This window comes from Gossypium arboreum, chromosome 5 (genome assembly GCF_025698485.1).
Source record: "Gossypium arboreum isolate Shixiya-1 chromosome 5, ASM2569848v2, whole genome shotgun sequence".
Classification (NCBI taxonomy): Eukaryota; Viridiplantae; Streptophyta; class Magnoliopsida; order Malvales; family Malvaceae; genus Gossypium; species Gossypium arboreum.
In genome coordinates this window covers 8,295,900-8,398,590 of record NC_069074.1, presented here as the reverse complement: position 1 = coordinate 8,398,590, position 102,691 = coordinate 8,295,900, and the positions used below count along the sequence as shown (strand labels likewise).

Sequence of the window (102,691 nt, the reverse complement as noted above, 5' to 3'; positions counted from 1 at the left end):
TTGTACTTTTGGGAGCAGCAATGCTGAGAAAGAAACTCTTCATTGGAATGGGTGGGATATACACATTTCTTGTTTTTCCTTTTGGATTATTGGATTTCTACATTTTTAAGACAAGGTGGGTCCAATTAATAATGTTTCATTTTTTTACTGTTATGGAGAAATGGTAGTTTTCTCTTGTTTCCCTTTGTGCAAGTTATGGACAAAATTTACCCACAATATAAACCTTGGGTCCAAAGGAAAGAGATAATTATAAAGGAATAAGACTATGAATGGCAGGTTTTTCATTCTGTGATGTGAATAAACTGTTTACAATACAGACATTTTACAACATTCTTTTGAAATAATTTGGGGGATGTATGCACATTTCATTTCTGAAAATTACTGATGAGTTAAGGGGAAAAACATGATTCAGCAATATGAATTAATACAGGTTAGTCACAAATCAACTTCACAATAGTTAAGTTTTTTTTTTTTTTTCTTTTTTTTTTCAGATGATGGAAGGTCTGTTTAAAATATTTGGAAAATCATTATTCGATGAAATTTAAAACACGAGGTCATTTTTCTTGTCATGTCTATTTTAAAATATATATATATTTTTAATTATCCTAGGAATTATATAACTTATTAATGTGTAATTTCTTCTTTCAACTAGTTGGTCATAATTAAACAAGGGAGATGTGAAAATAAACTTATCAATTAAAATGGGAAATTAATCCTAGAAAATCATTTTAATTCAAGTTCAACAAACAAAATTTAGTCCTCTCTTTTTCTTGCGGAGGTAGTCTTTGCCTATCTTATATAATTATTGATTATGTTAACATGCTTATTTAAATTATTCTTTAAAGTTAGTTAGTCTTTATTTATATACCAATAACATTTCATTTAATATAATAATTAAAAACTTTATTTATCGCATTTCTTGCTATGATATTTATTATTACTGATTCACAATCTAAATAGATCCAAGTTGAACTATATGCGGTTCATATATTGAGTTCGCATAATATTGAGTGTTCACAGGAGGGGCACTTACATCCTCCTGTGAGACCACACGTGGGACCGCATAAATACGTGTTAAGTTTAGAACAGAATACGCATGATATTGAGTGTTTGTAGGAGGGGCACTTACACTTTTCTACGATATTACATGTGAGATTGCATATAAGACCGTATAAACAAGTGTTAAGTTTAGAGGAAGATATGTGTTGGCATACATGGAACCTACCTAAATATCATCATCAATGAATAATATTTATATCATGTAAATGCACAACTCCACTCACCTAAAGGATACACAAAAATATTCAACATTTCTAATATATTAAGCAGAGATGTAATAACAAAATCCATTATTGAATTTCATTAATATTAATTAACTTTAACTAATTTATAATAACAAGTCGGCTATACAATTTGATAAATAAACATATTATATCATTACTACCAATTTTGATCAAGTAGCGATACCGTTCCATGACCTTTGAGTTTTTTTTTTTTTTTTTTTAATATTTAAAAACAAGGAAAGATTGGGTTGGAGCTTGAGGAGTGAGGTGCTTAATTATTCCCGTGATTCCCTTTTTTTTTTTCCACAAAACAGAGACACAAAACACAAGTTACACAACATGAAAACCGAGAAAAGACAAAGAAACAAGTGAACTGCTGCTTAAGTTTATCAAGTCTCGTGATACATACATAATTTACTCACGATATGGAAAACCCTACACCTCAACTAGACAAGATATAGTTGTTAATTCGTCCAAAATAAGGAAAAAATCAGTTTACGTACACTTGCTAATCCATTTGCATGTTTAAATCTTTCAAGTTAAAATCAACATTAACAATGGCCATATAATGTAGAAGGGGTGTGATAAGGTGAAAAATGAAAGAGTGGGGGCCGGGGGTTCATTGATTGGCTGGGTAAGGGGTGGTTGAGAGGGTGGCAGTGGGATTCTAGATGTCATGTCATATTCAATAGAAATGAAAATGTTATCAGAGGTAAGTTAATGTGGTGGGGAAGGCAAGGGACAAAGTCTTTTTGCCCGTTAATTTTACCGTCTTCTGTGCCTGGTTGCTTAGCTTCATTACAATTTTCAAAATTAACTAAACTTTCAGATTACTTTGTTTTTTTTTTTAATATCTTTATGAGAAAAATATGGTAATTCCACTGAAACATTATTGAAGGTTTCATATTCTGCGATGATGGTTTCAATGATGACATATTGGATTTTGTTAATAGGATATGCTGAAGTATAGCCCAATCATTAATTGTTGGTTAGCTAATCCAACACAAAAAGAAAAAAAAATGGAAGACTTGGTTTGATGAGATCATTATGCGCTAAAAATGAAGATTTACAAAGAGACATAAATAATAAAATATGTAAGCTTGAAATGTCAAGACAGTAAATAAGCAGTAGCACATGCAACTATGAGCTATATATATCACAGAAATTGACTCCCGAATTAACTTTGTACCGCCATGAATCGTGGCAGATATATAGTCGTCCTACACCAACACCAAGAACTCTTGTCACCATTATCCAATCAAAAACACGTAAAAGAAAGAAAAAATTTAAATGCTAATATTAAGAAAGTTACCTTGTTTACCCATAAAGAAAAGAATGTATGATCTTTTCTTGCCTTTTCGTTTATATATAAAATATAGAGAGAGAGCATACGTCAATTTTTTCTTTTAATTTAATCTAAAAAATAAAAGTTAATATTTAGAAGATGATGCATGAATATGACTTTTTAAATTATATGTCATTATCTTCTTTGTTTACAATGCATAGAATTATACACCATTAATGCATTTAACATTTAAACTTAGATTTTGATTTTTTTTTAAAGAAAAAATATAAAAAAAAATCAATGGGAGGAAACTTTCATTCAAATAAGCCACATTGGTTGGACACAAGAATCTGAGTATAAGCAAAGTTGAAGAAGCTACAATGCCGCTACACAGACCACATAACTCGAAAAAATAAGCTCACGTCTATAGAGGCCCTTGGCAGGCAACCCACATGGCACCCATGAATTCAAGTCTTAAAACAGGTGACAAGTAGTGAATCCCTGAAACAGGTTTTTGATTTTTTATTTGAATTTGCACTTTTTAAAAAAATTTAAAGTGTAGATGATATAAATTAATAATAAATTTAAGTCTAAAGCAAACTACTCTCTAAAGCACTTTTTTCCCCTTCTTTTTAATGGTAAAGGGTGTTTTGGAAATTTAAGTGAAGAGTATATAATATTTTATGCTAAAAAGGTAGTGGTATGTATGTGTAAATAATATATTATTCAAAATTTAAAACCAAATAATCAACCTTGTTTTGAAAATTTAGCTTTCCAATCATTGTAATTGTGGGGAGCTCTAGATTCTATTAATACGTAGATTGAGGCTATCACCACTTGTTTATAAAATTGCAATCACATTCCATCCTCAAGCAAGCTACTTAGCTACCTAATGATCTCAATCATATCATTAAATATTAAATCCTACTCGCTACTCCTCTTGAATATATTATCATAATTTCCACTTCTTTTATTGCCTATTCATTGCTGCTTGCGTGGTGTTGGTGTCACATAGAATATATATATATATATATATATCTTTTTTAAGATGCTCAGCCAATAATTGACACTAATTCATAAACTATTACTAGTTGATAATTGATATAGATTGTACATATTAGTATTTTCTTTAGTTGAACTTCTTCTGTTAGGAATAACTCCATTATATATCAATATCCTATATAAATTTATTTCTTTGTTTCTTAGACCTAGTTTCTATCCCTAAAATGCATTCTTATCTGACGAGTTTAGTTTTAATCACAATTTGTTTGCCCATGTTTTCCATTTATTTTCCCTACGAAATAAAGAAAAAGAAACCTGTATTATACTTTAATTAGCTGACAGAATAAGAAAATAGGTATTCTAATAGTGTTTTTTAAATTTCCCTTATTCCAAGTGTATATGTACTTTTCGGTGGATAGTCATGCACTGAATGATGAGAAAAAAAAATTATACTGCTCTACCACTCACATGGCAGACTCATTGTTGCTACAAATTTTACAGGTACCATATGGTATTTGTTATTATCAGGTGAAGTTAAAATTTTTTTTAGAGGAATTAGAATTAAATTGTATATTTTTATAATAATAAATATTATTTTAATAGTTTATATCTTAATAATTTTTAAAAGATTAAGTTATATTTTTATTATTTTAGGAGTTAAAATATAATTTTATTATAATTAATTTAAAATTTTATAAATTATAAAAAAATTCCATTTTAAGTCACCAGCTTCATTACTGGTTAATAGTAAAAGTGTTCATTAGTGAATACTGGCTAGGTCCCGGTTTCATTTAAAAAAAAAAAAATTAGGTCCCCTGACCATTCAAATACCGAATTTCACTATTTTAAAAAAATATTTATAATTAAATTTAAATATAATTTCAATTGAAACTAGTGCAATAAAAAATATTTGTTATAAGTGTGAGGCAGGCAAACCTCCACTGTAGTGATCGAAAGCATTGATGGTTATATACTATGGTTATGAATAAATGTATAAACATTATACTGAGCTTGGGAATTTGTAATGAGAGAGAGAAGGGGGCCAAAGAGAGAGGCCTTGGCTTTATTTATTATCCAACACCCACAGTCATACCTATAGTATTCCGATTCTGATGTAGGGTCTATTTTCTCCTGATGTTGACCCAAAAGTTCTTTTATCAAAATATTAATCCTTAAAAAGAGACAATAAAGTAAAGAAATTAATTCCAAGTTATGAAACTTGATCTTAACTTTTACCTATATAATCTGAAATTAAAATATCCGTAATAGAAGCAGAAATAACAAATTTAGAGTAATTTATTTGAGATAAAATCGTATTTATTGAAGAATGAATAATTTTATTAGTCTAACAAAAGAGAAAAATTAAAATAAATCCAACCCCAAATCTTAAAAACTATGAGCTGAGAACAAAAAGAACGATTATCAGAATCAAGAATAATATCATTCGCACGCCAAGAACAAAACCATGAAAGGGCCTTGTCAGCAACAATAACTTTAACCATAAAAAAGGGTTCAGAATACTTGACTATGACTTTTTTTTGGAAAAATCCTTTAGTGCATACAAAAGAAACTAACTATACTAAATCCTATCATTTATTTTTAATTATGAATTGAAAGAAACTCGGGCAGATTTTGATATGCAAGAATCAAATCAAAATCTGTATATACATATGTTCTAATGAGGAGAGATTAGTGAGATCATAGTTTTATGACTCTAACTCAATTTAAGTATGTAAATTATTATTAAAACAATTGAATTGGTGTTGAGATGGTTGGAATTTTTTCAAGCACCAAATGACAAATAATAAATAAACAAAATATAATAAGATTATTTATACAGTTCGATTTCTTATTTTTCCATATCTACGGAGCTTAGCTCAGTGAGAAATATCACTCTCTTCAACAATTATAATAAGTGATTCCAATCTATCACACTCCGTGATAATTTTCCTCACCCTAATATATGATTCATTGATTCAAGGGATAAGATAAAGATAATCTTAATAAATCCATATAATTAGCCCAAACAATTTATTTAATAAATTGCCAACACTTTAATATAGAAATTGTCTCCATACAAAATTTGGTGGGCAAGAGAAGTATTGTTTTTGTGTGTGCTTTTCGTTTCCTCAAATTTGTTTTTATTGATTTTCACATGCATTTATGTTGATTGGACCATTTAAGTGGTTATTTACTATGTTTTGGTAAGTTAGGGTTTATTTAATTTTTTTTAGTATTCTCTGTGTTTTATGGAAAAATAATATGGCTTACCATTATACCCAACACTTACTGATTAGGATTTATTTCATGGTTTCAAAATTTTTTTCGTTTTTCTTTATCATGTTTATTTGTGAATGACATGTGTTAAATAAATTGTCATGATTATCAAAGATGAGGATAAGTAGGATAAAAAACATGTTGTTGAAGGGTAATAGAGAACTTGAACTTGAAATGTTGGACTTTGAGACTTAGTTTGTTATCAACGAAAGATTATGTGAATGGTGAAGGTTATTTTTGTTAAGGTAATTTTTTTCGGCCTTCTTTATTCCATTGTTAAAAGAGCATAGCCGATTGGAAGTTGAGCTCAAAAGTGCACAATTTTCACGGATGAGAAGGATAAGATAGAGTTCCTTAGCAACGCTTCATAGTCAATAGTGATGTCACCTTATGTTGAAAGAACAATCACTTAATGGGAATTCAGAGGACATCGATTTCATTATATAAATTTTGAGTCCAAGTCTATAACATGATAATCTATCAAAGAACAAATTAGAATATGTTGATAATTGCTCAAAAAGCCCATCATTATTGATTCAGTAGCGAAAAAAATGACAATATAAGCTGTTGGGGGGGGGGGAGGGGGAGTTATCAGATTTAAAGTCATTGGGAGAGTGGAGAATCCTTCGCCACGAGGGTTGAAACTCAAAGGGTTTGGCTCCCATCCACATCCACTATTTTTTTTATGTACGATTATTCAATCTATATTTAATCACCATTCAAAAATTGAGATCCTACACATTTGAATTTTGATTATTTATGTATTAAATCATGATATAAACTTAAAAGACATGAGAAAAGGCCAATTATTAAGGTGTTGAACGATGAACAGTTGCCAGATTTATGTTATGCGATCACAGAAGCTTAGGGTAGACTATGGCAAACTATTGGGCCATAAGGGAGAAAAATCAACATCCGATCTATGACAACTGGATATACGCTACACCGTTTAATAGAAGCTACAAAGCAAGAGAGCCGACAAATACTAATAGAAAAAAGGAACGAATCCCAAATATGGTTGAGGAAAACAAGAACTCTAAAACATTAATGAAGAATAAAAGGATGGAAATGATGATTGATGTAAAGGTTGTCAGTGACGAAAAAGATTTGATCTATAAACTTATAAATTTATGTTTAATTAGAACTTAAATTTGAAAATAGTTAAAAAGAAATCGTCAAAATCACTAAACTTGAAAATGGTTATACATAATTAGCAATGTAAAAGTTAAGGATGTTAACCTCTTATTAAAAAAACCAATATGTGAAATTAAACTAAAATCACTAATTTCTTAAAAGAAAAACCCTACTTCCTAATGACAAAGCGGGAGAAGATAAATAGAATCAATGGTTATGGCACTTTTAATGGTTGAGTAGTTTTAAATTTCTGTAGTGCTATACCCTAGATAGACCTATTTTTAAAGAATAAAATCCCATCTTAATAAAAAAAGAATTCTTGGATGGATGGACAAAAATACGAATAAACAAATAAAACGATTGTGTAACTCGCATGATTTGCAGAGTAAAGGAAAAGAGACATGACAAGCTATCCAATCCATTCCAAATGTTTGCCATCGTTACTGCATTTTCAAGCTGTTTCATCAATCAATGAATCCTAGGACCATTCCAGTAACAACTATCCTCAAATCAATCTGGGTTATTTTATCCCAACAATTTTTAAAAATTATCAAACTAATATATATTTTACAATAATTACCAAATTAATACAAATTTTGTTGGTGGAATTTTTTAATTCAATAAAAATTGATTTTTTTTTTTTTATGAATGTGATAGATGGACTAACTGATGGATATGTCCAATTTCTTTTTCCTTTTTCACCCAATAGCTTTTTAATATTTTTATAAATAACTTATAATTTATAACATTATGTATTTAAGACAATATAATTTAATTCAATAATATTATAAAATTTAAAATTATAAATTTAGAATATTAAATTTACTTAAATAACGTTATAAAATTAGGAATAATAAAACATACTTCAACAATATTATGAACAAAGATATCGTTATAAATAAAAATATTAAATATTTTAAATAACTAAAACATGATAAGAAAATATGAACTTGCATGAATTAATTGCTCATAAGTCGTAACCACGGTTTTTATATGTTTTTTTTGGTTTAAATTAAGATACAATAAGCAAAATATAGACGTTTAATATTATAATTTTATAAATTGAAGTATGTTTTTTTTTAAATGATGTTCTTTTTTATAATATTATTTCATGTTAGTTTATATTTACTTATCATGTTTTAGTTATTTTAAAATATTTAAAATATTGTTTTATAATGATATTTTTGTTAATAATATTATTGAAGTAGGTTTAATTTTTAATTATTTAAGTAGATTTAATATTCTAAATTTATAATTTTTAAAATTTGTAATATTATTGAATTAAATTATATTGTCTTAAATACATAACGTTATAAATTATAAGTTATTTATAGATAATATTATAATATTAGAAATAATAGTTTTATAAAAGTATTAAAAAGCTTTTGTAAAAAAAAAAATTGGACACATCCATCAATCAGTCTATCTATCACATTCATAAAAAATCTATTTTTATTGAATTAAAAAAATGTAAAAAGGTCAAAATCGGTTTGACCGAACCAATTTCTCTCTCCTCCAACAAAATTTATACTGATTTGGTATGTATTGTAAAACATATATTAGTTTGGTAAATATTTTTGTATTATTGGGTTAAAATAACCACCAATTTGCCATAAAAAATATAAAGGAAAAATCATGTAGACCATATGCACATGTGTATGCAGTTGGCAAATCTAAAGAATAGTCCTGACCTGACATCCTCAAATGGACTTTTCCAAGGAATAGTCCAAGGCTTTGGTTCATAAATACCCAGAGGAAAAGGGGTTGAATGCTTACAGAATGAATCATGGAAATTTCTTTCCGTATAATAAATAGCTTGTTCCCTGGGCACAGAGAGCGAATGGATTAGATTTACCCCTAAGTGCCAATGGCTGGCTGAATTGCCTCCAAACCAAAATCATCTTGACTTGTGATGTTGAAAATTACTTCAAGTGCGTTAAGAAAGCCCATTTCGTATCTGCTTAAAATTTGGGTCAGGCCTTCCGGTCGTCTTGGTCTTTTGCTAATTATTTATGCTTTCCTATTAGGAAACTGTAAAAAATTGTCATCACAAATTCAATTTCACGTGAAACAGGAAGGGTCAGAGCTTGAAAGGTAGTTGGGTATTCTTTTAGAAGGTAAACAAAAAGGATGATGCCTCCGACTCTACTCATAAGCCAACACCTAGGACTAGAAGCAGCATTCAAGTTTAAGTAATTTTTGTACGGTGGAATGTCAGTTTCTTGCCTCGTTTAAGTGTCCTTCACAGTGGGTGGTGCACCAAATCTTAGAACAAACAAAGCTAAAAAACCTAACAAAAAAAAAATTCAATTTCCTGATTCGGTTTTCTTACTGCATTTAGCATTGATCATAGTCTAACTCGAAACTAAACTACTGTTTAGTGGTAAAATGATTTTTAAAGCTCAAATACTAAGTTGACGTTCTGGTTCAAACTTGACCGTATAGAAAGAAACAAAATTGCTACAGGCCAAAGATAGCTGCTTTTTTTTTTTTTTCAAATTCCAAACAAAATGTAGAGATGAAGGGTCAATGTCCTTAAGAAGCATGCTTGTGATCTATGATCTCCTCATCATTATCAAACAAATTAAAACTTACAATCATCATCAGAAGACAAGCACGTTAATGACAATCGCAAAAGTAAAACTTAGCCTTTGAAAAATCAAATTTCATCTTCATAGAAGCATAAACATCATTTTCTGACTCTCATCTTTCATACTAGGAAGACAATACCCCTTCACGCCCCTTGGAACTTGGCTTCAAAGTCATGTTCTCCACACTCCAATCACGACTCCCATCATGGTGCATTAAATTAATGTTTCACATGTGCATATCTAACTGGTTACTACTCTTTTTCATCTAATATCTTGGGAGTTGACTACTTTATTTGATCTATCTGGCAATATATATACATGTGGGGTATAAATATATTGTATACATAAATATTATATGGTGACGCACCACCTTGCAATACTTGAGGAACTTTTGGTTGAATTATTGATTTTTATGTTATGTTCGAACGGTTTGTGCTGTGCAGGCCGGATATTGAAATTTGAAATGGTGTTACGCTTGTAATGAAAATGACCAAGTCAACAGCTGACAGACACGATGAAAACTGATCAATTAAGGTTGGCCCTTTTTGTACCACCAGTCCCGAGATCAGGGTGAATGAAGTTCGTTCACATTTCAGACAGCAGCGCAGACAGAGGAGGAGATCATGGTTTCTAATATTTCCTAAATTTTATGGCTGTCAATTCTTTTCTTGTCTCAGTATCAATATCTTTCAGAGACTTGTAAGTTATAAAACAAACCACGAGAAGGTTTAGGTGTAGGAGTAAGAAAAGGAAAAAGAAGAATATTGAGCATGTGTGAAGCACATGGCACATGGGAAGATTAAGGTTTCGTAGGACGGCGTTATAAATATAGAACGCATGGAGAGTCAATCCATCAACAAGACGACAATTCAGTGAATTCCAAACTTCCATTTTCTTTCTTCTTTTTTTCTCTCTCGCTGTTAGAACCGTGACTTTGATCTCCATAAATTGTTCTTCTGTTTTTTCTTTTCATATACGTGGGGGGAAAAACAACTAAAAGTGATGTCGGTTTTAACTTACAAAAACTACTTGCCCGGCTTTAATAAAATTTATTAATTTATCACCGCTATGTATGTGTACGCGCTCTCTTCTGTTATTGTCCAAATTTGCTAGCAGCCAGCAGACTCCAAGAAACCCTCTTATCTTATGTCTTATATTCCCTTTTCCCTGTCGAAGATTGATAGGAAAAGCTCGAAGAATCTTTTGGACATGGACGGACAGTGGGGGTTTAAGAGGCTCAAGTTCAGGATGATGTTCATGCTGGTTTTATCACTGTTTGATCAGAATATGAGCGTTTCCTCGTCTTTGAACGGTGAAGGTATATATTTATATATAGAGAATATATCCCATGGCTAGAGCTTTGCCTGTAAGCACAGTTCCTTAAAGCCTTAAACAGAGTTTTATCTTTATACTAATTTGTAGGCCTGGCTCTGCTGAGGTTGAGAGAGAGAGTGGTGAGCGACCCTTTTGGTGCTTTATCAAACTGGAAGGAAACTGATGGAGAAATTGATCCGTGTTCTTGGTTCGGGGTGAAGTGCTCCCATGGAAAAGTAGTCATTTTGTGAGTTAATCAGTTATTCTCTTCTCTCTCACATTTCCTCATTTGTTTTCGTTTGTTCAAAGTGTTGTGCTCTGCAAATCCAGAAAGCAGTAGGTTCACATTTGTCATATAATCACAAATGAGAGGGCTCTTTCTTTGTCTCCCTTGTTAATGTTCTGGATAATTGTCGCCACTGAAATTTGTAAACTATGAATGATTTCTGTCCTGAACTCGGATCTATGCTTCTTGCAGAAATTTGAAAGATCTTTGCCTTGTTGGGAGCCTGGGACCCGAAGTTGGGAAGCTTGTGTACTTAAAATCTATGTAAGCCTCCCTCGTTGATCAATATATAGTTGGATAAATCACCTTTATCACGCTCATTTTCTTAGTTCTACTTTCTATTGCAGTATATTGCGCAACAATTCTTTCTCTGGAAGCATTCCTAAAGAAGTTGGGGAATTGAAGGAGCTGGAGGTGTTGGATTTAGGATGCAATAACTTTAGTGGACCATTTCCACCTGATTTTGGCAATAACCTTTCCTTGACAACACTGTAAGATCCTCTTTTCAGGTTGTTTCCATTCAGATTTTATTTATTGGAGCTTTTATTTACTCCTCATTTCTCCAATTTCTTGCAGCTTACTCGACAACAATGAGTTTCTTGGCAGCCTGGCACCTGAGTTTAAGATTCTTTCTAAATTTCAAGTAGATGAGAATCACCTAATTAATAATGCAGCTGCCAGACCGTCTTGTGAAAGCAGAGATTTTCCTCACCGGTGAGCAATTAAACATTGACATAAAATTTTCCATTTCCTTTGAGTAAGCGTGTGATGCATCATCATCCATCTTAAAACATTGTAAGAGAAACAAGTTATTAGTGTTCTAAATAAGTGCAACTATTCAGAAGCTTAGAGATCTAACTCAAGAAAATTATTTTCAAACGACATTGCATCTTTATTAACCTTTGGAAGAAAATTACCTTGGGTCTTGTCTAGACTTGTCTCATTCTTTTTACAAGGCCAAAAACAACAGGTATGCAGGCAAAGAATGCTTTCCTGAAAAATGGGTATTTATAAAAATATCCCTTCATCCGTGGAACTATTCATAGCTAACCATAATTCATATTACATGGTACATGAAAACAATCAATCTCAATTAAGAGTCTCTAGTTTTGAAGAACTATATGCAGAGAAAGAAGTCTTAAAGAGTTTTTGAGGCTTATAGGATCTGTCTCTTTGTATTTCTTTATATCTTTCATGGCTCCAATTCTCAAGTTTAAGCAAACTCTCATTTCCTTATATATTATTACCCATTTGCTTCATGATATCTTCTCATTCTTAGGAACATCGCCCAGCCAAGACATGTAGCTCTCTGGAGGCGGCTGCAGCAGTTGCTAGATCCCTCCAAGGCACACAAGGCCAACAAAAGAGGTTCCCGGCCGTCAGTGCCACCTTCACTTGCACATAATCATGTCTCTTTGCCTTCAACGTCCCCTTCACCATCACCATTGTCTCCATTTCTATCTCCTTTGGGGGCACCATTTTTGCCTCCATCAGCATCACCCTCCAGTGACTTTATTACTCCACCTTCACCTTCACCATCACTCTCACCTGCAGTAGCACCGACTCCAGCTTTACCACTTCCAGCAGAACCACCAGTATTTATCTCAGAACCACCACAATCACACAGTGCCCCAGCCAATTCCCCTGCTTCAACTCCAAGCCAAATAGAAGATGAGAGGTCTGATTCAGAACATCATATGGTTATAATGTTGATTGCAAGCATTGGGGGATCCTTGTTTGTTTTGGTTTTGGTCCTTGGCATATTCCTCTTCCGAAGCAGTAAGGTGGTTACTGTCAAACCTTGGGCCACAGGATTGAGTGGTCAGCTGCGGAAGGCATTTGTCACAGGTATCTTTCCTTTTTAGCAGAGTACTCTCCATGCATTTCTTTTTTCTTTCTTCTATAATCTCTCTCCATTGTTTCTAAGTGTCTGTGGACCTAGTAAAAATTGCTGAAACTTTCTGTAGATCAACATAGCATTCTTGTAAGCAATTTATAGAAATCTTATGCAAAAAGAAACTACTATTTTCACCTTTTGGTACAAAATTTTGGATTGGACTTCTCCTTTGGTGAAACAAGGTTGGAGTTGCCAACATCAATCTATCAGCATAGTCTATAGATTTGCATTTCTCTTGTATTAACGTCTGTATTTCAGGTGTACCGAAACTGAAGCGATCAGAACTTGAAGCAGCTTGTGAGGATTTTAGCAATATAATTGGTACCTTTTCTGACGGTACAGTCTACAAGGGGACTTTATCAAGTGGGGTTGAAATAGCCGTAACATCGACAGCAGTTGCATCTCGTGAAGATTGGTCAAAGAATTTAGAAACACACTTTAGAAACAAGGTACTGCAGTATTGTTAATCACTCTAGTGTTGAACATCTTTTAGATCATTTCTGAATGTCAAATTCATGTTCATTCTTTCAGATAGAAGCTTTGTCTAAAGTGAACCACAAGAATTTTGTGAACCTCATAGGCTATTGCGAAGAAAATGTGCCTTTCACAAGGATGATGGTTTTTGAATATGCTCCTAATGGAACACTCTTTGAGCATCTACACAGTAAGTACTTTTAACTTAAATCTATATCATAAGACGACTATGCTCCAAATGGGGTATGGCCAGGATGATGCTGAATTTTGGATTTCATGCAGTACAAGAAGCCGAGCACTTGGACTGGGGGATGCGACTAAGAATAGCCATGGGGATAGCATACTGCCTCGAGCACATGCATCAGCTAACTCCTCCTATTGCCCATAGAAACCTGCAGTCTAGCTCTATGTATCTGACTGAAGACTATGCTGCCAAAATATCTGATTTCAGCTTCTTGAGTAATGCTACCGCAGCCAAGGCGGGATTGGCTACCATGGAGTTCTTAGAATCCCAATCAGCAGATGCAGAAAGCAACATTTACAGCTTTGGGGTAATATTGTTTGAAATGATAACCGGTAGGATCCCATATTCAATAGACAATGGCTGTGTTGCAGATTGGGCCTCAGACTACTTGAAAAGGGATAAACCCTTGAAAGAAATGATGGATCCAACTCTTAAATATTTCCAGGAAGATGAGGTGGAGAAATTGTTTGAAGTGATTAAAACTTGTGTTAATCCTGACCCAAAAGAGAGACCAACAATGAGAGAAATCGCAGCTAATTTAAAAGAGATAACAGCAGTGGGACCTGAGGGAGCAACGCCAAAACTATCTCCCCTTTGGTGGGCTGAGCTTGAAATCCTGTCGACAGAAGCAAGTTGAAACCTGAATAAAGTTAATTTTTCCCCTTCCCTTTTAATTGTTGGGCTTCGAAGCAGTGGAGTTTCGGGTAGGTTCAACTTTCTCTAATCCAATGCCTGGTAAGAGAAATGATTTTTTTTCCTTGTATATAATTGAGAGAGATGAAGAGTTGCGAGTGAGCCTTGGTTTGTTGCTACTTCCCCATTCTTTTTGTTCTTTCGTTTTCCTCATTGGTTCATTCATATGCTAAAGTGGGTTGTATAATTTCCAGTAGCAACTTGGGAGATGAATAAAGGTTGATTCTCTACCTCTACCCTCTGTCTCCTGTATTCTCAATCTGAGATATCTGCATCAAGCCTGAACTGTTAAATTAAGATGTTATAGGAACCTTGGCATAGAACTTGTTAAGTTCTGTAGGGGAAAGCCTGAAACCAAACCTCCCCTCTTAGCAACATGCTTGATAAATTCCAAAGTGAAGCCACACGATGATTTACCAGTTCAATGTTTTACTGTAATTTCAGTCATCGCTGTCTCTGGCTAACACCTGCCAACCAGTTGTCTGGTTGATTCATTCTAATCTTCAGAAGAGAAAAATTAGTAAATCCAGAACACTAGATTCCAGAACTGCTTGTACGGTGAAAAAAAAGGATCTCATAGGCCAAAGATAGAAAGAGTAACATATTCATGTAGGTGATACCACACTGTCAATAATCCTGAACAACCCCACTTATTACATCGCTTAAGTTGGAGCTTAGCTGACGGCAAATTTCACGCCACAGCAGTAATCTCTACTAGAAGAACATTTAATAACCAAACAAAACATTATTAAGTAAATAACGAGAAGCTCCCGAAGGCGTGGTTGTGGTAAAATAGTTCCATTAGAATGCTATGGACGTAGCTGTTTTAACGTGAAACACAGCTTGTTCTAGCAAGAGCTGTAACAACTACCAAAGAATTAAGGTAAAGATAAAATGGTTAGACTACAACAGAACAGATCATAAGCTGATGATAAATAACATGTAGGGTAATGTAATAGAGAATATGTACGTGTACATTCAAGGGATAAAAGGGAGAAGCTTAATACAAGAACATACTTGTAGCACTAGGCGGTTTCATTACTTACATTAAGAGGAAATAATTCATTACGCATACAGTAGGCACAATCTATACAAGTATTTAAATGACCCAAAGAACAAAATGCTCACCATGTATTTGTAGTGTTCAAAGTTGGTCTGCATATCTGAGCACCCTTACATTGCTATCTAAAATTCAGGTTCATAAAACTCCTATGCTTTTCCAGTAAATACATGACACTCAAAAGTATAATAAAAATTCCATTCCTCAGTTTTCAAAGCATTCTTATAACCCAAAGCTTATATTTCTTTATATACAGATATAGAAGGCAAGGTCCAATCAAACTCGCATCATATAGTCGTTTGCTGAGATTAATATAAGTTCCAATGTTTCCAGGCAGGTGGATCCTTTTCCTCAGTTCCTGCAGAACAGCTACCCTGTCTAAATACTCTGGATATAAACCCAAATCAAGCATTTTAACCACCGTTTCTGCAGCATCACCAATGTGCCCTCCTTTAATATAACCTCTTAATAACCAGGATAAAGTTTTCCTCCTACGTAGAGAGCTTGAAACTTCCATTCTAGTAAGCAACCGTGATATCGCGCTTGTCTCCTTTTGCGAAGCGCAGATAGCTAAAACAATGTCATAAAGGTCCCCATCAGCTTCTTTACCAACAAGCTTCATTTCCCACAGCTGTCTTTCGGCTTCAAGTCCACGACCGGCGCAAATATACATAGCAAGAAGCCTCTCATGAATCAACCCATTAATTGAAGAACTTCCTTCTTGAATTGCCCAATTAGACAATTTTATTCCATCAGCAAGAAGATCAGATTGATACTTTTCTATAAGCTCTATATTTTCCACATCAAGTTCAGCGATCAAGCCAGACCTTGCAAAACCCTTCAACTTCCGCAGGGCTTTTGTGAATTCATTAAGCTCTTTGACTATTGCTGTCATTGCAATGAGGTAGCTGTAAACCTCAGGCTTTAACCCAGATTCTCTAAGGTTGATCACCAATTTGATGGCATCCACGTAGTTACCCTCAACCTGGCAGAACAGAGGTAAATTGATTATTGACATAGAATCCAAAAAAAAAAAAAAGAGTTACAGTAAGAGATACATATGGAATAGCAAAAAACTGTGAGAAATTGAGAATTTTCTTTCAATGCAGGGTAAAATGAAGAACGATGGTGCCGAATTAAGAAACCACAACAATCAGTTTTATGATTTCAGCACAGAAAAAGAATAATGCCCCGACCAAATAACATGGTGGTTAAAGTATAGTTTTGCTTTCCAACTCGATTGTAAACCATACATACAGGCAACCAACATGAACTAGAAATACTAACAAATGATTAAGCATAAACAGCCGTGACCATTATTTACAAGAATAAGAAGGGAAAATAAACAAGCTAACAACAATAGTAGCAACGAAGAAAAACAATTCAATCAGCAAATAACAAGCAAATTTGATTCAATCATTTGCCTATTACTCTAAAGGAACAGCAAATTCAATCTCGAACTTACAAATTAGTATAACTAAATCCTAATAATCAAAGCTTAAGATAGCATACCATCATCTTCCAAGCAAGATAACCAGCCGGCCCTCCCTTCTGTCCTTCACCATCATCATCTTCATATGAAATTCCCCGTTTCAAAACTTCCTCCACAAACACAACAGCCCCCTCCCTTTTATCCATCTCCCAGTACATCGAAATCACCTTCTCAATCATACTAAAACCCGGTTTCAACCCCACGCAGTCCATGTCCACAAGGAGATCAACCACATCATCCACATCACCCTCTCCTTCAATCAGCTTCTTGACCCAACTGCACATAATTGAAACCATGAGTTCCATTGTTTCATTATCAACCTTATTCTCCTTTTTGAGCCACTCAAATACTTCAAGTGCACACCAAGAATCTCTCCCTTCTTGAGAAAAGTAAACTAGAACTAACTGCAACTCTCTTGACGACAACTTATCATTCATTTCTTCAAGAATATCAGAGGGCTCCCTTGCCATCCTCTCTAATTCTTCAATTGCCTCAAAGAAGCCTTCACTCATTTCATCTTCATCATCACTCGTTACATATTGGTCCAACTCCACCGACGTGAAATTCTTAAATTTTGGTTGTCTTTTTCTAAGAACAAAGTTCGGGTTTTGGTGGTTACAGATCCTAGTTGAAATTCTTCCAAGACTATGTTTAGAAAAGAAAGTTTGATAAAATTGAGGAGGCAGAAAGCGGTGCCGATGAAAAGGTAGAGATAATTCAGTCAACGAGGTGAACCCACGAGCAAAAGCCATCGGTGGGCTATGCGAAGCGTCAGGTTGCGTAGATAATTGAATTGAAGAAAGTGGTAGAGACACAAAACTTTTCAAACTGTCGGAGTCAAAAGATTCCTCTTTCTTATATTTTCCTACGCTTTCTCGGCATCCAAGCAGAAACCCAGGGTAGTTACAGACGGAGAAGCTGAAGGGAAAACGAAAACCAAAGAGGAATCCATGAAAGGGGGAAAGACGGTGTGGAGCTCAATTAAAGGGGGATAGAAATTTTGATGAAGAAAAGAGGTGTGGGAAATGGGAATTGGGTGGTGTTGGTGTGTGAAAAGGGCAATAGTGTTTTTCTTTTTCAAGGCCGCAACTCGTCTCACCAACTCCAGCAGAGAAGGCCAGAACGCTACAAAGGAAGTGACTGTGGTCGAATTTTTTAGTGTTTACAGCGGGAGACGTGTCCCAACTCCGAACATTGACTTATCAGCGAATTTTGTAATCATCACTTCAATTTTCAATTTTTATGGATTTGCCTCTAGGTTTGGATTAGAGGCCGACAGTCCTTTTCGCTTATTTATCTCTTTTTAGCCTGATTTTTTTGGGTCACTTGTTAGGCTGATTTTGACTCTCCCCTCACATAAATGGATTTTGGGTCTTTGCATGCTACCCGTTGGACAGGATTTACAAAGCAAAAAAACTTGAGCTCGGTATTTAAAGCATTTTAGGCTGGGTCCAGCAAATATTTTGTGCATTAATCATGGTCATGGTTGCATACATGGCATGCATGGGAAGGTGATGGGTAGAGAGAAGACAAACATACTCATGCCATGATATTGGTTCGATCCGCATAAAAAGAGTTATGTATTCCCATGTAGTATATTATATTATGTGTACTGTAGCTGACATCCTGCCTGCCATGCCCCATGGATTAAAATAAGGGGAGAGATCAGTAGGAGTTGACCCTTGCTTGGTACAGTTCCGCTGATCTAAGCTTCTCAATCTCAATAAGCACATCAAACTATGATTTCTGGCTTGTCCTGTTTTGATCTTCACATGCAGGTAGTCTCCCCACCCCCTAAAAACAGACCCTCTCAACTTTGAACGTTTTCTGGAATTTTATTTTAATCCAAGCAAAATATCTTTCATTTCTTATCCATGGATATATATATATGCATCATTTGCAACAATATTTTTTGCATAACTTTATGCAATTTCATATATATATATATATATTTTTAGTATAGTTGCTCATCGAATCATAGTCAGCTTCCAGTTGGTTATCTTGTCTCCTCCGGCATCTGTTGGCCATTATGCCATGTGAAAACTTTTGAAGAAGAATCTCCTTAAAAATCAGAATTCTTCATGGAAGAAGTTAAAAAGAAAAAAGAGAAACAGATTCGTCACATAAAAACCATCAAAAGTTTCGTGGTGGTCATAGAAGAGCGATCATGGAAGCTGTGATGTCCTCCAATACAATTGATAAGAATATTGAAAAGCATTGAATCAAATGTAGAGCGAAAACCATCATATATCATATACTACAAATTATTATCTTCTAGGAAAGACTAAAGAATCTCTGGAGAAGACAAAAATATAAAAAAATACAATCTTAATTTGTTCTTATTAGGAGCGATCATTGGTAAGGGACAAACACAGATCCGTGACCACCGACAGCAAGAATCAACAGCACAGTCTTCCTTAACATCCTTACCATTTCTAGTCTCTATACAGGGTTCTTTTATCTCGGCTAAAGAGGTTTTATTAAAGATAAAAGAGGGAGAGAACTGGCTGCTACTACAAAGCTAAGAAACACCAAATTACAGTGCCTAAATCTGTCACAAAAACAAAGCTTTACCTTTCATCAAGGAATTGTAAAAATAAAACAAAAATAAATAAATTTCCTGTCACACTAGCAATAGTTTTCTACAGATAAAAATTATATGTTGTTTATCTTGCATTTACTAGTTACTATATAATTACTTCGTGAATATTTTTCTTCTTGTTTGCCTGATTTTAAAAACTTTTGCTTTACCCCCATATAATTTCATAGCCTAGTACTACTCTCGGTCATGACCGCATCCATGGATATGCATGACATGACATGCATATATGGGTCATAATCATCCAGAGAATAAGATATGGGTCCACTGTGTATATAGAAAAATACATTTCCACCGAGGCTGAGTGTTAGGGTTTGTACTTTCTATTTGGATGAGTTTGGAACACCAGCTCTACACTCTTCAACGCTATGGAACCTTCTTTTTCAGAATACGGCCGTTTGGAGACGAAAACAAGTGGAGGAATTACTAAAACCTGTTTGATCACTTGTACTTGAATTGTCTTAGTATTTCTGTCACAAGGCATCCATCTTGAAAGATCAATCATGCACAAGATTAATCCACTAAACTTGGATGAAGATGAGGAAGCTGATGATGGAATAAGTAAGACTATAAATAGTGCAAGCCCAAGCAACAGCAGTGAGAAGAAGGAAACTGCTTCAAGTGGGGTGCGGCCATATGTAAGATCAAAGACGCCTAGGCTGCGATGGACCCCTGAACTTCATCTTTGTTTTGTTCGAGCCGTGGAGAGACTTGGCGGTCAAGAGAGTAAGATCATTGAATTTCTCTGTTTTTTTTTTGGGGGGTTTGGGGCATATTGATTTCAAACCTTTAGTTAAGATCCTACTTACCCATTAATTATTCTGATATTGTCTTTGGTGTAGGAGCAACTCCAAAACTGGTCTTGCAACTAATGAACATCGAGGGTCTTAGTATTGCTCATGTCAAGAGTCATTTGCAGGTATGTGTTAAAACATAAAACATTAAATTCATTAACAGAAGATAGTAAATAATTCTAACTGTTCTACAATTTTGATTACTGAGCATATAGATGTATCGGAGCAAGAAGATTGATGATAAGGGTCAAGGTACAAGTCTTGGTCATACAAAATGCAAAATTTATATTTTGGGTTAATTTCTTCAATTTCTAATACTTGACCTATCTTCCATTGTATGTATATGAGTATGACAGTTGTAAACAACAGGCATCTTTTGGGAAGTGTAAATTACTGTTCTCAAAATCTTCGGTACCAGTCCATGCTTCAAGATCAAAGAGTGATCAGGTATAGAATGTATTAAATTATCTGACTAGTGTTGCTTCGAGAGATTGAGATTTTAGCTCTTTTGTAAGCCTAATGGATAACATCTCTGTCATTAATATCTATATATAGTGATATTTCATGGAGGGCATTTGCTGGAAATCGCATAAATTGCAGAAGGAGAGCCGGTTTCTGCCGTTCAGACATGACTAAAGAAGTTGGTTCAAAAGCAAGGAATGAGGTTGTCTACATGAATAATAACCCCATCTTCAGTGAGCAACCTGTTAGGGAAATAGAAGGGTTTCAAGATATAATTGATGATTGTGCAGAAGTGCAGCCAATACTGATTCTTCCCTCTTTTTCAAACAAGTGGCTCGGAAGAGGAGCAGAAAGACAAGTTAGGGTAGCCAAAAGAAAAGCAGTCGATGATGAGGACCTTGATTTGAGCCTGTCACTGAGCACAAAGATGGGGCAAGAAGTTAGGAGAAAGACTTGCAATGAGGAAGAAGCTGCAAATAGCAATTTGTCTTTGTCTTTATCTTCTCCTTCAAAGACTGAAATGTATTCTTTGAATGTAAACATGGTCTCAAAGAGGAGCAACTTGAAGGAAGGTCATGATTCTACAAGGTATCTTAAACTGGCGAGTACCCTTGATCTGACTATATCATGAACTCCAGAGAATTCTAGTCAGATCTTGTTGGTACTTGTACAGGAAAACATTTTATCTTCTTCTTAGCTCCCTTTGATCACCAATTAATATAAGTGTGAATGTTAAAAAGGAATAATACCTTTTTAGTGGAGTTTTTGAGTGCTTTGAATACGGATGAATTAGACTTATTATTATCAATTCGTAATTTAATTGGGTCTAAGTTAGGTTTTACACAGTTCACATTTCAAGTTTGCGTAGTACTATGAGTTTGTGTGTAAAACACTTGCACCTTTTTATGAGACTATATGATATAGGTTCGCATACCATCATATAGGCAAACTTACATCGTATAAACATGTATTAAATCTAAAATAAGGTACTTGTCAACATGCATAAAACTTACCTATGATATAACATTTATGAGCAATAATCATATCATATAAATATATAGTTTCATCCATCTAAACGACACAAAAACAATCAACAAGGCACGTTTGAAAAACCTCACTTCACCGCAACTTCAATTTTCTATTGGAATGAAAAAAAACCATCCCAGTCAAACTGTTTTTATTTTTCTTTTTTTACAATTTTAATCTTTTATTTTGTGTTGATGATATATACACGTGTAAGACATGGATTGTTTTATTATTATTATTATAAAATAGTATTTAAATATATTTTATAATTATAAAATTAATATTAATTAATTAAAAATATTTTAATAAACATGGCAAATAAATTTAATATTTTATTAAGTGAATTCATACATATTTTTAATAATTTAGTAAAAGTAAAATAATTTTAAAAATATCTATTATATTATTAATAATTATTTTTATTCTCATCAGTACAATTGCATTTGAATCCAAACACACACCTAATCATTATTTCTAATCTCACTATTACAATAATTAATTTTATTATCACCACTATTTTTAACCTCACCCAAAAAAAAAACACACTGCTAATATCTAAATTAAGGCTGAGATTGGTGTCTGACAGTAAGAGTAAGAGGTAAGGCGAAAGGTTAATATAATATTCATGATTTATGCTGTCTATTTTCCAAGCTCATTAAAGTTTTGCAATAAAATTTGAATTGCCTGTACTCGGAGGCCAAGTTTTATCTATTATTGTTCTCTGTTTTCCATGATACTCTTCAGCACCATCAGCTGTAAGTATTATAGTACCGTATAAGTCTTTGTTTTTTCCCAGCTATATTTGATAGTTGGAGAGTTATGGGAGGAAAAAACAACACATATACTCGTCTAGCTAGTAACCTTTTGGTTATTTACTAAATTATGGCTTGGAAGAAAAGTAGAGCAATCAGATATATAAAAGTAAAAGCCCCGGCTGGTCTCTATCTTTACATTGACTTCCAAAACCCTAGAATGGTCATGTGGATGTCTTCGTATAATAAAGATTGGAAGCTGAAACAAGAAGGAACACAATTATAGGAAGGAAATAACATCAATAAAATAATCATTAATTTTTAAAATTTATACTGTTAGTCATATTTAACAGACAATAAGTTGCTCCTATTTAATATATTTCTCTAATTCAATTTAATTTTTATTAAAACAAGTAATCCAAATTATTTTTAAAAAATTTGAATGTATTGAAAAAAAATGGCATTAGCAGTACTTCTTTTCACTTTTGGTTTCTTGATAAATTTCTTGTCCCAACCTATCAAAACATTGTTTTTTTTTTTTTGAAAAAAACTAAAACAAATCTATTAAAATTGGAAAAGAAGAAACTAGTGGTAAAACGGCTACTAAGAGCTTCAGTTTCTTCCTTTTCAATTTCGATAGATTTGGTTTTTTTTTTTTTTTTAAATTTAAATTACAACCTTGATACGATGGAAAAAAATTATAAAATAGATCAAGAAACTTAAAATAAAACAAATGCTTCTAACATTCAACGTTTTTCAATAATTTGAATTACTTGTTTTAACTAAAATTAATTTGGATTGATAACATATTAAATATAGATGAGTGAATAATACTAATTTTATATTTTAAAAATTAATGAGGTGTCATTATTTTATTGATATTTAAAATTAAAATTTTAAAATCATCTTAATATAAGTTATTTTCTAGAGCAAAAATAAGTAAACAAACAAACCTTAAACTCTAAACTTTTAACCCCAAACCCTAAATTTAGAGTTTAGAATTCAAGTTCAAGGTTCAAAATTTAGGCTTCAGGTTTAGGTTTGTGATTTAGGGTTTGAGATTTAGTATTTAAGTTCAGAGTTCAAAGTAAAAAAGATTATCAAAATTATATGTCAATGACATAAAAAAATTTATTGAAATGTTAATACATAATTAGAAAAGAATCATGAATGATGTCATGGGAAGAGTTTATAAATAGTTTCTTGTACATCCTAGATTTACATTCAAGATTAATACTTATGGCATCCATAGTTAGAAGCAAAATTTAAAGGAAATCAACAATGATATAGGTATTCACTATTAAAATCATATAAAAGTTCATGATATTCTTTTTCCTAACAAAAAAAACAAAAACAAGAACAGAAGACCAGGAGATTATTGAAATAAAGAAAAACAGACAGACATGCAACAGGAAATTAACGAAAGGATTGCGGAGAAAAGGGCTGGCATGCAATTGAAAGAAGCATGAGTTCACAAGAGGCCATCGCGAGGATCGAAGTTGAGGATCTGCTGTATCTCTTCTATGTCCGATTCAAAGCTTCCATCCTGCTGTGTGTTTGGTTCACAGAGGAATAGATTTTGCAGCTCTCCCACTCCATATTGGTCCAACCCCACATTTGGGAGCTGTCCTCCGCTGGTTTGCCGATCAGACATCATAACATCCCCAGGATTTTTCTGATGCAAGCTAAGTTGATTCAGCCTGTTGATCTCCTTCCCCATGTAGTCTCCGTCTCCACCACCACCTGCACAACAAATATATATACATACATATTTGTTCATGTTAAAATATAGCTCTCCATTTGCATGTATATATTTGCCTTCGCGTTACAAAAATGAACAGGTTCACTTAGTTTTGTATTAGATAAGTTATATTAAATAGGAATGATTATTTGTGTATGTTAAAATGATGATATATAAAAATTATATAAATAATTTGTGAAAATTAAATCAAATTAAAATGTTATATATAAAATTATATAAGATCAAAGTCATCTCTAAAATTAATCAAAAAGTTAAGTATGATTACAAAATTAAATATGAAAAAGTGCTGATAAAGTGGAGAGAAAAACAATTATTGATTCTACATGAAATTTAGGGATGAAAAATTGATATAAAGTATGAAAGTAAAATTATAATTGACAGAGATAATTATTTAGATGGTATATATGATCAAAATAATTTGTAAAATGACTTGATTCAAGATAAATAAACGATCTTAATATCTTAAATTTTATGTGAATTAGGCAGATAGGAATTGAGATTAAATGTAAATTAAAAATTAAAGGGAAAAAAAGTAGGAATTAAGATTTTAAAATAATTTGAAGAGAAACAAACAAAACGGAGGTAACTGCATGGAAAGATATATCAATCATTTCCTCTGACAAATACCTCCAAGCATGCGTGACACTTTGACTCCTAAAATGTTTACGATGCTAATATATTGGCCAGCGATGCTTTTAAGGTTTTCATTTCGCCTTCGGTTATTTTTTTTTTTTGTGATTTTTTTATTAACCATGTTAAATTTTATTGTTTTTTTAATATATTGATGGTGAAAATAATACGTCGGTTTATATTATCAGCCGAATTCTTTTCTACCTTGATTTGAATTAGCATGCCTTGTCTGCACCTGCATTTGTTGTTGTTGTGAAGTGAACTGCGGTTGCCTCAGGCTTTCAATTTCCGCTCTTCTCTTTTCGATTCGAGCTGCATTCCCAAAAAAAAAAAAAAACAATACTTATATCATATGCATATAAGAGTGATTTTTATATGTAGGAAGACAGATCCAATTACACCAACATAAAATCAATTTAGTTTCATAGTATACAATTGTATACGATTTATATTTATTTAATTTAATCATTGTATTCAATTATTATTTCTTTAACAATTGATGTTGTTCCATCTTTTTTTAGTTGAAGACAAAAGTTTTGTCAGTGAAATGAGGAGACAATGGAAGTGCTTTACCATCCACCATAGTTTCGCGGTTAGCGAAAGCTTCAATACGTTCCCGCAATTCTTGTTGCTCGATTCGCAGCAAGAATTGCTTGTCTTTTTCTCGTTGAACTTTAGAGGAGAGCACAGCAACTAGTGTCTGAAAAAGTTTAAGATGTTGATGGATTGAAGAAAATAATTAGAAATGGAGGGAAGGTAGAGAGAGATGAAGTTTACCTCTAAAGACTGTACCTTCTTTTCCATGTCACAGAGACGCTGAATCTTCCTGATTCTTGATCTCTGAGCAGAGAGACGATTTGAAATGACCCTATACAACAAGACAAAAGAGGAGTAGTAAATGCTTGTTCGACAAAAGTTAAAGAGTAAAAGGAAGTATATAGGAAGGTTAAAGAAAAGAACTGACCGTTTAAGCTTTTTGGGGTCCATGTTTTGTTCCGGGAGATGACCCCCACGAACCTGAGCAACATCCACATTGGCCGCCTCAGTTCTGGCAGAGTTCTCCACTGGAGGCATTAGGGGTTTATCTGTGTTGTTTTTTTCACTTCTCATGGCAAAGGAATGGCACCCTTGGAAGAAGCTGGTCTTAGTTGCACTGCTACTTGCCCCAGCACTGGAACCTGCACCACCAACCTGATTCATGGAATAGGGTTTTGGGTTCACACCGTTAAATGAAGTAGGGCAGATGGGAAGATTTGCTGGCTTCATGAAGCTGAAACGGGTAGGAATGGCACTGGCACCGATGGAATATTTTGGCCATGCTGAGGCTGAGCTTGAGCCAGATCCAGAGCCAGCAGCAGGTTTTTGCTGTTCAATCATTTTGTTCTTTCCGTTCATGCTTTCAACACGCTAAGGTTACTATCCACCTGCAAAACAAAAAACCATCAGTTTATTAGTGGGGAACTGAAACCTTACAAGAAGACTTGCACTAATACCTACTCAAACTAACCCTGTAATGATTTAACTTGTGTGTGATTAAGAGGCTTCCTTAGCTGTCTATTTATACTGAAAAACCATATTAATTACCATATATGGAGTTCACATTGTTCCAGCCGTTACTGGCTTTTTGGTAGTTTTAAGCAAAACTCAAGTTTAATATGCCCTTTGCTTAACCTTAACCCACTGAAAACACCAAATTACCCCCATAAAACCAGTCGACTATTGGATAACTTGGTAATTCTAAAAACTTTCAATTCATGAAGTTGAGTCATTCACATCTCTAAAAAAGGTAAATAATACCCTTCTAATTTAATGGGGAACTGAAACCTTACAAGAAGACTTGCACTAATACCTACTCAAACTAACCCTTTAATGATTTAACTTGTGTGTGATTAAGAGGCTTCCTTAGCTGTCTATTTATACTGAAAAACCATATTAATTACCATATATGGAGTTCACATTGTTCCAGCCGTTACTGGCTTTTTGGTAGTTTTAAGCAAAACTCAAGTTTAATATGCCCTTTGCTTAACCTTAACCCACTGAAAACACCAAATTACCCCCATAAAACCAGTCGACTATTGGATAACTTGGTAATTCTAAAAACTTTCAATTCATGAAGTTGAGTCATTCACATCTCTAAAAAAGGTAAATAATACCCTTCTAATTTAATGTAATAAATTGCACAGTCCATAAATGGAAAAACAATGTTCTGTCACTTGAAACTCCTCAAACCCTAATAATTAAAGCATTTAGTTACCTAAATCATGCCACGGATGCTTCCTTATAAGCTATACTTAATTTTTTATTGAATAATTTGAAGTTATATTGTTGTTTGGATTTAGAAATGTATCAAAATATATATATTTTATTTTTAAAATATTAAAATACTTGAAAATAGATAATAATAATAGCTGTTAACTATCGTTATTGAAATATACATGGTTGAAAAAATAACTATTTTAACGGTCAAATAGAATATCATTGTAAATTTATTTAAACAATCTGTCGATAAAAATATATGTTAGTTTTAGTGATCAATGATAATAAAGGTTTTAACAGTAAATTAAAATATTATTATAGATTTTGTTGTAAATAATTATGTATAAAAATATTTTTATTGAAAATAATAATGATTTTAATGGTCGTTAAAATAACATTATGCATTTTCACTGAAAGTATAATTGTGAACTTATTTAAATAATTTATCGATAAAAATATGTATTTATTTTGGTGATAGATAGTAATAACAGTTTTAACGGCTAATTAAAATATTCTTATATATTTTGTTGTAGAAATATATTATTTTTAGTGATAGATAATAATAATGATTTTAATGATTATTGTTAAAATGTCATTATACATTTATCTTATTTGTTTTAACGGTTAATTAAAATATAATTATGAATTTATTTAAACAATTTATCAATCAAAATATGTGTTTATTTTAGTGAGTGAAAGTAATAACGGTTTTAACGGCTAACTAAAATATCCTTATATATATATATTTTTTGTTATAGATAATTTTAATTATTGTGGCCAAATATATATTATTTTTAGTGATAGATAATAATAATGATTTTAATGATCGTTAAAATATCATTATGCATTTATGTTGTAAATCTAATTTATTTTAACGGTCAATTAAAATATAATTATGAATTTATTCAAACAATTTATCGATCAAAATATGTGTTTTTTTAGTGAGTGAGAGTGATAACGGTTTTAACTGCGAACTAAAATATTCTTATATATTTTGCTGTAAATAATTTTAATTACCGTGGCCAAATATATATTATTTTTAGTGATCGAAAATAATAATAATGATTTTAATAATCTTTAAAATACCATTATGCATTTATATCATAAATCTAATTTTATTTAGGCATTTCTCGGTTTACAATTTTTTTATATTTTTTGGTACTTTTCAAGTTGATTTTATGTTGAGAATTTTTATTATTCCTCCTAAAAATTGCGATCTTCAAAGTTTATATTTTCGAAATTGCAAAGTATTTGTATAATTAATTATTATCGTAGTGCCAATTTATTACCAAAATACTGCATGAATTATGGAATTATGGAGAAATGAATTTTATTTTTTATTTTTATTTTTTGAAAATGGGAAATGAATTTTATTAAGTTGCTACGCCATGAAATTCATTTGTTTATAAGCTTGAGATGATTTTTTTTTTCTCAGCCAAGTTCAAATATATTAAACCAAAAAGAAAACCTAGCCAGAAGGTCAGTCAAACAAAAAGGAAATGCACAACGTCGCCTAAAAACGACTTCTACTAACAAACCCAACAATACAAAACACCAAAACAAGAGTACTTTTGCATTCCTTAATACAGAATAGAAGAAGCTCCTTCTAAATACCAACAATGAAGAAGCATCAACTCCCTCCTTCACCACTGGACCAAAGCACCAACAAAGTAGTGAAGGGACATTAAAAATAGGAATGGAATCACACGTGCACCTGCGGGTGACATCCCAAACTTTTATTCACAAGCAGGATTTCAATTTTTCTTATATAACTTTAATATTATTATAATTATTTATTAAAATTTTGATACATTTTTGAAGTAATTATAATAATTGACATTTTTTATTGATTAAAAATTCAGTTAAAAACAAAAGGAAATCATCAATTTTTATTAAATAAAATAATAAAATATTATCTTAAATTATTATTACTATGTTTAAATTTAAAATTTAGTATCCTTTATTTAATGTAATATAATATAATTCATAGAATTTTATAAGATCATTATTTATTCAAAATGGTCAAACTCTTAATAACTCTAGTTAAAATGTAGAGGCAGAATTTTTCTTCATATATCCGTGCCAACTTATTATGTTAAAATAGATTTTTTAATCCATTAGAAAGGTGTATTAAAGAAAAATTCACATTAATATTATGATCGGAATAGTTAAGAATATCAACTTTTTATTCTAAACAAGACTAATTTTATTAAAAATATATTAAATATTTGAACTAACTAATGCCATTAGAAAATAAATGACTAAAATCTATTGAATTAAATATACAGATTAAATCCCAGACGTAAGGGATCAAAGTATGAAATTAAAATATAGTATCATTAGTTGATGCTAGTGAAGTACATGCAAGTGACGAGGAAAAAAAGTGTAGTTAAAGTCTTTTCTTTAGGGGAAACAAAGGTTGGAAATGAGGTGTCTGCTAACTATACCTGGTTACTAACATAATGGAGGATGACCAATAAGCATATTGATTCTTTATCTATTTTTTTTATCCAAGTACATATTTTTGTTTTGAAATTGCCAAGGAGAGATTAGTCCTAAACTTGGGAGAATTTTGAAGAATCTTTTGTTGTCTAATAAGCCCATTGCGGGTACTTTGTTGGAAAGCTTTGACAATTCATTTAGAGTAGAGACTTAAAGAATTCTCCAGTGAAATTTAGGTATTATGAAATATTGACGTAGAAATTAAGATACTCGATGTTGCAAGTTAATATGTGCATGTTCATTATAGAATAAAAAGAAATATATATTATGATTGTTCTCGATAATCCAAATGCTGTCAAATTAGACAATTCTGGGATCAACTCAATAATTGAGCTATGTGACTAGAAGAGTGTAAGGGGCTGCTCGAAATATAAATGGAGTAAGTCCCCCACCCTTTTAGGTTTACTGCTGCTTGGCAAAATCACCCAAAGTTTGTTGAGTTACTTAAATCTATTTGAGAGGCAGATAGGGAAGTTGCTACCAAAAGGTTTCAAACAAAGATGTTTTCTATCATATAAGGAAAAAGAAAAGGGTATTTGACATGTGGTCATTAAAAACGCCAAACATTGATGAGATGCATGCTTCGTTTTCTCAAAGAAATTGGAATTTGATATTGTGTTAAAGCCAATGAAATTTTGTTTGTGAAATCATGAAGGGTAGTGAACTTTATGGCACTACTGATCCTTTATGGAAAACATTGATGAATATTTTGAAGTTATAAATGGATCAAAAATATATATATTTTTAAAATATTAAAAATATTTGAAAATGCTGGTTTTAATTATGGATAATAGTAGTAATTGTTAACTATTGTTATTTAAAGATGTATATTTTATGATTGAAAAAATAACTACTTTAACCGTTAAGTAGAATATTATTGTGAATTTATTTAAACAATCTATTAATCAAAATATATATAAGTTTTAGTGATCCACGATAATAATGATTAATTAATTTATCACGGAGGTTTTTTGTAAATAACTTTAGTTATCAATAAAAAATATTTTTTAGTAATTGATAATGGTCATTAAAATATGATTATGCATTTATATCATAAATTTAATTTGTTTTAACGGTCAATTAAAATATTATTGTGAATTTATTTAAACAAGTAATTAATCTAAATATATAAGTTTTAATGATTGATAATAATAACGGTTTTAACAACCAACATCCTAAGAATAAATGGTAAAAATAAAATGTATATGCTATGAACAAATTAGTTGACATTCAATATCATATATTTTAGGACAAGGTAAAACGTTGATTTATCAAATAAAATAATATTTTAAGAATTTTTAATTCTATCTAACAAATCCTTAAATTTCCTTAAATTTAAGAAATTATCATCAATATTACATTTTGTTGTAGGCCAATTTTAGCCCATTTACATCAAAACCCAATTTAGCCTTACCTAACCCACCAAAATTAAACCCAAAACCCAAAATCTTAACTATCCAAAGCCCAATTTACATCAAAACCCCAATGGCCCAAACTCTAAGCCCAAATCAAAATAAAAAAACCTAGCCCACAACTTAAACTTTTCTCAACTAGCCACTCCTTTTCCACCACCAACTCCACTAGCCACACCTTTTCCACCACCAACTCCACTAGCCACTCCACTCTTTTTCCACCACCAACTCCACTAGCCACACCTTTTCCACCACCAACTCCACTAGCCATTATTTTTCCACAACCAACTCCACTAGCCACACCTTCTCCACCACCACTTGTACCTACAAATGAAGACATAAACAATAAAAAAATATTTTGTAAATGGCTATATAAGCCTTCTCATATTTTGTATATCGGGGGAATTTTTTTTTGGAGAGTTTTGGGAGAGAAAGTTATTGTAAAGGATTTTGGAGAGGTTTCTTTTAAAGTAATCAAGGAGAAGAGTTATTGTGAAGGCTAGTTTTGGAGAAGCTAGTTTTTTGGAGATTAATCAAAGATCAAAGCAAAAGAGGTTTCTTTGTCTATTCTCATTTTAAGTTCTTTGTTTTCTTATTTTTTCCTTTTAATCTTATTTTGTTTCTTTTATCTGAAAGTAAAAATAAAAGGAGGAAGCTTACCTATTTTTATCGAAAAAGTTTTTTTGAGGTCCCATTGTCGTCTCATTGGTGGCGCGTGTGGTCCCATGACCGGACGATGTATTTGTATTGTGGCGAAAATCACCCACCCTCTCCCTCTCTCTTTTTTTTGTTATTATTATATTTCTTAATATTATATTATATATATTCTTTTAATACATTAGGTATATTTTAAATTCTATATTACGTATATATATATTTTATACTATTTTATTTATATATCTTTAATATTATATTATTTATATATTTTTTTTTTCTACATGTTATCTTATGTATATATCTTAACTATATTATGCATGTATTTTTAACACTATATTATGTACATATTTTAATATTATCACGTATTTATTTTTATATATGTACATATTGATGTAGTATTATTAATAGTATTTTTTAAAACATCATTATTATTTCTAATATATATATTATGTACATCTTTTTATTTCTATTTTATTTTTATTTGTCAATATTAATTATTATTATTCTAATATTTTGATATTTTAATATTTTATATTTTATATATTTTATTATTCACATCATTGTTCGCATTTTTTGACAATAATATTCTTGGATTTTTTTACTATCATTTTAAAAACTTTTTACATTTTAATTTTAAGAATAATGCAATGTACCAATTTTAACATTAAGTCATCGATTTCATCGCTATGTTGGGTGAAATTAATCGCTCGTGTTAAAAGCAGGATGTCCTTCTAAAAACAAAAACTTGCAACTTCTCATTTCCTTTAATCGGATCACACTTAAATGTCAAATTGAATTCGTATTTTTAAAAATCAAGACAACATGTGTTTAATAAGATACCAATTTTGGGCGTTATGAGGTGCTAATACCTTCCTCAGCAGAATCGAACTCCGAACCCTAAATTTTCTCTCGGATTTTAACGTAGACCTAAACTTAGCCTTTTATTTGTTTTAATAAGAGATCTAATAGGTGTCCGATCACACCTAGGAAAAAGGATCGGTGGCGACTCCCTATTTATTTCAAAAATCAAACGTCAAATTTCAAACTTTTTTTCAATAAATCGCCACAATTAGCGACCAAGCTAAGCTAAAATTTTTACGTCGCTACAGCTGGCGACTCCGCTGGGGAACCTTTTTGAGAGTCAGGTCGAATTAAACTCGCGTTGTCAAAATTTTCAAAATTCCTTGTTTAAATTAACATTTAGTCGTGATCTTCAAATTTTTTGTTTTCAAAAAAATCATGCATTTGCATCGTGTTGTATATATTCTAACTTGTTTTATCCGGTTGTTTTTCAGCTTTAAATTTTTGTGATTTTAGTTTTGGTTTAGTTTTTTAAATAAAACGTAAAGGTTTGCAAGTTTCTCCCTACACACCGTGCACGTGCATTTTTGTTGCATAACATGAGCTCTATACCCGGGCTCCGTCCCTGTTTAAGTGAAAGTAAACGCTACGCCTTCGTGAGTTAACTGGTTCCTCCGCACAGGCTAGTGAATACTTTCGGGTTACATATGACTTATGCTTTCGTGAGTTAACTTGTCCCTCCGCATAGGCATAAGTAAATGTAGTCCCTCGAATTGAACTCGTGAGTCTGTGATGGGCTATGACCGAGGCTTCGTACTAATCTTAGCAGATGACAGTACGGACAATTCGAGTACCTATCTAGAACCAAAACCGCATATAATAAACTATACGAGCCACTTAACTAGAGCCATGCCGAACCTCCGCTTGTTTAGTAGTCACCGAAATAAGTACACGGGAAAAGCACATCTTACCTTCTATTTCTTTTACATTTGTGCTTTCTAAGCAAGGGAATCGAGTCCACTGGACCAAGTAGCTTAATTTGTTATATTTTCCACAGTTTTTCTCTGTTTATATGTGTTGCGCTAACCAATGTCGTTTGTCGTATTTTTATTTTTCATCATGCATCAAGGCATCTTGTTAGGAAGGTGTTGATTAGAGATTGGTTGCCAAAAGGGTTTCTAATGGAGGAGTCAATTATATGAGTGACCAAACGTTGTGTAATACTCCTTTGATTAAGGAAATGCCTAAATAGGGCTATCTTGAAATTAACACCAAATTTTTGCATATTCATTCATGACCGACATTCATTTGACATTCATGCATTCATTCATACATTGCATATCCCATACTCGATCGTAGAAGATAAAATATATAATTCGTAGTTGTAATACCACAAGATGGAACCACGTCATCCAGTATAAAACGCTACCGACAAGCTAGAGTAATGGAGGTGAATTCAATGAGAGAATTGAAAGGATGGAAAGGGCTCAAAAGCAATCGCCAAATCAGAATCGCCAAATCGCAACAAGAAACGAGAGACCTAATGGTGAGATCTCGAGAGGAATCACTCGAGCAAAGAGATCGATGGCCAAAATGATGGAGATGATGACAACTTTGGTCAAAGGAAAAGGACTGTCAGAACCCCGATGTTATGGAACCTCAGTCAAGAATTCACCACGATCAGGATCCACTCTATCCCCCGAGATTCACTCCACCACCCGCATATACAACACAAAGAGGGTATACTCAAGGGGAACCCACAGTCTTGGAACAACGACCTATGCCACCTGCTCCACCCACTAATCTGGGGCAAGGATTATTCGTGTCGAACCTAGGGGCAAGCCCTGCTGATCCACTAGTTCTAGATCTGGACGACCCAGCAGAGGTAGCCAAGTTGAAATTGGATAATCATGATGCAAAATATAGAAGTCTAGAGGAAAGACTCAAAGCAATAGAAGGCTTGAAGTCTTCTACGCACTAGGTGCCAAAGAACTCGATTTGGTACTGATCTAATCTTGCCTCCAAATTCAAAGGCGCCTGATTTTGAAAAGTATGATGGGACAAAGTGCCCAAAAGCACATCTCATCATGTTCTGTCGAAAAATGACCGGTTATGTGAACGAGGATAAGCTACTCATACATTGCTTTCAAGATAGTCTAACAGGTCACTCTTGGTGGTACAACCAACTTAGTAGAGAAAAGATTCGATCCTGGAAGGACTTGGCGTCTGATTCGCGAAGCGATACAAGAATGTATCGACATGGTGCCGAACCGGATGACCTTGCAAATGATGAAGAAAAAGCCATCGAGACCTTGACGATATCGCGAGAGATGGAGAGACGTCTCGGCCCAAGTGGAACCCCCACTAACAAAAACGGAGATAACCGTTCTCTTTATCAACACCTTAAAGGTGCCATTTTATGACAAACTAGTGGGAAGTGCCACGAAGGAGTTTGCGGATATTGTAATATCTGGTGAGCTCATAGAGAATGCCGTCAAGAGCGGTAGAATGGAAGGTTCAGAAGGTTCAAAAAGGGTAGCGCCTATGAAGAAGAAAGAACCAGAAGCCCATATGGTGGGAATGAAAAACCGTTATGCCCCGAATCCATATCCAAATCAACCCCGACCTCGAAATTATCCATCTCCAAATTTCTATTATCCTCCTCAAACCCCTTATTACCAAGCACCACCTCATTCCTATCCCGTTACGCCACGAATAGCCAAAACCTATCACCTCATTCCCACAAAACACTATACCCGTTCAAAGCCAACCCGAAATGAACTAAGACCAGAAGGCCTAATCCGAGAGACCGCAGTTTACTCCCATCCACGTGTCTTATAGGAATTGTACCCAAAACTTTTGAGAAAGCAGTTAATATCCCCCATTACATTGCACCCTTAAACCTCCATACCAAATGGTACGATCCAAATGCTAGTTGTGCATACCATGCCGAGAACCAGGGGCATTCTACTGAGAACTGTCTTGCTTTCAAGAGGAGAGTTCAAGGACTCATTGATGCGGGCATTTTGCGATTTGATGGTACTGGCGGTACAACCGGGAATCTATTCCCAAACCACACTGAAGGGAATGTGAGCGTAGTAGGAGAGGAAAACGAACGGCAAAGTAGAAGATGGGTTTCTGAAATAAGAACACCTCTGCAGAAAATCTGGGAGGTACTAGTTGAAAAAGAGTTGCTCTATCGTCTTGACGGAGTATTCGAAGGAGAAGATGCAAAAGGTCACAGTTTTTGCAAGCTCCATGGTATTGGGGAGCATAACATTCAGTCCTCTAAGGAATTCAGAAGTTTACTGCAAAGTATGATGGACAATAAGGAGATTGGGATTTTTTGTAAAGCCAAAGAGGCCGACAGTGGAGAAATATGTGCCTCTGACAATCAATCATCAGGTTTCCCATATAGTGCCGACCGACCGTTAATAATCTATTATGACGCAAAGAAGGAGCCGGTGAAACCAAAAATGATAATTGAAGTACCATCTCCTTTCCCTTATAAGGACAATAAAACAGTACCGTGGAAGTACGATGTCAACATCGTTACACCTGAAGGTGAAAAGTGTGAAGCCACAACTGAAGTTATTGGGGAAGTAGGTCATTTTACCCGCAGTGGACGGTGCTATTCTAAAGAAGTTGAACCGATAAAGAAAAGTAGCGACTTGAAACAAAAAGGGAAAGCAGTGATCGAGGTCGAGCAAGAAATTCCACCCGTGCAAGAAACTAAAAAGCCTGTGAATGAGGAAGAAGCCCAAGAATTCTTGAAATTTATTAAGCACAGCGAGTATAGTGTGGTGGAACAATTGAGCAAGCAACAAAGACGAATCTCGATCTATCTCTCTCGTTAAATTTAGAGCCACATCGGAATGCTTTATTGAAGGTGTTAAATCAAGCTTATGTGGCCAACAACATATCCGTCGAAAAGCTTGATAGATGGGTAAACAATCTGAATGCAGACAATTTCATCTCTTTTAGTGATGATGAGATACCGCCAAATGGTAGAGGCTCGGTGAAAGCGCTGCATATCACGACTCACTGCAAGGGCTACATAATACCGAACGTACTCATCGATTATGGCTCAGCATTAAATGTCATGCCATTGGCCACGCTTTCCAGAATACCGATGGATTTGTCCTACTTAAGGCCCTGTCATTCCATGGTAAGGGCATTCGACGGACGAGGTAGCGAAGTCATGGGAAAGATCGAAATCCTTTGAAGTGGGCCTTACATCTATGAGGTCGAGTTCCAAGTCATGGACATTACACCTCTTATAACCGCCTTTTGGGAAGACCTTGGATCCATTCATTGGAGCGATCCCATCATCCCTCCATCAAAAGGTGAAATTTATCATGGATGGCTGTTTGGTCACAGTCGAGGGTGAAGAAGACATCGTCGCATCCATCTCTACTGATGCGCCATACTTGGAAGTAAGCAAGGACGCAGTGGAATGTTCCTTTCGATCCCTCGAATTCGTCAATGCCACTTTCATCGCTGAAGGAAACAAAATTCAGATGCCAAAACTGTCAAAAAATACCAGAATGGGGGTCAAGTTGACCGTAGGAAGAGGAGCTCGTGCGAGAAGAGGTTTAGGGAGACATCTACAATGAATAGTTAGAGCTTTAAAGCCAGTGCACCACAAGGCCCGATACGGTTTGGGGTTCCAGCCTGACACGCGTCAAAGAAGAAGACAGTGGAAGAAGGATCAAGAGAGAAGAATTGCAAGAACTTTAGGCCGAGAACCAGAATGGGAACCGATAGAGTACCCTCATTTGTCAAAAACATTTACATCTGCGGGAATGTTGTACCCTGGACAAGATGATCCACGAAACATGCTGGGGTTAATTGAAAGGGGTTTCGAATGTCGATATAAGTGTCATCGACAAAAGCTGGTGCAAGTAAAGATGTCTCGAGGATACGCCTTTGCCCTCCTGGTTTTATGTTGAACAATTGGACTACTGAGGAGCTTCTTGTAGTTTATAAGTCTTCAGAGTAATGCTAAACATTAACCTTCTATTGTGTCCTTAGATATAATAGAACTCTTTTGTAAGAGCCTGCATTCGCTCTTTATCATTTAAATGAATATCGATGAAGATGCATTTTGTCACGATTTTTCGCGTTATCACTAATTTCATGATCACTTTCTCATTTCATAGCCTATCTTTACATTTGCCTCATTAACATGACATAACATTTTGTTTGTTGTTTCCAATACTTGGATGTCCCCCTATAGCTTCCTTTTCCATTTCAACTTTCAGGTGCTCAGATATTGACGACATGAATAAGCGAATTCTGAATCTTGAAATCGATTTTGAGAAGGCTGTTTGCTTAGGAGAATTTGAAGTCAAGAAAATGTCAAGATTATGTCTCGTCTCTGAATTGTTAAGAATGGTGGAGCAAGAGGATAAATAGATTACGCCTCATGAAGAATCTGTGGAAACAATAAATTTGGGCAATCAAGAGAGGAAACAAGAAGTGAAGATTGGGACTTCTATTTCGAGAGTACCGGGCATAGTTTGATCACTTTACTCATGAATACAAAGATGTTTTCGTATGGTCATACCGGGACATGCGAGGCTAGATGAAGATTTAGTGGTCCATAAGCTCCCATTAAAACCGAATGCAAGCCCATCCAGCCAAAAATTAAGGCGGATGAGACCGAAATCTTGTTGAAAATAAAGAGGAAGTCAAGAAGCAATTTGATCTTGGCTTCCTACAAGCCTCAAATATCCGAATGGGTGGCTAACATAGTCCGATACCAAAGAAAGATGGAAAAGTACGAATGTGCGTGGATTATCATGACTGAATCGAGCAAGCCCAAAAGATAATTTTCCTTGCCACATATTGACACGTTGGTGGACAACACACAAAACATTCATTGTTTTCTTTCATGGACGGATTCTCGGGTACAATCAGATCAAGATGGCCCCGAGGATATGGAGAAAACTACCTTCATAACAATGTGGGGAACGTTCGCTACAGGTGATGCCATTCGGGTTAAAGAATCTTTGGGCAACATATCGGAGGCTATGGTAACGTTATTCCATGACATGATGCACAAAGAAATAGAGGTCTACGTCGACGACATGATTGCTAAATCCAGGGAAGAAGAGCATGTGGTGAACCTCAAGAAGTTGTTCGAGAGGTCGAGAAAGTTTCACTAAAGCTTAATCCACCAAATGTACATTCGGGCTACCTCGGGAAAGTTGCTAGGCTTCATTGTCGATAAAAGAGGTATTGAGGTTGATCCGGATAAAATAAAAGCCATCCAAGAATTACCACCTCGCGCACGCAAAAGGAAGTTAGAGGATTTTAGGAAGATTAAACTACATCGCCCGATTTATCGCTCAACTTACCAACCAATGCGACCCAATCTTTCGCTTCTTGAAAACATAACCCGGGAGAATGGAACGAGGAATGCCGGTGGCCTTTGATAAGATAAAACAATATTTGTCTAGTCCTCCGGTGCTAGTACCGCCAACTCTGGAAGACCTTTGATATTGTATTTGATTGTGTTCGAAAGTTCAATGGGTTGCATCTTTGGGGCAACACGACGAGTCGAAAGAAAGAAAAGCGATCTACTACCTCAGCAAAAAGTTCACTGATTATGAGGCAAAATATTCGTCCATTGAGAAATATTATTGCGCCCTGGTTTGGGTAGCTCGGAGACTTAGACAATACATGTTGTACCATACGATATGGTTGATTTCAAAGTTAGACCCGATAAAATACATGATGGAATCGCCGGCACTATCAAGAAGAATGGCGCGATGGCAGATTCTCCTCTCAGAATATGACATTACTTATGTAAGTCAGAAGTCGATAAAAGGTACCGCAATAGCTGATTTTCTAGCAACTCGAACAACAGAAGAATATGAGCCTTTAAGATTCGATTTCCCAGACGAAGACTTAATGTGCATCTCAGAAATAGAATCCGAGTCATCAAAAGAGAGGTCATGGAAGATGTGCTTTGATGGTGCGTCGAATGCGTTAGGGCATGGAATTGGAGTAATCCTGGTATCACCAGACGGGAATCATTATCCGTTCACCGCAAGACTAAACTTCTTCTGTACTAATAATATCGCAGAATATGAGGCCTGTACCATGGGGCTTCGTGTAGCTATCGAGCGAAACATCGAGATCTTGGAGGTATACGGAGACTCAGCCCTAGTGATTTACCAAATCCGTGGAGAATGGGAAGTGAGGGACTCGAAATTGATTAAGTACAGTGATTTAGTAGCTGAATTGATCAAAGAATTCAAAGAAATAACTTTTCATTACTTCCCCAAGAAGAAAACCAATTGGTGATGCCACAGCCACCTTGGCTTCAATGTTCAAAGCAAGTAAAGAAGCGAAATAATGCCCTCAAAATGAGCATATCTGAAGTCCCTACACATTGTTGTAGCATTGAGAAAGAGGCGGTGACGGCCATGGTTCCATGATATCTTAGAATATATCAAGAATCAAAGCTATCCCGAACAAGCGAATGAGAACGACAAAAGAACAATCGGAAGAATGGCGGTGGATTTGTTCTTGATGGGGATATCTGTATAAAGAGGAAAGGATCAAGTACTTTTGAGATCGTGGATGATGTTGAAGCGAAAGATACTTGAAGATGTCCATGAAGGAATCATGGGACACATGCCAATGGTTTCGATATGGCGGAAAGATTATGAGACTCGGTTACTCTTGGTTGACGATGGAAAGCGACTGCATTAGTTTTGCCAGAAAATGCCACAAATGTCAAATCTACAGCGATAAAATTCATTCAGCCCCTTCGCCCCTTCACGTCATGACTTCTTCGTGGCCTTTTTCTATGTGGGGCATAGATGTCATAGGGCCTATTTTCCCGAAAGCTTCTAATGGACATCGATTCATTTTTGTGGTCATTGATTACTTCACAAAATGGATAGAAGCCGCTTCGTTTGCCAATGTGACCAAGATTGCAGTTTGCAGGTTTTTGAAGAATGAAATCATTTGTCAATATGGTTTGCCTGAAAGAATCATTTCAGATAACGCCATGAATCTGAATAACAAGATGATGAATGAAGTATGCGAGCAATTCCAAATAAAGCATCATAACTCCTCGCCTTATCGCCTAAAGATGAGCGGGAACATTGAAGCGACCAATAAAAATATTAAGAGGATCATTGGGAAAATGGTAGAGACGTTTAAAGATTGGCACGAAGCTTCTATTTGCTTTGTTTGCATATCGCACATCTGTACGAACATCTACAGGAGCAACTCCTTTCTCTCTGGTTTATGGAATGGAAGCTGTGCTACCTATCGAGGTTGAGATCCCTTCTCTACGAGTCTTAGTGGAATCAAAGTTAGAAGAAGCAGAATGAGTACAAGCTCGATATGATCAGCTGAACCTCATTGAAGAAAAGCGTCTCAGGGCAATTTGTCACGGGCAGATGTACCAAAAAAGAATGATAGTAGCCCATGACAAGAAGGTACAACCAAGAGAATTCCATGAAGGAGAACTCGTGCTGAGAAAAATTCTCCCAATACAAAAAGATCTACGAGGGAAATGGGCACCAAACTGGGAAGGACCGTACGTCGTAGAGAAGGCATTCTCAGGAAGAGCTTTGATCCTTACCGAGATGGATGGGAAAGAGTTGTCGAATCCAGTGAACTCAGATGCTGTGAAGAAATATTATGTTTAAGATGAAAACCCGAAAAGGGTATCTTCAAAAAAAAAAAAGGGGATCAAGGCGAAAACCCGAAAAGGGCGTCTTGATTAGTACAAAAAGATTAGGATGAAAACCCGAGAGGCGTCCTAATGAAACAAACTGGCGGTCGAGCGATAGGTCAAGCGGTGAGGCTACGAGATTTGAAGCATTTAAAGCTCGAAATCTTTTACGCAAGAAAGCGCTCGAAAAGATTTTGATTGAGGAACGAGGAAGAGTTCATGTGTTGAATATCTAGAGCATTTGTATCCGTTGAATACGATCCTTTCTTTTTTTTGACATTTTTACTCTCATTGGTTAACTTGCTTTGTTTGCCACATTTGAAATAGATGAATATGAAATATCATTTTGTCCCTATCGACCTTTTTCATGCATCTCATTATGTGTTTATTTACATGATAAATGGTGAAATGACATACTCTAAACAAAAGAAATGTTAAGCATTACGAATGAAAATTTGATCAAGACAAGAGTCTCAAAGTAAGAACAAAGTTCAATCGAGGCGGAAGAGTGATATTTGAGAAACGTCGATTACTCGTGAAGCTTGAAGACAGGTATAAAGCCTGAAGAGAAAGTCGAGAATCAAAGCAATGAACACAGATCCTCAACAATCGTGGCTAAATGGACATCCGACAACCATGCTTAAGGAGCCTTTGCATAATCGTGTAGGCATAAAAGCATTTAAGACAAACATGTGCATATCATGATAACATCATACATGGCATATCAGTACTCCAGAGAGCAAGAAATCTTGAATGAAAGTCGACTGAATCAAAGGAAAAGACACCGAGTTCTACCAAAGGACGGTTTTGGTATTTTGATGTTTTAATTCATACTTTTCAAGGAAATCAACTCATATTGCGAGAGATGAGTTGAGCCTCAAGACACGTTGAGGTATTTTTAATTTTGTTTTCAAAATCAACTCATATTGCGAAGTGAGTTGAGCCTCGGGCACCTGTTGAGGTATTTTTAGTTTATGTTTTAAATTGACTCATATTGCGAAAGGTGAGTTAAGCCTTTTAATTTTGTTTTCAAAATCAACTCATATTGCTAGAGGTGAGTTGAGCCTCGAGGCACTGTTGAGGTATTTTCAATTTTGTGTTTTAATTTCAACTCATATTGCGAGAGGTGAGTTGAGCCTCAGTCATCTTGAGGTATTTTCAATTCTGTTTTCAATTTTTGTTCAAGAATCAACTCATATTGCGAGAGGTGGGTTGAACCTTTTAATTTCTACTTTTTCAAAATCAGCTCATATTGCGAGAGGTGAGTTGAGCCTCAGTCCTGTTGAGGTATTTTCAATTTCTGTTTTCAATTTACGTTGTTTAAGAATCAACTCATATTGCGAGAGGTGGGTTGAACCTTTTAATTTCTACTTTTTCAAAGTCAACTCATATTGCGAGAGGTGAGTTGAGCCTCAGGTCACGCTAAGGTATTTTCAATTTCTGTTTTCAATTTACGTTGTTCAAGAATCAACTCATATTGTGAGAAGTGGGTTGAACCTTTTAATTTCTACTTTTTCAAAATCAGCTCATATTGCGAGAGGTGAGTTGAACCTCGAGTCCTGTTGAGGTATTTTCAATTCTGTTTTCAATTTATGTTGTTCAAGAATCAACTCATATTGCGAGAGGTGGGTTGAACTTTTAATTTCTACTTTTCAAAATCAGCTCATATTGCGAAATTTGAGTTGAGCCTCGGTTCACATGCTGAGGTATTTTTAATTTCTATCTTTCAAAAAAAAAAAATTCAACTCATATTGCGAGAAATGAGTTGAGCCTCAAGACACGTTGAGGTAATTTCAATTTCTGTTTTCAAAATTCAACTCATATTGCGAGAAATGAGTTGAGCCTCAAGACACGTTGAGGTAATTTCAATTTCTGTTCAAAATGAGTTGAGCCTCAAGACACGCTGAGGTAATTTCAATTTCTGTTTTCAAAATTCAACTCATATTGCGAGAAATTAGTTGAGCCTCAAGACATGCTGAGGTATTTTCAATTTCTGTTTTTCAAAAAAAAAATCAACTCATATTGTGAGAAATGAGTTGAGCCTCAAGACATGCTGAGGTATTTTCAATTTCTGTTTTTCAAAAAAATCAACTCATATTAGAGGTGAGTTGAGCCTCGGACACTGTTGAGGTAATTTCAATTTCTGTTGTCAAAAAAATCAACTCGTATTGTGAGAGGCGAGTTGAGCCTCAGGTCACACGCCGAGGTATTTTCAATTTCCGTTTTTCAATTTCTGCCTTTCAAAAAAAAAAATCAACTCATATTGCGAGAGGTGAGTTGAGCCTTGGCTCACGCGCTGAGCTATTTTCAATTTCTGTCTTTCAAAAAAATCAACTCATATTGCGAGAGGTGAGTTGAGCTTCAGATCACACACTGAGGTATTTTTTTCAATTTATATTTTTCAAAAAAATCAACTCACATTGTGAGATGTGAGTTGAGCCTCGGGTCACATGTCGAGGTATTTTCAAAATATGTTTTTCAGATTCTGTTTTCAAAAATCAACTCATATTGCGAAAAGTGAGTTGAGCCTTGGCTCACGTGCTGAGCTATTTTCAATTTTTTTTTCTTCAAAAAAATTCAACTCATATTGCGAGAGGTGAGTTGAGCTTTTTAATTTCTGCGAGAGTTGAGTTGAGTCTTTTAATTTCTGTTTTTCAAAAATCAACTCATATTGCGAGAGGTGAGTTGAACCTTCAGTCACATATCAAGGTATTTTCAAAATCTTCTTTTCAAGTTAAGTTTCAAAAAATCAACTCATATTGCGAGAGGTGAGTTGAGCCTTTGCTCACGTGCTGAGCTATTTTCAATTTCTGCTTTTCAAAAGAATCAACTCATATTGTGAGAGGTGAGTTGAGCCTTTGCTCACATGCTGAGCTATTTTCAATTTCTGCTTTTCAAAAGAATCAACTCATATTGCGAGAGATGAGTTGAGCCTCGAGTCACTGCTGAGGCGTTTTCAATTTGCTTTTCAAAAATCAACTCATATTGAGAGGTGAGTTGAGTCTCGCCACACACTGAGGTCTTTTCAAATTCTTTTTAATTTCGCTTCTCAATTTCTTTTTTCAATTTATATTTTCAAAAATCAACTCATATTGCGAGATGTGAGTTGAGCCTTGGGTTCACATGTCGAGGTATTTTCAAAATCTACTTTTGCGATAGGTGAGTTGAGCCTTTTAATTTCTGTTTTCAAAACTCAACTCATATTGAGAAGTGAGTTGAGCCTTGGCTCACGTCTTTGAGCTATTTTCAATTTCTGTTTTTAATGTCTAGTTTTGAGTCAATTCATATTGCGAGAAATGAGTTGAGCTCGGGATCACATGCCGAGTAAAGAATCAATATTAGAGTGATTGAAGACACGATTTTGTCTCCTTGAAGTTGCGATTGGAGTTAATCGAGGATATCGATCTTGCCTTTCTAAAGTGGCGTAAGAGAAGACCCAAAACCTTATCTCACTAAAGCGATAGAAGAGCATATTGAATTACATTGGAACAGATTGAAGCTACAAGGCATATCTCCGAATTTGCAGTGGATTGAACCAAAGCTACAAGATGCGATAGACTGGAAAGAGACTACCTGGATGAGAAGAGCACCAAAGAAGTCCATACTTAGCAAGACCGGGCAAAATTGGCCTTTCTTTATATCTTTGCTCTATTCTCGTTACACGATAATAAGCAAAGAGGGGCAGTTGTTGTAGGCCAATTTTAGCCCATTTACATCAAAACCCAATTTAGCCTTACCTAACCCACCAAAATTAAACCCAAAACCCAAAATCTTAACTATCCAAAGCCCAATTTACATCAAAACCCCAATGGCCCAAACCCTAAGCCCAAATCAAAATAAAAAAACCTAGCCCACAACTTAAACTTTTCTCAACTAGCCACTCCTTTTCCACCACCAACTCCACTAGCCACACCTTTTCCACCACCAACTCCACTAGCCACTATTTTTCCACCACCAACTCCACTAGCCACACCTTCTCCACCACCACTTGTACCTACAAATGAAGACATAAACAATAAAAAAATATTTTGTAAATGGCTATATAAGCCTTCTCATATTTTGTATATCGGGATTTTTTTTGGAGAGTTTTGGGAGAGAAAGTTATTGTAAAGGATTTTGGAGAGGTTTCTTTTAAAGTAATCAAGGAGAAGAGTTATTGTGAAGGCTAGTTTTTGGAGAAGCTAGTTTTTTTTGGAGATTAATCAAAGATCAAAGCAAAAGAGGTTTCTTTGTCTATTCTCATTTTAAGTTCTTTGTTTTCTTATTTTTTCCTTTCAATCTTATTTTGTTTCTTTTATCTGAAAGTAAAAATAAAAGGAGGAAGCTTACCTATTTTTATCGAAAAGTTTTTTTGAGGTCCCATTTCTTAGTGTGGTGTGGCCATGCATGTGATCCGGCGACCGGACGATGGCGATATTGTGGCGAAAATCACCCACCTCTCCTCTCTCTTTTTTGTTATTATTATATTTCTTAATATTATATTATATATATTCTTTTAATACATTAGGTATATTTTAAATTCTATATTACGTATATATATATTTTATACTATTTTATTTATATATCTTTAATATTATATTATTTATATATATTTTTTTCTACATGTTATCTTATGTATATATCTTAACTATATTATGTATGTATTTTTAACACTATATTATGTACATATTTTTAATATTATCACGTATTTATTTTTTATATATGTACATATTGATGTAGTATTATTAATAGTTTTTTTTAAAACATCATTATTATTTCTAATATATATATTATGTACATCTTTTTATTTCTATTTTATTTTTATTTGTCAATATTAATTATTATTATTCTAATATTTTGATATTTTAATATTTTATATTTTATATATTTTATTATTCACATCATTGTTCGCATTTTTTGACAATAATATTCTTGGATTTTTTACTATCATTTTAAAACTTTTTACATTTTAATTTTAAGAATAATGCAATGTACCAATTTTAACATTAAGTCATCGATTTCATCGCTATGTTGGGTGAAATTAATCGGCTCGTGTTAAAAGCGGATGTCCTTCTAAAAAACAAAAACTTGCAACTTCTCATTTCCTTTAATCGGATCACACTTAAATGTCAAATTGAATTCGTATTTTTAAAAATCAAGACAACATGTGTTTAATAAGATACCAATTTTGGGCGTCATGAGGGTGCTAATACCTTCCTCATGGCAGAACCAACTCCGAACCCTAAATTTTCTCGGATTTTAACGAGACCTAAACTTAGCCTTTTATTTGTTTTAATAAGAGATCTAATAGGTGTCCGATCACACCTAGGAAAAAGGATCGGTTGCGACTCCCTATTTATTTCAAAAATCAAACGTCAAATTTCAAACTTTTTTTCAATAAATCGCCACAATTAGCGACCAAGCTAAGCTAAAATTTTTACGTCGCTACACATTTATAAATAATTTACTACTACACTATTTTTAAAATTCAAATCTAAACTCTAAAAAACAAGTTTCCAAATAAGGTCCTGTTATCCGACCGTCTGAAAAGGGAATTTGTGTACCATTCTAGATAACAGATGATAGGCGGCTTTGGAACAAGGCAGGGCAGGGGTAGAATTATATTGTAATGAAGTGTTTTTGGATTTTATCATTTTCTTTTCTGGTTGTCTGAAATTAAAGGTGTTGGAGACGAACATTCCAGTTACTTGTTGTAAACAGGGGCATGGGCATGGGCATGGGCATGGGAGAGGCGAGTTTCAGGAGAATTGTTTATTTAAGGGGCAGCCAAAATGACCATAAACAAATGTTATAATTCAGTGTAACACGATATGCTTGGGATGAAGGCAATGATGAAACTGAATTAAAGTCCCAAACGGCATTGTAAATTAAGCGGTGTTTATAATGGCAACAGCATTACATCCTTGGGTGTCATCCTTATCCACTAATATTTTGGCTCGCCTTTTGCGGTAAACTGTCGTTCTCGAAATCGTAATTGCTTAGAATTCAGTGGTTGCATTGAAGACTTTTGTCTTTTGTGTCATACGGTCGTCCCGAAACATATTTGAAAGTGATAGGTCAGCATGAATAGCCTCAATTGGCAGACAAGGTGCGTAATGTTTTTACCTTACATGGTGACACACTCTACCTTCCATTCCGTATGATATCGGTTGGGTTGTGTGCAGACTCTACTTTCACAATATTGTTGCACGAGTTCTAATTTCTTATCTCATAGGCACATCCACTTATTTCATTATCAAGTTCTAAATATCGCATAGCCACACGCATAGTTTAAAAATGTTTTTCAAAAATGTTTTTGAAAAAGACAAATATTTTTAGAAAAAATTAAAATTTTATCTTCTAAAAAAGTGTTTTAGGCCTATTTTTAATTTGGTAAAAATATTTTTTTCTAAAATTTTGTTTAGAAATATTTTTGTCCCAAAAGTGTTTTGTAAAAACAATACTAAACAAAGCTTTATTTCACAATATGTAACATTAAAGAAAAAATTGTTAAATTGTAGATCACTTGACCGATTCACGGTTCAATTGGTTCAATTATATCATTAAAAATTCATAAAAATAAAAAATATATATATTCAAAATCTGGTTAACTTCCAATTTAACTGATTTTTATTTAATTTAACTACCAATAACTAAATAAATTTCAATTCAATACCCTTTTCAAAACTAATATTCTATTAATAATCTTCTACTAATAAGTTCTAAATTCTAATCTCAGATAATATTAAAAATGTGTTAAATTTCTTACTTATAGTAAGCGAGACTATATGTTAGTATTAGATCAAGTATATTTTACATGGGGAAAATACCAGAAGAAATTGATTAATAGGACAAAGAAAGAAAGCAAGGAGGAACTCACATCACAGCCACAAGTTAGCAATCTTCTTCAAAACTCGTCAACAGCGAACACGTTGGTTACAACGGAAATTTGTGGTTGATTCGATTCAAGTATTGTTGCTCTTGATCTGCTTCATCGTCATCGAATCTTCTCGGCTTCCTGGAAGACGTCAAAGGACAGTTCCTCCTCCGTGTAATGTTATCATCAGAATCTGAAGCTTGTGACTCCGAGCTTCTTCGACTCAGTCTAAGGCGAGGAAGAAAAACGACGAACGCAAAGAAGAGAGCAAAAATAAGAACGACCGTAACTAACCATATTTCGCCATGCAAAGCGAAGTGGGTGTCGTGCAAGAAAATAAGCTCAGCTGGTGGTGGTGAGCTTGAAGGCTCCATTGATGGTGAAATCGACTCCATCTGGCTCCATGATTTTACATCTTCCTTCATCGTATCAAACAGATGCCTTTAATTGCATAATGTGAACCAAAAACTCTCAAACTCTACACTGCTATTCCTTTTGCGTTCTTTTTTACTGCCAAATTTTTTAGCAAGCCTAGAAAACAATTCTTCCATGGGCCTGACTTTATCATTTGTTAGAAGACTTGTTCCTTTGTATTTGACCAACAACTTTCGAGAAATAATATTATGTCTACCATCAGTCCTAAAAGTAAAATGAAAAAGTAGGCCTTGAATGGCCTACTAAACAGACAATCTCTTTCTTCATACAGCCCACTCCCTTTGGGCTGTAATTGTAAATATTTGTGTATCAAAAACTGATTTCCTCCACGCGGATGCGCACAAAAGTAAAAAGATACACTGGTCACTGGATTCTAACTTCTCTCCTCCTTCACTAAGGGGCTCTCGATTCACAAGAAAAAAAATAACCTCTCTTTCGAGTAGAATCGATTTCCATCAGGTAATCGCTCTCTCTCTCTCTCTCAAGTATTAAGCGGAGAATTTTCATTCATTATTAAGCGCGAATACTTTAATCTGCGAATTAATGTGATTTTGTACTGTGGATTGGCCGAAGAACAAATTTGGGAGCCTAATTTCTTCAGCGATTTACCATTTGTACAATCAAGTAATTATTTAGTAAAATTAATCTGAATATACTTGAATATTTTCGAATTCAATCCGCATTTATCAAGCTTGGAGAGTTTATATTTGTGATCAATAATCGGCGGATGAACTTTGATGAATGATTGCCGATGATTTATTAAGTTTAACTATCATTGTCGCTTGATGATTCTCTTTTTATGATTTTGTGTTTATGTCGATTCATTTTAATTATACTAATTGATATGGTATATTTGATATTCCTTTATTTATGAAGTTTGTCATTAATTTTATCACTTCATTTTTCACTAATTCATGTATGATATCAGTTTGCAGGGTGACCAACTGGTCAAGCTAGAACTGGAAGCTATTATTGATCTGAAGTTATCTTTTATAAGTCATTCATGTCTGGACCAAATGAAGAGAGTACTCAGGTGCCTCCGTTCACTCAGTTAACTCTTTTCCTCTTTTAAACGAAGAACTGAAGAACCTATCCGTAAAAAGTCGTTAATTCATGATTTTATTTATCACAATTAACAGGAGATGAACAAGACTTATGGAATGTATTTTTTTCTATTCCCTGAGTTCAATTAGAAGATTGAGGATGCTTGATTATAGTCCAACTTAGTTTGGATGGTTCGTCTTTGCAGCTTTCATTGCTTATTTTTGGGGATCTCCTGGATTCTATAATTGTTGATGTTGCATCTGAGTCTCACCGGATAGCAAAGTTGGGCCTTGATCCTAAATCGGAGGAAGAGGATGAAGAAGTCAATTTGTCAGCACAAGCATGAGTGAGTTTAGCCGATCCTAGTAATAATGGAGAAACAAATAACAAGTATGTTGTGGACATATTTGGACAGAGTCACCCTTCTGTAGCCACTGAGATATTTGACTGCATGAACTGTGGGAGATCAATTGCTGCTGGCATGTTTGCTCCTCACTCGGAGAAATGCATGGGAAAGGTGATTGTTATCCTAAATACCCTGTCCTATGGATCTTTCTACTTTAATATAATCTGATTTTCTGGTCATATCCATGAGGATAAGTTCTGATGGCGATTAGTGCAGGGATCTTTTATGTACCATTCCATTAACCTTGTTAATGTTCCTTATATATATTCTGCAACAGGGTAGAAAGGCTCGTCGAAAGGTTACTAGGAGAAGCACAGCTATGCAAAACCAGTATTCACGAGGCTGCCCTGTTTCCATGTATTCTTCTTTTTTGAATTCTACCAGCATGAATCAGTTACCAAATGGTACAGGTGGTGTAGGAGGTGAGGAATATTCAAATGGAACAAAGGAGGAGCCATGAAACAAACTTGAGCAAAGGCAGTAAACATGTCATGGACTTCAGCATGAGCAACCTGTGTTTTTCGCTTGGTTAAAATAGGTTTCTAGCTTTCTCCATATCAGTTTCAGAATGGGATGGGAATATTTTAACATTGTCTAGGTGAACTGGGTCGTTAAATTGGGATACGGATAGTCCATACTTGAGTGGAAATCAGAGGCCCGAATGTAAGAAGAAATAGTGACGGGAGGGGGGGAAGTGAGGCCTGAATGTAAGAAGAAATAACGACGGGAGGGGGAAGGAAAAAAATAGCTTTTAATTTCGGGGGAGAGCCAAATATCCCAACCATCTAGACTACAGCAAAATTGACATTGTTGATGAAAATTACTGTAACACCCTAACCCGTATCCGTCGTCGGAATAGGATCCTGAGGTATTACTGAACAAAAGCACGACTCTGATCATTCACACAAGTCATATTTATATATGTAAACGAATGTTTAATTAATTCTTAATCATGAAATTACTAATACATATATAAAAAAATTACGAATCATATAATGAACATGTTAATGATATTCAAATATCTAATAAACATCGATCATTTTTATGTCATATTTCTATACATGTATAAATTTAAATCAAATAAAATCTAACACAAGACATTTTAGGCATTAATAATCCATAAATGATCAAATAAATTTCAATGAATAAATAAAACTTATATACATTTTAATCATAATGAAATGGAACTATTGCCGAACATCAATAATGATGCTAATCAAGCTTAGTTCACATACTAAAAGTATACTTAATCAATTATTTATAGTTAATCATTTTATAACACAGTAGCGACTTAAATTGCACTCCTTTTACATGCCAAAATGTATACACACCACTAGTCTTTTTACCACCAATTTACTCTTGAATATCACCTGTCTAATACATGTTATACCTTAGTTAACAAAATAACCATTGTTTACCTCGTGGTTGACGCATATAAACAAAACTCCTTAACATTACATAAATTGAGCATACCTTCTATATAAATCCAAACCAAGGTTAATTGAATACATAACCATGAGCATTATAATTAACCATATTCATTGTCTCATTTTAACAAAGCATATTAACCAACTTCACAAATATTTATATATAAATACCATAGCTGAATCAACCAATATACTTACGAACAGGTATATATATTTGTACCATGACAGGTGCATCAAATATTTAGATACATAAATGCAAAAATCGAATCATTTTAACTAAGAGTGACACATCAACATGATTCATACTATAAGTATATCATGTCCGACTCTTTCAAACCACATCCAAATCATCAAGCACTTCAATCGCATATCACATATACTTCTATCCATGAATAACCTTAGCCGAACCATTCACATGCATATCCTAAGTCGTCAACCATTTCTAAAGCTTGTAGTACCTAACACAAATATTATACATTCATAGCACATAACCTTATGACTAAAATGAATTTAAACCATACTTAACCGAATTCAAACATAAAAGGGTTAGCCATTTTCGCATGGCTTAGATTATACAAAACCAAAATCCAACATTTCAAATTACAATCTAGCCTATACATGCCATAGGTTCGAAAACTCAGCTTATAAAATACCGAAGACAGCCGATAGCATGATAAGCTTCTCTGACAATTCCTAAGCTCGAAACTTGAATCCAAAATCTATAAAACAGAGGTAAACATGAAAACACACAGAGTAAGCTTTTATAGCTTAGTAAGTCATAAGCAAATAAACAACGTAATTACATAATCAAATCATCTAAACTAAACCAAATTATACTATCATAGTTACTTTAAATCTTAAGCTTACAAATTCATGTATTTTATATGTACTTCCACATGTATATTATTCATGGCGAATGAACATATATATATATTTCATCAAACTATCATTCAATTTCCAAACCAAAATATATTTATCATAACTAGTACATATACTCTTTTATGCATAAATTCATAGGTCAAGGATAATAATCACATACATATTTATATTATATGGTCGAATACACATACATATTTATAAGCAAAATATCCTTCAATTTCAAAGCTATACAACAATATATGTATACTCATAAATCAAAATACAGCACCTTATGCATAAACATGGTAATGACCGAATGAACACTTTTATATATAAAGATACATTACTAACTATCTTTCAATGGCCAAGCCAAAACACATTTTTCATACCAAATACATATACATTTATATGCATACACTCGTAAGTCGAAGAATAACAATCATACATATATTTATATCAATGGCCGAATATACTACCAATTGCATATGTTCAAAAATAATTTTAATAATGTTCATATTAAATATTTACAAGGCCGATTACTTTTTTTCACATTCACATATAATTTTTACTTTACTTCAAATATGTTTGCATCAAAGATTAAGTAACTTACTCACTTTATTTAAAATAGGTAATAAACCAATTCATACCTGATCATTTTAACTCACTTTTGCACATTTGATGACAGCTTATCGATGCTCGATGAACCATTCGAAATTGGATAGGGCACTTGGATAATCACACATATTGTAACACCCCTTACCCGTTACCGTCGCCGGAACAGGATACAAGGTATTACCAGAACATAATACCTACCATTAAACATAATCGAAATATAAATATGTCTTGAACAATATTAGCCAACTTTAATGGCTTGTACAAATTAGCTGGTCGAGTACTGTAACTAATATTTTAAACCTAGACAAATATGACACGTAACAAAATAATTAAGCCTACTATACATGCCATAATTCAAAACGTTTAGTTCAAATACCCTAAAGTAGGATAGTGCGGATAGATCTTCACGATCCTTAACTCCTGAGCAAGCGGAGAACACTATAAGACAAAGAGAGAAACAAAGTAAGCTTATAGCTTAGTAAGTAAGTATGTAAATACTAATTAAAAAAAATCTAACATGTTTACACAACAATTCAAGTACATCTACTTTAACTTCACTATTCATTCCACTTTGATTAAGCTGTCTCTGCTGCGTCATATTCACTAAATAAATCATAACTCGAGTTACCAAACTCGAAATTCAAATCCGTAAAATTTCCTGAATCTAGACTCATAAAGCTTTTTGCTAATTTTTTCTATAATTTTGGTTCAGCCGATTAGTACAGTTTATTAGTTAAAGTTTCCCCTGTTACACAGCTCGACTGATCTGACCTCTGTTCACTACAAATTGAATTTCTCTCAGTACACAATTCAAACAACCCTGAAGTCTGTTTCATTTAAAATAGTCTCAATAAGGAATTTAGGCATGTAAACTATATTTCTTAATTTGCTTTGTACAATTTTTAATGATTTTTCAAAGTTGGAACAGGGGATCACGTATTCATCCTGAGCAAGTCACATACAATTGTAAATATCTCAAAATATAGAATTCCTTTGCTTGCTCTGTTTCTTTTATATGAAAGTAGACTCATTAAACTTTAATTTCACATCTCATTCAACCTCTAATTATATTCCTCCTATTTTTGGTGATTTTTCAAAATCACGTCACTGCTACCATCTAAAAACAGTTTTAATGCTAATTTCACTCTTTCACAAATTCTTTATGCTAACCTCATTTTATCTTATATTTGTATATACCACAAATCATTTTCACCATATTTCATTCACCATAAGTATAGGTCCAAACCACAATGTCACCACAAAACCATCCCGTTGAACAATTCGGATCAATCCTCGATATTTAATGGTTTCAAGACACACCCCACCATCATACTTCGTTTGGTTCTAGCTCTCTTGTACACATGGTGAACACTTAGTACCACTCATGCGACCTAGCCGATTTGTCTCGTAGCTCTCTTGTCTACATGGTGTCCGTCACTTGGAATCACGCATGCGACCCAGCTACATTTATCTTTCACGTAGCTCTCTTGTCTACATGGTGTCCTTCACTTGGAATCACGCATGCGACCTAGCTACATTTATCTTTCACGTAGCTCTCTTGTCTACATGGGATACATCTCGTATCACACATGTGACCTAGCTACTACAGGGTGTCTCGTAGCTTTCTTGTACACATGATGTGCACTCGGCATCATACATGTGACCTAGCTACGCTCCATCTATTTTATTCGATTTTTAGAATGTTCAACCGGGATCTCTCTCTATTATTTATTTCCATTCTTCCAATAGTCGATTTATACTTCAACATCAGCTAGTATATACATATAATAGGCTGAAATATAAGAATGTACATGAAATTATTGTAATATTTACATACAAACTTACCTTGGTGCAAAATGTGGAAATTTTGCAATTTAATCCAAAACTTTTTCCTTCCCCCGTTCGAGATCAATTCCGCGTCTTTCTTGATCTATAATAACACATTTAGCTCATTTAATACTCATACTATTTATTTCAATCCAAAAATCACATCATGGAAAAATTACATTTTTGCCCCCTAACTTTTACAAAATTACATTTTTGCCCCTAGGCTCGGAATTAATTTCAGCCCTTATTCTTATGTTTTATGATATGCTGAACATTTTCTCTTCTACAACCACATCAAATTCTCACTCTATCATATAGTTATGAACAATAGGTATTTTTACCGATTATCTTGCTTTTACTCGTTTTCACTTAAAACCGAGTAGCACAAGTTATTTAACATAATTTAAAACCTCATATTCTATCATAAAACATCAAAATACACAAATTTCACCTATGGGTATTTTTCCAAATATGAACCCTAGGTTAAATTATTACTAGCATAAGCTTAATCGAGCTTAAGGATTCCAAAAGCGTAAAGAACATTAAAAGCGGGCTTGGAATCACTTACTATGGAGCTTGAAAATTGAAGAAACCCTAGCTATGGAGAGAGGTAGAATTCGGCAGCAACTAAGGAGGATGATGACCAATTTTGTGTTATTTTTCCCATTTTATTTCATTTAATATCCAAATGACCAAAATGCCCCTCCTTACTAAACTTTCAAAAATTCCTTCCATGTCCTAATTTTGTCCATGAACTTAAAATTGGTCAAATTGCTATTTAAGACCTTCTAATTAATATTCCAAAACAATTTCATACTAAAAACTTCTGGGATGCAAATTTTGCAACTTATTCGATTTAGTCCCTACTTTCAATTTAAGCACTTTAGGCATAGAATTTCATCACGAAATTTTCACACAATCATGCAATCATATCATAAACCCCAAAATAATTATAAAACAATTATTTCTATCTCGGATTTGTGGTCACGAAACCACTATTCCGATTAGGCCCTAATTCGGGTTGTCACACATATATTGTACAATGCCAACGTCTCAGATGTGGTCTTACATGTAACCACATATCGATGCCACTATCCCAGACAGGGTCTTACTCGTACACATATATTGGAGTCACATATCGATGCCATGGTCTTACTCGCACATCACATATCGAAATCCTATGTCATGACATATGTATCCTAGCTATTCCTAAGGTTCATACGGGGTTTTCGGACATTGAAACTCGGTCGAAACGAATGCTTGAACATGGTTACCACTTATTTACATTCGGCATAAGCATACATAAATTCATATTTTTCAACCAGCATATATATATAGCATTTATCTACAATTAAACACGTCTATTTGCCTATAAATTTACCTCTGACGATGTAAAATAGAATGGGACGACTAGTCGACAACTTTTATTTTTTCCCGATCCAAATCTGATTTCTTTGGTTCTTGATCTAAACATATTCAAATTAAGCTCATTCAAACATTATTTTGATTCAATTTAATCCAAAAACACATAAATGGGAAAATTTCCATTTTACCCCTGACATTTACACTTTTTACAATTTAGTCCCTATTGCACAAAACACAAAACATTCAAAATTTCAAGACACCCATGTTTGGCCGAATATTCCTAGTGCTCATACAAGCCCATATTTTTCATTTATTTTACATTTTAGTCCCTCAAATTATTATTTTTGCAATTTAGTCCTAATTACTCAAATCATCAAAAACTCCAATACAAAATATGTTAACCTAAAACATATCTTTCATATTTCATCATCAAACAACAAAAATCACAAGCTCTCAACAATGACACAACTCAAAATATCCATCAAAATAAAAAAAAAAAAACATGGATTTTTTGTAGTACTCAAAGCAACAATCTCAAAAAAGTAAAAATTATCAAAAACCGAGTAAAAACCAACCTTGAATCAACTTGGAAGATGACCGAACCCTTGAAAACTTATTCTTTTCTTTATGTTTTTCATATTCGGTCATGAGAATAAAATAAAACTTTGGCTTTTTAATTATATGTTTATATTATATACTTATTATTATCTATTTTACTATTATAACCTTAGTAATAAAATTATAAAATCATATATAACATACTCATTACCGTCTATTCTTTCCTCAATTGGGCTAATTTGCAACATAAAGGCTTCCATTTAGAAAGCCACTAACAATTCAGCCCTTATTCTTTTAACCATCAAAATTTTAATTTACACGATTAAGTCCTTTTATTTAATCGGATACCTAAACGATAAATTAAATCACGAAAATTTCACAGATATAAATTCACACAAAATAAACATAGAAAATAATTTTTAAATATTTTTCTGACTCAGATTCGTGGTCCCGATACCACCGTTCCTATTAGGGTCTAAATCGGGCTGTTACAATTACTGTTTATGACAGATTTTAAAAATTAAAACTTAAGCCCTATATTTTAAAATTTTAAATTCAGAATATGAAAATTAGTCTGTTTTAAAGATTTTAGTTGTAACACCCCTTACCCGAGACCGTTGCTGGAGTCGAGCACAAGGCACTACTAAACTTATTTGAGCACTTAACCAAATTTAGATAATTTATATCATACTTTTCAGACAAGCTGTCCAACTGCGTCATAGTTGCTAAATAATTCATATATCGAGTTATAAAACTCGAAATCCAAATCCGTAAATTTTCCCCGAATTTATACTCATATATCTACTTACCAATTTTTTTCTAGAATTTTTGGTCAAGCCAATTAGTACAGTTTATTAGTTAAAATCTCCCCTATTTCAGGGTTTGACTACTCTGACCTTTGTGTATTACGAATCATATATCTCTCTGTACAGAGCTTCAATGACTATGCCGTTTATCTCTAATAAAACTAGACTCAATAAGGAATCTGTACATATAAAGTATGACTTCTAATTATCTTTGTAAAATTTATGGTGAATTTCCAAAGTCAGAACAGGGGATCCAGAAATCGCTCTGGCCCTGTTTCACAAAAATTTAAACATCTCATAAAATATAGCTCATATACCTATTTTGCTTCTTGCATATGAAAATAGACTCATCAATATTCGATTCCATAACTTATTCATTATTTAATTCCATTTCTACTATTTTTAGTGATTTTTCAAAGTCAAACTACTGCTACTTACCAAAAACTGTTTTAGTACAAATATTGTTAACTAGTTTATAACATCTTTACTTCAATTCATTCAAACTCTATACATGCCATATAAATCTTTAAACATAAAACAAAAACTACCGGAATTGATCTGAATAGTGTGCCCTGTTGTGTTGATCCGATCTACCCACTTCACTTCAAGTCAATCTACATAAAAATATTAAACACACACAAGTAAGCTTATTGAAGCTTAGTAAGCTCATAGGCATAAAACACAAATCATATCAAATATCGTACACAATCATATATCTATTAGTTTAACTATTTCATCCTCCAAATCACAATTTCATTAATAACTCATTGGAATAATTTCCATATGGCTACTCACAATTTAACTCCCTTAGGCCCATTTCTCATTTACTTCATTGTCAAATTAGGGAACAATAAGGAATTGAGTGCTTCATTATCACATTGCCATAGTAAACTATGGACTTTCACATTATTACGCATCACACACGAAGCCATAGCCTTGCCATGGTCTTACACGGTTCACATATCATACAAGCCATATCCTGACATGGTCTTATACGGAATCACATTATCACATTATACCGATGCCATAGCCCAGCTATGGTCTTATACGGAGTCACATTATCACATTGCACCGATGCCATAGCCCAGCTATGGTCTTAAACGGGCGCACTTATCACATATTTTTCGTCAATTCATCAGGGTCACAGGATAAAAGCACTCAAATCCATTGTTCCTACTAATTTGTACTTTTAGTTACACATTATTTATTAGTTAATGCAAATTGATAGTATTCATCAACAATAAAATAATTTAACAATCATAAGATTTTCATAACAAAACATTGAACTTTGCCATATGAACTTACCTGGACTAATTTGCAAAAGTCGTAGAAATTCAAGGACTATTCTTGAATTTTCTCCTTTCCACGATTCAGTTCATTTTCTTGATCTATAATTATAAAATCATTCCTTCATTAGCATCCATTTCAATTCTATTTCACTTCACAATTTATGCTGTTCAAATTTTGAAATTGCACTTTTACCCCAAAATTTACAGTTTTCACAATTTAGTCCCTGCTCAATTCACCCATCAATTGAACTAATTTTTCTCAATTAACACTTTATTTTATCATTATAAACTATTTCAAAACCTTTTATATTCTTAATTTCAACAGAAACCTTCAATTCACAACTTTTTCACAATTAGGTCCTAAATATCATTTCCTATCAAAATCACTTAATAAAACCACCTTAATATGAAATTAGAACTTAAATTTCATAATAATTCATCATAAAATTCCTTATACATCCAGGGTAACTTCCAATTTCACCCATAAAATCAAAAACTAATGAATTCTACAAGTGGACCTAATTGTAAAAGTCATAAAAATATAAAAATTATCAAGAAAAGTAAGAATTAAACTCACATGATGTAAAAATATGAAAACCAGCTTTCTCCAGACCTTCTATGGCGTTTTGGCTGAGAAAATATGAAGAAATGTCTAGATTTTTCAATTACATCATTACTTAACTATTAACTTTTATGCTATTTCCAATTTTGCCCTTGTTCACATTGTTTTCTTGCTTATTTCATACCCAAACCGTCCAGCCATTAACCTTTGGGTCTAATTGCTCTTTAAATCCATCTTTTAAATACTTAAGCTATTTACTCACAATTTAACAAATTTTGTGCTATTTTCAATTTAGTCCTTTTAATTAATTAGCCATCTAAACGTTAAAATTTTCTAACGAAACTTTAATACTAACTCAATGACACTCCATAAATATTTATAAAAATATTTATAGCTCGATTTTCAACTTTGAGGTCTCGATACCTCATTTTTGACCCGTTTGACCTAATAAATTCTTTTAATTCACTAATTTCACCATTTCACAAATTCTTCTAAATTCTTACTTGACTCATAAATATTAAATTACTATCTTGTTCAATCTTATTTGTCGAATTTAGTGATCTCAAATCACCATTTCGACACCACTGAAAATTAGGCCGTTACATTAGTCCTTATCAAAATTTGATAATATAACATGTTTATATTTTTAATCATATGCAACTTTATATGATGATAGTCTAATGAATCTCTGAAGTTTATAAATTTTGATGGACAATATTAATAACTTTAATTATTAGATTAAGATTTTAAATAAATAAAATATTAATTTTATCTTTTTAAGTATAAGGATTAAATTTTAAATTATGTCAAAATGTAAAAATAACATTATATTTTAACAAATTACATTTTATATTCTAACTTCACTTAAATATTAGAAAATCGAAGAGTGTTGGATTATGTATGGATTTTGTTGCCCTAAGCTTTTGAAGGAGCTAAAACTTAAATTTAGTTTGGTGTCATACCTAGCACATCCAAATACCAAGTGTTGATGATAAATAATAAAAGTAAAATTTAATTTTCAGATTAATTAAATCTTAAATTTTGTCAAAATATAAGAACTAACAACATATTTTAACAAATTACATTTTATATTCTAACTTTATTTAAATATTAGAAAATCAAAGAGTGTTGGATTATATATGGAATTTTGTTGCCCCATGCTTTTGAAGGAGCTAAGAACTTATTAATTTTAGTTTTGTATCATACCTAGCACATCTAAATACCAAGTGCTGATGATATGTTATGTAGAGGATGTCATTGAGAGTTTTTAGGACAATGTGGCGAGCCCTGAAGTTGTAATCTATGTAGAGGTTGTCATTGAGAGTTCTTAGGACAATATGGCGAGGCTTGAAGTCGTCATCTACCCAACATTATTTGGGCTGTTTTGATTTAATGATACTTGACTTCGTTTTTTTTCTGAAAAATATTTATATTAATTTTCCAGATGTGAAAATTGGTGCTTGAGTTATTTAACTTGAAAACAGTTTTTTGAGTTTTTGACAAACGGGTTGAGAGTTAAATCGTTTGATTGTTTATATTTTTACCATCATAGAAGACTAGTATGTATGTATGTATGTATACTTCTAAAACATAGTAAAATTAGGTTTCTTCCACTTCCACGGTTATCATTAGATAGTTTTACTGCTTATATCTTACGATAATTTATATATATTCATGTACATACGATTACTTTTTTAAAAAAAAAAAATTAAGGGGAAAAGGTTGTAATTAATGGAGTTGTGCATTTCCTTGTGGTAGAAGGTTCCAAAAAGTCAACAATAACAAAGAAAAAAGGGCACTTGCAAAGTTCTGATCCTGTATACATATCTTGCTTCACCTAAAGCTTTGATTACAGATGCCAGCCAACAATGAAGCAAACTGAAGTAAGATTCCATTTGACTGCAAATCAGAACCAGCAAAATGAACGGTTCCCTATTAGATAAATGAAGTTTCAATCCGACAACAGCAGAGCAGACAGGCTTTGTTGTAAACTACTAGTCTAGTACATTACCTAGCGATAGATGTGAAGTTGAGCTTAATCAAATACCTCCCAATCTTGAGTTATTCTTGTAGATGATAACTCAAATGCCTCCCATTTGGTACTCATTGGCACTGCATTGCAGCTACTGCTGAAGGGATTGGAGTTTCTAGCCTTCAAGTGGTCCAGGGTGTCCACTAGACCTTGAACTCGACGAACCTGTGCACCATACCCATATTTCAAAATCCAATCTTTTTTATTATCATTCTACTAACCACATTATACTCCTAACATAAAACACGTCTGTGATCTCTCCTGTAATTCAAGCAGAAGAATGGTTGAAAGCAACCAGATGGATCAATGATAAGTTCCACCTGTTTTTTCGCTACTTTAATTACTTACTTTGCCCCTTCTTTTCTTTGTTACTATCAGGTCGGGTCTAACACAAGGAGGTGCGCAGTGACATAAGTAACCAACTGTTTCAATTTCCAAGCAAAATGGGTTCTCTTTTTTCATCTCAACCACCTCCAGAATTAACACCACCGTGCTAAGGACAGCGCACTCCACTTCTTTTCTTAAGCAGAAAGCCACCAAATATGTAATCAACAGGACCAAGCACAATTATTTGTACCAAAAGAAAAAGGGTATATAATTAGAGCATAGAAGGATCAAGAATCCATCTTTGCTGGATTCCTGTGCACAACTCACTGAAAATTTCCAGGTCACCGATGGCTGGTGTGGGCTCCAACTCATATATGCATGTCATTGATGTCAAGTTCTCAATCATTTCAAACAAAAAGGATCTCACTTTCCAGCAACATTTTGTTGGTATGCAACTTTAAAACGTACAGTAGCTAAGTTGAACTTTTGCAACACGTAGAAAGCAAACAATCTCCTCTAAGCCAACAGAAACTCCTAACTTTGTAAGTAGAAAAATCATAGAAAATAATTTGAGCATACTCATGTCCAACACACAGTAATATATTTACAAAAGTCTAGTAAGAAAGCAAGCATAACCAAACAATCACTAACCTCAACCCGCCTCTGGACTTTGGCTTCACCATCAGCCTCAATTGTATCTAATTGGAGCAATTGCACCATAAGTAACTCCGTCAAGACAAGGAATTCGTTTTCTGCAACCTTGGTACCTGCTCGAACATTTGCCTCCACAGCAATAACCTACAAAATTTTCGTAGGTTGGAAAGTGTTCACGTGGTCACATGAAAAATGAATTTTAAATTCTGTTTTGAGTGGATGCTAACCTTCTCAGAGAGCTTATCAACCTCTGACCTGACCTCAGCAACCTCTTCACAGGCTTTTAGCACACTTTGGTTGCTATTCATCTCCACAAGCTTCCTCTCTTTGCTAGCTGGGTCCTCTAAAACTACCACCTTTGACATGTCTTTTACTCCTACCATATGCAAACATTCTTCATCATCCTTCTCTTTCCCTTGGAATAATAGTCTCTGCTCCTTTGGCTCCAAACCGGTTTCTTGTGCAAGAACCCCTTTCAAATCCCCTTCAATTGGAACCAAACTCGGTCATTTATTACCGATTGCATATCGGACAACAATGTAACCATATCAGACTTTGTACATTCCAGTTGCCACCAAGACAGTTACCTATGTACAATAATCCAGGGAAGAACCAAAGCATACACAAGAGATAGAAAGAGGAAATATAGAAACACAGACACATACTGACAGAGCAGCAACTGTGGTTAAACACTAAACATGACATCCGGCAAATCATATGATGAACTGCGAATGTCAAGGCCAAAAAGCATATGTACGGGAACAAAGATGAAAACTTATCCTCAAATTAATATACCACTTTAAAACGAAGGAATTAAATTTTAGAAACCGACGCAATGGAGTGTGAGATGACAATAATCCACTTTAATGAAATACTGAAAATGGAAATCAAATGTTGCTAAAAACAGAAAAGTAACATGCAAACTGCTGATATTTAACCATTCGCAAAACAAAAACCAATTACTAATCTTCCGCAAAATTTCAACAAAGATAGGCATCAGGCAAGAAAAATATATTGAAATGGTTACCAAAAGTGGATTGAGCAGGCACAACTATATCACGGTGATAAGAACCATGAGAAACTTTGATCTTAATCATAGGAGCAGAAGCAGCATCCGCCATGTTCCTCTTCTGAACAAGCATGCCACCAGGCCTAAGCTCCCACTCTATGTCCCCTTTAACCTCATTGCTCACTACCCTTTTTGAAGATGATAATCTTTTCATAGTCAGAAAATGAACTCAGTACACACACACACAAAAAAAAAAAAAAAAAAAGGAAAAGGTGAAGTTGGTTGAGAGAGAGGTATAAGTTTGAGCTAACTGTAATAGCTAAGGCTAAACTAAAGAGGATTGAGTAAGCAAACAAAAAATGCTTTGAGACAAAGACCCTCCAACACAACCTTTTTCTTTGAGAGTTACCGGTTGGCCAACTTCAAGCTCGTGTGCGTCTGCGTACTGTGTTTTTTTTGTTTGTTTACATGTAAAAATCATGATTTTTACCAAAGAAACTAAGATCATAACAGAATCGTGATGTTGGCAAAAAATCCCAAAGCAGATGGAGCCTATATGTGGCAGGTGGGGGTCCACCGGATGAGAATAATATTATAGGATCCAACGGCCCATATTGGTAGCAAAAAAGCATATCACATGATGTAACTGATGAGAGTGGAGGGTCCAATGCTTTTAACTTCAGAGTTCAGGGCCTTGGTACTAGTTGAACCCTTCCTTCTTCTTGCAGTTGAGGATATTTCTTCAGAGAGTTGAAAGGCATTGGAAACTGAATATGGTGACTGTTATGACTCCCAAATCTATCTAAAGTGAAAGATAACATACATATATTGTGTACAAAACATGTTCTAAATTTCACTCGCTCCTTGGATTTGATGGACAAAAATGGTAAATCAGTGAATTTTGAAAGTGTTTAGATTCTAATAATGAAGTATTGTGCCTTTATATTACCATGTCATATCACTAATTATTAATCAAAATGACATTTACACAAAAGAATTGAATTAACATATAATTTCTTTAATTTAATATAAGTAATGTATGGTTAAATTTTTTAAATGAAAAATCACCAATTTCGATGTGTAATTTAGTTATGCTTGTAAATAATTTTAACCAAAACATTTAATATTGCCTTGAACCATTGATGTGAGGAAAAAAGATAAAACTACATTATGCCTTAATCATACCATAGTTATAATAGAATGGTACATTTAAGACTTATTTTTAAAGAACTCTCGTAATTAGCTTAATGATTAAGGGATGTTCAATCATAAAATTCATCCGAGTTTGAACTTTAAGGAAATAAGTGATTAGACATTTATTTAGATAGTTCCCTTCAAACGTGGCACAAATATACCCTACCATGTGTAACTAAAAAAGGACTTGTTTCTAAAGAATAGTTTATTATATTATTCTTCAATTATTTTTTAATCTATAGTGGGGAATTAAGATAGCAAAGAAAAATAAATACTAGGGATATATTCTGGTCAAATAGTATGGAACAAGAACTAACACAAGTGTTGGGTCCAAACTGATGAACGATGATATATACATTTACGCATTTAGATTATTATCTATGTATACAACAGAAATAAATGGAGAATCAAGCCGAAATTTCTGTATGAAAAAATAGACATCATTTGGTAAAACATGTTTAGCATTCCCAACAATTTCTGGAAACAACAGGAAAATACATATCCCTGTAGATGCTAATTGATGGTGGATGGAGTACTACACCAATGAAAATTAACTCTCTCACCACTATATATATTATTCAATTAATTATTTTGACTCAGCACATAATACGAGCAGCAGTATACAACAACAAAGAGAAACTTAAGCCAACACATACCATTCAAACTCGACAGTAGGGGGCGCATAAACAAGACAAGGTAGCACACTCACGTCAACAGAATTACAGACAAACAGTATGAAACTGAGACCAAGGACTACCAAATGTTAAAATGCAAAACTGTCATATTCTCTGTCTAAAATGCACCTGGATCCCAACATTCCAAGCGCATCATCTTGGCGCTAGCATTTGTGAGCAAAACTATCATATTCTGTCTAAAATGCAACTTCTGTTTTCTGTATTCTCGTTAAACAAGCAGGAGATGACAAAGCCACCTGCAGGGACTACTGAGATAATATGGGGACTCAACACAAAATATCCAAGCAACCAAGTAAAAGGAGACATTATGTAGCACCGCATATTCATGTAGTCAAAACTGGAACTCTCTTTTGCCCCATAAATGCTTGCCGAAGCCAGTGATACCCATCTCGGTAATGATCCAGGGAGAAGCAAAGCTGCCTTATAGCTTCTCGTTTCTCTTCAGCTCCCTCCAGTATCATGATTCTTTGCCTCTCAATCACATCCTCTAGTTCCTTAGCTTTTGATTGGAGTTCCTCCACCGATCTATGAGCTTCTTCAGCACTAGCAATTAGCTTCACATGCTCCATATGTAAGTCCTGGAGATGCTTTTCAATTTGAGCAATCTGATTATCCCTACGACTAATCTCTGCTTTGAGTGAATTGATTTTGATCTTAAGCTCATCCCTTTCCGATTTTAAAGTCTCAAGGTTCTCATTTAAAACTTTAATGCAATCACTTCTCTCATCAATCTCCAACCTCAAATGCTCAATTTCGCTATGAAGCCTCTCCTCTGATTCTCTTTTTTCATTCACAGCTTTTCTGATCTCCTCCTCCAAGGACCGGCCACGTGCTTCCCAGTCCCTGAGCTGTTGTTCCAAAAAATTTCGTCCCTCCAACAATTTTGATATTTCAGCTTTGATATGAGCTTTTTCAGGAAAAATCTTCTGCTCAGCATCAGATACAGCTATCTTTAAATCCCGGATCTCATGATCCCTGTCTGATAAACTATTCTTCAACATTGCAATTCTTTCCTGCAGCTTGGAGACCTCTCTTCTCTCTGTATTCAGTTTGGATTTCCATGTGATTATCTCTCTTTGAGCAGTATCAAGCTGACCCTGCAACTTTTGAACTTTTTCAGAAGACTGCTTCTTCTCAAACTTCAAACTAGCAATTTCTTTCTCAGAAGCCTGGAGCATTTCTTTGGTAATACTTAATTCTTCCACCAGTGCCTGCATCTTGCCATCTGCATGTTCATTTTCTTTCTCCATTATACCAATCTTGTTTTGAAGATCCAAAGCCTGATTTACCTCAATCTGCTCAGTCTGGTGCATTTTGCCACTTTCTTCTTCAGATGATTCCAGGTAAGCTGCCTCTAGTGGTTTATATTTTTGGAGCTCGGTCCTCAACCAGGTGATTTTTTCTTCAGAGAGCTGTATTCTTCTGTTGGAAAATTCAAGTTTTTCCTCATACTCCCTAATTCTAGCAAGAAGTTCGGAATTATTACATTTTGCCCGTCTTACTGAACCATCTGTATTTTCTTCCTCTAGCATCCGTAGCTTCTGTTTCATTTCATGAAGTTCAAGCTCCAACTCAACCATTTTCCTGCTAACCCCTTGATCACTCCCATTCCCTGACAAAACTGAGTAATTATTGACTGAAGAATCATCAGATTCTGATTCATAATCCGTTCGAGTAGATGACTCATCCTCTTCTTTCTGGTACACATCAGAGCCACTCCCACCAGAACCAAGGAAGACACTGAAGCCAGCAGCTCGGGGGCCAGATTTACGACGACTCAGCCTTTGGTCTGAGGACGGCCAAATAGGGGGTAGATCAGAGGCAATGTCAGAGATGTCAGAACCCTGAGATTGGAGGTCTGATGGAATATTCTTCCTCAATTCTCCTGTCAGGTGGTCGTAACGCTCTGCCAAAGAACGATACACACGGTAGAACTCCTCAACATGAGATACAAGTTCTGGCCTCTTCTGATAATACATCTCAGCCTTTTTCATAAATGAATCTCCATCTTCTTCAATGAGCTTCAGCATGTGCTTGACGCTACGATCCATTTCTGCAGTCAACAATCTTAATGTTATTTTCTTGTTTGACATTTTAAGAATTCAAATGATTTCAGAAACAAAATTCTTGATTCAGTAAAGATGCAATAGAGAAGTCTAGTCCCCTCTTAGAAGCTAGACAGGTAGGGTTCGGTAATATCTATGGCACCAGAAGTGTGATAAGAGGAACGGCAGCAGAAGCAGCTAAGAGTATACTACCCTGCTTTCTCATGCATTACTTTTGCTTCTTCTAGAACGTAAGCATGTCACTTCAATCAAAAGAAAGATCAAGTCCCAAAACCTTGTAACAAACCGTTCAGCTCGACAAGACGTATACTATTAGGACATATAGCTTTTGTGTGCATACAAGAAAGGAAAGGAAACACCACTTGGCAAACACAGGAGAAAAATCAGATTTGAACCACCTATAGCATCACATCTGATTTCATATGCAACAAACTAAACAAGAAAAGGCATGTTGAAAGTATGTTCATTGATCAAAATCCTTTGTTAGTGGAGAGAGAGAGAAAGCTTACCCTCGAGATTTTCTGCTAGCCATCTTGAATTCTTGGGACTGATGTGGCTATCCCACCACCATGAATGTGACTTTCTGGATTCTAGTCTCTTCACACTTTTAGTTAATTGACCCTAAAATGAGAAGAAAGCAAAATTAAGAAATATAGATCTTCACTGCACAACTGATAATGCTATAACATAAGCTGGTAGAATGAAGTCGTTAGTTCTTCAATGTAAATATATTTGGTTGAATGAGTGTTAACCATGAAAGTAGTTTTGTTCACTGTGCTCTATTTCAATAGTTATTCAAACAAAAAAACTCCAGAAAAATTTCTCTACCGCTTCAGATATAGACTGTAGTACATATTTGATAAACAAAAATGAATTCATTGGTGACTTCAGAATGCAATACAAGCACATTTTGTATTATTGATTCCTACAACAATCCTTGACTAGATACATAACATGAATTAAGTAGATACTTAAATTGATTTTGGGTTATTAGCCTAAAAGCACAGGAAAGTAAACACGGTGTAACTAGAAATTTCAGTAGTGGAAAAAGCTTGCAATCAAACAAAGGGTAAAAGAACGTAGACATATATAGTTGTGGATATAGTAATGTAAGCTAATGAAAGAAGTATGTTTAGATAAAGGAACGGGCTAATTTCTTACTGAAGAATTTGCCATCTTGGAAGCTTGTTGAAGAAAGGTGATCAGGATCAGGTATAAAAACCTGGGTTCAGAGAAACAGTGCAAATCAGTAGCATAACCTCAGCATATTCAACCTACATAACAATGTAATTCTACTTGTACATATGCATATGTAGCAGGTAAAATGAAAGGTTCAATCGATTTGTTCCATTACACTGTAGCTATAGCCCTCACTATATGAGAAGGTGAAGCAACGGGGATTATTAGCATGACCTAAGCTGTACCCGGACTTCAAAGACAAAACTAACACTGTTACTATTAATAATTCCATTATTAATACAACTTGCAGAACCAGACATCCAGCTATTCTGACGCGTTACGTCATTTTAAGACTAATTTACTCGCAAAAAACCCAAAAAAACTTTACACGCAAAGAAAGACAATTTTTTGGAACAGAAATGGGTAACCAGAAGAAACCCATAATCAAATAGAAAGAGTTCCATCCAAAACGTATTGATTTTATACCTTTAATCAAAGAAGTCGATAGAAATAATAGAAAAGAAGAAAATCTGATAGATTTCTAAATCATAATATAATGGAGCACAAATCTCTAAATCATTAGACAAAATATGAGGGTAGAAAATTTAAAAAAAAAAAAGAGGCCGATCTCAAATCCCAAAACCCAGAAAATTATTCCAAATCGGTAATCGAATCTTTGAGGAACAAAAATACTAGTAGCAGAAGTTAAAAGAAGAAGATTTACAGGAAAATGGAAGGAAACAACTTACAGAGAAAAAGGGCTCCCTGAATCTCTTTTATGTGTTTGTTGCTTAATTTTCCATGAAAGAGAATGAGAAAGAGAGACTGTGGAGCTGTCGAGAGACCTGGGAATGGAATGGGCAAAGCAGCTGTTTTTAATATCCATCAATGTTCACATGGGCATGCAACAAAGTCAAAACTCACATCCTTCTTCTTACCTCAATATTAATTTATTATTCTTAATTAATTATTATTTAATTTACGATAACCATTTTTAATTTTAAAAAAGGTAATATTTATAAATAAAAAATTGACCCCAATTAATGGGAAGCCTATATATAATAGGGGACATTTTCAAACTGTATTATATTGTATGATAAATTGAGATTATAATTGAACAAATGAGTTAAAAATAATAATCAAGGAGGCGTTGAATTATGTGCCGGATGACAATGGCAGTGCCATCTAACCAGACAAATGGCATGCATTAGCCAAAAACTAATGCCGTCGAGAAACTGCAATGAAAAAGAGTCAAAACATGAGAAACAGCAGAAACATAAGGCTTGTAGTAGCTTTCTAACTTACCATGGCGGTGCGGCTTGAATTAGTTGATGGATGATGATTTTTTTAAATAAATTATTATTATTCAAAATTTGGAAAAACATAAATACCAACAACCTTTTAAAATCATATTTTATTCGTACTGGGATTTGCTAAGATCAACGACCACCCTTTTGCTTCTCCCTTCCCCCATTTTATGCATTGCAAACCATTAAAGTATTCACAAACCCATAAAGAAATTACTTGTATGTTTATGATTCAGCCCCTGCCAACTAGATTTCATTTTAATTAATTAGACTAGTCACCCAACAAATCACCGTATATATATATTCTGTGGCCCGAAATTCTATCTAATGTATCATTCATTATATTTAGAGTTTGAATTATTAAAAAAAAAAAAAAAAAGGTAGCTTTAAGTTGTGATAAATATTGTATACCTTTATGAAATAGCTTTTATCATTTCTGTCCAGTTCCCCAGCCTAGAATTAAAGCAGCGCCACATCTTTGGGTTGAAAAAGATATTTCCAACTATTGCCTTCCCCTGGCCACGCGACTAATATGATCACAACAAACTTGTGCCATATATACATGACTTACCTACTTATCGCAGAAGTTCTGTATATAGTGAAGTCGGAGTCTGCGATTTTACTTCCCATGCCCAACAAATAAGTGGGATGCGGTGGAAGCTGATCAACAATCCTCCCTCTTATCACAAACTCATTTCCATTTTATCACCATTCTCTGTAACTTCAAACCTTCACCCTTCTTCATTTTGCTTTTTAATCTGTCCCATCATTTACTTGCCCAGTTTTTGGCCATTGTTTCTAATTGGTTTCTCTACCACTGTATTTCCAGTTTTTCCCAAAAGGTTCTCTACTGTTGGGATATGGTTCGACGGAACCATGTGGAAGGATTGTTATATTTTATTTAATAAAAATATCAATTATTAGTTGAAGGTAGATTTTTGGTTTATTAGGGTACATATAGTCAAGGACAAAATCAAGAAATTAGTTTAGGGCCAAAAGGAATATTGTAAACCAAAGTGTAATTTTAATATTATATTAGCTTCTGACTTCTTCAAAACTAAAAAAATTATTTAAAGAATTTTTTTTTTCAAGGGTCAAGGGCACCCCTTTCGCCCCTACGTATAGTTTTATCCTCTTCATGTATAGCTTGTTATGAATACGTGTTAGTTGTAACAGTGGAGAATGAAATAGAAGATATATATAGATATATATATATATATATATATATATATATATATATGTACAGGCTAAATTAGAATCAATATCTTTTATGTATTGCTTATATAAAACACAAACTTTTAAACCTAATTATATACGGAATAAACTTTGTTGAGAGAGCTTAAATCTAAGATTTTCCAAAATTTTATGTTTTATTTTCAAAAAATTATCTTATTTACTATGTATTTTATTTCAAAACATAAACATCCATGTGATTTTATACTACGAAATAAAATAAAAATGCATGAACACATTAAAAAAGTCGCTTTTATATAAGCAATATTGAAAATTTTGACTTTAATTTAAACATTTAGCCAAGCGCATACAAGAAAAATTAAATAGAAAAGATGGGTATATTTTTTTTTTAGCATAAATATTCAAAATCAGATATATTTTTAACTTTTCGTTTTCTTCCTCTCCTTTTCAACCACGTCAAGGAGTGAATGAGAAAACAAATAAAAATTTCATTCAATCTTTTCATCTTTCCTGACAACACACCAAACGAAAATTCATTTTTTACTTTCCAATTTCTTACGCCTTCAATTTTTGTTCCGACTTCTTTCCATCAAACCAAGCTTAATGTGAGTGGAAATTGGAAACAGTCTCAATGAACTATCTAAAAAGATTAAATACCAATTGCATGAAATAATTAACTGGATGGATTCTTTTATCAATCTCGGGGTAAAATGGAACAAAAGAAAATATATATTTAAAGATCGCGGAATAAAGTCGCTATGAGAAGTTTTTCACAAGAATATCCATCTATTAATTGTTATTGAAACTAAAATTTGCATAAAATCTGTAAATCTCGGGGTTTATGTTATTTTCTTAGTTTAGTTCTCCCTGTCATTCCCTCCCCTCACTCGAATATTTAAATTGCAACCTCTCACCTTGTTTCCAAAGGCACAGGCATTTGCTCCCAGAAATGCGCCATGCTTCCCCTGCTTGTCCCTCGCCTTGCCTTTACGATGTTGCCACGTCTACACATGGCATGCGATTTTCTAACAACGTATAAGCCAAGTCCCTTACCTACATCGCTTTTACAAGCATCAACGATCATACCACATAAAACAGATAACTGCTTTCATTAAAAATTTTGCCTTTATGGAATCATTTCTTACTACCATAGAAATAGAATGGGCGTTCAGTTAAAACTAGCATATCTGAATTATATAGCCAAATCTGGCAAAACCAAATTCCTTTTCACCCAAACCTTCTTCCCTTGAAACACAAAGATACCAAATTCAAAAAAATTTAAACCCCAAGTAAAAAAAAAACTTGTCTATAACAAGAACTCTTTCAATGCATGGGCTGAGCAGCAAGATAACTTCAACAAAGTGGTTACTGCCAGGAAAAACGCAATCAAATGAACCATGTCTGACACTACTCAAATCCCAAACGCAACTAACCATGCAAACATAACTGACATGACTCGGGGTAGACCAACCCTTGACAAACACCCAAACCTAAGGACACAAATGACCTCGACCATTCCAACCAATAAACTACCCATCTAGTTTCACCCGTAGGAATATCCTAGACATGGGTGAGGAGGTTGATCAGCTGACTAATCTCACCATATTCGCCAAAAGCCAATGGCATGAAGAACAGAGCCAAACTCTTTTCAAGTTGAGGAAGCTGGCTCCCCATCTTTGTTCTCTGTATCTGCTTTTTCTGTATCCACTTTTGTTTCCTTCTCTTCCTTCTTAGCAACAGCCTTCTCCTCTCCAGCTTTCTCTTGAAAGCTCAACTTCTCAAGTTGTCCAGCAGCATCAGATGCATCCTTGTTTTCCTCTTTTGGTTTTTGTGATTCAGCAACTTCTTGGAACATTTGCATAAAGGTTTTGCAATCTATTTTTTTTTAAATGTAAAATCAGTAAAAACCAGAAAACTTTATTCCCTCATAAAACAAAAAAGAAGCCAGATTAAAAGACCATCGCAAGTCATATATATAACCACAATCTAAACCCATCTCTTTTAACTGCAACTGATATTCCCTGAACACTTTCCACACAAAAGAAACAATAAAAGACGATTCTAACATTTCCAACCAAACATTTTTCATGGCATATCACAAACTCTCAAGCCTAGTTATTACATTAAAGAAACAAATAATACATATAACTAATTTTAACATGACTACAAGACTTATAAATTCAGCTCAAGCATTCAATCATGCAGAGTTACAGCAGGAGTTCAAGAGTTTAAAAAAAATCATTCAGAGCATATCACTCATACACAAGCAACAGTTAAAATTTAAATTTATTCAATTGGACATCCTAGAGAAAATATCTTATTCAAATGACAATTGTCAGCAATATGAATTTAAATTTAACCTCATAACATTTTATTTGTTCTCCAAGAATGGAAATATTGAACCCAAGAAAAACACCGAAGTTAACACGTTTCCTTCAAAGTCAACATGGGCTACCCAAGCAGGGTTAAAAGAAAAAAACTGAAGTCAACTGCAACTTTCAGGGCGTGCTTGGTTGGGTGGAAAAGTGGAAAGAAAATAAATTTTGAGTGTGCTTGGTTAGGAAGAAAAGTGAGAGGAAAGAAGATAGAGGGTGATCATTTTCCATCCTAATGGATAAAAACCAATCCTTCCAAATTGGAATAAGAGGAGAGAAAATGGGAGATAACTGTATGTTAGTTCAAATTATATATTTTTCAATTGTTTTCTTTTCTTTCCTTTCCTTTCACTTTTCAACTCTACTAAGCAATGGAGGGAATGAAAATTGCTTTTTCTTCTATTTTTCCATCTTTCCGAGCACACCTATGGAAAAAAATTTTATATTTTCCATCCTTCTAGCTTTCCACCCTTCAATTGCAAAGCCTTAAGGAAAGAGAACTATAGCCATACTCAACATTTAAGTGCGGAAGTTGTTTGCCACTTCATGCTATAATTTAGTAAATATAATCATTTTTAACCTAACACTTATTTGAAACTGATAGTAGCTCATACAGAATGACAAAATTTGAAATTTCAGTTCAGACAGTTTCTAGCAGAAGAAAATTTAAGTAAAATGTCAGAACTAGAAAATGAAATGCTAGTCACTATACTTGAAGAAAATACCAAAGCTCAATTAGTCCACTCTATGAAATTCTGTTTAGATACTAAGCCCTAATGTGCCGGTCCAGATCGCAATTGAAATAAAGAATTGAAATAACATTGATTCAATTTCATACAGAGAAGTAGCAAAGTGATCGAGAGTAAAATATACTTACTTTCCACTGATGCAAAACGAATGCAGAAAAGTTCATCTTTCAATTCACCATCTGCATAGTCAGAGGCGTGCCATAAGCACGATTTATCATTCCCAGCGTGCTCCTGCACCGTCATTGTCGGTAACACTGCAGAAACATATATATAATTTACAAATTATGAAATCAGAAATTAAAATAAAATAAGTAAGCATAAATGGAACTGAGGAGAAAAAGAAAGAATGGAATATACCTAGATGATTGGCGCAGATCTTGAGAGTCTTAGATTGCCTCATAACAAGGCGAACTTTTCCTGTCTCTTTGTGCTTCAACAGCTTCACAGTACCAGCACCTCTCTCTTTCCAGTGATTCCCTTCTTTATCAAATCGATACAGCTTCGACTTCCTAGTAAATAAAATTATACGTATTCGTATCATTCGGATATCTAGATAAAACAACGAATATTTGAATCCGAAATTAAAAAAAATAGAATATTTACAGATCGAGGATCGGATCTTCATTTTCCTCGCCTGTACTGACAGCGACTTCCTCTAACTTGACAATAGGGGCGACTTGAGCTCCAGTGTCTTCGTCCTCGGCGGCAGGAGCTTCTTCATCTTCTCTGTGCTCGTGTTCGGGTTCTTTGCTTGCCATAATTGTTTTTTTCTTAGAGCGAGGCGTTTGGGATTTTTCGTTCTAAGAGATAAATATCAGGCGATTTAGGGTTTTTATAAAACGAGGAGTACGGAAGAGCGAGTGTGAGGGAAGTAGTGCTTGTTTTATCTGTTGGAGGCGTGAGGTTTACGCAGAATGTATATTAGTCAGGGTCTTTACTACTAAATTTATAAATTTACATGATTAATTTATTAAGCAAATGGGAATCAATCTAATTTATAATAACAATTAATTTAATTTAAAAATAGTTGAAAGAAAAATAGAATTTTAAAATTATTGAAAAAATCGAGAAACAACATAAATAAATTATAAATAAATGATAGAAAAGGAGTCAGTTCAATTGAATTCATCAATAAAAATTAAAAAAAAAACCAGGAAAATTATATTTTTTAAAAAATTGTATTTGTTTTGTTATACTCATTGTCACCTTCTTTTCAAATCATACACGAATTATTCTGACAGCATAGATATAAATATGGTAAATGTATAAAATTTTAATAATTAATACAAACTAGACTAGCTTTCATAAGTTATTTTGAGTCAATGGATATATCAAAACATGTATTTCAATGGTTGACATAGGAAATAATAGTTTTAGCTAACCTTATGAAAATAAACTATACATTTTATATTGGAATTTAATTTGGTTCAAATATTTAAAATATATATCATTAATAAAAATTTTAATTAAGTTGGTGTCACGAGTTAATCAAGTATTAAATTGGTTAGAAAAATATAAAATATGTTTTGTAATTAAAAAATTACATTATTCAATGATATTTTAGTTTTTTTTTACTTTTAAGAAGACTATTAAAAAAATGTACATAAAGTGAAATTTGAACACACCCCAATTATTATATTGATGATATCTTAATTTTATTACTCAATGAAAAATTCATTTTAATTTGTTTTATATATTATTTTATGTGTTGTTATGATTAATTAATTTCAAATTATCGTTTTATTATTTTTATATGTTATTTTTAAATAATATTATATGTTATTTTAAACACATATTTAATTTCTAAATCCGTAATTTTTACGAGCACACAAATGTGATAAGAATTTCTGGTATTCATAATTTTTCCCAAACATATAAATAGTTAATATAGTTTTTAAACAAATCGATTCCCAATTTAAATCAAGAAGGAAAATTTTTGAGGCTATTTGCAAAAGTCAAAATTTACAAAGGCGGAAATATATATATATATTATTTTTATTAGGAATAATAATATTAAATTATTATTTAATATTATATTTTCTCTTTCATCTTTCATCTCCGTTCTTTCATGTTCACTTTCTCTTTATTCACATAAGTAAAAATAGAAGTGGAGGGATTTAGAGTAAATGTAAAATAGAAAAAAAACAAAATAAAATTTGTTGCTGAAGAAGAATGTGAAAACCTTAGAATTTGATGAAAAGAAAAAGAATATGAAAAATTGGGGAAGAGAGTAGAAATGAAAAGAAATAATAATAAAAGACTATGTTCGAAGAAGAGTGATGGAGAAAGAGAACGAAAATAAAAATTAATTTAATTTTAATATATGTTTTAATTTCATGTAAATGATTATATAGAAAAAATTACACGTGGGGAGTTTCGATTGAAGTGTTTTTTAACAAAGATAACAGTAGGGTCATATTGGTTACAAAATTATAGATTAAGTATATGGTTTGACAAAAAGAAATTTAAATACCTAATTAGAAAAAGTTGTATAGTTTGAGGGTTGGTTATTAAATTAAGCCAAATAATAACAACATATAGTCCCTACAGTTTACAGAACAATATGGACCGAATTGGGCTTTTGTAAAATAGGCTTCCCTAACATTATTAGATGGCTCTCTAAATTTCGTGTAATCTGCCTCGTATTTAATGGATCTTATTCCATTGTGAATTTAAAGAATTAGGTCTCATTAAATATTTTGGATAATTTTTAGGTTAAAATATGTTTTAAATTTTAAATTTTAGTTTAATTATTTTTATTGTAAGGATTTAGTCTTCTATTGATTTGATTCATGCAAGTTAAAATTTTAGCATCATTAAATTATTTTAAATTCAGGTTTATTATAATATTATTTTATTTTTTGTCACATGATTAATAAGTGATGATTTTTTTTTAAATGCTACATCAAAAATTTAAGTATCTAGCAAAAAAGTTTAATGATATCAACAATTGAACATTTTGAAATCTTAAAAGTAGATAAATTAAATTATTAAAATTAAAAAAAAACTAAATCTCAATTGTACAAAAGTAGAAAATTTTGAAGCATATTTTAACCTCTTTTATCATAATATCAAGCGAGTTAACTATAGACGAAAGCTCTTACCACTGCTCCAATCAAATTTTAGCATAATAGTGTGAATAATTTTAACTAGATTAATTATTAATGAGTTACATTAGATCTAGGGGTATGATATTAACAAATTTTATTATTATGGTTGAAGTTTTTCTTCAAATGTTTTGACCATTAAACTCTTTGGTGGATTATGCTCTCGGTCATCCCTAAAAATTGTAATTTTAAGAATAAAAACGAAATATATATTAGGAAAATTCCATGATAAAGAAATGAAAATTTTCATGTCAAGAATAAATCAATAAAAAATATATTTCACATTAATAATGATTAAACTTGTAACATTTATTTTAATGTGATGCGATAGGATACTGTTACAAAATAATCAAATAATCTAAAACTTTCATGCATATAAAATTTTTAAGAGGCGAAATGAAATTTTAATTTTAAATAGTTTATATCTTTATAATTTTTAAAGTATTAAATTAAAATTTTATAATTTTAAAAGGGCAAAATGCAACTTTATATTTACTAATTTAAAATTTTAAAATTTTTTAAAAAACCAGAACAATAAATTTCTATTTTAGGGGGTCCAGAGCCACTGCCAGCCCCTAGATTCACCTTTAACCATCATTATCTTTTATCAACATAAAGAACCTTATTTAGGTTGCTCATGCACTAACACTGTAATGAACCGAAAGTTACGGTATCGGAAATTGAGTCTTGAGTATCTTGTTTCGTGAAATTTATTCATGAATATTTATTAGAAATATTTATGAATTATAGTTGAATGGTTATTTAGTGTTTAATTAAGTGAAGTAGCTTGAATTTAGTTTAAAGGATTAAATTGCATAAGGAATAAAAGTTTAATTATAGATTAAAGAAGTAAAAGGGACTAACCTAGCAATTAGACCCTAAGTGCCATGTGTGTGAATGTATGATATAACATGTGTAATAGTTGGTATATATGTGTAATAGCTATAAGATATTTTATATTATAGCTATTACACATGTTAATTTATATTTTTTATAGGTTAATAATAATATAATATAGTATAATGAATAAATAATAATGAGTAAAGAAACATAGAAAGAGTTACAGAGAGCAAACGTGAGAAAGAAAGAAGGAAAGAAAGAAAGAAAAGAAAAGGAAATTTGAGGATTAAGGCCCTAAAGTTTAATTGGTAAGTTGTTTTAGCTCATTTTCTTATGATTTTTATGTTTATGGATGCCTAATTCAAAGTTCTACATGTATGAGGTTAAAATGAAGAAAAATAGAAAATTTTTAGATATTGATTTAGTTGAATAAATTGAGGTTTTATGGGTTAAATTGATAGGAATTGAAGTTAGAAGTGAAAATTGAGTGATTTATTAAAAGAATTCTAAGTTAGGTTTAAATAGGGATTAAGTTGAATAGAGCTCAAAATTTATGTTTTATAATGAATTTTATGAGTTAGAAATTGTTAATGAGTTGATTAAAAGAGAATATGAAGCTTAAGTTAAAGAAAAAAAGATTAGTAATGGAAAAAGGACGAAATTGGAATTTTTGTAAAAGTTTGATAGAAAGTGAAAATGTGTTTTATGAATTAGTATATTGATGAATTTTAATTGTATGATTGTTAGTAGCAAACGTAGCACGGATCGTCCTCAAAGAAGGAAAAGAGAAAGTGAACGAAGATATCGATTAAATTCGATAAATAGTGGTTTGTATTTCTATAAACCGAGCTTAATCGTTATTGCTATATTTGATATTTATATTGTATGAAAATGTGAATGAGGTAAGTATTTTACCATATTGAAATGAATGTGATTTTGAATACCCTATTAACAAGTGTCGGGCTAGTCGGATATAGTTGACATGTCATAGGAATTGGAAGTATTGGGATATTCCGACATTGAGTCGATGAGACACTATGTGTCGACTCTCGTTAAAGTTCGGATTTGTTCCGATGAAGTACTTTGTGTACTATAATGTTAAAGTTCGGATTTGTTCGATGAAGCACTATGTGCTTATCCCGAGTGTGGGTTGGATCCGTGTATCCGTTAGTGTCCGAGTTATGTTAATAAGGGTAAATAAAGTAAAGGTTATTAAAGTCTGATTGATATTGAATAATAGCAATAATGTGTTTGAATTACCATGTTTTAAAGTTGATTAAGCTATTGTTTATGGAAATACCACTGAGAGTATTCTCAGCGACGGTTTGTTTCGTCTTGCAGTTAGGTACGAAAGTATAAGGACTCAAAGATACAAGCCGATCCCCAAACTCAAATTGGTGAAGTTTCTATCTTTTGGAAAATGGCATTGTACCTAGGATGTCTTTTGGTTATATTGAAAGTATCTAAGTTGTTAAATGATATTTTGGTATGTTTTGTAAATGTTACCAAAACCTTAAGAATGGTATGTTTTGATATGTTAGTAAAGAGTAATAAGAGGAATTGTTGGTAAATGTTGTAGAAAGAAGAAATGAAGATGTTATAAACTTAGTTATCAACATTTTATACTAAAATAGATTTGGACAGTAACAGTAGTCCAACTTTGAAAATATACCAAAAATAGTATAAAGTGAATTAGATGATGAATAAAATATGTAATTGAAGCTTAATGAATCTATTTTTATATGGAAGAAACAAAATTGGTAAAAGAGTTGTATTTTATGAGATATTTACGTTTTGGTGAAACAGGGTTAGAACAATTTCTGGATTCCCTGTTCTGACTTTAGAAATTCACCATAAATTGTGTATTAAGAATTAGGACTCAAACTTTATATGTATGGATTCATTATTGAGTCTATTTTAATTGAAACAAATGGCATAGTCATTGGATTTCTGTACAGGAAGAAATTTTATTCGAAGTGCACAAGGGTCAGAGTAGCTAAACCCTGAAACAGGGAGACTTCTTATAATAAACTGTACTAATTGGCCTGACCAAAATTCTAGAAAAAATTAGTAAGTAGATATATGAGTCTAGTTTCAGGAAAATTTACGGAATTGGATTTCGAGTTTCGTAACTCGAGATATGATTTTTTAGCGACTGTGACGCAGATGGATAGTTTACTACGAAAACTGTTTAAGTGCTAAGATAAGTTTTGTAATGTCTCTGCTTGACTCGCAACGGTCTCGGGTAGGGGGACGTTACAATATTGATTGGTATCAGAGCTATTTAGGTTTAGTCGGTTCTAGGACTAAATCGAATGTCAATGGGAATCTAGAGGTACATGCCATTCTTGAGTCAAATTTGACTTGGGATTGGATCTTGATATGTTTGTTGAATATTTTTGTTTTATAGCATTAAGAATGTCGATAAAAGCATTGAGGATACTGATCAAGAGATGTATAGTGAAGATGATGAACCGTATAATGTGAATGAATCGAGTCTGCAACTCCAAGTGTGAATCCAGTAGGAAATCAACCGAATGTTGGAAGTGACAATACTGAAGTCTTTAGAATAATCGCCGATGCCCTTCAAAAAGCGGTAGGAACTATGCTTGCTACGTCCTCTATCCCTACTACCTGAAGAGCTCCAATTAAAGAATTGAGAAAATATGGAGCTACAGAATTTTTGGGTGCCAAGGAATTGATTCGACTCTGCTGAAAATTGGTTAAAGACTACAAAGAGAGTTCTGAAGCAACTTGAATGTACACCACAAGAAAGCTTAGTGTGTGTTGTCTCATTACTGCAAGAGGAAGCTTTAGTATGGTGGGAATCGGTGATTGAGAATGTACTTGAGGAACAGATAAGTTGGGACTTCTTTCAAAAGAGTTTCAAAATAAGTATTTGGGAGAAATGTACATAGAAGACAAAAGACAAGAGTTCTTAACACTAAAACAAGGTGAGATGCTTATAGTGGATTATGAACGAGAATTTCGAGATTGAGCAGATATGCCATCGAGTTTGTACCGATTGAAGCCGACCGATGTAAAAGATTTTTAAGAGGATTACGTGATGAATTTAGACTACAGTTGATGCCTCTTAGAATCACCGAGTTTTGGATTTAATGGAAAGAGCTAAGATGATTGAACAAATTCTTGGAAGGGATAAAAGTCCAAGTTGCTCATTCGATCGAAAAACGTCCGAATGGTTAGTTCAAGTCCGACCTAAGCGGTCAAAGGAATCACGAGGTAATTGGAGATTTAGTTCTCGATCGAAAGGAGTGATCGAGGTCGGAAAAAGACAGACTCATCGTGTCTCTCTGGCGAGATCCAAGTCCGATTCGAATCTGAAATTCCAATATGTGAGCATTGTGGAAACCGACACAAAGAGGAGTGTAGAAAATTGATGGAGGTTGTTTCGTTGTGGAGCTACCGATCACTTTATTAAAGATTGCCCAAAGATATCGGAACAACACCACAGTGAGTGCAAAGATCTGAATTTGCTTCCAGAGGTCGGGATCGGGCCAAGTAGTTCGTTGCTAGAGGTGGTACTAGAAGAACTAGTGAGAGTGCTACACAACAATCAAGCTAGAGCTCCAGCTCGGCGTATGTTGTGAGGACTCGAGAAGAGAAAGATGCTCACGATGTGGTGACGGATATATTCTTATTGAATTCAGACCGTTTATGCTTTAATAGACCACAGGTCATCACATTCATATGTTAATCTGAAAGTAGTTGAGACAAAAAATTAGAGTTTGAATTGTCTAAAGTTATAATAGAAGTGTCTAGTCCACTGGGACAAACTACTTTAGTGAACCATATATGTCGAAGATGTTCGTTAATGATTCAAGATAGAATATTCCCTGTTGATCTGTTGATTATGCCATTTGGCGACTTTGATGTTATTTTGGGAATGGACTGGTTATCAGAACATGGAGTGATTTTAGACTGTTATAAGAAGAAGTTTATTGTTCAGAATGAAAGTGAAGATAGAATTGAAGTAAATGGTATTCGGACTAGTGGATCAATTCGTATTGTTTCGGCCATTAAAGCTAGCAAGCTTTTTCATCGAGGTTGTAATGCTTTCTTAGCATATGTGATTAATTCAGATTCAGTTGAAAGTCAGTGTAGTAAAATTCGGACTGTATGTGAATTTTCTGATGTATTCCCTGAGGAATTACCTGGATTACCCCCTGATCGAGAGGTAGAATTTGTGATTGAAGTCTACCCAGGTACAGATCCGGTATCGATACCTCCGTACCGTATGGCACCTACTGAGCTAAAGGAATTAAAAGTACAGTTGCAAGACTTATTGGACAGAGGTTTTATACGACCTAGTACATCACCATGGGGAGCTCCAATGTTATTTGTTAAGAAGAAAGATGGGTCGATGCGATTGTGCATTGATTATCGACAACTCAACAAATTGACTGTCAAGAACAAGTATCCACTTCCCCGAATAGATGATTTGTTTGATCAACTGAAAGGAGCTTCCGTATTTTTAAAGATTGATCTAAGGTCGGGATACTATCGGTTGAAAGTAAAAGAGTGCGACATATTGAAGACGGCATTCCGCATGCGAGGTATGGGCATTATGAATTTTAGTGATGCCATTTGGATGACAAATGCCCTCGCCGCTTTTATGGATCTTATGAATCGGATTTTTCAACCATACTTGGATCGGCCAGTAGTAGTTTTTATCGGCGATATTTTGGTGTATTCCAAGTCGAAAAAGATCATGAGCAACATCTCCAGATTGTTTTGCAAATACTACGAGAAAAGCAATTGTACGGAAAATTGAGCAAGTGTGAATTCGGTTATCGAAGTTGTGTTTCTTGGTCATGTCGTATCGCGGATGGAATTAGAGTGGATCCAAAGAAGATTGAAGCGGTTATTCGGTGGAAAGTTCCTAAGAATGTATCGAGGTACGAAGTTTTCTCGGATTGGTGGTTACTATCGAAGATTCGTCAGCGGATTTTCAAAGATAGCCTTACCGATGACCAAGCTACTACGAGAAAAATATTCCATTTGTTTGGAATGAGCAATGTCGGAAAAGTTTTGAAGCATTAAAACGAATGTTAACAGAGGCACGGTGTTGACTTTACCGAATCGAAGAGATTTTGTAGTGTCTGGTGATGCTTCATTGAGTGGATGGGATGTGTCTTGATGCGAGCGGAAAGTCATTGCTTATGCTTCACGGCAATCGAAACCGCATGAACGCAACTATCCAACTCATGATTTAGAATTAGCAATTGTAATTTTTGCCTTGAAGATTTGGAGGCACTATCTTTAAGGTGAAAAGTGCTATGTTTATCTGGATCATAAAAGTTTGAAGTATCTACTTTCACAAAAGATTTGAATCGAGACAAAGGCGTTGGATAGAGCTTCTAAAAGACTATGATTGTGTCATAGACTATCATCCAGGAAGGCTAATGTAGTAGCCGACGACCGAGTAGAAAAGTGCGATTGAATTACGAGCAATGTTTGCACAACTTAGTATCATGAAGATGGAAGCCTTTTGGTGAATTAAGAATAAAGCCGGTAATGTTTGATCGAATCGGATCAGACAGTTAGAAGATGATAAGTTGTTAAAGAAAAGAGATGATTCGAATGGTATAATGAAAATTTTAGCATTGATGGAAATGGTCGCTTAAGATTTCGAATCGACTTTGCATTCGAATAATTACGAGTTGAAAGAGTTAATTCTTGAGAAGCTCATAATAGTCCATTTGCATTTCATCCTGGAGGTATGAAAATGTATCGTGATTTGCGTGAATTGTATTGGTGGTCGGGAATGAAAAGGATATAAGCGAATATGTGGCAAAGTGTTTGACTTGTCAACGAGTGAAGGCAGAACATCAAGTTCCATCGGGATTACTTCAACCCATCAATATTCTGAATGGAAATGGGACCGAATAACGATGGACTTTGTGACGGGATTACCGATGTCTACAAGTAAAAAGAATGCTATTTGGGTAATAGTTGATAGACTTACGAAGTCACTCATTTCTTAGTTGTGAGAACCGATTGGTCGTTAAAGAAACTTCTTTGAGGTTTATGTTCGGAAATCATTAGATTACATGGTATTCCAAAATCAATAATTTCGACAAAGATCCAAGGTTTACGTCAAGGTTTTGGAAGCAATTACATGAATCTTTCGATTTTCGACTTCATTTTAGTACGACTTTTCATCCACAGATCGATGGTCAACTGAGCAGGTAATACAAATTTTAGAAGATATGCTTGAGCACTGTATGATTGATTTTGAGTCTAACTGGAATATTATTTGTCATTAGCGAATTTGTGTATAATAATAGTTTCGATCAAGTATACTGAGATGGCACCGTATGAGGCTTTGTATGGACGAAGATGCCGATCACCGTATGTTGGATGAAGCGAATGAGAAGAAGATGATTGGACTGAATTGGTTCAAGAAGCGGAAAGTACTGATTAAGAAAATTCGGAAAGATTGAAAGCGCTTTTGATAGGCGAAATCGATGCGATTTGAAACGACGGGATATTGAATACTCGATCGGGGATAAAGTATTTTAAAGGTTTCACCTTGGAAGAAAATTCTAAGATTTGGTCAAAAGGAAAATTAAGTCCTCGTTTTATTGGGCCTTACGAAGTTATTGAGAGAATTGGACGATGGCGTATCGATTGGCCTTACCTCTGAACTACGAAAATGCACGATGTCTTCCATGTTTCTATGCTAAGAAGATATCGATCGGATCCTTCACATGTTATTACGACCGAGAATGTAGAGATTCGACGACTTATCGTATGAAGAAGAACCGGTTGAGATTCTAGCACGAGAGGTAAAAGAATTACGTAATAAACGTATTCCTTTAGTAAAAGTGCTATGGCGAAGTCACAGTGTTGAAGAAGCTACATGGGAACCAGAAGAAACGATGAGATCTCAATACCCCCATCTCTTTTCAGGTAAATTTCGAGGACGAAATTTATTAAGGGGGAGAGAATTGTAATGAACCGAAAGTTACGGTATCGGAAATTGAGTCTTGAGTCTTGTTTCAGTGAAATTTATTCATGAATATTTATTAGAAATATTTATGAATTATAGTTGAATGGTTATTTAGTGTTTAATTAAGTGAAGTAGCTTGAATTTAGTTTAAAGGATTAAATTGCATAAGGAATAAAAGTTTAATTATAGATTAAAGAAGTAAAAGGGACTAATCTAGCAATTAGACCCTAAGTGCCATGTGTGTGAATGTATGATATAACATGTGTAATAGTTGGTATATATGTGTAATAGCTATAAGATATTTTATGTTATAGCTATTACACATGTTAATTTATATTTTTTATAGGTTAATAATAATATAATATAGTATAATGAATAAATAATAATGAGTAAAGAAACATAGAAAGAGTTACAGAGAGCAAACGTGAGAAAGAAAGAAGGAAAGAAAGAAAGAAAAGAAAAGGAAATTTGAGGATTAAGGCCCTAAAGTTTAATTGGTAAGTTGTTTTAGCTCATTTTCTTATGATTTTTATGTTTATGGATGCCTAATTCAAAGTTCTACATGTATGAGGTTAAAATGAAGAAAAATAGAAAATTTTAGATATTGATTTAGTTGAATAAATTGAGGTTTTATGGGTTAAATTGATAGGAATTGAAGTTAGAAGTGAAAATTGAGTGATTTATTAAAAGAATTCTAAGTTAGGTTTAAATAGGGATTAAGTTGAATAGAGCTCAAAATTTATGTTTTATAATGAATTTTATGAGTTAGAAATTGTTAATGAGTTGATTAAAAGAGAATATGAAGCTTAAGTTAAAGAAAAAAAGATTAGTAATGGAAAAAGGACGAAATTGGAATTTTTGTAAAAGTTTGATAGAAAGTGAAAATGTGTTTTATGAATTAGTATATTGATGAATTTTAATTGTATGATTGTTAGTAGCAAACGTAGCACGGATCGTCCTCAAAGAAGGAAAAGAGAAAGTGAGCGAAGATATCGATTAAATTCGATAAATAGTGATTTGTATTTCTATAAACCGAGCTTAATCGTTATTGCTATATTTGATATTTATATTGTATGAAAATGTGAATGAGGTAAGTATTTTTACCATATTGAAATGAATGTGATTTTGAATACCCTATTAACGATGTCGGGCTAGTCGGATATAGTTGACATGTCATAGGAATTGGAAGTATTGGGATATTCCGACATTGAGTCGATGAGACACTATGTGTCGACTCTCGTTAAAGTTCGGATTTGTTCCGATGAAGTACTTTGTGTACTATAATGTTAAAGTTCGGATTTGTTCGATGAAGCACTATGTGCTTATCCCGGAGTGTGGGTTGGATCCGTGTATCCGTTAGTGTCCGAGTTATGTTAATAAGGGTAAATAAAGTAAAGGTTATTAAAGTCTTGATTGATATTGAATAATAGCAATAATGTGTTTGAATTACCATGTTTTAAAGTTGATTAAGCTATTGTTTATGGAAATACCATGAGAGTATTCTCAGCGTGACGGTTTGTTTCGTCTGTGCAGGCTAGGTATGAAAGTATAAGGACTCAAAGATACAAGCCGATCCCCAAACTCAAATTGGTGAAGTTTCTATCTTTTTAGAAAATGGCATTGTACCTAGGATGTCTTTTGGTTATATTGAAAGTATCTAAGTTGTTAAATGATATTTTGGTATGTTTTGTAAATGTTACCAAAACCTTAAGAATGGTATGTTTTGATATGTTAGTGAAGAGTAATAAGAGGAATTGTTGGTAAATGTTGTAGAAAGAAGAAATGAAGATGTTATAAACTTAGTTATCAACATTTTATACTAAAACAGATTTGGACAGTAACAGTAGTCCAACTTTGAAAATATACCAAAAATAGTATAAAGTGAATTAGATGATGAATAAAATATGTAATTGAAGCTTAATGAATCTATTTTTATATGGAAGAAACAAAATTGGTAAAAGAGTTGTATTTTATGAGATATTTACGTTTTGGTGAAACAGGGTTAGAACAATTTCTGGATTCCTGTTCTGACTTTAGAAATTCACCATAAATTGTGTATTAAGAATTAGGACTCAAACTTTATATGTATGGATTCATTATTGAGTCTATTTTAATTGAAACAAATGGCATAGTCATTGGATTTCTGTACAGGAAGAAATTTTATTCGAAGTGCACAAGGGTCAGAGTAGCTGAACCCTGAAACAGGGAGACTTCTTATAATAAACTGTACTAATTGGCCTGACCAAAAATTCTAGAAAAAAATTAGTAAGTAGATATATGAGTCTAGTTTCAGGGAAAATTTACGGAATTGGATTTCGAGTTTCGTAACTCGAGATATGATTTTTTTAGCGACTGTGACGCAGATGGATAGTTTACTACGAAAACTGTTTAAGTGCTAAGATAAGTTTTGTAATGTCTCCTGCTTGACTCCGGCAACGGTCTCGGGTAGGGGGACGTTACAAACACCTTATTCAATTCCACACATTCCCTTTTCCTTTATTAACCAGTTAAAATATTTGTAATTATATTCATGATTTTAATAGAGGGTTCGTCTATTTACCAAAAAAAAAAAATATAGGGTTCGTCTTATTTTGGTTACTTTAGATTTTTTAATTTAGTCACTTTAAATAAAATAATTGTGTGAATTAGTTATTGATATCAAAATTTTCATTTATTTTAACGAATTGTTGATATAGCCCATTAACACATTTACATGATATTTTTATTGACTTTTGACTAAAGTTTAAGAATCTCCTATAATTACTTCAAAACTTTTAATCCCTAAATACTTTTATCCGTTTACTTTAAAAGTTAAAATTTTAATACTTTTACTTTTTTAAAATCTTAATTTAATCATTTTTTCATTGATACTTTCTATCAGAAATTATCAATTTAATATATTATTTTTGTCAATAATAAGTTAACAAATTTTAACCTTTTAATTATTATATTTTAATTCATAACCTTGATCGTTGATACAAAACACCAATAATTTATTTATGAGGAGTAAATTTGGTGATATATATAAAATTGAATTATCGATTTCTTAGGCATATCAATTATTAAACTGATTATTTTCAAATTAATACTTTAATGAAAAAGTTTAACAATATTATTTAATTCAATTAACATTTTTAATTTTCATAAAATATTTCAAAAAATATATATAGAGACGAAATTCTTGGGAAGCTTCAATGCCAACAAAACATCAGAACAAGAAAGGAAAAGAATCAAACATGGTACGATAATAAACTAGTTGCCATTTCATATCTGGAAGTTCCCTTGTTGTTTGTTGACAAAGCATAATGTTGGAGTCCCAAAACTACTCAAGGACTTGACAGGTACCATGAACCCAGATTCATGATCCAGAAGGCAAATTTGTTTTTTGGAAGAATAAAAACAAATTATTCTTTTTTAAAAAAAAAAACAAAATGTAAATATCATCGTAAGTCTAAAATTTTATAACTTTTAATTTATAAATATTTGAATTTTAAAGGAGTTAAAACATAAAATTTTCATTTTACCGCTCTAAGTGGGGAAGAGCAGGAATCAGTCTCTTTCATTTTCAATCGACTAATAGGTCTTAATTTTATATGGCTTCTATTAATCTCTATTTCCTGTCATCCAAGCATGTATAACTTAAAAAGGATAAGAAGTGTAGATTGAGGTTAAATAGAAACTTTATCCATTCCCACACTCACACAGCAACTTGTGCGTTGAACCGACCCAATATTGTGGTGTGTCTTTTCCCTACGGCCAATGGTCAACAAATCAGCACCATAGTAGTTAATACTAGGAGACAAGTAGAAGAGGGAGAGGACTTGGATGCTCCTTTCGGTGCAAAAAAGATATAGTCTCCAACAATATCCTCAAATTGTTATCTTATTATACTTATCCTTTCCAAAAGCAAAATTGTACTAGTATATTTCTATTTCTTGATAAACAAAGTCCCAATGAAAGTAGAAATTGAGACTAAAATTTCAAGCTTCCAACATCCTTAATGTTGTTCAAAGAATGTGTGGCATCACTGATATTAGTGGCCTATGACAAAGCTTTCCATTTTCTGCAATGCCTTTCTTTATAATGACTGACCGATAAATTTTAGAAAAACATTTTACTTTCGAACAAGGTTTGATGTGATGGTGAAAAAGAAACGATGGGGATCGCATGACCAAAAAAAATTTGAGGCTGAGAATGAAATGTAAAGAATATAGTAGCGAAGGAGTAATTAGAAAACATCCATAAGCCGTATCTGAATATTCTTAAAATACACAAGAATAGTTGTAATAATAAATTACAAAATCTGTGGACTCTCAACTTTTCCTTCTCCGCCGTTAACTCCACCTTTTCTGACGTATCCCGACAGCACGAACCAGCCAAAGACTCGCAACATGGTGCACCACTTGACGACCATTTTAGCCCTTTCACACTCTCGCAATTACCACTTTGCCACACAACGGTGTTATCAAAACAATCGAACAACACCAAACCCGTGCTTCCAATTCCTTGAGTAATCCCCATCCAACCCGAATATACCGAACTAGTCTCTTCCGTTTCCTTCTCTGTTCTCATCGATTCCGGATATTCCGTGATTGTCCCTTCATCACAGTTTGTACCTGATTCAGGAGCGTAACCCCTTATCGCCACCCATTCATCTGATTCCCAAATTGCCCCTCCTTCCGTCGCTAATTCACCAATCCTTTCCCTCGCTGAAGCTTCAATACTCTCCGTATCTTCGGCCTTTTCGAAATGGGTGCTGGTGAAATCGAGCACACAGCGGGGAGATGATTCCCCGATCATAATAGGCGCTGAAGCTGATGCTACAAATGGATGCTGCAGCAGCTGATCGCAACTCCACCTTTGATTCTGATCCCTTCTCAAACACTTCTCCACGAAATCCTTACCTAGTTCAGATAGCTGAGCTGGAAACTCAGGCAATTCCTCTGAATTAGCAATTCGATTCAGTGAATTGAAGCCTTGATCCTTCCAAGCTGGCTTCCCGGTGACCATCTCGATGATGGTGCAGCCTAAAGACCAAACATCACTCTCCTGTCCTTGATACTCACCGCGAATCACCTCCGGAGCCATCCAGAGAGGACTTCCACGTGGCGATATCACGGACCTACACCTGTCACCCGATCTTTCGTTTTTAATCTCAACCATTGCTGAGCCGAAATCCGCGAGCTTTACGGATGTTAAATCATGGCCCACCAGAACATTTTTCCCCTTTACGTCGCAGTGAACAATGCCTTCACTGTGTACGTACTTCAAAGCCGAAACTAAGCACCGCGTGTGCCACCGCAAAATCTTCTCCTCCACGTCAGCAAAACGGGACTTAACAATCGCTTCGTCCGCAACGGTACCACCTGCCATGTACTCCATGTGAAGATTCCGGTAAGACGTCGTCGGGGACTCATGCCTGGTCACATCATCGCCGAGATACTCAACGACATATGGAGAGGAAAGCAAACGGAGGATCCTAATTTCGTTCTCCAAAGACTCCAACTGGCTAGGAAGACATGTTGCCAAATCGACGGACTTAACCGCGAAAACGGCACCGTTGGATTCATTGGTTGCCAATGTTGCAGTTCCAAAGGAGCCTTTGCCTAAACACTTCCCTCTAGTCCAAGAAACTTTCTGGTTATTTCTCTTTCTCTCCATCTCTGAAACTCAAAGCTCTCTCTCTCTCTTTTTTTTTTCTTTCTTCCGTTTATGCTCCTTTTTGGCGTGTGTTTCTTGAGGGCCCAAATGGGTATTTATATACGTCTTATGTTTAGTCTTACGTGGATATTGTCAATGGATAATTCGGAAAACGGTTTGATAATGGCACGATTTATTTTTTAGAGCTAGAAACAAGAAAGGCATGCCATTTGACGTAAAAGAAAAAGAGGGAAGAATGGAGGCGTGGAGGAAGATCCTGGGTTTTATGCTTAACCTCGGCCACGTGGAGTTGATGAAAACCGTTGATATGATTGGGAATGGGTTTTTTACTTGCAAGATTGGTTCTTGCCAGTGGCATTTGATTGGTCGTGCTGTCGGGGTTTGGTGTTTTTTGACATGTGGTTGTCATGGTTATAGCTTACACGGTTCATGGAGAGCAAAATTGTAGGTGAGCAATAGAATATTTCCAAACCCAAAATCACTCACTTAAAACGTGTCCCTAGTATTTATGTCCAAGTATTTTGTATTTAAAAGTGTTGGTTAACAAAATCCACAAACATCAACGTTATGGATTTACAAATTGTAATAAGAAACTTCAGCATACCATTCAATTTGCCTAAAACAGGGTACTATTGCCACTACATTACCTCTACCTAAGAAATCGAGTAGCTAAGCTAAAAAAGATGGAAGATTATGGACCAAGTTAGACGTGGTTGAGAAGTAAGGGAGTAGAATTTAGAAGGGTGAAAAACAATGGAATTATTTTTTAGAGAGGTGCCAAGTTGGTGGCCAGAAGGTACACGTCACAGTCAGAAAGAACTTTGAGGCTGTTGTGTTGCAGGGAGAGTTTGAGTAGAATTTTTTTGACTTGACGTGCGTGCGTAAACCACCAGCCTCCAATAAATGAATCAATTGGATAAATAAAGGATCAAGTGGGATAGGATAAGATTTTGTGACCATATTATTATCATTATTACAATAAAAGGGATAACCTTTATGTCTAGGCAATGAAGCTCAACTCTTTCTTTCTACTAATACTGATTCAGGTCATTTTAGTAGACAATCACGCTCAAAATTGCGGATACGCGTTGTCTTCCCACTAATTAGATGGTTTAGTAAAGTCTTAGCTTTTAGACTATTTTTCATGGTAGTGAGAAGCGATCTCATCGGTAGATCATGTTTATGCCCTGCAGTGTTGATTTCATGTTTCCAAGTGTATGTAAATGAATAGCATCTGCCAGCCATCAAGGGAGGTGCCTCTTCCTTTTTCTTTTTGATTCTCTTGACTTAATTGTCAAAGTCAGTGGGCCTGAGGATATGCCATGTCTTCTGATGCTTGTTAGTTAATTAACAGTTTATATCTGTCATCAATCATCGCATACAAAAAAGCTGCACAGTAATATTCCACTATAATCCGGCTATAAACGAGGGCATCGAATTTTGGATAAGCTAGAACAATTTCCTTACTTGAAGGGAAAAAGCCTGCAATTGTTGTCCACGTAAATCTGAATCTACAAAAAAACTCAAGGAATGGAAGAAAGAAAGGGTTGCCCACCATTATCCCCCTAAAAAAAAGAACAATATTTACAACAGGGCCTTTAATTTTGTGGTTCAATGGTGTATTGGGAGAACTAGATAGCATCCCGTATCTTCATCATTCATGTTCATACTATTACCAAAACTTTTTTTAAATTTGCAACATTTTGGGTAAATTTTTATTTCTACTTACTGACTCTAATGCTAAGTTAGACACCCCTTATTAATCAATCAAAGTCGTGAGAACCTGTACTCCAATTAATACAACGTTACTGTTTACCAGGTAGCAATGAAATATCTAATGTTAAATTCAATTGATGAAAAGTTGAATGTCTGCAGCACTACTTATGAAACAAATAGCCGACTAAGTTTGTTGTCTAGTCAGAAAAGGCGCGGGGTTTGTTGCAAGGCTGTTAATATTTGTCGTGACAAAGCAAGACAAAAAAAGAAAAAAAGGGCAAAACATTAGATCGGGTGGTCGACAGTCTCGACGTGAATGAACACCTAACTCTTCCATTCTGTGCGACCAACTTGCAAATCTCATTTCCCCCAATTTGATGTCGCCTCGCCCCTCTTTTTCCTTGAGATTCATGCATAACCAAATACAAATTCCAATCGCCAGTTTTTACACATCACATAAACAGATACTTTCCTTCATGTTCATATTCATTGTTAAGCTTCTCATGCGATTGGGGGAGTTTGGTTAATTTATGGTGCTCACTGGTGTAATGTGAGCTTGTTTCTAGTTCTATCAAAGTCAAAGCAGTAATGGATTTTGTTATCCTTTGATCCTTAGCATTTAGCTACTTTGGTCGACCATGAGCAGTGATTAAGAATCCTCAAGGACAAGGAGAAAAATGTAGAACTGGTCAAACACATTGCATGTGATTTGGCGTAGACACACATCAATATGTTTTGAAGGCTCAAAACAAAGAACATGGATACATGATGCAAGCCAACAAACAAACAACCCAAGTTGCGCGAAAGACTGCGAACATGCGTGGTGTATGAAAATTAAAAAAGAAACAAAAGCAATTGTACAATTGGTCTTTTTCTCATGTGCTATTTGTGGGTCAGATTTAGGGAAAGGTGGTCCTATTTAGACAGCTGATCGCAAAACATGAAAATATGATTCTTTCTCCAACGCCAACCAACTTAAGTGGGGGAAATAATTAGTAAAATTCTGTATGGCATCAGGACATTTGCTTTCCGTTTTGTGATGAAGATTTGGTCATCGTGTAGTGGGGTTTTTTGGCATGTTAAATTTTCTGATGCTTCATGATTGCGGTTCTGAATATGAATTCAACGCTTAAAAGCATACTAGAATGCAGTTGGTTGACAAATGATTTTGTTTTTGACTTTCTACCCTTAATTCCCCAACCAACCTTCATTATTACCACTGCATCAGCAACAGTACGTTATACTCGAATCTATAACCCGTAAGAAATTGGCTAGCACGCATGCCATCCAAGCTAATATCCTCACTAGGCAAGTTTTGAGTTATAGCTCAATTTCCAACTTTATCTACTATTTGCTTCACTGATCTAAAAATAGATGATTGCCCTTCTTCGAAATGCTTAGTATTTTCACCTTAGGTGTCAGAGCTTCAAAACTGGCCAGGAAGAAGGCAATGTAGATTATAAGTTAATCTCAGAATCAAGCTTGGCAACAACTAATTACCCAGAATCATTCCAACTAATGAACTAGTTCTTACCCAATGGATACAAACTAGTTCAAATAACATTTGAAGGAACAATTATCAGAGAATTGTTTATAAAGTACATCCTGAATTTACAACTCTAAGGTCAACAAATATCAAATATATAAACAAGTTACAACAGAGTCACTGCCGTGGGTACAAAAATCCCCACAAAGAATGGTCAATAAAGTCTAAATCATGCCAAAAAATATCCCAACTTCCACCTTGACTGCATCTGGTATTGCTTATGAGTCTAAAAACACCTCCAATAACTAGCTCTAAACGAATAACTCTTGTATTGAGAAACTGTCGTCTCCTCACATCCTAAAACGATCAGTAAACTAGGAGGCAGAGTCAATTCTATGAGTTAATTGAATTGGTTGCCCACCATTTAGATACTAGCAAAATCAATACTGCCCCAGCTGAATCAGCATCACACTAATATCATCAGATGAGCCTCGTGAAACAGAAAGGTCAACAAGCTTTTTACATGCAGACAATGGATTTTGCTTATTGATGCCAACACATGAAGGACGAGCAATGTCAACTGCTTCTTGATTACTAATCTGGAAAAGGAAAAGGAAGAAGCTGTTTAAATTAACATGAATAACCATCCAGCTTAAAGACAGTAAAGATATGAAGTATATTAAAGAAAGATGCATAAAGTAAAATTCAATAGCTACCTTATCCCACAAGCCGTCAGAGGCTAATATTAAGAACTCGTATTCAGGTTTGATGGTAACGATCTTTGTCTCTGGCTCAGCTATTACCCACTGTTTAAGGTGATGGTCTCCAATCCCTCTGGAGACGGCTAGGCAACTCTGAATCCTCCAAACACCGCGGCATAAGTCCACATAGCCACCCTGAAAAAACACACATCACATAATACATCAGTCACAGTCCCAATATACACCAAGAAAAGGTCAAGAGTGATTTATTTGAGAAACCACTCACCAAAGTCTCAATTCTGTTTCTTTCATCCTCCCTTGAAGGTCGGTGATCAGAGGTGAGAGCTTCAGCAGCACCATCCCTGCTCAAAACAGCGCGACAATCACCAGCATTTGATACAACAAGGCTTCCATTTTGGATCAAAGCTGTCACACAGCATGCTCCACCGGTGACATCTTCCTTTAGAAACTCAGCATCTGTCTTCAAATAACCTGCTTTGACAGCTTCCTCTACCATGGTTTCGTCTTTTCTCCCAACAACTTCATCTAAAATGTTCTTCTCCAATTTCAGGGCTGCAAATTCAGCAGCTTTAGCACCACCATGTCCATCAAAAACACCAAAAAAGGCCTGCAATTATCATATAAAACCAAATAAATCAATCACACTATCCATCTTCCTTCTTTTTCATTATTTAAAACCTTATTATACTAAGGGAACATTCGTACCAATCAAGTAGAATAAACAAACATAAGAATTTTTCCTTCGAACTATTCTCAGCCCTCCCCCTCTCTAAAAAGAGAACCGCTTTTTCTTTTTATTCTAATAAATTCACCCCAAGCCTAAGTTTCTTGGCAAAATTTCGAATTCTCAACCTGTGCTATTTATCGTTTCTTTCATCCAAACATAAAACAACTCAAACGTCCTAAAATTTAAATATGAACCAATCAAGAACCATAAAATTACCTGTTTGCAATCTCCTTGAAGTTTAACAGAAGCTGAAAACCTATCTTCCATAACCTCTCTCCTTCCCCTTTTACAATAAACAGAATATCCACATCCCTCTCTTTCCACCTCTCTCATAACTTCACACGGCGTCGCTGGCACCCCAAAATGCAACGCCGTCGTGGCCATTGGTATATCCAGCCTCGTTGGCCTCTTCCTCTTCAATATCGCCGACGCCGATCGCGGACCAAGACCCGCAGTTGAACCCGAATCCGATGAAGACGCTGACGTTGAAACAGAAGAAGATAATAGAGACCCGGACGGAAGTTTTTGAAGGCGAAGCCTAAAAGGCGAACAAGGGGAAGAAGGAGACGACGAAGGTTTGAGGTGAGTCAACGATAAATTCAAAGCTTCGGGCGACGGAGAGATGATCGGAGTATTGTTACGGAAAAGAGACATGGGCGGGGAAAGCGCCGGAGAGTTGGATAGGGCAAGGGAGCAGGACATGGCGTTTATGTCTTGCAGCTTATAATTCCTACTTTCTTTGTACAACGCTGGAGGAGGGAATATAAAGGGCTCCTGGTATTAATGGCTGTACTTTAGAAATTTTGACCGCAGACTTTGACTCTTTGAGGCAGTCCTTCAATGTGTTGAAAGTCAAGGTTACCCCCATTCTCCCTCAGCTACATTTGGAGATGTTGGTTTTGCTTAGAATATTTTTCTAAATTAGACTAAATATAATTATTTTACGTCTAACTAAGAATAAATTTATCTTTAAAAAAAGAAGATTGTTAAATAGTAAGAATAAAAATGGAACGCTATATTTGACTACTTAATGAATTAATTATTGGATAAATAAACAATATAATTAATGATCTTATATGAAGTGAAATACTCTCATCCCTATTTTTTGACATCTGAATATTAAATAATATGTTTCTTGTATTAGGCCAAAATAGTGGTTGAATAAGAGCCAGAAGGGCAAAAAAGGAATTGGAGTGACCAAAAAGCCATACAAAGAAGAAACACGTAAACAGATATACATTACGTATTACATGTCATACAGTGTTTAAAGAGTGTGTTTGGGTTTCACTTGTCCACACTACACGGACTCATCAGTTTAGAAGCTCAGCTGCAACTGCTGTTCCTTGTTGTTATTGTTAAAATGGAGAGGGGCGTATCTCTCCGATTACCACCTTTAGTTGGTGAAGGAGAAGATAAGATTCCAGAGCATCCGATGCGAGCTTCATCACCTCGTCTGAGCGGGTGAAGAACAAATAAGTTGTCCCATAAAGCCACTCACATCATTTATGAGTACAACCCGGGTAGTGTATGGGTGAGCCAGTGTACTACTGTACGTATATTGGGGAAAAAATTAAACCATGAGAAGCAAATTATTGGCATGGTGGTGGCGATGATTGAGGAATTACGTTATGGGTGTGAGTACTTTTCCTTGGTGAATAACATTTATGCCAAATTTGAAGAGGATGATGTCTAACTCGATCGGATGGCCTCATTTGTGCGTCAATTTCTCAACTAAAAAGCGACAAATGATTCGTGCAAATTGCTTGCTGCCTGCCTATACCACTGAAAATCAGGAAAGGAATTGATGCTTTAAATTGTTTATTAAGTTTGCTTTTGATTTTTGTTTTTCAAGGAAGGAAGCAATGCACTAATTTCTTCAATGACTGAAAATTGTGTAGTGGATGTGGAATCATTGCATGCTAATTATCAAATTTCTGGGGCACGAGTCTTGACCCAAAATTGACACGCAACAGAAAATCTAATGTAACGTCCCCCCTACCCGAGACCGTTGTCGGAGTCAAGCAGGAGACATTACAAAACTTATCTTAGCACTTAAACAGTTTTCGTAGTAAACTATCCATCTGCGTCATAGTCGCTAAAAAAATCATATCTCGAGTTACAAAACTCGAAATCCAATTCCGTAAATTTTCCCTCAAACTAGACTCATATATCTACTTACTAATTTTTTTCTAGAATTTTTGGTCAGGCCAATTAGTACAGTTTATTATAAGAAGTCTCCCCTGTTTCAGGGTTCAGCTACTCTGACCCTTGTGCACTTCGAATCAAATTTCTTCCTGTACAGAAATCCAATGACTATGCCATTTGTTTCAATTAAAAATAGACTCAATAATGAATCCATACATATAAAGTTTGAGTCCTAATTATTAATACACAATTTATGGTGAATTTCTAAAGTCAGAACAGGGAATCCAGAAATTGTTCTAACCCTGTTTCACCAAAACGTAAATATCTCATAAAATACAACTCTTTTACCAATTTTGTTTCTTCCATATAAAAATAGATTCATTAAGCTTCAATTACATATTTTATTCATCATCTAATTCACTTTATACTATTTTTGGTATATTTTCAAAGTTGGACTACTGTTACTGTCCAAATCTGTTTTAGTATAAAATGTTGATAACTAAGTTTATAACATCTTCATTTCTTCTTTCTACAACATTTACCAACAATTCCTCTTATTACTCTTCACTAACATATCAAAACATACCATTCTTAAGGTTTTGGTAACATTTACAAAACATACCAAAATATCATTTAACAACTTAGATACTTTCAATATAACCAAAAGACATCCTAGGTACAATGCCATTTTCCAAAAGATAGAAACTTCACCAATTTGAGTTTGGGGATCGGCTTGTATATCTTTGAGTCCTTATACTTTCGTACCTAGCTGCGCAGACGAAACAAACCGCACGCTGAGAATACTCTCAGTGGTATTTCCATAAACAATAGCTTAATCAACTTTAAAACATGGTAATTCAAACACATTATTGCTATTATTCAATATCAATCGATACTTTAATAACCTTTACTTTATTTACCCTTATTAACATAACTCGGACACTAACGGATACACGGATCCAACCCACACTCCGGGATAAGCACATAGTGCTTCATCGAACAAATCCGAACTTTAACATTATAGTACACAAAGTACTTCATCGGAACAAATCCGAACTTTAACGATGAGTCGACACATAGTGTCTCATCGACTCAATGTCGGAATATCCCAATACTTCCAATTCCTATGACATGTCAACTATATCCGACTAGCCCGACATTGTTAATAGGGTATTCAAAATCACATTCATTTCAATATGGTAAAAATACTTACCTCATTCACATTTTCATACAATATAAATATCAAATATAGCAATAACGATTAAGCTCGGTTTATAGAAATACAAACCACTATTTATCGAATTTAATCGATATCTTCGTTCACTTTCTCTTTTCCTTCTTTGACGACGTATCCGATTGCTACGTTTGCTACTAACAATCATACAATTAAAATTCATCAATATACTAATTCATAAAACACATTTTCACTTTCTATCAAACTTTTACAAAATTTCAATTTCGTCCTTTTTCCATTACTAATCTTTTTCTTTAACTTAAGCTTCATATTCTCTTTTAATCAACTCATTAACAATTTCTAACTCATAAAATTCATTATAAAACATAAATTTTGAGCTCTATTCAACTTAATCCCTATTTAAACCTAACTTAGAATTCTTTTAATAAATCACTCAATTTTCACTTCTAACTTCAATTCCTATCAATTTAACCCATAAAACCTCAATTTATTCAACTAAATCAATATCTAAAATTTTCTATTTTTCTTCATTTTAACCTCATACATGTAGAACTTTGAATTAGGCATCCATAAACATAAAAATCATAAGAAAATGAGCTAAAACAACTTACCAATTAAACTTTAGGGCCTTAATCCTCAAATTTCCCTTTTCTTTTCTTTCTTTCTTTCCTTCTTTCTTTCTCACGTTTGCTCTCTGTAACTCTTTCTATGTTTCTTTACTCATTATTATTTATTCATTATACTATATTATATTATTATTAACCTATAAAAATATAAATTAACATGTGTAATAGCTATAACATAAAATATCTTATAGCTATTACACATATATACCAACTATTACACATGTTATATCATACATTCACACACATGGCACTTAGGGTCTAATTGCTAGATTAGTCCCTTTTACTTCTTTAATCTATAATTAAACTTTTATTCCTTATGCAATTTAATCCTTTAAACTAAATTCAAGCTACTTCACTTAATTAAACACTAAATAACCATTCAACTATAATTCATAAATATTTCTAATAAATATTCATGAATAAATTTCACTGAAGCAAGATACTCAAGACTCAATTTCCGATATCCGTAACTTTCGGTTCATTACAATTCTCTCCCCTTAATAAATTTCGTCCTCGAAATTTACGAAAAAGATGGGGGTATTGAGATCTCATCGTTTCTTCGGTTCCCATGTAGCTTCTTCAACAACGTGACTTCGCCATAGCACTTTTACTAAAGGAATACGTTTATTACGTAATTCTTTTACCTCTCGTGCTAGAATCTCAATTGGTTCTTCTTCATACGATAAGTCGGTCGAATCTCTACATTCTCGATTCGTAATAACATGTGAAGGATCCGATCGATATCTTCTTAGCATAGAAACATGGAAGACATCGTGCATTTTACGTAGTTCGGGAGGTAAGGCCAATCGATACGCTCTTGGTCCAATTCTCTCAATAACCCGTAAGGCCCAATAAAACGAGGACTTAATTTTCCTTTTGACCAAATCTTAGAATTTTCTTCCAAGGTGAAACCTTTAAAATACTTTATCCCGATCGAGTATTCAATATCCGTCGTTTCAAATCGCATCGATTTACGTCTATCAAAAGCGTTTTCAATCTTTCCGAATTTTCTTAATCTGTACTTTCCGTTTCTTGAACCAATTCAGTCCAATCATCTTCTTCTCATTCGATTCATCCAACATACGGGTGATCGGCATCTTCGTCCATACAAAGCCTCATACGGTGCCATCTGTATACTTATTTGAAACTATTATTATACACAAATTGGCTAATGACAAATAATATTCCAGTTAGACTCAAAATCAATCATCAGCTCAAGCATATCTTCTAAAATTTGTATTACCTGTTCAGATTGACCATCGATGCGTGGATGAAAAGTCGTACTAAAATGAAGTCGAAGTACCGAAAGATTCATGTAATTGCTTCCAAAACCTTGACGTAAACCTTGGATCTCTGTCGAAATTATTGATTTTGGAATACCATGTAATCTAATGATTTCCGAACATAAACCTCAACAAGTTTCTTTAACGACCAATCGGTTCTCACAACTAAGAAATGAGTGACTTCGTAAGTCGATCAACTATTACCCAAATAGCATTCTTTTACTTGTAGACATCGGTAATCCCGTCACAAAGTCCATCGTTATTCGGTCCCATTTCCATTCAGGAATATTGATGGGTTGAAGTAATCCGATGGGACTTGATGTTCGCCTTCACTCGTTGACAAGTCAAACACTTTGCCACATATTCGATTATATCCTTTTCATTCCCGACCACCAATACAATTCACGCAAATCACGATACATTTTCATACCTCCAGGATGAAATGCAAATGGACTATTATGAGCTTCTCGAAGAATTAACTCTTTCAACTCGTAATTATTCGAATGCAAAGTTGATTCGAAATCTTAAGCGACCATTTCCATCAATGCTAAAATTTTCATTGTACCATTCGAATCATCTCTTTTCTTTAACAACTTATCATCTTCTAACTGTGCTGATCGATTCGATCAAACATTCTGGCTTTATTCTTAATTCGGTCAAAAGGCTTCCATCTTGATGATACTAAGTTGTGCAAACATTGCTCGTAATTCAATCGCACTTTTCTACTCGGTCGTCGGCTACTACATTAGCCTTCCACGGATGATAGTCTATGACACAATCATAGTCTTTTAGAAGCTCTATCCAACGCCTTTGTCTCGATTCAAATCTTTTGTGAAAGTAGATACTTCAAACTTTTATGATCCGTATAAACATAGCACTTTTCACCATAAAGATAGTGCCTCCAAATCTTCAAGGCAAAAATTACAATTGCTAATTCTAAATCATGAGTTGGATAGTTGCGTTCATGCGGTTTCGATTGCCGTGAAGCATAAGCAATAACTTTCCGTTCGCATCGGTACACATCCGATCCACTCAATGAAGCATCATTGTACACTACAAAATCTCTTTCGATTCGGTAAAGTCAACACCGGTGCCTCTGTTAACATTCGTTTAATGCTTCAAAACTTTTACGACATTGCTCATTCCAAACAAATGGAATATTTTTACGTAGTAGCTTGGTCATCGGTAAGGCTATCTTTGAAAATCCGTTGACGAATCTTCGATAGTAACCACCAATCCGAGAAAACTCGTACCTCGATACATTCTTAGGAACTTTCCTTTGAATAACCGCTTCAATCTTCTTTGGATCCACTCTAATTCCATCCCGATACGACATGACCAAGAAACACAACCCGATAACCGAATTCACACTTGCTCAATTTTCCGTACAATTGCTTTTCTCGTAGTATTTGCAAAACAATGGAGATGTTGCTCATGATCTTTTTCGACTTGGAATACACCAAAATATCGTCGATAAAAACTACTACGAACCGATCCAAGTATGGTTGAAAATCCGATTCATAAGATCCATAAAAGCGGCGAGGGCATTTGTCGGTCAAATGGCATCACTAAAATTCATAATGCCCATACCTCATGCGGAATGCCGTCTTCAATATGTCGCACTCTTTTACTTTCAAGCGATAGTATCCCGACCTTAGATCAATCTTTGAAAATACGGAAGCTCCTTTCAGTTGATCAAACAAATCATCTATTCGGGAAGTGGATACTTGTTCTTGACAAATCAATTTGTTGAGTTGTCGATAATCAATGCACAATCGCATCGACCCATCTTTCTTCTTAACAAATAACATTGGAGCTCCCCATGGTGATGTACTAGGTCGTATAAAACCTCTCGTCCAATAAGTCTTGTAAGCTGTACTTTTAATTCCTTTAGCTCGAGAGGTGCCATACGATGCGGAGGTATCGATACGGATCTCAGACAGGTAGACTTCAATCACAAATTCTACCTCTCGATCGGGGTAATCCGGTAAT

At 34.0% G+C, this 102,691-nt stretch overlaps 9 protein-coding genes, 2 long non-coding RNA genes and 1 pseudogene across 12 annotated transcripts; 3 read left to right on the top strand and 9 right to left on the bottom strand.

The window, feature by feature from the left end:
- Positions 1-9,827: 9,827 nt before the first annotated feature.
- Positions 9,828-14,716, top strand: LOC108483190 (inactive receptor-like serine/threonine-protein kinase At2g40270). Its single transcript, XM_017786455.2, has 9 exons — positions 9,828-10,890; positions 10,995-11,133; positions 11,365-11,436; positions 11,520-11,663; positions 11,749-11,886; positions 12,452-13,020; positions 13,328-13,518; positions 13,601-13,733; positions 13,826-14,716. Exons 1-9 carry the CDS (start codon positions 10,719-10,721, stop codon positions 14,422-14,424), a joined length of 2,157 nt encoding a protein of 718 aa, XP_017641944.1. The 5' UTR covers positions 9,828-10,718; the 3' UTR covers positions 14,425-14,716.
- A 764-nt stretch (positions 14,717-15,480) lies between these two features.
- LOC108483191 (pentatricopeptide repeat-containing protein At2g30100, chloroplastic) lies at positions 15,481-18,310 on the bottom strand. The gene is made up of 2 exons (XM_017786456.2): positions 17,053-18,310; positions 15,481-16,525 (listed from the first exon to the last, which is right to left on the bottom strand). The coding sequence occupies exons 1-2, from the start codon at positions 17,782-17,784 to the stop codon at positions 15,752-15,754; spliced, it is 1,506 nt and encodes a 501-aa protein (XP_017641945.1). The 5' UTR covers positions 17,785-18,310; the 3' UTR covers positions 15,481-15,751.
- Positions 18,311-19,922: 1,612 nt separating this feature from the next.
- Positions 19,923-21,633, top strand: LOC108482553 (myb family transcription factor MPH1-like). Its single transcript, XM_017785684.2, has 5 exons — positions 19,923-20,357; positions 20,474-20,550; positions 20,641-20,677; positions 20,782-20,872; positions 20,981-21,633. The coding sequence occupies exons 1-5, from the start codon at positions 20,135-20,137 to the stop codon at positions 21,516-21,518; spliced, it is 966 nt and encodes a 321-aa protein (XP_017641173.1). The 5' UTR covers positions 19,923-20,134; the 3' UTR covers positions 21,519-21,633.
- A 26,484-nt stretch (positions 21,634-48,117) lies between these two features.
- Positions 48,118-48,802, bottom strand: LOC128293355 (uncharacterized). Its single transcript, XM_053029182.1, has one exon. The coding sequence runs from the start codon at positions 48,665-48,667 to the stop codon at positions 48,302-48,304; it is 366 nt and encodes a 121-aa protein (XP_052885142.1). The 5' UTR covers positions 48,668-48,802; the 3' UTR covers positions 48,118-48,301.
- A 204-nt stretch (positions 48,803-49,006) lies between these two features.
- Positions 49,007-51,011, top strand: LOC108482058 (SAGA-associated factor 11-like; annotated as a pseudogene).
- Positions 51,012-51,901: 890 nt separating this feature from the next.
- LOC128292642 (uncharacterized) lies at positions 51,902-53,457 on the bottom strand. The gene is made up of 3 exons (XR_008282610.1): positions 53,404-53,457; positions 53,060-53,221; positions 51,902-52,273 (listed from the first exon to the last, which is right to left on the bottom strand). It is a non-coding gene; the product is annotated as an uncharacterized LOC128292642 (long non-coding RNA).
- Positions 53,458-57,944: 4,487 nt separating this feature from the next.
- LOC128293092 (uncharacterized) lies at positions 57,945-58,971 on the bottom strand. The gene is made up of 2 exons (XR_008283143.1): positions 58,889-58,971; positions 57,945-58,197 (listed from the first exon to the last, which is right to left on the bottom strand). It is a non-coding gene; the product is annotated as an uncharacterized LOC128293092 (long non-coding RNA).
- Positions 58,972-61,156: 2,185 nt separating this feature from the next.
- Positions 61,157-63,971, bottom strand: LOC108486062 (BAG family molecular chaperone regulator 4-like). 2 transcript variants are annotated; one of them, XM_017789876.2, is made up of 5 exons: positions 63,475-63,971; positions 62,675-62,931; positions 62,445-62,591; positions 61,446-61,631; positions 61,157-61,333 (listed from the first exon to the last, which is right to left on the bottom strand). In XM_017789876.2, the coding sequence occupies exons 1-4, from the start codon at positions 63,668-63,670 to the stop codon at positions 61,470-61,472; spliced, it is 762 nt and encodes a 253-aa protein (XP_017645365.1). In that variant the 5' UTR covers positions 63,671-63,971; the 3' UTR covers positions 61,157-61,333; positions 61,446-61,469. The 2 variants fall into 2 exon arrangements, 1 of the variants encoding a protein (XP_017645365.1); XR_008283141.1 differs by lacking the exon at positions 61,157-61,333 and adding an exon at positions 62,121-62,331 and having other exon boundaries at positions 61,521-61,631; positions 63,475-63,970.
- Positions 63,972-65,068: 1,097 nt separating this feature from the next.
- On the bottom strand, positions 65,069-69,544 carry LOC108486061 (protein NETWORKED 4A-like). The gene is made up of 4 exons (XM_017789873.2): positions 69,340-69,544; positions 68,573-68,633; positions 67,921-68,032; positions 65,069-67,398 (listed from the first exon to the last, which is right to left on the bottom strand). Exons 1-4 carry the CDS (start codon positions 69,474-69,476, stop codon positions 65,669-65,671), a joined length of 2,040 nt encoding a protein of 679 aa, XP_017645362.1. The 5' UTR covers positions 69,477-69,544; the 3' UTR covers positions 65,069-65,668.
- Positions 69,545-72,197: 2,653 nt separating this feature from the next.
- LOC108486063 (ran-binding protein 1 homolog b-like) lies at positions 72,198-75,137 on the bottom strand. Its single transcript, XM_017789877.2, has 4 exons — positions 74,819-75,137; positions 74,573-74,724; positions 74,344-74,469; positions 72,198-72,966 (listed from the first exon to the last, which is right to left on the bottom strand). Exons 1-4 carry the CDS (start codon positions 74,971-74,973, stop codon positions 72,740-72,742), a joined length of 660 nt encoding a protein of 219 aa, XP_017645366.1. The 5' UTR covers positions 74,974-75,137; the 3' UTR covers positions 72,198-72,739.
- A 13,867-nt stretch (positions 75,138-89,004) lies between these two features.
- LOC108465746 (mitogen-activated protein kinase kinase kinase 18-like) lies at positions 89,005-92,646 on the bottom strand. Its single transcript, XM_017766129.2, has one exon. The coding sequence runs from the start codon at positions 90,797-90,799 to the stop codon at positions 89,240-89,242; it is 1,560 nt and encodes a 519-aa protein (XP_017621618.1). The 5' UTR covers positions 90,800-92,646; the 3' UTR covers positions 89,005-89,239.
- A 1,375-nt stretch (positions 92,647-94,021) lies between these two features.
- Positions 94,022-96,328, bottom strand: LOC108465747 (probable protein phosphatase 2C 25). The gene is made up of 4 exons (XM_017766130.2): positions 95,667-96,328; positions 94,989-95,330; positions 94,718-94,897; positions 94,022-94,600 (listed from the first exon to the last, which is right to left on the bottom strand). The coding sequence occupies exons 1-4, from the start codon at positions 96,150-96,152 to the stop codon at positions 94,442-94,444; spliced, it is 1,167 nt and encodes a 388-aa protein (XP_017621619.1). The 5' UTR covers positions 96,153-96,328; the 3' UTR covers positions 94,022-94,441.
- Positions 96,329-102,691: the final 6,363 nt, after the last annotated feature.

What these genes read in the sequence shown, in the direction of transcription:
- LOC108486062 (XM_017789876.2), bottom strand. Translation starts at nt 63,670, where the DNA reads ATGAAAAGATTATCATCTTCAAAAAGGGTAGTGAGCAATGAGGTTAAA. An exon ending in GCCTGCTCAATCCACTTTTG is followed by an intron (nt 62,932 to 63,474) that starts GTAACCATTTCA and finishes TTCCAATTGAAG; the next exon opens with GGGATTTGAAAGGGGTTCTT. An exon ending in AAGTCCAGAGGCGGGTTGAG is followed by an intron (nt 61,632 to 62,444) that starts GTTAGTGATTGT and finishes TATGGTGCACAG; the next exon opens with GTTCGTCGAGTTCAAGGTCT.
- LOC108465746 (XM_017766129.2), bottom strand. Translation starts at nt 90,799, where the DNA reads ATGGAGAGAAAGAGAAATAACCAGAAAGTTTCTTGGACTAGAGGGAAG.
- LOC108486063 (XM_017789877.2), bottom strand. Translation starts at nt 74,973, where the DNA reads ATGGCAAGCAAAGAACCCGAACACGAGCACAGAGAAGATGAAGAAGCT. An exon ending in GATCTGCGCCAATCATCTAG is followed by an intron (nt 74,470 to 74,572) that starts GTATATTCCATT and finishes ATGTTTCTGCAG; the next exon opens with TGTTACCGACAATGACGGTG. An exon ending in TCGTTTTGCATCAGTGGAAA is followed by an intron (nt 72,967 to 74,343) that starts GTAAGTATATTT and finishes AAAAAAAAATAG; the next exon opens with ATTGCAAAACCTTTATGCAA.
- LOC108483191 (XM_017786456.2), bottom strand. Translation starts at nt 17,784, where the DNA reads ATGGCTTTTGCTCGTGGGTTCACCTCGTTGACTGAATTATCTCTACCT. An exon ending in ATCTTGCTTGGAAGATGATG is followed by an intron (nt 16,526 to 17,052) that starts GTATGCTATCTT and finishes CTGTTCTGCCAG; the next exon opens with GTTGAGGGTAACTACGTGGA.
- LOC108483190 (XM_017786455.2), top strand. Translation starts at nt 10,719, where the DNA reads ATGTCTTATATTCCCTTTTCCCTGTCGAAGATTGATAGGAAAAGCTCG. An exon ending in AGCAGAGATTTTCCTCACCG is followed by an intron (nt 11,887 to 12,451) that starts GTGAGCAATTAA and finishes TCTCATTCTTAG; the next exon opens with GAACATCGCCCAGCCAAGAC. An exon ending in GCGGAAGGCATTTGTCACAG is followed by an intron (nt 13,021 to 13,327) that starts GTATCTTTCCTT and finishes TCTGTATTTCAG; the next exon opens with GTGTACCGAAACTGAAGCGA.
- LOC108482553 (XM_017785684.2), top strand. Translation starts at nt 20,135, where the DNA reads ATGCACAAGATTAATCCACTAAACTTGGATGAAGATGAGGAAGCTGAT. An exon ending in ATGTCAAGAGTCATTTGCAG is followed by an intron (nt 20,551 to 20,640) that starts GTATGTGTTAAA and finishes CTGAGCATATAG; the next exon opens with ATGTATCGGAGCAAGAAGAT. An exon ending in GATTGATGATAAGGGTCAAG is followed by an intron (nt 20,678 to 20,781) that starts GTACAAGTCTTG and finishes TGAGTATGACAG; the next exon opens with TTGTAAACAACAGGCATCTT.
- LOC128293355 (XM_053029182.1), bottom strand. Translation starts at nt 48,667, where the DNA reads ATGAAGGAAGATGTAAAATCATGGAGCCAGATGGAGTCGATTTCACCA.
- LOC108465747 (XM_017766130.2), bottom strand. Translation starts at nt 96,152, where the DNA reads ATGTCCTGCTCCCTTGCCCTATCCAACTCTCCGGCGCTTTCCCCGCCC. An exon ending in TTCAAGGAGATTGCAAACAG is followed by an intron (nt 95,331 to 95,666) that starts GTAATTTTATGG and finishes TGATAATTGCAG; the next exon opens with GCCTTTTTTGGTGTTTTTGA. An exon ending in GAAACAGAATTGAGACTTTG is followed by an intron (nt 94,898 to 94,988) that starts GTGAGTGGTTTC and finishes GTGTTTTTTCAG; the next exon opens with GGTGGCTATGTGGACTTATG.
- LOC108486061 (XM_017789873.2), bottom strand. Translation starts at nt 69,476, where the DNA reads ATGGATATTAAAAACAGCTGCTTTGCCCATTCCATTCCCAGGTCTCTC. An exon ending in TCAGGGAGCCCTTTTTCTCT is followed by an intron (nt 68,634 to 69,339) that starts GTAAGTTGTTTC and finishes CTCTGAACCCAG; the next exon opens with GTTTTTATACCTGATCCTGA. An exon ending in CCAAGATGGCAAATTCTTCA is followed by an intron (nt 68,033 to 68,572) that starts GTAAGAAATTAG and finishes TTCTCATTTTAG; the next exon opens with GGTCAATTAACTAAAAGTGT.